The sequence below is a fragment of the Rosa rugosa genome, chromosome 7, assembly GCF_958449725.1.
Source record: "Rosa rugosa chromosome 7, drRosRugo1.1, whole genome shotgun sequence".
Taxonomy (NCBI): domain Eukaryota; kingdom Viridiplantae; phylum Streptophyta; class Magnoliopsida; order Rosales; family Rosaceae; genus Rosa; species Rosa rugosa.
The window spans coordinates 20,308,649-20,448,004 of NC_084826.1; the positions used below are offsets into that span (position 1 = coordinate 20,308,649).

The following is a 139,356-nucleotide window of genomic DNA, read 5'->3' on the forward strand; positions in this document are numbered from 1 at the left end:
AGAGATCGAGCTTATTGCGTTTTAGGTCGCTTTGTTAGCAAACGGGAAAGAGGTTCTGATTATATATACATATAGAGAGACCCTGAAGAAGTGGGATTTGGTGGGGTCAAGGAGTATTTTCTTGGATGTTAGAAATCTGGATTTCGTGTAGGTCAAGAAACAACTTTTTCATGTATATAATAAATATAGAAAAGAAAAAAGAAAAAGAAAAATCCTATTAATTTATTTGGACATTAAATTTTGGTTCCCATATTTGGGTTTTGAGAGGAAACATTATTATATAGTCTTTCACAACTATGTGTACTATAATTTAGGCTAATGTGATTGATTAATGTAATGAAGAATAAGGTTTGCCCCATGTGAAAATATCACGATTGACATAAATCACCAGTTAAGACTCGTATCTAACTTTATTGTAACCAGATTGACATAATTAATAAGTTTGTTTGTTTATTTTTTTGTCCTTCTCCACGAACTTAAGATTTTCAAGTTCATGCATGACTTATGCTATGGTTATGGGTAATTAGTACATGTTTGTAATTGTACCTATAATTCTTCACTAAAAACAAACCTTACAATTTAGTATTAAATTCACTTCAACTCTCTGATGTATATACCAAAATCCAGTCCATAATATTCAAAAGGTATCAATTGGTACTCAAAATTGTGCTTTAGTTGCCTATAATGTGGCCATCCAGGATTCGACATTCCAAAGACAGTTTGACAACATTTTGATACATATTATCCAGGCAAAATTTCCTACTGCTCCTAAGCAACAGCACTGACCAAATCAAATTTCAACCAATACACTGAAAGCAAAAACAAAAAATAGCCTTGTCTATGAAGAATAAATTCCCCAATCCCCATACAATTGAATTCAACCAAAATTTATTGTCTTAATTAATTGACCCAAATTCGTTACATAGATTAATATGAAAGCAACAAAATTTGACAACATGTCCCTCAAATTCCTCACTTGCAAAGTTGCAAATGTCTCAAAGACTCCAGTCCTCAACTTGCATATGTCGTTCATCGAATACCCCTGCATAAGCTAGTCAAACAAAGCACAAACATAGATAACATGAAAATCCAGTACAGAAATTAAGAAAGAAAATAATGACACCCTAAAGGAACCATATGAACCAGACTAGAACCATATACACTCATAATCAATTATTTTTCCTTTTTTGTATTTTTTATTTTTTATTTAGTGTCCATTATGATGAAGGCAAGAATCTATCTCTTACCTACAATATGTAGGAGAGATTTAATCAGTTGAATAGGGTCACAAATTCACAATCAGCTTTCCAATGAATTGAAAGTAAAATCATGCCTTGAAGCAATGAAAACGAAGCAATTCACACTTCCTATACAGAGCAACAGCTGGCAACAGAACTAGAGGCCAAACAATTCGACTCAGGTCAGTACAAAAAGATTTAAGGTCATTTCTTCAATTTGCTATGGCTTAGAAAAGTAACTCAGAGAAAGAACTGTACCGAGGAACCACGTTGGGAGTAAATTTGAAAAGCCAATAACTTTTCTTAATTTGGTGAACTGAAAAGCTAAGAACTTCGACGACAAGACAAAAGCAATAAGCTACTAAGAGAAATTGGCCAATCCACCTTACTTAACTGGATAATGAACTCTGATAATGACCCAAACTTGCTTTATGAGAATCAGCAACAAAAGTTGAAGAGAAATTGTGTTGCCAACCTTCTTTAAGCATGAGTCTTCACATTGATGTTAGCATTTAACAAAGCACAGGAGTTGGAACTGAAGGTCTGGAGAAAGTTCCAAATCAGGTAACTCAGCATAGGACAATACTTGAATATCAAACCGAGTAACTTGACTAACTCAAACAAAAGAATCTCTGTGGGAAAGCTTATCCAAACAAGCACAGGTGTATTCGACTCGTATGGACAGAAGAGGATGTCCTAGTTATCTTACATTAAATATAGTAAGATGACTACAACTTATTTCACAAAATGTACGCTTTCAATTGAACTATCATGTTTTAGTAAGCTCTCTGATATGCTCTAATGGCTGACAACTATTTTGTATATTTCAGTTCCAAATCTTACATTCTCAAAAGAAGAACGAAATTGGCACATGACACATATCCCAGAATACCCCATGTCAACCTAAGCTTGAACCAAAACCTAAACTTTCTCTTCTTCTAGAGCCCGATGATCGCCAACTTACCTTTGGAAGTCTTCATATTTGCCTTGCCCACCTAAACATCTAATCACCAATATATTGCTTAATGATGTTAGTTAAGCACCTTAGATCAATTCAGATAAATGAGGCCTTGATCTAGCTAGCTAGCTATTACTAATCAGAGAATGAATATAACCTGATCTCGACTTTACCATTTGTCTCTAATAATTAAGAAAACACACCTCAGGGTTTTAAATTTTCAAAAGCCATTCTGGAGTTCTGGTTGATTAAAATGTTAACAGAAGGAAGCATGGTTTAAAGAGGGCAAAATTCTACAGTGCAGTGAATGGAGCTGTTTAAAATCCACAAGAAAGAAACCAAGATTACAATGAGACAAATTTTGGCAAAAAAAAAAATAGGGGAACCGAACCCAAAATATGTGAGCAAAGACATCATATCTAGCAGTCACAACCCCAGAGAACTTAAGCCTTCTTTCCTTTGCCAAAACCAAAATGCCTAGCACTTAATACACCAAGAGGCTAGTTCCTAATTAATATAAAGTAAGATGATTAAATTTGATGGCAACCAGTACATCCTGTAAAGCCTCCAATGAAGACAAGACTCTAGACTAAATCCATTTGCTGAAAAAGCAAAGGATCATGCATACATGTTTATGATCTCAGCAAAATTATGGCCTCTATAAATGCTAAAAATCCCATTTACCAGTCATCACATCCCTAAACAAACTATTATAACAAGCCAAAACCAATATCCCCATAAAGATTAACCAAAAAAAAAAAACAACAAATGAATACATAAGAAAACATCAGAGAACAACAAATCCAGTCTTGCTGTGAAGACGAAGAAAAAAATTTGAAGAACTGGGGACAAAGAGTGATTTCTTCAGTTCTGCGAGGAAAAGAAAAACATAAGCATATAATAGGAGGGAGGGGAGAGAGAGAGAGATAGAGAGTAGAAATACCTCGTAGAGTAGAGCTTGAAGCATCTGACTAGAGCTTGAGCTCTGGTGCAGGAGAGAAGACAGAGCCAAGGGGTGAATGCAGCATTGTGAGAACTTGGTAACCCGAGTTTTTAAGTTCTTTTATGAAAGTGAAGTGTACTAAATGCCTAAACATTTAAGTTCAGCCAGTAGCTAAAATAACGAGCAAAGTAAACACTGGTTCTGTGTTATTTAATACTATCCAGATGTCTTATTTGGTGCATCACATAGGGCCTAAATATGAATTCAAGAAATCAAACTTTAATAGCTTTCTAATGGGAAAATTTTCAGTCTTCTCTTGCTACTATGTTCCCATTAAGCACGAACACCCCTGTTAAGACTGACCATCTGAGATCCCCTTCCAGATGAAGCAGACTGATGGTAGCCAGTCCTCCCTGAGCCTCCATGCGCAGCATCTTGATATCGTGTATATTGACCCATTCCTCGGAACTGACCTGCACCTGTTCGGTCCCTAGGATACCCTCCTCCAGCAGTATGACCATATGCCAATGATCTATAACCTGTTCGCCCAGTGGCACCACCCTGTCTTCCTTGGGTGAAAGACAAGTTCTCTTGCCACCTACCACTCAAAGTAGTTGTTCCAGCACCATAGTCCTGGCTGTCTCTACGCCTTGTAGGTAAATCTAACCCACCACCACCTATCTTCAACTCTGTTGCCCTTTCATTGCTTTCTGCAAGGACTGACAGCTTCTCAGTGAACTGGAAAGCTAGAGCCTGCAACCTACTGTGCTCAATGTCGTGGAAGACAATGCAATTTGTCGGCTGGTCCCAACTAGCATGGAGCTCGTCATTGATCATCATCTTGCTAACAAGGCTATGAGCCTGGGCCTCTGAGAGGTCGAACATCTTGGGGAGTTGTTCCATGCTTAACGTCTTATAAGACCGGGAATAGCTCAAAAGGTAGGTCCTCAGAGCCTCCTCCTTGATCTTAGCCTTGAGCATCTGAAGAACATTCTCCCGATTCCTTAAGAGCTTCCAGACATGAAGGGAATTAATGACATCAAATGCCTTTTGAAAGTCACCTTTGCGGAGGGCCCTGGTAGCTGCCATTACATGGTCCCTGACATTTTCAGGGGGACCTGTGAAGGTTTGCTTCTCATTCATTTCAAGCAACCGTCTGAATGTCCTACTAATCACTCTGCGCTTTGTATCATGGATGTTTGCTGCCATATTAGGAACTTCCAGCAGCATCGCACATATCAAATGCACTGCCTCGAGGAGCTCAGGGTTAATGTGCATATGGAAGGGCATTTGTCGTCTTCTCTCCAGCCTTTCCTGAAAATAAGGGCAAGAGAGAGTGACAAAATCAATTCTATAGAATAGAGAGTTGATAGCATAGTAATCTCAGAGCAAGCTGTTTTTCTACAACAGAAAAAAAAAAAAAAAAAAAAAAATAGTCTGCAGAATGAAATATAATTTCAGATTTCTTAGACCCCAATTATCTGCAACAAGTTGACAAAATTATGATCTTTATTCAGTTTCATCTTTCCAGAATTTCTCTCAAATGACCTATTTCACCAATTTTCTCTGTCAAATCTTATCAACTAGTTTCTGAAGAATCTTGAAGATTGAGCCAAATTGTTTAAATTGATAAATAGCATATCCTAAACTTATGCAGACAAGCTAATTGTGGTAAACTTTACAAGAGCCTGAACATAGCAAAGACATCCAGCTCAGAAATTTCTAGGTTGTGAAAGAGTGGAATGGGGTGGAAAGATTAAAAACTTGCTCCGGTCTAAAAACCAATGCAGTAAAGCAGAGCAATATACACTCAAATGAACAACATCCATCCAATTTCCCATTAATTCACTTATAAGGTAAAAACATATCAGGAGTTTAATGAGTGTGAGCAAAACAAAAGTAAAACGTCTTATAAGTAACGTAATGTTAGATATATTAAAACAATTCCTTTGGATGGGCATATGAATATCGTTAAATAAATCCATCCTAAACGATTGGATATTATATTTGTGAGTGTCATAGCATTAATGTTAGATAGCACCTAGTTGCATATCAACTGCAAACACTTAAAAATTATTTATTAGAAATCTATATGAACAACCATTGTAGATAGTGACTTCAGATTCTATAGAAAGTAGCAGCTCACATGCAGATAAAACATAGAATAGCTGTACAGTAAAACACTGCACCTGTTCTGGAGTCTTCTCATGATATCTACTCTGGGAGACACCTTGTGCAAGCAGTTCCTTCACTCGTCCACCTGAATAGAGTTCAGAAAGGCAGCTATGTCCTTCAGTGATTAGTCCATTTCGAAATGCACACAGACCAAGTTGGGCCATGGCCCTATTAAAAAGTATTTGAGTTGAAATGTCCATGTGCTGAATACTATCTTGCAGGTGACTCATTAGCAGCAGGTCACGGGCAGTAGGAAACTTGTCCAGAAGAGCATGATGGTAAATGTCACAAAGCATTGCACGAGCTTTAGTGCGATCATCTCCATACTTGTATATAAGAGAAACCAGAACATCCATCAAGGCCCTACTACTCTCCAGAAAGGTTGGTTTCCGAGGTACAAGCTCAGGAGTTACAACGAATGTAGCTGGACCCCGACTTTCCTCAACTGCTATAGGCTCTTGGCCTTCACCTTCATCACCACCTTCTATCTGCTCAGCCAGTTTTCTCATAGCATCGTAAACTTCATGAGGCTTATAATAAATGAGTTCAACCCGCCTCAGGGAAACCTTTGCAGCAGCTTTGAAATCTCCAACTTTTTCTAAATATTCTTGAACATTTTGAGCAAGAACCACAAAAATAGGCTCATCTCGAAGTCTTTGAATGTATTCACGAGTATGAGGGTCGATGCACTGCATGCTCTTGAAGAACTCGGTATCTATCCTTTCTACAAAAGCCACTAAGTTCCCCCAAACCCTGATTGTCCCATTATAATCGGGTCCCTTCTGGGATTCATTCTCGTCAGGCTCCACCTTGTCATCTACAGCAATGTTTGGATACTGGACCAGAATATCAAGTATAATGAGCATATTCTGCACACATTTTTTCCACACATGTATAGGCATGTGCCCACTTAGACCAGGGTTGACATCAAACTGAGCAGAAACAAGACTGAAAAGAATCTCAAGCTTCTGTGCAGGGGTCTTAGCAACCTTTGTCAAGAAGGTAAGCTGCTCAACTTGCTCAAACCTTCCGGTTCCCTTCCTTCCCCGAGCAGCCACAACCTCTTTAAATTTCTTGTTAATTGTATCCCATGTGATCTCACGAGGATCCTTCATGAACTGCTTATCCATGAGCTTGTCCTTCTTACTCATTTTCTTTTCCCAACCATCCTTGGTATCATCTTCGTCCTCATCATCCGAAGCTGCTATATCTGTAGGATCCTCAATTTCAGAATCTTCTTCCTCCTCTTCCGACTGCTTATCTTCTTCATCCTCTTCGCTCTGCTCGGGATTCTCCTTATACTTGTTGATCAACTCTTCATACTGCTTATTGTTCTTCTTCAGTTTCTGCTTCATTGAGTTCAAGGCCTTGGCATTACTGCTGCTCATCTTCTTCTTAGCATCCTTATTTGTTAGAGCCTGGCTTAAAAAATCCTCCAACAAAACAAGGGCTTTGATATATAGTGTTGGTACTTTTTCGGACTCAGTAATCCGCATGAACTTCTCAAGCTGTTTATTGATCTTGTCAAAGCAGTCAAGCAAGCTGACCCAATCATTTATGTTCTTTGCATTCTTAATCCTGTCAACAGTGGCATTCATCTCATCGAAACGCTTGTCTTTCACTGATCTAACTACACGCTTTTGGTCATCCGACTCATCACTATCGCTATCATTCATATGCTTCAGGTATTTGTTGTCCACTTTTTTGGTGCTAGTCTCACCACCTCCAGTTTCAACCTCCTCACCATACTCACTCTCCTCATCCTCCGAATCGCTCTCACGCTAGAATAACACAACAAACATTATTCGAAAACAATTAGCACATATTAATACTCACAAAAATCATGGATAAAAATTCTATATATGCTTCTTGGTGAAGGTAAAAAAACCTGAGTCCAGAATTTCGATGCCATTGTCTTGGAAACCGCAACAGCTCAAGTAAAACTCACGATAATTTGATTATAGTAAATTTCCTGTTCATAATAAGCAACAGCAATTCATATTTAGGCATGCATTCTCACATTAATCAAAGAGAAACCAAGAGAAGAGGGAGGGATTACCTGACTTTGGCGCGATTCTTCTCCGGGATGATCTAAAATTGGTATATATGAACAAAATCGTTAACGGGCAAATATTAAGTTTGGAGATATTAAAAATGCATGTGACACTAAACGGCTGCTTGATTTGGATGATACAGATAACAAATTAAATCATGAAAATAAGAGGGAGAGAGGGAGGGCTTACCAGGTTTGTTAGCAGGCAATCGCGAAATGGAAGATGGGGTGAGAGGAAATAGAGTGGGATTATATTGGGGAAGATGCAGTCTACGGATTGCAGAGGTTTCGCCATTTCCTTCGTCGGTTGGTTGCTTCGTTGAGACAAACAAGGGACTTCTTTTCAGTGGAGTTACATGCTCGCTTTTCATCAAGAAGTTTTGTTTTTTTTTTGTTTTCCCCACTCTTTGTAGAGTCAAGTTCAAGAGAAATTTTATTCACACATTGTAAAATAGTGAATACGAGATACACATCCTTTTTCTCATATACCCAATATCAGATTTTATGGTTACGTTAAATTACCAAAACAGAAATTTATATCAAAAATAAAGAAACACAGTTTGAGATTGATTTTTGAACTGCTTTTGGGCTTAGATTAGGGTGTTTGGTAAAATTTCTTAAAGTTGCTTTCGGTCCAAATAGCTTCTCTCTAAAACTGATTATGAGAAGCTACCAAATAGTTGGAACATATTATTCCGCTTTAGAGTTGTCTTCTCCTCTACGTGAATAACCTGAATGAAGATGCAAACTTAGAACCCTAGCTAGTTAGAAATAGTTAACGACAATGATTGATGAACATCCCCAGTTCCAAAGAAAATTATCAACAGCGTAAGATATTGGTATTTCTCAACCCTCAATTGAGGTATGACTTTTCCATCTCTGACTGAATTTTTATTTACTACAAAATTTAGGTTTTCAATTGCAATTATTGTTTGGGCTAATTAGTTTAATGGCTGGATTTGTTATCGTTACTGGAACTAAAGAGCTGTGATATATTTCTTAAGACATGGAGGAAGTATGCCTTTTGCAACGAGTACCAAGTCTTTTCTTTCTAGGAAGTGCGTGACTGGAGATTTTCTTCTAGTTTTCTTTGTTAATTGCACTTAGTGGTCAGTTTCTCTTAAATGATCAGTACAAGAGACGTGATGCTAGCTAATTCTAAGTTAGGTGTTGGATCTTTAGTGCATAGTGCATTGTTGATACAACTTTACTAATGTTTTGTATAAAAAGCATTCGCAACTCATATCTATCCACTAGACCACTACACGATCTAATATTCTGCGCAGTACAAGGATGTGATTAAAGTGCTTTTCAAGTTTTCAATTCAAATACTTGTTAAGTTCCAATGTCTATTATATATTATTGAGATTTACTATCCCAGAAACCAACAACCAAATAACTATGACTACAGTAATAAGCAACAGGATTTAGTAGCACTAGAGTAACTTAGATAGCTAGCCATGAGCTTCAAGTACTGACACAATAACTGTGGCGTGTATGCATTGCAAGGTTTTTGAAAATACCAGAAATTGATGCATCTGGCTCACTTTTTCACATGTTTTGAGTTCTCATTTTGTCATAAACTTGTGAAAAGGTCTGTAGTGATAAGAATAATAGGAGAACATAGAGATGCTTCGTTATTGTTTCGTTGAGAAAATGGAAATTCTGCATATTATTTCGTTAAGAATGGCAATAACTATGTTAAGTTTGTTGTTGTTGATATAATTGCTAGCAATCCCTGCCTCTGCATTTGTCATACAGTCAAAGGATTGTAAGAATCAGTTTGCTCCAGCGAATTCTAATGGTTAGGACTTATTTTACATAAATGGGAGTTCAGTAGAGAAGGCTTATTGTTCACATGTTTTGGGTTTTTACTTGTCATAAACTATGTTCTTGCATTTTTAAGAAGGATTCAAACTCTTCACTTATTTTAACTTTTGTAAACCCCAGGCTGAAGTCCAACATGGTGATGCCTCTACTAGATATAGAGGAATCATAGTTCACGTGATTATACCAATGAGTTCACAACGCACCAGGGAATATTTCATTCAGTTTGATTTAAATCATTAATGGACCTTATTTAAGTTGGATTATAAATTAATGTGTTGCTAATTTGTGCAGATATTTAAAAGTAAGGCTACATTATTACTTCAATGGATCCATACAACGGGAAAGAAAAACAATTGTGTGATTGTGATTGAGAGGTCTGATTCATCAAATTCGGGTAATATTGTAATAAGAAGAGGAAACCAAAAATAAGACTTGCAGTTTTTTGTTTGTTTCCAGGTCTACCACAGATGGATGTCATGCAATGGTTCTCAATTAATTTACTTTGAATATATTCTTTACATATATAGCAGCTTGAGAGCTCGAGCTTGGTGAGGGATCAGACTGATGTGATTCTAGAACAATTAAAGAAGAAATACTACAGCTAGCAAACATAATGAATACAAAAACAGAATGCTCAAAGATAGAGATAGACTAATAGTCATAAGCTCATAGATTGAGCGAGGTTCATCACCTGCAGAAACTTCAATGTCAAAGTTTCAATATGCCCTCAACATGTTCCCACAAAGACAAACACCAAAAGAGTACTGCCAATAAACCTCAAGCAAATTAGAAAACTTGTAATGGTAAACTCTGGTAATGATAAGAAAGAATAGAAAGAAGAATAATGCCGGGAAATGCAAGAGATAAGTGGTAGTTAGTGAGAACATGCTGCATTCCTGATAGATTAGTAATAAATGCATTCACTTTAGCAGTATGCATGAGATTCAGCCTTCTGTGGGGATAAAATTTGAGAGTGAACTTATAAACACAACGAGGAGACATCTTTTCGTATTAAAAAAAAAAAAAAAAAATCAGGAGACATCTTTTCAAGGAAGAAATATCTAGTCGAGGTGCATATTTCTTATCTAGGGAAAAATATGTCGTCGAGGAGGATCTAGTTACGGCGAAACCTTTCAAGAAAAATTTACTCGGAGAGAGATTTGCTCGAGGATAAATTTGCTTGAGGAGAGATTTGAGTAATCTCCTCGAGGCAGGGAGGAATCCTCTCGAGGTAACAAAATACATAGGCATCTGAGCAGTGGCGGACCCAGAAGGTGAGCTTCTCTGGGAGCGAACTTGAATTACAAATTTACAATAGCTGACATAAAAACCGAAAAATTTAAAAACACATAATCTAAAGATAAAATTTTACCATAAGAGCAGGAGAAACTATTATTTTTTATCATTCTGATAGACAGAAATATACAGCCTTAAGAGAAAAAAGTTCCAAGTTATATAAGTAATACCATAGAAAGAGTATGTTTAAAAACCTATGCAATGTTCAATCATAGCTACTGATGGTTTCTGTAGGGGCGCAACCTTATTGTCTTCCTTTAATTACAACAAATTAACAAGGGCTTCTATAAATGAAATAGCCTATATATTATTTAATTTACTGCAGGTAGCAGCCTACACTAGGCCTATACTGGGTCCGCCAGTGCATCCGAGGGAACTAAAAGCAAGCTAAATATCGAAAAGTTGCATAAGAATCAAAGTGTTCACAAATTCTACATACGTAAATGGCCATTTTTGTGTTAGGCTCAGTAATTTAATCCAATCTTGTTGAAAATCCAATTAGTAATCACGAACTATATATCTTAAATTCTTAATCATCAGTATGTTGTTTGATCTTTGACCTCAGCAGCCAGTTTCTTTCTACCTACACTTATTTTTTCTAGATCAATATATCTGTTTTTGTCCTTGGGTATCGTTGTTAATTTCTAGCTGTTCTTATCCTACATCTCTTGCCATCATTTGTAGATTTGCTGCTTGGAGCTTCATTTTTAGTGGGCCTTCGCCTCCACCGCACATGAGTAATCACCTTATTGTGCAATAAGAGATTACTCATCCATTTGGTGAGTGCCCTTCCAATTCTTTTGTGGATCTTGTTTCTGTTTATTTTCTTTAATTTTTTCCGATTTCTTTGGTGACAGAAGAAGTTCTCCGATGGGTGATCTGTAGTTAATTGGATGTTCTTTGTTCTATATTTGGACTAAGGAAGTTTGGGTGTTCTTTGATCGAAATAGTAGTTGGTTCCTCCCAAGATCTCTCAATGTCGTCAAATTTGGTGCAATTACTTGAACTGTGATTAGAAATTGGACAAAAATGACCTTATTTCAACGACTTGCAATTACAAATTTAACGATAAGTACCAAAGTGAATGACATTTTTAAATTAAATAACTAAAGTGATATTTTATAAAATGTAGCATGGCTAAAAATATCTAGTAATGTCGATAATCTGTGAATTTCGGTTAAACAACCTAAGACGTTTCAATATGAATTTCAAAAATCCTCGGAAAGAAAAACCCTCTCATCTACTACAGCCTTCGGGCTAAACCAAAACCCTAAGCCAAGTTCATTTTTTACGAAATCCTTCTCATGACGACGATGGATTCCATCATCATTAGCTTTGCTTCATGCGCGATGGATTTGACGAGGATTGGAAGCAATCTAGTTCAAAAATATCCCAATCCTATTTGCTGAGCAAGCCTCTGATCTGTAAGAAATTTGAAGGGGCTGATCATTGCTTTTAATTTCAACAAATCTGGGTGATAGACAAACCATTTCGGATTCAGAAGAAGCTAGGTGATCAATTTGTATCTTATTTTTTATTGCCTTGCCACCCTCATTCGTTACTTAGCAATTTTTTGTATCGAGTTATGGACCTACTTGGGTGTTTGGATCTTTCACTGATCCTAAGTGGCAGTTTATTTATGGACTAGTTCACAAAAAGTCGACAAGGTTATATAATGGTTTTTGTTGAAATTAGTAATTATGTTGGTTTTGTCGTTTGCAAGACAAAGCTTGGTGAAATTTTTTCTATAAACTGCTTAAGCAGTACTTATTTTGTACCATAATTGCGTACTCGACATGAGCTTGATTTTACCTAGAAGAGCAAGGTGTTCTATTGATGATAGACTCGCTTAAAGCAAACATCAGTTCGTACTTAATGAGCAGTGTTTACCTTTATCAAGTTTAATTATTACTCGGCCCCTCAGGTATATGAGTTTAGTCTTGAAAACTGATATATGTGCCCATTTGGGCTTTATCAATGAAAAAATATCTATTTTTCCAAAAAAAAAAAAGAGAGAAAACAATAAGAAAAGAAATCAATAAAAGATCTGTAACTGAAAAACAGAACCATTCAATAAAATTCGGGAATCTTTTTTTTTTTTTTTTGAGAGAATAAAATTCGGGAATCTGATACGCGGGCCCAATCACATTTTATAACTGAATTTTCTTTTTATTTATTCATTTTTATTTCGAAAAGAAGATGCGAAATAAATAAGTAGAGAGTCTTGCTCTGTTTCTGTGAGAGTGAGTGAGAGAGAGAGAGCAAAGACGACCGAAACAAAGAAACATGCAGATTTTCGTGAAAACTCTAACTGGGAAGACCATCACTCTCGAGGTTGAGAGCAGCGACACCATCGATAATGTCAAAGCCAAGATCCAGGTACTCTCTTTTCTCTCTCTCTCTGTCTCTCTAATTTCATCTTTTTCATTGATTTCTCTGTTTCTTTCATATCTACCAAATATTTAATTTATCCATACGATTTTTCCTACAACACAATTAGGGTGTTGTTTTCTTGTTGAAGTTGGGGTTGTGATTTGTGTATATAATCTTGTTTTCGGGTTTTATTGTCATATGGGTTTGTAGTTATCTCAGCGTTTGTTTTTTTTTTTTGGGTGTGTTTTGTTTGGGACTGAATGATTTCTGGGTGTTGTGAAGAGAAGTTGGTGCTGGAAGAATTTGATAGCTAGGTTTAGGGCTTCTGAATTGAGTTATTGGGCCCTGTCTATTTGTTTGTTTAGGTTTATTGTTATTGTTAAAGGAAATCTGTGATTTTTTTGCCAGAAATTTGGCCTTTTCGGAGATGAAGGGATATAGACTGGATTGTCAATCAATGAGTTTCCCGCTTAAAGGAGTTACGTTTGATTTTTCATTCATAATTGTATGGTTAAACCTTCGTGCACATAGTGTTTCGTATTGTTCAGCAATTCTGTTGCTGTACAAGAACTTGATCAATGATCAGGTTTTTGTTGTAGCTACTCGGAATGGTGAACTGATTGATATACATGATGGCAAAAAAGCTTAGTCTTATCAAAGAACTACTTATCACGACGAAAGCAGTAGATGTATAATGTGAAAACTTATGATCAAACGTGGTTTTTGGCCTCTGATATCTGCTGTTTCCTTGAAATTATCCTTAATTTACATTTTCCTTTATATGCAGCCATGTAATATACCCTTGTTTTCAGGATAAGGAAGGCATCCCTCCTGATCAACAGAGATTGATTTTTGCTGGTAAGCAATTGGAAGATGGTAGAACTCTTGCAGATTATAACATCCAAAAGGAGTCAACTCTCCACCTGGTTTTGAGGCTGAGGGGAGGAACTATGATTAAGGTGAAGACGCTTACCGGGAAAGAAATTGAGATTGATATTGAACCGACTGACACCATTGACCGAATTAAGGAAAGGGTTGAGGAGAAAGAGGGAATTCCTCCGGTGCAACAAAGGTACTTTTTTCTCCTCCTTCTCAGATTCTATCTATTGAAAGTTATGAGTTACTTGAAATTGAGTTATGTCTGGTTTTGTACTTTTCTAGCATCAGTATGCATTACATGTTAATAAATTGAACTCTTAGTTTAGTTACTTTTCATGCCTTGCAAATGTCATCCATGCAACTATAACATTGTTTATGCTTTGCTGCCTGTGAAGTTCCTATAGTTGGAAAAGAAGAAAAATGATTGATCTGTTCAATACTTTGAGCTTTTGTTTCAAATGTGGCAGTGAGTAATGCATTGGTTAGTGTTGGAAGTTGTATCAGCATTGGCTCATTTTTTACTTCCGAAAGGCTCTCATGGTTTTCCATAGAACTTAGATTTGTTCAGTGGCCAAGATTGTCTTGACCACTGAAGGTTGGTCGAGTTATAGTTGGACTTTGTTTCTATTCCTATTTGGGACTCTTAGGTGCTCTGTCCGATTTGAATCTTGGGTACCATATAATTGGTGTAGATGCCCATTAACTTGACAACTGTTTTGGACCATCACCTGCTGCATTATTTTTAATAGCTTAAATTGCTAGAATAAAGTCTTATCAAGCAGTATTATTGCTGCATTATTATTTTTGTCTTAGTTAATCGATTAACGTGTTTATGGTACTGGTCAATTTTCAAGCGATTGGCATATAATAAGTTTCGAATGTCCACAGGCTGATTTATGCTGGCAAGCAGCTTGGAGATGATAAAACTGCTAAAGACTATAACATTGAGGGTGGCTCTGTCCTTCATCTAGTGCTTGCACTACGTGGTGGTAGTCTATAAATAGTATCTTAGTATTGTACCTATTGATGCGTTCAGGCAAACTCTTTCGTGAAGGCTTTATCGAGTCTTGATACTCTAAAACATTTGAGTTGCATTACATGGCAGAAAACTTGTTTAAAGTGGGTTAATCTGGACATAAGTATTGGTGTTACATATTGCACTTTTACCTTTCTGCTCTGTTATGTTCACTGTCAATGCTCTCTTGCTTTTATTTATACAAGGTTGGCTTCACTTGGGCAACAGATTTTATCATTCCTGATTACAAATATTTTCTGCTTGTGGATGATCTATAAAACATGGTGGCATGTACTCGATATGATACTTGTGTGTCAGGAAATTAAGATGAAGTATACTTTTCAGAAGGAATCTGATAATTTCTCGAAGTAATGTGACAACTCTGCACTAGTGATTATCAATCTAAGAAGAGGAGCTGTTATCACACTGGAAAAGTCTAGCTACGCACATTCCAAACAGGCTGTTTAGAGTTGAAAGTGTGTGATTCAGCATTGACATTTTCAGAGATGGCAGACTGAAACGATTCTGCAATGGAATTTTAACAGTATAGTGATCTGGGAAATCGAAATCACACAGATGTGTTGTTAACTTTTGGTGAATAACACACGTTTTATCCTCATGTTTGTTCGATCTAAAGTTGGCCTCAGATGAGGTTACAACTTGGCACATGACAGAACATGTAATATTTAAGAATGGTGAGAGTGATTGTAGATGGTAAGCACAGCTGCACAGAGAGCATATATAATATTCATTGTATCAAATTAAAGACTACAAATTTAAAATGACTGCTCATGGTCATTTTCAGAAATAGACCAATAGAGCTGAACTTCTATTTGGAAAAGTTGGTCATGCTCTCTCACACAAGCAGCAGACATTTTTAACAGCATTGGCATCTGTATAACACATTAAATTACAAGCTTTCCATTTTTTTCTTCAGGCACAGAAATCTTCCAGCTCTGGAACTAATCCTTCTCGAAACCCAGAAATTCATCGACGCTTATTATCAGGAGCACTGAGCACGTTGAGTGCGACTTGTCCCCTTTTTCCTTCCACCCAGTTTTCCAGCTGGTTGCAGAAAGATGGGAAAGACTTCCAAGTCAAGCTTGGGTGGAAAGACTTCCACACAAGTTGCAACGTTCACCTTCTCAATCTCATAACCCAGGAGAGTAGGTCTGTGTGTCTGAATTATTGCCAAAGCCAGAAGACTTCAAAGTCAATCCATCCAACTACAAGTCTCAGAAATTTGAATGCGATACCAGTCAGAATTCAATGTACTGAAACACTTGATCCAACCTCAAAGCACGCATCTACTTTCATTGCCTCTTATTTTTCCTGGTAATTACAGAGAGATAGGAGAAGACTTGAAAGTCTAGCCAATCACAGATTATCTCACGGAGGCATTTTTTTTTTTTTTTTTTCCCCAATTCCAAGTACCTTCTAAAAGCCACCACAACCATCAATAGTTAAATCCCTCACTGCATTTGTGCTTGTGTGTAAAAATTTGTTAAAAGAAATGACAATTTTTTACCTCAATCTCTTCCTTTTGCTAATGGTTGAAGAGTGAAGATCGCACATCAAGAAACCGACAAAATAAAAATTAGTGGGTGACTTATTCCTAGTTGTACCGAGATTTTTGGACTTAAAATCCAACAGCTAATAGAGACAAGATCAGTGCAGTGGTACCACGCTTTTCATTGCTTGTGTTACTAACTTCGTCCCTGCAGTTCACAGCAAGTGTATTGAAGCCCAGCAACAATCATTGCTCCATCTCAAGAAAAGTCTCATATGGGATTCTTCTTCTTCCTGCAAGCTCATAACTTGAAGGTCAAGTACCGGCTGCTGTTGCTGTTCTTGGCTAGGGGTAAGTTGCCCCTGAGTTATAAAATGTTCTTGTTATCTAGTAAATTCTCAACATACTAAATAACTGAAAAGGAGGAACGTTCTTATTACCTTTGAGCTTTCATCCACTAGCTTAATTAGCCCTGTCTTATTCTGTAGGGCTGAAACTTCGGTCACTTTCAGATTCATTCCTGCCTTCCCCACATTCCCAACTATTCCCAAGTCCTCAATTGCACATTTTCTGTGCAACAATAATATCAAGGAAGAAACTTAAAACTCATGGAGACAATTTCTCCATGTCCTGCTATATACGACTGCCAGACTGAGGCAATTTTTCCAGACTGAGACGTCTATTATTGCTTTGAATGCATTGACTCATTCATTCTCAAATACAATTGCAGCTATCAAAATAATTGATCATGAGAAAAACCTCTTTCCCAGCGTCTCATTTTTCTTGGAAGTTGCCCATCGATAGAGAGGAAGGACTTCAAAGTCAAGCCTGGCACAAATATTATGGACGCATTTTCCAATTCCATGACCTTATAAAGCCACCACCAGTCCACAACCATTGCCAGTTCCCAATTATCACTTTCCCACAGTACATTTGTGCCTGCGTCTAAACCTTTGCTTAAAACATGCCCACTCTGTTCCTCCATCTCTTCCTTTTCTTATTCACTACCACTGTTACTAACCTCATCCCCGCAGTTCACAGCAACTGCATTGAAGCCCAGCAACAATCATTGCTCCACTTCAAGAAAAGTCTTGTATTTGATTCTTCCGAATCCTTCAAGCTCATAACATGGAATTCGAGTACCGAATGCTGTTCTTGGCTCGGTGTAACTTGCAGCACTAATGGGAGTGTTGTTGGTCTTGACATCAGCAGCGAGTCTATCTCATGCAACATTGACAGTTTCAACAGTCTGTTCCAACTTCAACATCTTCAGAGCCTCAATATAGCCTATAACAACTTCAATGGCTCTTCAATTCCATCTGCAATCGGAAAGCTTACAGAGTTGAGGTATCTGAATTTAAGTTATGCTTATTTTTCTGGGGTTATTCCCATTGAGATTTCACGCTTGAAAAGGTTGGTAGTTCTTGATCTCTCGGGTGGGGAGTTAAAACTTGAGAACCCAAATTTAGGCACTTTAATCCAGAACCTTACAGAGCTTACAGAGTTAAATCTTCAATCTATAAACCTATCAGCTGAGGGTTCTCACTGGAGCCAAACCATATCATCTTCACTTCCAAAGCTGAGGGTGTTGACCTTGTACCGTTGTGATCTTTCAGGCCCTATTCATGAATCATTTGCCAAGCTTGATTCTCTATCCACGTTAATATTGGAGGGAAACAATATCTCTGGTCCGGTTCCAAAATTCTTTGCCAATTTTTCAAGCTTGACTTCCTTGAGTCTCCGTGAATGTAACGTGTATGGAGCATTTCCCAAAGAGATATTCCAGATACCTTCACTACAGTCTGTTGACCTATCAGATAATTCAGAGCTTTGTGGTTCCTTACCAGAGTTTCCAAAGAATGGATCTCTCGAATCCCTAGTTCTATCCGGGACTAAGTTTTCAGGAGTCTTGCCGGACTCTATTGGCAACCTTAAAATGCTGTCTGAATTAGATCTTAGATATTGCAATTTCACAGGAGCAGTTCCAAAGTCACTGGCCAACCTAACACAATTGGAGATTTTGTCCTTGTCATCCAACAAGTTTTCTAGTCCGATTAATGCCATTCAATGGGACAAACTCATCAAGCTTGAGTATCTTGACTTGTCCGACAATCTACTCTACGGGAGTATTCCATTGTCTGCCTTTTCTATTCCCGGGCTGCAGAGCTTACTACTTTTTAGAAATCACTTCTCTGGTCAGTTGCTTGAATTTTCTAATGTCTCTTCGTACTTGCTGTACGAACTTGATTTGAGTATAAACAATTTGGAAGGATCAATACCCGTGTCTATCTTTAATCTTCTAGGGCTTGGGAGTTTAGATTTTTCTTCAAACAACTTGAGTGGTTTTCCTTTTTATGGGCTTCAGGAGTTGAGAAATCTTTCGTTTCTTGATCTATCCTACAATAGCTTGTTGTTCAATCATAGTGGTACCAACTCATCACCGCCCTGCCTCCTTCAGTTTCAGTACTTGGATTTGGCTTCTAACAAGTTGGAAACATTCCCAAGTTTCCTGAAAAATCAATCTTATTTAACCAAATTGGGCCTTTCAAACAACCAAATTCCAGGTCAGATACCCAATTGGATCTGGGAGCTTCATCTCGACAATCTATATCTATGTTGTAACAAGTTGGTAAGTCTAGAAGCTCCTTTACTTGGTTCTACTTACCATCTGAAGAATCTTGATCTTCACTCAAACCAGATTCAGGGACAAATACCATTGTTTGTAAGGGGTGATTATTTGGATTACTCAAGAAATAATTTCAGCTCTAGTATACCGACAGACCTTGGTTATTTCATTTCTTCCACGGCTACCTTTCTCTTTCAAGCAGTAACTTGTATGGGGAAATTCCAAAATCAATATGCAATGCAAGTGTTGGAGTTCTTGATCTCTCCAATAACTCTTTGAGTGGAATCATTCCCCAATGCTTGACTCAGACATCTTCGCTTTCTGTCCTTGATTTGAGGAGAAACAACCTTACTGGATCTATCCCCGATACTTTTCTTGAAGGTTGTCATTTGGAAACTCTAGCGCTGGGAAGAAATCAGATACAAGGTCAATTTCCAAAATCTCTAGCCAATTGTTCAAGGTTAGAGGTTTTAGACCTTGGAATCAATCAAATAACAGATGCCTTTCCCTGCCTTTTGAAGACCATATCCACCTTGCGTGTCCTTATATTGCGATCCAACCAATTTTATGGACCTATTGGATGTCCCGAGACCAAAGACACCTGGCTGAAGCTTCAAATCATAGACTTGGCTCATAACAGTTTCAATGGTGAAATACCAGGTACATCATTGACAACATGGCAGGCAATGGTGGTTAATGAAGATGGTTACCAAATTCACCATAGCTTTTCGTGGGCTGGCTTTTCGTGGGCTGCTAGTGATGGATTTCATAGCTCTAATATTAATTATGGAGATGCAGTAACAACAACAAGCAAAGGTCTAGAGATGAATCTTGTATATATTTTAACTATTCGCACTTTGATTGACTTCTCTGCTAACAAGTTCAAAGGAACAATACCCAAGGAAATGGGCCAACTGAGATCATTGTATGCCCTCAATCTGTCCGGTAATGCTTTCACAGGCGAAATCCCATCATCCTTTGGTAACATGAGTAGCATAGAATCCTTAGACCTCTCACAGAACCACCTGAGCGGCCAAATTCCACCGCAGCTTGCAAATCTCACTTTCCTTTCGTACTTGAATGTCTCATATAATCAACTGACGGGAAGGATCCCAACCAGCACTCAGTTTTCGACATTTCCAAATACCTCCTTCGAGGGTAACAAAGGATTATGGGGGCCTCCTCTGACATCGGATACAGCAATCGTATTGCCACCTCCAACGTTAAATGGAAGCTCAAGTAGTCTGAATTCTGGAGATGAGATTGATTGGAATGTTATCAGTGTTGAAATTGGATTTACATGTGGGTTTGGAATTGCCGTCGGGTCACTTTTGTTTTGCAAGAGATGGAGGAAATGGTACTACAGAGCCATGTTTAACATCCTGTTCAAGATATTCCCTCAGCTGGAACACAGATTTGGTAATCACAGAAGGCATGTTTACATAAATCCAAGGTATTGGAGACGTTGAAATGGTTAGGCAGACCAGCTCAACTCCATTATGCTGGAGACTCCCCTGGCGTTTTTTCTCTGTATTTTCATCACATGATTATAATGTAATTTTTTTTTTCTTTTGTCGTAATGTTTTTTTTTCTTTTTTGGTCTGGCGTGTAATCTATGTTGTAATCGTTCTTGCAATGTAATCACTATACGTTTTTAACATTTATGAAATATTGGTATGAGCAGGTAATGCTCTGTTTTGTGATATAGTGCCAAGATTTTCTATTTCTGATCGAGAGCCCAAAAACACTGGAAAGCAGTAGGCCCAAAAGGCCCGTCGTTGTACATAAGAAATACCACTCAGCAGTTGCTCTCGACATAAGAAATCAACCCTCTCTCTGCAGTTGCTCTCTCATGTTGGTTCCGTATTTCTGGTACGCATCTTTTCTGTCTCTCATGTTGGTTTGATTTTGTTTTCAGTGTCTGTTTTTGAGTTGGTTCTGTATTTGTTTTGGAAAACTTGGCACTTCAAATTGGAGCATGTAAAGGCTTAAATCTTGTTTGCTGAGGGCTAAGAAATCTGAAGCTAATTGCCTATCTCTCTCTTACTTCAAATTTCCTATGTTGGGTTTGGTATTTCTGATGGGTATGTGATTTCTGGGCCATTCGATATTCTATGTATTTGAAAATTGAATTAGTTAGATAAAGAATTGATGAGTGATGTTGGTTCTTGTCCGGCCAGATTTAGTGCCAGTGTTAAATTAATCCTGTGAAGTACATTATATAATGAGATATATGCACTGCTATTTTCAATAGGAACTGTTAAGGAGCTCATAGAGGACTAATTCATGTATGTGATCTCTTATGATTCAGATAGCTATATTATCCTTTACGCTTTTTGATTAACAAGACATGGTGCTCATATTTAAATGCCAAAAATATTTTATGGGCCTAAACTGCTAGTTACTTGGATACATATTTGTTTATTGTTTATATGTATATGAGAGAAAGAAACACTTTACTGGATAGGACAACAAGAATACTATGAGTATTTGGGATAGTGACAATCAGAATCGAAGCAGTTCAGGAATATTGAAGATAACGATAATTGTCATAGACGTTCATGAAGTTTTTCTCTTAATGACTCTAGTCAAAAGCACATCATAAGATTATTACCCTTCTGATTATTCTTGCATTTTCTTGTGCAGTTCATCTAGTCTATACATTTTCCAAGGACTGCCTGATCAAGTTGATGCCACCAGTAAGATTTCAATTTACTATTTATTGTTTGAGTTTGTGTGTGTTCTTAGTGAAATTCAAATAAGAATGCATATGTTCATTTGATTTTTATATTGAATTTGTGAAGAATAATGAGAGGCGAATATTTTTTCAATAAAAATAACCTAAGCACTTTGAATATTGAAGGACGGGATATATTTGCATTTATGAGATGAGTTTCCCAAGAACCTCCACTGCATTCTTATCTAAGTGATGACACTATGGTTACTTTTTCAACAATATGTTAGTGAGATAAATTCAGGATTTTGCACTTATCAAAGTCTTCGAATCACCCATCACGGAAATAGTATCTACATGAAGGTTCAAAGCATAGCTCTATATATGTACATATGCATTAAGTTCTTGATTTTAAAAGATGTAATGAAAGTGTCATTAAAGAAATGAGCTGAATTATGGTTATCAATGATGGCACTCCATTTCTTTGAATGGAATCTTAGCCCGCCTCACTTGCTTTCTGTACCGATGTGTCAAAGGGATGATTGCTTATCGTTTGGTTATATCTAAGTAGGAAAAAGGCTTGAAAGTTTTAAGAGAGTACAAGATGCGTGAAGATATTTTAGATCAGCAGGCTTCACTTCAACGAGCAAGACTTGAAGCTTCTCTTGCTGATGGCATCTCTTGGGGTATGGGAGAGGATGACATTATAGAAGAAGCTGAGGTATGTGTCAATTTAGCATTGCTCATAGAATTCTTCTCAAACTGCCTTTTATAGTCTGCTATTTTTCTTTAAGTATGACCTTTTTCTTTCTTTTCTTTTGATGAATTGAAAGAAGATAATTCTACTGACATGTGGTTTGGACTTAAGGATGATGGTGAGGAAGTAACTTGGCAAACATACAAAGGACAGCTTACGGAAAAGCAGATAAAAACCCGTGATAAAATAACTAAAAGAATGGAAAAGGTAAGTGGTCTTAACTATCCTGGTTTTTTATTATCTTTCTTGTACATTGGATTCGTTTCTGCCAATTGGATAAACTCTTTAGGTATAGTTCATATATTTATATTAACATGTGTATATTGCTTGGTATTTGAGAAAAACAGTTCCTGAATTGATTTTTAAAAAAGTCACGCACCAGTGTAGTGTAGTGTACCATTGCTTGGTATTTGAGAAAGCAGTTCCTGAATTGATTTTCAGAAAAGTCACGCACTGGTGTAGTGTACCTTTTATAAATTCTAGCAAAACACTGAAAACAGTATATCTTCGTGTAATGAAGGAATACAACAGTTGATGCACTTGCAATATCATGATTCAACAGGGACCTCTTAAATGTTTGAAACTGGTCCTTAATGATTCTAATTAATTAGTTGCTACCATCCATTATTAGGTTGACCATACCAGCATCAACAAAGGAAAAAGTACGCGAACCTAACAACAATGCATCATAATTAAATCCAGTATCCTGATATTACACTTCAGTCTTCTTGTATTTTGGAAATTATCTCCCTTCTTTACTTGTTCTCGTGATATTGTGGTTAATGTTTCTCAGCCTCACTTGGTTACATTCACCTTGTCTTCTTCTAATTGCATCCAGTTGTTTTGTGCTTTTTATTTTTGTTGTTTTAAATGAGGAAAACAAAGATTTAAACAACTTTAATGTTGATGATAAAAACTTGTTTATACAGACACTGATGAGTTTTTTACTTATTATTATAATTTTTCTCATGTCTTCACTGTTTTGCTTATAGCTTGCTCATATGAAGAAAGAGTTCAAGAGTTAGATGTTATTCGTGCTAAAGACGTCTCTCAAGGTTGATTGACTCAAGGGCAACAAACTCAGATCGCGCGAAATGAACAAAGAACAGAACAGGTAAAAAAATGTCCCCCAGAACCTATTTGCCAACCTTTACTGGTAGTTGAGAAATGGGGAAGATCTGTTGCATCTTCAGTCCCAATATATGGTGGCAGGATGGTAGTGACCCTTCTGGTTAACACGTTATATTTAATTTTCTTACAGATTCTGGAAGAGCTTGAAAATTTGGAAGAGACGCTGAATTAGAGTATTCAAGAAAGTTTAGGTGCACGTGTTGGGAAGCAATCTCATGGTAAGAAGAAAGGAGCAATTGAAGAAGAAGAAGAACTTTTGAGGTACTTAATTAATGAAAATTACCTATGTAAAAGTATTGCACTTTTAGGTTTGGAAGGAGACACTCAAGTACTCACTTTTCCAAGATTGGACTACGATTGATCAGCTATTCATACGATTGATCAGCTATTCATATTAGACTCTGAAACTGTAGTCTTAAATTCCTAATCATCATGGTTAACTCTTAATTTAGCTATGTAAATGCCATACATCATTTGCTATGGTGCTAATTACACCGTAAGCTTTTCCTATTCTTTACCTTCTTCTCCACATTTATATACAGATTGTAAATTTGATATCTGAAAGTTGCTTTGTTGCTTAATCTTTGGATACCATAAGTATTGTCATAGCTATATTTATTGTTTGGAGGATGCAATACATCATTTAGTTCCTTAAGCCAGGAATGCAATATTAATGCATTTGAAGTTGCAGGTTTTGACTTTTGACTATTGAGTTTTGAAGCTTATTCTTCTAGATTATTGTGTTAATGTTATCAATGTCTGATTTGATCTCCATTATTTCCTTGTAATTTATTTCTAACAAAGTTTCATGTTTATTTTATATAGACGGATTACGTGCTTCCAAGCTTGGAAGAACAGGGAGTGCGTCAACTGTACCCAAAAGGCCCAAATATTGGTACGTCTACCTCCAGGCTAGTTTAATCGTTCTCTTTTTCTTTCTTTCTTTACTTTGTTTTATTGTTTTGTTTGAGAAGAAAGAATCTTTATTAAGACAAAAGCTTTAGTGTACATGCAGTGAACAAGTAGTTCACACTAGTTTAGTGTTTGTGTCCTGTGAAAAAACTACCTTTGATACGTAGGAACTGATTTGAACATCTTGATTCAATCACCTATATAGCAGTTTCTCCTTAGGGTCAGTGGAATTAGGTAATTACTATTAACCTAGTTTTTCTAGCCTTTGGGAATGCATACATCCATACTAGCTATTGTTGTCTTGACAGAAGAGGTATTGATGGCCAAACTATGATTACCAGAAATAAGGAACTTCTGGGGAGTGTATGAATTTCTTGACTACTTGTGGGTATTGCTATAGTAGTTTTGTCTAATTCTCTGCAAGAAACGAATAGGAAGTTAGGAATTGCAAGTTTGTATGTTGGTGTTTATTCTAGTTTGTATGTATGTATGTTAGTACTTGATTGTTTTCGCCTTCTTTTTATTTTTTTTATTTTTTATTTTATTTTTCCTGTCCCCCACTTTTCCATTCTGACAAAAGTTGTACTATGTTTTAGATTTTAAGAAGGAACTAAGGTCCCTTAACAGAGAATTGCAGCTGCACATTTTGGAACTTGCTGATATTCTTGTGGAGAGAGCATCACAATATGCAAGGAGAGTGGAAGAAATATCTCTTATATTCAAGAACTTGCATCATCTTCTGAACTCATTGCGGCCCCATCAGGTAAGATATATTGAGTCTTATAATATAAGCTGTTGGGTTGTTATACGGGACTACTTTCCTTATATTTTTATGTCTTTATCATGCAGGCTAGGGCAACACTAATTCACCTTCTAAAACTTCAGATAAAACGACGTAAACAAGCTATTGAGGATATAAAGAGGTATGCTTTCAACAATTACTGACAAGCTTAATGCGCATTTGACTCTGAAATATTCTACTTTATTTTTAAAACAATTAAAAGATAATTGTTTTGCCAGTTGGGAATTTAAATGAAGGGTATAGCCTCTGTGACCTTTTTGATAGAGTAAGATGGTAAGATTGCCTAAAGTTTTGCAAAGATATGTTTTAATCATTCTCTGGTCTTAGTGGTGTTTGATTACCATAAAAATGAAAATTGGAACCTCCCTATTTGTTTCTTGTTTGCTTTAAGGTTTACTTGTAGCTGGTGGTGTGATAAATCCTTTTGCAAAGACTTATTTTTGTTCCCCACAGTCTGTTTCAACCTGCCTTACTTCAGAACTTTGCTTATTGATCTCAAGGTGTCATTTGAGTTGGTGCCAACAGGTTGCATGTTTCTTTAACAAACTTTTTTCTTGAAAGTTTTCCTGTCAAGATATGGAGCCATCGACAGATTGAAAATTTGTTTGTTGCAATATTGATTTGAATGTTTCCCTGTTGTTTGGAAAGTGATTATAAAATCTTTTAAACGACTGGGACTGTGACTGTGCTGTTAACAAACTGCCTTGTGGATTAATGTCACAAAATATTTTGTGACCATTAATGTTTGACTCTCTTGTTTAGGAGGAGAGAAGAAGCATAGGCACTTATGAAGAAGTCCCTTGAATCATTGGAGGACACTGGTGCATCTCTTATGTTGAAATAGGGAGTGCTCATTTATGTTCCTACTCAATGATCAGAGCCCCTCAGACAGTTTCGTCTAATGCCTTTAGGGAGGGTCATGGAATCCCACTGGTCAAAGTTTCTCGGACAGACAGTTGCATCTAGTACCTTCATGCTTTTATATCAGAAACTTATGGTTTTACCTTTCTATTCTAGTGTCGAAAGTAAAGTGGTCCATCTAGCTGTTATTGAATGATGGTATCCAAGCATTAATTCAGATGGCATGGATGGATGAAGGATAGATTAGATTCATTTCAAGTGGCATAATAGCATTCTGTTCTATCACTCTGTAACTTTTACTCATCTAATATCAATTGCAGTGAATTCTGTCAAACTCAAGAGATTATTTACACACAACCCTACTGCAAAAATGTTATCATTTTGTGATAACGCAGTACATGTTGGTTTTTGGTATGTTTGATAGACTATTGACATTAAATGGAGTCCACCTTAATATGGTGGGGTGACTTGGTGTTGTCAATTTTGCATCCATTGTAACATTGTAACACAGACCTAGGTACTACTAATCCATCGTCATTGACCGAATCAAGGGAATGGTTGAGGAGAAAGAGGGAATTCCTCCAGTGCAACAAAGGTACTTGTTTCTCTTTCTTCTCATAATCAATCTATCTAAAGTAATAAGTTACTTGAACTTAGAGTTATGTCTGGTTTTGTACTTTTATCTAGCTTCAGTATGCATTAAATGTGTTTAAATTGAACTTAGGTTTAGTTAATTTCATGCCTTATATCATCCATGCATATGCACATTAACTTGACAACTGTTTTGGGATATCACCTTAATAAAGTCTTATTAAGCAGCATGAAGTCTTATTAATCAGCATTATTGCTGCATTATTATTCTTGTCTTTGTTAATAGCTTCACGTGTTTATGGTACTGGCTAATTTTCAATAGATCAGCATCTAATGATTTTGAAATGTCCGCAGGCTGATTTATGCTGGCAAGCAGCTTGGAGATGACAAAACTGCAAAAGACTACAACATTGAGGGTGGCTCTGTCCTTCATTTAGTGCTTGCACTACGTGGTGGTAGTCTATAAATGGTATGGTAGTATTGTATCTATTGATCAGTTCAGGCAAACTCTGTGAAGGCTTTATCGAGCCTTGATACTCTAAAACATTTGAGTTGCATTACATGGGAAAACTTGTTCTAAGTGGGTTACTGTGGACATAAATATTGGTGTTTTACGCACTTTACCGTTCTGCTCTGTTATGTTCACTGTCAATGCTCTCTTGTTTTTACTGTGTACAAGGTTAGCTTCACTAGGGCAAAATTTTATCAATCCTGATTACAGTTATTTTCTGCTTGTGGATGATCTATAAAACTTGGTGACTTGTACTCCATATGCTACTTGTGTGCCCCGTAGTTAGAGGAAATATACATTTTATTAGAAGGAATGTGATAATTTCTTCAAGTATTGTGATGATTGAATCTAGCATCTAAGTAGGGGAACTGTACGTATTCATACTCAAAAAGTAAATCAACACACTTTCCAAACAGGCTGTTTAGAGTTGAAAGCATGTAATTCCGAATTCCTCCGAGATGGCAAAGTGAAATGATTCCGTGTTCTAAAAAAAATAAAAAATAAAAGATTCCGTAATGGAATTATAATAATTGAGGCGATTGAAACTACATAGATCTGTTGTTAACTTTTGGTTAATAACACCGAAGAGGTATTCTCACGGTGCTTGTGATATGAAGTTGGCCTCAGATGAGGTTACAACTTGGCATATAAGACAGAACATGTAATATCTAAGCATGATGAAAGTGATTGGAGATGGTAGCACAGAGAGCGAGCAAAAACTACATTCATGGTTATTTCCTAGAAATCGACCAATAGTGCTCAACTTTTATTTGGAAAAGTTGAGTGCGACTCGTCCCCTTTTCCCTTTTTCCTTCCACCCAGTAAGAGGGGAAAGACTTCAAGTCAAGCTGGTCAAAGGACAAATCTCATGAGATTTGTCGAGGAAAGCAAAAAGGGGAAATAAATGATGGATAGAGATGGTGTGAGGCAAGCAAAAACTAAAGCCATGCATCAACGCGCAGTTGAACCTTAGCTGCTGGGAAAAGAACAGTGTGGTTGTACCGCTAGCTAAGGTGGAATGCAACATAATACTAAATTTCACAAAAATTGTGTATTCAATAAATAAAGAAAATTATATACAGAGAAACATTAGGTCCTCCTCAAAGACATCCGAAGGACCGTGGCCTGAGGCGGCCTCCTCACTTCACTAATAAATTCTGTTATTAGTGAACAAAACAAAACAAAACAGTCCTTATTTTCCAATGTGCAAATGTGCAATGCATTTCAGTGAAGAAACTTCCTAGTCCAGACAAGCCAACAAGAAATCAATCAAATTCAAGAAACAATATTTCAATGCAAAAGTTTTCTATTGACGTACTTTGTTGTGTGAAATCAAATTAAAGTTATCGATATGAAATAAGCAATTAAAGTTCATTACTCACATATAGACTTTGTTGTGTGATTTTAGGATTACTTTTTTTTTCCCCCTCAAAAACAACACTGTTACCTTGTCATATAACCTTCCAATCATCTTCCATTCCAAAAGTAAGGGTAAAATAATAGATCCATCAGTATGAATAGAAAGCAGGAGACTTGAAGTCAAGCCAATTAGTATAGATCTCTATCTCACGGAGGCATTTTCCAATTCCACCTTTTAAAAGCCGTTCCATATCTTTTGAAAGCAATATATAGGACGTGTTTTCTTGTCGTCATTAAAGAGAGGACTTGAAAGTTATAGTCACGGAACAGCAATAATTCCACTTTCCTACCGTCTCTTTTCTTGGAAGTTGCCGATGGATACAAAGGAGAGGACTTGAAAGTCAAGCCAGTCACAGAGACTATGAGAGCATTTCCAGATTTGGTATTGGCTTCAACCAAATTGAGAGCATTTCCAGATTTCTTGAGAAATCAGTCCACATTAGGCAACTTGGACCTTTCAAACAACAAGCTTCAAGGTGAGGTACCTAATTGGATTTTGAGTCTCAAATCTCTTAATTCTCTTGATCTTTCTGGCAACTCCTTGGTGACTCTAGAAGCTCCTCTTCCTAATTCCACTTCTGCTTTATCTTCTCTAGACCTTCATTCCAACAAGCTTCAAGGTATCCATTCCTCATATTCCTTCCTTCAGCTTGATCACTTGGGATTAGCTTCTAACAAGTTGACAACATTCCCAGACTTCTTGAGAAATCAATCCCATTTAATCAAATTGGACCTCTCGGACAACCAGATTCAAGGACAGATACCCAATTGGATTTGGATTTTCGATTCTCTTCAAGAAGTAAATCTTTCTTGTAACTCCTTGGAAAGTTTAGAAGCTCCTCTACTTAATTCTACCTATGTTCTGTCAGTGGTTGATCTTCATTCAAACCAGCTTCAGGGACATTTCCCCTTGTTCTTAAGAAGTAGCTATCTAGATTATTCAAGAAATAATTTCAGCTCTAGTATACCGACCGACATTGGTGACTTCATTTTTACTCGGTCTTACCTTTCTCTTTCAAGCAATAATTTCCATGGGGCCATTCCAAAATCAATATGCAATGCAAGTGGTAAGGTTCTTGATCTGTCCAATAATTCCTTGAGTGAAAACATTCCCCAATGCTTGACTCAATTACATCAGCTTTCGGTCATTGATTTGAAGAGAAACAACCTGAGTGGCACAATTCCCGATAATTTTCTTAACGGTTGTGAGCTACAAACTCTAGACCTCAGTAACAATAAGATACAAGGCCAGTTTCCGAAATCTCTTGTTAACTGCTCAAAGTTAGAGGTTTTAAACATTGGAAACAATAACATAACTGATACTTTTCCATGCTTTTTAATGAGCTTATCTATCTTGCGTGTCCTTATTTTGAGGTCCAACAAGTTTTATGGAAGCATTGGATGTCCCAAGACCAATGGCACATGGCCTGTGCTTCAAATAATAGATTTAGCTCACAACAATTTCAGTGGTGATATGCCAGGAAGATTGTCTCTGACATGGCAGGCTATGGTGTCTAATGAGGATGATTCTCCAACTAACCTTGGATTTTCTTATCAGGAGTGCATAAATAGTGAGCCAACTAATAGAGCTTGTTATCGGTATAATGGAGAAACAGATACTGACGTTTATTATAGAGTTGCAATTACGACTAACATCAAAGGTTTAGAGTTGGATGTAGTTAAGATTCTAACTATATTCACCTTGATTGACTATTCCTCCAACAAATTCAACGGATCAATACCTGAGGAAATCGGAGAGTTGAAATCACTATATGTCCTCAACTTATCAGGTAATGCTTTCACTGGAAACATCCCATCACCATTTGGCAAGATGCGACAACTAGAGTCCTTAGATCTCTCAAAGAACCACTTGAGCGGCCAAATTCCCCCAGAGTTTGCAAATCTCACTTTCCTTGCATTCTTGGATCTCTCAAATAATGAACTGGTTGGGAAGATCCCAACCAGCACTCAAATTTCAACATTTCCAAATACCTCCTTCGAAGGTAACAAAGGATTATGGGGACCTCCTTTGACAGTGGATGCAGTATTGCCACCACCAATTTCAAATGGAAACTCAAGTCATCCGAATTCTGGAGATGAGATTGATTGGGATGTTATTTGTGTTGAAATTGGATTTACCTGTGGGTTTGGAATTGCCATTGGGTCACTTTTGTTTTGCAAAAGATGGAGGAAATGGTATTACAGAGCTATGCGTAGTATTCTGTTCAAGATATTCCCTCAGCTGGAGCAGAGATTTGGTAATCATAGAAGACACGTGTTCATAAACACAAGGCGTTGAAATTGTTCGAATGCAGCTGGACTCCATAATGCCTGAGCATCACTAGGGCATCTTTTGGCTGCTATCATCACATTTTAATTCAATCTTGATCTGTGTTATCAGCAAATGTTTATAGGTTTCGTTAGGACTTTGTTTACTTTTGTCTTATTTTCAGTATGTTTGTTAGCTTGGTTCTTGTTTTGGTGTTTTTATGTTTTGGTTTGTGTATTGTGGAAATGGTTTAGGCCTAGCCCCCCATTTCTTTGTATTTTTTCTGATTATTAATAAAATTTCGAATGAGGGCGATGAGTTAGTCCTTATTTCGCTTCAAAAAAAAAAAAATCATGGTCTTGTCGTGGCTGTTGTTGTTGGTGCTTGTGTTTTTGTTTTTTGTTTTTTTTATTATATATTTTTCTTTACCTGGTACTATAAATATTGTGGAGTGTGAGCATATCGTTGTCTCAGTCTTTTATGTAATTTGGCGATTGTAATATATTCTCTTTGTTTGAACCACATGTGTTTGGTTATAGCTAAGATGCACTGCCTAGGTGTTGGATATAAAAGTCGCGGTCCATTTCATAAAAAGGAGGATTTACATTCCATCTTATACTAGTTCCTTAATATGTGCTTCGCACATGTCAATTAACATTTTTTTGTTATCTGAGAAAAAAATGTGGGTTTTTAAACAGTTTGTTAAGGATGTTTCCTATTTATGCGGGAAACTTGTTCTTGTTTTATGGAGATAATACATTTACTTTTATTATCATTTAATCTAAAATTATTGAATTACTATTGCTTCCTCACGTAAAAATAGTTTATTTAAGGGACAATGATAAAAGAGGTCATTTTAAAGTACTTTATGATAATCCAGACACCACAAATGTCCCCCTGATAATTAAGGTCACTTATTAACAACCTACCACTAGAGTTAAACTTAATTACAAAAACTGCCACCGCTGGCTCTCTCTCCCTCCTTCCGTTAATATGTTATCCTTCCAAAATCTCTCTCTCTCTCTCTCTTCACAAACCCTTACCATCCCAACCTCCTTGACCGCGACTCCTTAAGACCTTCCTCGACTTCTCCGACTCGCCGCCCTTCACCATCGATCTCTCCTTCGAGTGGATCCTCGACTCCCGTGACTCCGACGCCGATCAGATCAAGCTCATTGATCGCGCCCTGCAGTTGGGATCGGTGCTCCTCGAGGTCGGTAAGAGCTCGGCGAGACGACGAGCCTCCAAGCACAGTGATAGGCACCAGCCTGTGAGAGGTTCTCTCATTAAAGAGATTTTCAGGTTCCTCTCACTCCCTCCCTTTTGTTCACTCTCAATTTCCATCTTTGATTTTGGGTTTGAGCTTTTTCTATTTGGGATTGTATTTATTTGTCTCTAATCTGTTCTATTTTGTTTGTGCTTACTTGTGGGATTGATTAGTGTGGCGAATGAGATCCATAGCTCAGCTACTAGGAAGAACAAGGAATGGCAAGAGAAGCTCCCTATTGTTATATTGAAAGCAGAAGAGCTTATGTACTCTAAAGCCAATTCTGAGGTAAAAGTCTCCTCTCTTTTACCACTTTTTCTCAGTCAATATTCCTTGGATTACTAATGAGGTTAGGATTAAGAATTGGGTTTTGCTCTTTGCATTTTTTACTGCTTTCCTGAGTGGTAGAGCAGTTCTGTGGTTTATATTAGTGCGTTTTGCTATTTGTTTCTTTCAAAGTTTCTGGTTTGCAATTTTGTTGTTTTTAGGCTGAATATACGGACCTTAAAACGCTTTGGGACCGGGCAAATGATGCCATTAATACCATAATTCGCCGCGATGAAAGCATTGAAACCGGGGAAGTGTTACTTCAGCCTTGTATTGAAGGTAGCTAACAACTCAGTCCATCTATGTATATTTGCATCTGGGTTTTCATCAATATCGCCTAAGTTATTGATTTGTTTTGAAAAGAGTATATCTTTTGGTACTAGGCATTATGGTTATTTCAGGTCTCTTAAGCTTGGTGTAGTAATTTCAAGCCCAACGTCAATTGGATACAGAATTCTATTTACATTTATGGTTGCCTTTTGGACTTGCATTAGCTATTGATCACCAAGTAGGATCATCTAGGCTAGAAGATATTTAAGTAATATGAAGATAAAGAAACCAACTCCTCTCTCACAAAAAATGCCTCATGCAGATTCATGCCTTTTTCATAGTTGGAATGTGATATTTAATAGATTATATTGCATGGACATTCTATTGAATTGGCTTTGTGTTTGATCTTATACACCGTAATGCAGTTTTTGTCAAGTGGTTTTGTTGTGATGCTTTTTCATTATGATGGTAACATTGATGAGTGGAAGCAATTTCAATGGAATGATCTTGTCATTTATGTGTCTGTAGTCAATCAAACAAAATGGTACACAGGACTTATCTTCATGCCTTCAATCATTTCATTTGTATTAGAAGTTGGCTTATTTTAGATGCGTTTCTGAGTGATAGCGTTCTTGATGCCTAAGTGGTTCGCAAAGCGTTTCTTACATCCTGATATAGTTGATCAATATAGTCGCATTCTTCTACGGGATGAGGACCTTGGAGTTGACAATTTCAATCCTCAAAGGTACTGTAGCTGCATTTCCTTTTAGCAAAGTTAGGATGCTTGCTTGCATTTGAACTACTGTAAAACTCTGTTGCTCAAACTCTATATTGTTCTTGTTCTACAACACTTCTAGGTATGTGTCCATTATTCGAAAGGAAGGGCTTGAAATATCACAACCGACACTTGATTTTTCCAAGACAGAGGTGAACTACATGGAAAAACTTTCGAAAGAGGAGGGGATTCAGAAGAAACTCAGCAAGGATATTTTGCAATATAAAGCTCATATAATCAAGATATTTGCGGAACATAGGCACAATTGGATCTCTGCAGATTTAGAGTTTTAGAAATTTGCCTAGGGCTTAGGATGCAAGTCACTGGTGAATTGTAAACTCCAATTTATTAAATAAATTAACTTTTTGTATCTTTTTATGATGTCACTGTTATGTTTAGTTTTCCTTAATAAAACATTACTTTTATAGATCTTTTACAGCACATTCTAATTTTCGACATCTTTTGAATTCAACAAGTCAATGTCACTGACCATGTTCAAGGTTGATCACAAGTCAGTAGACAAGTCACTGAACATATCACTGGCAATTGTATATCACTTGCCAAGTTACTGTTATATTCATGTCACTGGTCAGGTCACATTGCATTTCACTGTAATACAAGTCACTGACCAAGTCACTGGCCAAGTCACATTGCATCATTGACCATGTCACTGTTATACACTTGTCACTGACCAAGTTACTGGCCAAGTCATATTGCATATATTCATAGTAATCTCCTCAAGGGAAATCTGGATGAGGAGATATCCCATCAAGACCAATATGAGTGAGGAGTAATATCCTTAAGGAAAATCTGGATGATGAGATATACCCTCAAGGAAAATTTGGGTGAGGAGTAAAATAATTCCCTAAAGGCTAATCTGTGTGAGAAGAAATCCTCTCAAGGCTAATATGGGTGAGGAGTAATCTCCTCAAGGGAAATCTGGGTGAGGAGATATCCCCTTAAAGAAAATTTGGGTGAAGAGTAAAGTAATTCCCTAAAGGCTAATCTGTGTGAGAATAAATCCTCTCAAAGCTAATATGGGTGAGGAGTAATCTCCTCAAGGGAAATCTAGGTGAGGAGATATCCTCTTAAAGAAAATTTGGGTGAGGAGTAAAGTAATTCCCTAAAGACCAATATGTGTGAGAAGAAATCCTCTCAAGGCTAATATGGGTGTGAGGAGAAATCACCTCAAAACCAATATGGGTGAGGAATAATCCTCTCGAGGTGAATCTAGGTGAGTAGAAATCTCCTCGAGAGGAATCTGGGTGAGGAGTAAGAATTGAACCAATTTACCTGTGAAAGTAATTTTGATCATGGTTAGTTACATGATCAGTTACATGTTCAGTTACATACATTGTAAGTTACATGGTCAGTTACCTGATCAGTTACATGTTCAGTTACATGATTAGTTACATGATCACTTACATGATCAGTTACATGTTCAGTTACATGATCAGTTACATACATTGTAAGTGACATGATCAGTTACATACATTGTATGTGACATGATCAGTTACATGTTCAGTTATGTAAGTGATCATGTAACTAATCATGTAACTGAGAAATGAGTTACGGTGGGATCTTTCAATGAGAAATGAGTTCAAGGAGGGATTCAATCAAGGGGAAACTTGTTCAAGGCATGGTCAGTGACATGTAATGTGACATGGTCAGTTACTTAGTTAGTAACATGTGATTAACAGTGACTTGACTATCAACTTGTGACTTGGCTACTGACAGTTACTTGGTTAGTGACATGGTCAGTTACTTAGTTAGTGACATGTGATTAACAGTGACTTGGCTATTAACTTGTGACTTGGCTACTGACAGTTACTTGGTTAGTGACATTGTCAGTGACATGTAATGTGACATGGTCAGTTACTTAGTTAGTGACATGTGATTAACAGTGACTTGGCTACTGACAGTTACTTGGTTAGTGACATGGTCAGTTACTTAGTTAGTGACATGTGATTAACAATGACTTGGCTATTAACTTGTGACTTGGCTACTGACAGTTACTCTGTTAGTGACATGGTCAGTGACATGATCAGTTACTTAGTTAGTGACATGTGATTAACAGTGACTTGGCTATTAACTTGTGACTTGGCTACTGACAGTTACTTGGTCAGTTACTTAGTTAGTGACATGTGATTAACAGTGACTTGGCTATTAACTTGTGACTTGACTACTGACAGTTACTTGATTAGTTACATTGTCAGTGACATGTAATGTGACATGGTCAGTTACTTAGTTTGTGACATGGTCAGTTACTTAGTTAGTGACATGTGATTAACAGTGACTTGGCTATTAACTTGTGACTTGGCTACTGACAGTTACTTGGTCATTGACATGGTCAGTTACTTAGTTAGTGACATGTGATTAACACTGATTTCATTCTAAATTCAGCTGGAACCTTGTTTAGTGATGCAAACATGTGGCACTTAGGAGTGTTGGTAATGGCTTCAGATATTTAAACTTCTTGGACTACCAATTATAAAAATTTTGGTGCTTAGTCCATTGAAGATTGGTTAATGCCATGTTCTTTCTTTCTCGATATTTCAAGCAGCCAAGAATAGTACGTGCATCTGGTAACTTAGCATCTAGAGGCCATAACAGCTCTAAAGTCCCCAACTTTTGCTAGGACATGTTGGCCTTGAAGATAATTGATAGGATACTGGTACTGATATGAGAGCGGAACAATACCAATTTTGCTGAACTTACTAGTTCAAGATCTTTTGGTACCGTAATCAAACATCTTCTAGCATTCCTTCTTGAAAAAGTTCAGTCACCTGAACATACTAGTTTCAAAACCTGAAAGCAGTCTCTTACAAGATAGATGCATGGCTTGCTTGAAGAATATTCTGAAACTCAACAAACTAGTCTGAAACAACTGCTTTGCAACCGTAACTTAACTTGCATAAACACTCACAGAAACTTACCTCTTCAATGACTAACCCTGTGGCTTCTGTCAGAGTAAATATAAGAAAATTTACTTCTCAGACTTTCAAAAGAACAAAAGAGGTTCCCGTGCCCATTCAATTCATTCAAATTTTGAATACTTGATCAGTACAAAGGTGAAGCGGAATTTTGAACTTAATTCTGTAGGGCGCACCAAACTACCCTACCAAATTATAGTTTGGCTTCGACGAACCTGAAACAGATAAACAAAAATATCATAAAGCCACAGAAAAGCTGGTGAACATTATTAAGATGGTGAACAGGCAACTCATCCAAAACTTTAGTTCAACCATATATCTCTCATTGTTTACTAAAGCCAAACATTATTAAGAAGATACCAGAGATTGAATCAGTAAATGGAGTCTTGAAACAAATTTGACCTTTTCCTTGGGACAATAAGAACAAACTGTTACTAAAAACTTAGAAAGCACCAAAAACACATTTCAACTTCTCCTTTAAGAGATAAGAACTCATTTGTTACTAAATACTTAAGACTGGGGGCTTTCTTGAGACAGTAACAAAGTTGCAAGAAGATATCAAGCTTGATCAGAATTCATATCTCCTTGGTCACTAAACCACTCCTTTAGATGTGATAGAATTGTGTTAGGTAAGGCAAAAGACATGATGAAAGTTAGATTTACTTCCAACTCAGCCTCTGCAAGGCAGTTGGTGATGAGGGACTCCAGTTTTACTGGTTTCCAGCCTCAGTAAATGAAACCTTGAATAACCATCTGACCCAAGAACGAGACAATTGCCCCAGCACATGAAAGATCAATAATAGAAACATGAGCAGGTATTAGAACAATTTTCGATTATATAATACACATTTTAAATCTCTTAGGAAACTGCAATATCTAGCTAGCTAAAACTACAGTTCAAGAACCAGAATCAAACATAATCTAATCACTTATATATAAAGTGTGGATATTAGTACTTGCAAAATTGAACACCGTCTTTACTCACATTTTTTTCCAAAATATAAGAGGGCTAGAGAGTCAAAATCAGGACCCCAACAAATTGAAAGATGCTTGACAGTAACTTATACAGCTCAACCTGAAACCGAGAGTCAAGACTTTATATACATCCAATAGACAACTATGTCATTATTTCCAGAAAACAAGCTCCACAAGAAGATAAACAGTAACCACAATACACAAAGTGCCCCAAAACTACCAGAAACAATATCTACTTCACTAGTAATTTCTGTTTGATGGAAGACTATACTTTGAGCACAGTAACAACCATTCATGTAATTCACCAAAATTGAAAATCAGCTGATCATGATCAATACACAAATCAAATTCAACTTTTCTCAGAAACCCAAAACAGAGAGCATGCTCAGAATCAAAATAGCTACCGCTGAGCTCTTACTTAGATCCCTCTTCAGTCAAAACACGAACAGAGAACAGAACCCTGCTCTATTTAACCCAGTCCGATACTTTCCGCTACCTAACACTCAACTGGCACGAATCAAACTCCATCGATCCCCAAAACGCCAGAGAGCTCCGTCCGGCTGACGACAACGTAGCCATGAGCGAAGCGCCACTGCCTTGGTTTTGTAGGCAATAGAATCGGATCTGTAACGGCAAAAACATAAAATTGAATCATTTTTCGAGAGGAATCTTTTTTTTTTTTAATTAATCCGTTAACTAATTACTGGAAAAATTGACTGACCATTCCGAGAGTGTAGCTCCGGTGGGGGGTAGGAAAGCGCTTATGAAGGTCGGAGAGGAAGATCGGAGCTTGAGTTCGGGTTTTCGGATCCTCGAGACGCTCCAACACTGATCTCAGAGCAGAGTAGGCGGCATCGCCGGATTGTTGGCACCGCTTCAAGAACTCGTCCACCGATTTCAACGATGCGTTGTTCTTCGCCATTCACACACTCTCTCTCTCTCTCTCTCGGTCTCTGTCTGTGTGGAGGAGAAGAAGAATGAAGATAGAGGGAGATGGTTTAAGGGCAGAATGGGAATCAGAAAACTTAAAAACTGACCTTTTTTAACATCACCTCATTATTCAGAAGTACTAAATTAATATTACTAACAATTTATAATGGACTTTTTTATCAAGTGGGAAACTAGGTGACCTTTTTATCATTTCACACTCTAATGTGACATTTTCCATCATTACCCTTTTATTTAATCAATTTGATTAAGAGGGGGCATTTTGGATAGTTCAAAAATTTAACCATTCCTATAGAATTGGCTTAATTAATAAAGGTTGACTGAAGATTAACAATTGAATTCCTGAAATAATGTAAGAGCATGAATTTACAACGTCATGTGTTGGAAAAATTTTAATATTAGTCAGATAAATCGGATTGTAATTCTTTTAATTTCTTGAGGGATAATGACAGACTGAGAGGATCGAATACATAATGTTCTATCAATTTTAAAGGATTAAAAAGTTATTAATCACGACCCTCTCTATTTTAAAGTGAATAGGATGTTAACTAAATTCTTAACCGAACAAATGTTATTCTATTTTTGTGGACTTAGTGTTTTTTTTTTTTTTTGAAGTAAGCAGTTGCCCTCAAGCCTTGATTAATGAAATTGTAGTATACATGGGAGGAGACATGGTGCCTATACTTCAAACTACAATACGCATCAAGAGAACTAACAACATGAGTCTTCTTAGAAGTTAGAGGTTGCACAAAAACACTTGAGAGGTGGACGTCAAGTAATTTTGTTCACAGCTTCACATCAAACACAATTACACAGGATATTATATAAGTACTCAAGTACTAAATATGAGAGTCAACCTGATAAGAAATTTAGTAAACCACAATATATTCCTACTAAACAATGGCTCCAGCTTTCAAGATTTTTTTTTTTTTTTTCCTCTTTAACCGTTAACCCACCTCACCCTTATATATGTCAGTGAGAATAAGTATAATAAAAAATAAGAAAAAGTGAAACAAAAGAAATATTGTTAATTTTCAACTAATTTACCCAAAGCTGAATAGGTTCACAAAACCTACAGTGCTGTGGATTTCAACTTTTTCCTCCCCTTCGTCCAGCGCTTAACATATATGAAATATTGTGTAGTGTGAGCAGGCAATTGCTCTGTTTTGTTTTGTGATATGGTGATTGTTTTCATTTTTCAAATGATCAAAGCCTCTTAGACAGTTTCGTTTAATACCTTTAGGGAGGGTCATGGAATCCCACTGGTCAGTGTTTCTCGGACAGACGCCTCTAGTACCTTCGTGCTTTTATGTCAGAAACTGTTGGGGTTTACCTTTCTATTCTGATGTCGAAAGGAAAGTAGTCCATCTGGCCGTTATTGAATGATGGTATTGAAGCGTTAATTCAAACGGCATGGATAGATCTAGATTCATTTCAAGTGGCGTAATAGTATTCTATTCTGTCGCTCTCTAATTTTTACTCATCTAATATCAATTGCAGTGAATTCTGACAAACTAAAGAGATTATATATACACAACCCTACTGCCAAAATGCTATCATTTTCTAAGAACACAGTTTTGGAATGTTTTTTTTTTTTTTTTTTTTTTTTTGGCAAAGAAAGTAACAATACAAACACACAAAGAAACCAAACAAAGCAAAAGAAAAGACAGAATTTAAACCCCAAGGAACAGACTCTCAAGGGGGGGCAGAAACTGCATCAGATTGGAGGATGTGATAGAGGGTTGGAGGTGGGTTCTGAATCCAATTCAGAGGACACTCCAGTTTTGGAATGTTTGATAGACCATTGACATTAAATGGACTCCGCCTTGCTAGCACCCTAGCATGGTGACTTGGTGTTGTCCATTGTACAGTGAATGCAACATTGTATCTCAGACAGTCAGACCTAGGTAATACTAATCCATCGTAATCAAGGAAATAAGTCGGTGAGGTTCTCTTTAATGAGGACTTTAAATGAGGATTTAATAAATACTTTTAAATCAACACAAATAAATTTCAATTACAATTTCAATTTCACAAACTCGTTTCATCGTTGATTTGAAAATCTTTAGAAAATCTCTTTCAGAAAATCTTTATTGAATTATTTAAAAACCCTTGTTAGAGGCTCTTCCATAACTTTTTCATAATCCAATTACCAAAACAGACATCATTTTCTACAGCAGCGTTCCCCTGGTCAGCAGCTGACCAGGGATTTCTTGGTCACTCACCGTCCGATTGAAATCGAACGGTTGACAGCTCTCACCACATATCTCATCACTTAGCTGTAAACCGTCCGATTTCAATCGGACGGTGAGTGACCAAGAAATCCCTGGTCCGCAGCTGACCAGGGGATCGAGACTGTCATTTTCTATTATTATTATTCATGTAAAATTTACAAGGAAAATAAAAAGTTAAGTGGTTGGAAGCTTCTCATATCAGAGCCAGGTTTCGATCCTGGGACCTGTGGGTTATGGGCCCACCACGCTTCCGCTGCGCCACTCTGATTGTTGAGAGATCGTTTACCAAATTTGTTAAATATAGTTTATTCATTTAGAGAAATAAACCCTGTTACTCTTAAAACTTCAATTTCCAAATGTAGTAATCTGGATTCTGGAAAAAGGTCAGCGTTGTGTTTCTCTCTCTCTCTCGACACTTCGGGACGTCTTACTTAGCCCCCATCGAACCAACCACCTCCTTCTCCTACCAATTACATACCCAAACCTTTAACTTAACCGCTCTCTCCTCTCTCTCTCTTTGTGAGCTACATAACATACAGAAAACCCTAGAAAGCCATCGTCAATGGCGGTCTCCGAGGAGGAGTGTTCCTCCGCCAACTCCAGATCATCCTCCTCCTCCACCTCCAGCACCTCTCACTACCTCTCCAAGTGCCTCCTCCGTGGCACCGTCGTTCTCCACGTCCTCTACGGTCACGTCCGCTTCCCCAACTCCCGCGACATCGTTTTCGGCAAGGTCTTCCCCCCCCTCTCTCTCTTTCTCTCCGTTCTCGTTTTACTTCTGATTTTGTTGGAATTAGAAACAGAGATGATCCGATATGTGATTCTTGACATTTCAGGAGAAATCGATAGAGTTGGTGATCATCGGTGAAGACGGGATTGTACAGTCTGTGTGTGAGCAGCCTGTGTTTGGCACCATTAAAGACATTGCCGTCCTACCTTGGAATGACGGATTCCGAACCCGAAACCGCCAGGTGTCTAGCTCAATCCAACGAGTTTCAGCCTTTTGTTTCGAGAATTAACTATTACATTGAGAAAAATAAATTTTGTGCTCTTGTTGGTGTAGATGCCGGGCAAGGATCTTTTGGTGGTTGTTTCGGATTCCGGGAAGCTCTCGGTTCTATCTTTCTGCAATGAAATGCACAGGTGTATATGCATTTTCTTTGCTTTGTTCAATTTTTGAATTAGTTACTTCTTCATGAGCAGCTGTAACAATAGAAACCAAAGCTTAAAATATTAGCATTTGCAGTGTCCCGATTATGCTTACCGATTGATCTCATTTTCCTTCTCTGCTGCTTATTCTTATCACACTTCAAAATGTTTGTGTAGGTTTTTTCCTGTGACACAAGTTCAACTTTCTAATCCTGGAAACGCGAGGAATCAGCTTGCAAGAATGCTGGCCATTGATTCAAGGTAAGTCACCATTGCTTTGTTAGTTTGAGAAAGGCGGTTTTATAAGATGCCGTTTGCCACTGATGAAACTTCTCTATTTGATTTTTCTTGTGGCTATTTTTTGAAGTAGCTCTGGAGTAGCAAGGAAATATCTAGGAAGCTATATGTTGATTAACAATAGCTTAGAAACAGTTCATCTTTTTCATGTAACTTTGATGCATTGACTTATGGTGGGGGTTCTCTTTTCTTTGTTTATTCCTGGTGTTATTCTTTAATCATTATCTTCATATTTTATCTTCCAATGTAAGTATTTGCTGTTCTTCTGGTGTCATTGAGTCATATGTTATACCTCAAATTCTTTAGTTTGTTGATGTGCTGAAACTAGATGATACGTTAGAGAGGGTATTGCTTATTTGTTTGCTAAGTTTTCTCAGTGGCAAATCTTAGGATAGCTAGAGTATGTTAAAAGTAATTTTTGTTTCTCTTGCAGTAGACTCTTCGCACAAGCTCTGTATGTTGTTTGTGAAACATAAATGTATTTGTAATATGATTTTAAAAAATAAAAATATATGTATATATATATATATATATATATATATATATATATATATATATATATATATATATATATATATTTGTATTTTTCTTCGGGGCTGATAAAAAGGAGAGGGAGAGAAAATTGGTAGCAAAGAGTTGGGGTCGGGAAAATAGAACCTGTCTCAAAAAGAAAAGAAAAAACACCAAAATAAAAAAGGTAGCAACTAGTAGAAATAAATTCTTAAGTAGCAAATTGACATCATGGTAAAAGCTAGGGGAGCAAATTGGCAATTAAGCCATGAAAAAATATCTATTTTTCTAACAAGAAACGAGAGAAAACAATAAGAAAAGAAATCAAGAAAAGATCTGAAACTCGTAAACAGAACCATTCAATAAAATTCCGGAATCTGATACGCGGGCCACAGTCTCTGTACTCCCAATCACATTTTATGACTGAATTTTATTTTTATTTTTTTTGTATTTAAAAAAGAAGATGCAAAATAAATAAGTAGAGAATGTTCCTTTTATATCGAAGTCAGATATCATCTGTTGCTTCTTGCTCTGTTTCTGCGAGAGAACAAACACCAAGACAAGAAACATGCAATTTTCGTGAAAACCCTAACTGGGAAGGCCATCACTCTCGAGGTTGAGAGCAGCGATACTATCGATAATGTCAAAGCCAAGACCCAGGTAGTCTCTTGTCTCTCTCTAATTTTGAACTTTTTCATTGATTTCTCTCTTTGTTTCATATCAACCAAATATATAATTTATCGAAATGATTTCCTACAACATAATTAGGGTGTGGTTTTCTTGTTGAAGTTGGGATTGTAATTTGTGTATATAATCGTGTTTGTCAGGTTTTTTTATCAGATGGGTTTGTAGTTATCTCAGCCTTTGTTTTTTTTTGTTTTTTGTTTTTTGTTTTTTTTTGGGTGTGTTTTTCTCTGGGACTGAAGGATCTTTGGGTGTGGTGAAGAGAAGTTGGTCTTGGAAGAATTTGATAGCTACGTTTAGGGTTTCTGAATTGAGCTATTGGCCTGTCTATTTGATTTTTCAGGTTTATTATTATTGTTAAAGAAAATCGCTGATTTGTTTTTTACCAGAAATTGGGCCTTTTGAGAGATGAAGGGATATAGACTAGATTGTCAATCAATGATTTTCCCTTTCCCATGGCTTAAAGAGCTATGTTGATTTTTCATTTCTAATTGTATGGTTAAACCTTTATGTCATTAGTTTTCTGTTGCGCTGTCCAATTAGTGCACATAGTGTTTCGCATTGTTCAGCAATTCGGTTGGTGTACAAGTATTTGATCAATGATCAGGTTTGTGTAGTAGCTACTCGGAACAGTGAACTGATTGATATACATGATGGCAAAAAAGCTTAGTGTTATCAAAGAACTACTTATCGTTACGAAAGCAGTAGATGTATAATGTGAAGTCTTATGATCAAACATGGTTTTTGGCCTCTCTGATATCTGCTGTTTCCTTGAAATTATCCCTAATTTACATTTTCCTTTATGTGCATGTAATATACCCTTTGTATTCAGGATAAGGAAGGCATCCCTCCTGATCAACAGAGATTGATTTGTGCTGGTAAGCAATTGGAAGATGGTAGCACTCTAGCAGATTATAACATCCAAAAGGAGTCATCTCTTCACCTGGCTTTGAGGCTGAGGGGAGGAACTATGATTAAGGTGAAGGCTCTTACCGGGAATGAAATTGAGATTGATATTGAACCGACTGACACCATTGACCGAATCAAGGAAAGGGTTGAGGAGAAAGAGGGAGTTCCTCCGGTGCAACAAAGGTACTTGTTTCTCTTTCTTCTCATATTCAATCTATCTAAAGTAATAAGTTACTTGAACTTGAGTTATGTCTGGTTTTGTACTTTTATCTAGCTTCAGTATGCATTAAATGTTTCTAAATTGAACTCTTAGTTTAGTTAATTTTCATGCCTTATATCATCCATGGCAATATAACATCGTTTATGCTTTGCTGCCTATTGAGTTTCTATGAATTGAAAAAGAAGAAATATGATTGATCTGTTTCAGAGATTCGGTTGCAAATGTGGCATTGAGTAATGCATTGGTTAGTGTTTGGTTGTTTTTCACCACTATCGGAAGTTGTATCAACATTGGCTCATTCTTTACTTCAGAAAGGCTCTCATGGTTTTCCGCAGAACTAGATCTGTTCAGTGGCCAAGATTATCTTGACCACTGAAGGTTTGTCGAGTTATGGTTGACTTTGCTTCAATTCCTGTTTGGGACTATTATGTGCTCCGTATCTTGGTTACCATATAATGGGAGTATATGCACATTAACTTGACAACCGTTTTGGGATATCACCTGCATTTTGATTTTAATAGCTTAAGAGGACTTGCTAGAATGAAGTCTTATTAAGCAGCATGATTGTTGCATTATTATTCTTGTCTTAGTTAATAGCTTCACTTGTTTATGATACTGGCCAATTTTCAAGAGATCAGCACTAATGAGTTTTAAATCTCTGCAGGCTGATTTATGCTGGCAAGCAGCTTGGAGATGACAAAACTGCTAAAGACTATAACATTGAGGGTGGCTCTGTCCTTCATCTAGTGCTTGCACTACGTGGTGGTAGTCTATAAATAGTATCTTAGTATTGTACCTATTGATCGGTTCAGGCAAACTCTTTCGTGAAGGCTTTATCAAGTCTTGATACTCAAACATTTGAGTTGCATTACATGGCAGAAACTTGTTTGACATAAGTATTGGTGTTACATATTGCACTTTTACCTTTCTGCTCTGTTATGTTCACTGTCTATGCTCTCTTGCTTTTATTTATACAAGGTTAGCTTCACTTGAGCAACAGATTTTGTCATTCCTGATTACAAATATTTTCTGCTTGTGGATGATCTATGAAACATGGTGGCATGTACTTGATATGATACTTGTGTCAGGAAATTAGATGAAGTATACTTTTCAGAAGGAATGTGATAATTTCTCGAAGTAATGTGATAACTCTGCACCAGTGATTATCAATCTAAGAAGAGGAGCTGTTATCACACTGGAAAAGTCTAGCTACACACATTCCAATAAGGCTGTTTAGAATTGAAAGTGTGATTCAGCATTGACATTCTCAGAGATGGCAGACTGAAATGATTCTGCAATGGAATTTTAACAGTATAGTAATCTGGGCAATCGAAATCACACAGATCTGTTGTTAACTTTTGGTTAATAACACATGTTTTACCCTCATGTTTGTTGCAATCTAAAGTTGGCCTCAGATGAGGTTACAACTTGGCACATGACAGAACATGTAATATTTAAGACTGGTGAGTGATTGTAGATGGTAAGCACAGCTGCACGGAGAGCATACATAACATTCATTGTATCAAATTAAAGACTAGAAATTTAAAACGACTGCTCATGGTCATTTTCTGAAATAGACCAATAGAGCTGAACTTCTATTTGGAAAAGTTGGTCATGCTCTCTCACACAAGCAGCAGACATTTTTAACAGCATTGGTATCTGTATAACACATTAGATTACAAGCTTTCCATTTTTTTCTTCAGGCACAGAAATCTTCCAGCTTTGGAACTAATCCTTCTCAAAACCCAGAAATTCATCGACACTTATTATCAGGACCACTGAGCACGTTGAGTGCGACTTGTCCCCTTTTTCCTTCCACCCAGTTTTCCTGCTGGTTGCAGAAAGATGGGAAAGACTTCCAAGTCAAGCTTGTGTGGAAAGACTTCCAAGTCAAGTTTGTGTAGAAAGACTTCCACACAAGTGTCATCGGTCACCTTGTCTGTATGTCTGAATTATTGCCAAAGCCCTGGCCTTGCCTACAAAATCGCAGATAGACAGGAGAAGACTTCAAAGTCAATCCAACTACAATTCTTAGAAATTTGAATGCGATACCTATCAGAACTTAATGTACTGCAAAACTTGTTGGAACCTCAAAGCACGCATCTACTTTCATTGCGTTTTAGTTTTCCTGGAAATTGCTGATAGATAGGAGAAAGACTTGAAACTCAAGCCAATCACAGATTAATGGAGGCATTTTGTTTTTTTTCCCCATTTCAAGTACCTTCTAAAAGCCACCACAACCATCAACACTTTGTTAAAGCCCTCACTGCATTTGTGCTTGTGTTTAGAAGTTTGTTAAAAGAAATGACAATTTTTTACCTCCATCTCTTCCTTTTGCTAATGGTTGAAGAGTGAAGATCCCACATCAAGAAAGTGTGAATCAAAATTCAACTTACAAGTGGATGACTTATTCCTAGTTTTACTGAGACTTTTTGACTTAAACTCTAACACCTAATAGAGACAATGCAGTAAGCCATGTACCACGCTTATCATTGCTTGTGTTACTAACCTCGCCCAGCAACAATCATCGTTCCATTTCATGAAAAGTCTCATATTAGATTCTTCTTCTTCTTCCTGCAAGCTCATAACTTGGAATTCAAGTACTGACTGTTGGTGCTGTTCTTGGCTAGGGGTAAGTTGCCCCTGAGTTATAAAATGTTCTTATTATCTAGTAAATTCTCAACATACTAAAGAACTGAAAAGAAGGAACGTTCTTATTACCTTTGAGCTTTCATCGACCAGCTTAATTAGCTCTGTATTATTCTGTAGGGCCGAAACTTCAGTCACTTTTAGACTCATTCCAGCCTTCCCCACATTCCCACCCATTTCCTGCCTGCCTGCCTGAGACAGTCACAACCAAGTGTTCCGAATACACGCCACAAAAACACAAGACTGAGGCAATTTCTCCCGACTGAGACGTCTATTATTGCTTTGAATGCATTGACTCCTCATTCTCAATTACACCACAGAAATCTATAAAGAAAAAAAAATTGCCATAATTGATCATGAGAAAAAACCTCTTTCCCAGCGTGTCATTTTTCTTGGAAGTTGCCCATCGATAGAGAGGAAGGAAAGTCAAGCCTGGCACAGATACTATGGACGCATTTTCCAATTCCATGACGTTATAAAGCCACCACCAGTCCACAACCATTACCAGTTCCCAATTATCACTTTCCCACGGTACATTTGTGCCTACACCTTTGCTTAAAACATGCCAACTCTGTTCCTCCATTTCTTCCTTTTCCTATTCACTACCACTGTTACTAACCTTATCCCCGCAGTTCACAGCAACTGCATTGAAGCCCAGAAACAATCATTGCTCCATTTCAAGAAAAGTCTTGTAATTGATTCTTCTGAATCCTCCAAGCTTATCACATGGAATTCGAGTACAGACTGCTGTTCTTGGCTCGGTGTAAATTGCAGCACTAATGGGCGTGTTGTTGGACTTGACCTCAGCAGGGAGCTTGTCCCATCCAGCATTCACAATTTCAGCAGTCTTTTCCAACTTCAACATCTTCAGAGCCTCAACTTAGCCTATACTGCCTTCACTTTCTCTTCATCAATTCCATCTTCAATTCCATCTGGAATTGGAAAGTTTGCAAATTTGAGGTATTTGAATTTAAGCCGTGCTGTTTTTATTGGGGAAATTCCCACCGAGATTGCACGCTTGACAAGGTTGAAGGTTCTTGATCTCTCTAGGATGTACTCGGGTGGGCAACCGAATTTAGGCACTTTAATCCAGAACCTTACAGAGCTTACAGAGTTGAATCTGGATGATGTGAATCTATCTGAGGAATCTCACTGGAGCCAAACCATATCATCTTCACTTCCAAAGCTGAGTGTGTTGACCTTGTCCTATTGTCGTCTTTCAGGCCCTATTCATGAATCATTTGCCAGGCTTCATTCTCTATCCACGTTAATATTGGATGGAAACAATATCTCTGGTCCTGTTCCAAAATTCTTTGCCAATTTTTCAAGCTTGATTTCCTTGAGTCTCTCTGAAAGTAACTTCCATGGAGCATTTCCCAAAGAGATATTCCAGGTACCTACACTACAGTCTGTTGACCTATCAGCTAATTCAGAGCTTCGTGGTTCCTTACCGGAGTTTCCAAAGAATGGATCTCTCGAATCCCTAGTTCTATCCGGGACTAAGTTCTCAGGAGTCTTGCCGGACTCTATTGGCAACCTTAAAATGCTGTCTGAATTGGATCTTAGAGAATGCAATTTCACAGGAGCAGTTCCAAAGTCATTGGCCAACCTAACACAATTGGGGCATTTGTACTTGTCATCCAACAAGTTTTCTAGTCCGATTAATTCTATTCAATGGGACAAACTCCTCAAGCTTGTGGATCTCGACTTGTCCGACAATCTACTCTACGGGAGTATTCCATTGTCTCCCTTCTCTATTCCCTTGCTGCAGAGGTTAGATCTTTCTGGAAATAACTTCTCTGGTCAGTTGCTTGAATTTTCTAATGTCTCTTCGTCCTCGCTACTCTCTCTTGATTTGAGTAGCAACAATTTGGAAGGATCCATACCTGTGTCTATCCTTAATCTTCCAAAGCTTGATTTCTGTAATCTTTATTCAAACAACTTGAGTGGTTTTCCTTTTTATGGCCTTCAGGAGTCGAGAAATCTTTCGTTTCTTGATCTATCCTACAATAGCTTGTTGTTCAATCATAGTGGTACCAACTCATCACACCCCTCTCTCCTTCAGATTAAAACCCTGAATTTGACTTCTAACAAGTTGAAAGCATTCCCAAGTTTCCTGAAAAATCAATCTTATTTAACCGAATTGGACCTTTCAAACAACCAAATTCCAGGTCAGATACCCAATTGGATTTGGAAGCCTCATCTCGATAATCTATATCTATGTTGTAACAAGTTGGTAAGTCTAGAAGCTCCTTTACCTGGTTCTACTTACCATCTCAGTAATCTTGATCTTCACTCAAACCAGATTCAAGGACAAATACCATTGTTTGTGAGGGGTGATTATTTGGATTACTCAAGAAATAATTTCAGCTCTAGTATGCCAACGGACATTGGTCATTTCATTTCTCCCACGTACTACCTTTCTCTTTCAGGAAATAACTTGAATGGGGAAATTCCAAAATCAATATGCAATGCAAGTGGTCGAGTTCTTGATCTCTCTAATAACTCTTTCAGTGGAATCATTCCCCAATGCTTGACTCAGACATCTTCGCTTAAAGTCCTTGATTTGAGGAGAAATAACCTTACTGGATCTATCCCCGATACTTTTCTTGAAGATTGTCAGTTGCAAACTCTAGCTCTGGGCAGAAATCAGATACAAGGTCAATTTCCAAAATCTCTAGCCAATTGTTCAACCTTACAGGTTTTAGACCTTGGAATCAATCAAGTAACAGATGCCTTTCCCTGCCCGTTGAAGACCATATCCACCTTGTCTGTCCTTATATTGCGATCCAACAAATTTTATGGACCCATTGGATGTCCCGAGACAAGTGGCACCTGGCCGCAGCTTCAAATCATAGACTTGGCTCATAATAGTTTCAATGGTGAAATACCAGGTACATCATTGAGAACATGGCAAGCAATGATGGTTAATGACGACTCCTATTACCTTGGGTTTGGGTGGGGAGTTGGTCGTCGAGGTGGGGCTCTTATTAATTATGGTGATGTAGTAACAACTACAAGCAAAGGTCTAGAGATGGATCGTGTTCCTTTAAGTAGCTTCACTTCGATTGACTTCTCTGCTAACAAGTTCACCGGAACAATACCCAAGGAAATCGGCCAATTGGCATCATTACATGTCCTCAATCTGTCCAGTAATGCTTTCACAGGCGAAATCCCATCATCCTTTGGTAACATGAGAAACATAGAGTCCTTAGACCTCTCACAGAACCACCTGAGCGGCCAAATTCCACCGCAGCTTGCAGATCTCACTTTCCTTTCGTACTTGAATGTCTCATATAATCAACTGACGGGAAGGATCCCAACCAGCAATCAATTTTCGACATTTCTAAATACCTCATTCGAGGGTAATAAAGGATTATGGTGGCCTCCTCTGACATCGAATCCGACGTTTAATGGAAGCTCAAGTAATTCGAAATCTGGAGATGAGATTGATTGGAATGTTATCAGTGCTGAAATTGGATTTACATGTGGGTTTGGAATTGCAGTCGGGTCACTTTTGTTTTGCAAGAGATGGAGGAAATGGTATTACAGAGCTATGTTTAAAATCCTGTTCAAGATATTCCCTCAGCTGGAACACAGATTTGGTAATCACAGAAGGCATGTTTACATAAATCAAAGGTATTGGAGACGTTTAAATGGTTAGGCAGACCAAGCATGCAGTTCAACTCCCTTGTGCTGGAGACTCCCCTGGTGTTTTTCCTCTGTATTTTCATCACATGATTATAATGTAATTGTTTTTTTTTTCTTTTGTCGTAATGTTTTTTTTTTTTTTGGGTCTGGTGTTGTAATCTATGTTGTAATCGTTCTCGCAGTGTAATCACTTTACGTTTTTAACATTTATGAAATATTGTGCGGTGTGAGCAGGTAATTGCTCTGTTTTGTGATATGGTAATTGTACCAAGATTTTCTATTTGTGATCCGAGGCAGTGAAACTGCAACTTGCTCTCAAGAGCCCAAACACACTGGAAAGCTGTAGGCCCAAAAGGCCCGTCGTTGTACATAAGAAATACAACTCAGCAGTTGCTCCCGACATAAGAAATCAACCCTCTATCTGCACTTGCTCTCTCATGTTGGTTCCGTATTTCTGGTACGCATCTTTTCTGTCTGTCATGTTGGTTCGATTTTGTTTGCAGTGTTTGTTTTTGAGTTGGTTCTGTATTTGTTTTGGAAAACTTGGCACTTCAAATTGGAGCATAAAAAGGCTCAAATCTTGTTTGCTGAGGGCTAGAAATCTGAAGCTAATTGTCTCTCTCTCTCTCTCTTTCTCTCTCTCTCTCTCTCTTACTTCAAATTTCCTAGGTTGGGTTTAGTATTTTTGATGGGTATGTGATTTCTGGGCCATTCAATATTCTATGTATTTGAAAATTGAATTAGTTAGATAAAGAATTGATGAGTGATGTTGGTTCTTGTCCGGCCAGATTTAGTGCCATTGTTAAATTAATCCTGTGAAGTACATTATATAATGAGATATATGCACTGTTATTTTCAATAGGAACTGTTAAGGAACTCATAGAGGACTAGTTCATACATGTGATCTCTTATGATTCAGATAGCTATTTTATCCTTTACACTTTTTGATTAATAAGACATATTGCACATATTTAAATGCCAAATATATTTTATGGGCCTAAACTGCTACTTACTTGGATACATATATATATTTATTGTTTATATGTATATGAGAGAAAGAAACACTTTACTGGATATGACAACAAGAATACTATGTGCAGTTCATCTCGTCTATACATTTTCCAAGGACTGTCTGAGTTGATGCCACCAGTAAGATTTCAATTTACTATTTATTGTTTGAGTTTGTGTGTGTTCTTAGTGAAATTCAAATAAGAACGCATCTGTTCATTTGATTTTGTATATTGAATTTGTGAAGAATAATGAGAGGTGAATATTTTTTCAATAAAAATAACCTAAGCACTTCGAATATTGAAGGATGGGATATATTTGCATTTATGAGATGAGCTTCCCAAGAACCTCCACTGCTTTCTTATCTGTGATGACACTATGGTTACTTTTTCAACAATATGTTAGTGAGATAAATTCAGGATTTTGCACTTATCAAAGTCTTCGAATCACCCATCACGGAAATAGTATCTACATGAAGGTTCAAAGCATAGCATAGACGCACAAATATAAGTACATGAGCATTAAGTTCTTGATTTTAAAAGATGTAATGAAAGTGACATTAAAGAAATGAGCTGAATTATGGTTATCAATGATGGCACTCCATTTCTTCGAATGGAATCTTAGCCCGCCTCACTTGCTTTCTGTACCGATGTGTCAAAGGGATGATTGCTTATCGTTTGGTTATATCTATGTAGGAAAAAGGCTTGAAAGTTTATGAGAGTACAAGATGCGTGAAGATATTTTAGATCAGCAGGCATCACTTCAACGAGCAAGCCTTGAAGCTTCTCTTGCTGATGGCATCTCTTGGGGTATGGGAGAGGATGCCATTATAGAAGAAGCTGAGGTATGTATCAATTTAGCATTGCTCAATAGAATTCTTCTCAAACTGCCTTTTATATTCTGCTATTTTTCTTTAAGTATGACCTTTTTCTTTCTTTTCTTTTGATGAATTGAAAGAAAATAATCCTACTGACATGCAGTTTTGGACTTGAGGATGATGGTGAGGAAGTAACTTGGCAAACATACAAAGGACAGCTTACAGAAAGGCAGATAAAAACACGTGATAAAATAACTAAAAGAATGGAAAAGGTAAGTGGTCTTAACTATCCTGGTTTTGTTATTATCTTTCTTGTACATTGGATCCTTTTCTGCCAATTGGATAAACTCTTTAGGTATAGTTCATATATTTCTATTAACATGTGTATATTGCTTGGTATTTGAGAAAAGCAGTTCCTGAATTGATTTGTAAAAAAGTCACGCACCAGTGTTGTGTAGTGTACCATTGCTTGATATTTGAGAAAAGCAGTTCCTGAATTGATTTTTAGAACAGTCACGCACCAGTGTTGTGTAGTGTACCATTGCTTGATATTTGAGAAAAGCAGTTCCTGAATTGATTTTTAGAACAGTCACGCACTGGTGTAGTGTACCTTTTATAATTCTAGCAAAACAGTATATCTTCGTGTAATGAAGGAATACAACAGTTGATGCACTTGCAATATCATGATTCAACAGGGACCTCATAAATGTTTGAAACTGGTCCTTACTGATTCTAATTAATTAGTTACTGCCATCCATGATTAGGTTGACCATACCAGCATCAACAAAGGAAAAAGTACGTGAACCTAACAACAATGCATCATAATTAAATCCAGTATCCTGATATTACACATCAGTCTTCTTGTATTTTGGAAATTATCTCCCTTCTTTACTTGTTCTCATGTGGTTAATGTTTCTCAGCCTCACTGGGTTAAATTCACCTTGTCTTCTTCTAATTGCATCCAGTTATTTTGTGTTTTTTATTTTTGTTGTTTTAAATGAGGAAAACAAAGGTTTAAAGAACTTTAATGTTGATGATAAAAACTTGTTTATACAGACACTGATGAGTTTTTTACGTATTATTATAATTTTTCTCATGTCTTCACTGTTTCGCTTATAGATGGCTCATATGAAGAAGAGTTAGATGCTATTCGTGCTAAAGATGTCTTTCAAGGTGGATTGACTCAAGGGCAACAAACTCAGATTGCGCGAAATGAACAAAGAACAGAACAGGTAAAAAAATGTCCCCAGAACCTATTTGCCAACCTTTACTGGTAGTTGAGAAATGGGGAAGATCTGTTGCATCTTCAGTCCCAATATATGGAGGCAGGGTGGTAGTGATCCTTCTGGTTAACACGTTATATTTAATTTTCTTACAGATTCTGGAAGAGCTTGAAAATTTGGATTATCTTTTACCAAAATAAGCTTATTCTTCTAGATTATTGTGTTAATGTTATCAATGTCTGATTTGATCTCCATTATTTCCTTGTAATTTATTTCTAACAAAGTTTCATGTTTATTTTATATAGACGGATGACATGCTTCCAAGCTTGGAAGAACTGGGAGTGCGTCAACTGTACCCAAAAGGCCCAAATATTGGTACGTCTACCTCCAGGCTAGTTTAATCGTTCTCTTTTTCTTTCTTTCTTTACTTTGTTTTATCGTTTTGTTTGAGAAGAAAGATTCTTTATTAAGACAAAAGCTTTAGTGTACATGCAGTGGACAAGTAGTTCTCACTAGTTTAGTGTTGGTGTCCTGTGAAAAAACTACCTTTGATATGTAGGAACTGATTTGAACATCTTGATTCAATCACCTATATAGCAGTTTCTCCTTAGGGTCAGTGGAATTAGGTAATTAGTGTTTTTAATGAAAAAGTTAATAATACTCTTCTCTGGTAAGCTAGGACACAGATACTATGTTGGGAATCTTCACTTGTGTTACGAGGCTGAGAGGTATTCAAATATGTGACATATATAGAAAATACTTGGCAGGAACTATTCAATGTAAAGGCAAGAGAAGTAGCAACCTTTAGGAAATGGTCATCCACATCTCCAACTTATTAACCTAGTTTTTCTAGCGTTTGGGAATGCATACATCCATACTAGCTATTGTTGTCTTTACAGAACAGGTATTGATGGCCAAACTCTGATTACGAGAAATAAGGAACTTTTGGGGAATGTATGAATTTCTTGACTACTTGCAGGTATTGCTATAGTAGTTTTGTCTGGTTTAGTTGGAATTTGAGATAATTCTTTGCAAGAAACGAATAGGAAGTTAGGAATTGCAAGTATGTATGTGTGTGTGTTAGTACTTGATTGTTTTCGCCTTTTTTTTTTGCTGTACTTTTCCATTCTGACAAAAGTTGTACTATGTTTTAGATTTTAAGAAGGAACTAAGGTCCCTTAACAGAGAGTTGCGAAACTTGCTGATATTATTGTGGAGAGAGTAGAGATCTTCACTATATGCAAGGAGAGTGGAAGAAATATCTCTTATATTCAAGAACTTGCATCATCTTCTGAACTCATTGCGGCCCCATCAGGTAAGATATATTGCATCATCTTCTGAACTCATTGCGGCCCCATCAATTTCTTTACTTTTCCATTCTGTTGGGTTGTTATACGGGACTACTTTCCTTATATTTTTATGTCTTTATCATGCAGGCAAGGGCAACACTAATTCACATTCTAGAACTTCAGATAAAACGATGTAAACAAGCTGTTGAGGATATAAAGAGGTATGCTTTCAACAATTACTTACAAGCTTAATGCGCATTTGACACTGAAATATTCTACTTTATTTTTAAAACAATTAAAAGATAATTGTTTTGCCAGTTGGGACTTTAAATGAAGGGTATAGCTTCTGTGACCTTTTTGATAGAGTATGATAGTAAGATTGCCTAAAGTTTTGCATTTAATCATTCTCTGGTCTTAGTGGTGTTTGATTACCAAAAAATGAAAACTGGAACCTGCCTAATTGTTTCTTGTTTGCTTTAAGGTTTACTTGTAGCTGGTGGTGTGATAAATCCTCTTTGCAAAGACTTAGTTTTGTTCCCCACAGTCTGCTTCTACCTGCCTTACTTCAGAACTTTGCTTATTGATCTAGGTGTCATTTGAGTTGGTGCCAACAGGTCACATGTTTCTTTACAAATTTTTTTCTTGAAAGTTTTCCTGTCAAGATATGGAGCCACCGACAGATTGAAAATGTGTTTGTTGCAATATTGATTTGAATGTTTTCCTGTTGTTTGGAAAGTGATTAGAAAATCTTTTAAATGACTGGGACTGTGACTGTGCTGTTAACAAACTGCCTTGTGGATTAATGTCACAAAATATTTTGTGACCATTGTTTGACTCTCTTGTTTAGGAGGAGAGAAGAAGCACATGCACTTCTGAAGGAGTCCCTTTAATCGTTGGAGGACACTAGTGCATCTCTTACGTTGAAATAGGGAGTGCTCATGTATGTTCCTACTCAATGATCAGAGCTCCTCAGACAGTTTCATCTAATACCTTTAGGGAGGGTCATGGAATCCCACTGGTCAAAGTTTCTCGGACAGACAGTTGCATCTAGTACCTTCATGCTTTTAAATCAGAAACTTCTGGTTTTACCTTTCTATTCTAGTGTCGAAAGGAATGTAGTCCATCTAGCTGTCATTGAATGATGGTATCCAAGCATTAATTCAGATGGCATGGATAGATGGAGGATAGATTAGATTCATTTCAAGTGGCATAATAGTATTCTGTTCCATCACTCTGTAACTTTTACTCATCTAATATCAATTGCAGTGAATTCTGACAAACTCAAGAGATTATTTGCACACAACCCTACTGCAAAAATGTTATCATTTTGTGATAACGCAGTACATGCATGTTGGTTTTTGGTATGTTTGCTAGACATTGACATTAAATGGAGTCCACCTTAATATGGTGGGGTGAATTCCTCCAGTGCAACAAGGGTACTTGTTTCTCTTTCTTCTCATATTAAATCTATCTGAAGTAATAAGTTACTTGAACTTGACTTATGTCTGGTTTTGTACTTTTATCTAGCTTCAGTATGCATTAAATGTTTTTAGATTGAACTCTTAGTTTAGTTAATTTTCATGCCTTATATCATCCATGCATATGCACATTAACTTGACAACTGTTTTGGAATATCACCTGCATTTTGATTTTAATAGCTTAAGAAGACTTGCTAGAATAAAGTCTTATTAAGCAGCATGATTGCTGCATTATTATTCTTAGTTAATAGCTTCACGTGATTATGGTACCGGCCAATTTTCAAGAGATCTTGATTTGAGTAGCAACAATATGGAAGGATCAATACCCGTGTCTATCTTTAATCTTCCAATGCTTGATTTCTTTAAACTTGTACTTTCTTCAAACAACTTGAGTGGGTTTCCTTTTTATGGCCTGTGGAATTTTTATGGATTGAAAAAGAAGAAAAATGATTTATCTGTTCCGTACTTTGAGCTTTTGTTTCAAATGAGGCAGTGAGTAATGCATTGGTTAGTGTTTGCTTGTCTTTCCCCACTATTGGAAGTCGTATCAGCATTTACTCATTCTTTACATCCGAAAGGCTGTTATGGTTTTCCATAGAACTTAGATTTGTTCAGTGGCCAAGATTATCTTGTCCACTGAAGGTTGGTCGAGTTATGGTTGACTTTGCTTCTGTTCCTGTTTGGGACTATTAGGTGCTCCGTATGATTTAAATCCTGGGTACCATGAAATTGGTGTATATGCACATTAACTTGACAGCTGTTTTGGGATATTACCTGCATTTTGTGTTTACTAGCATAAGAAGACTTGCTAGAATAAAGTCTTATTAATCAGCATTATTGCTGCATTATTATTCTTGTCTTTGTTAATAGCTTCACGTGTTTATGGTACTGGCCAATTTTCAACAGATCAGCATCTAATAATTTTGAAATGTCCGCAGGCTGATTTATACTGGCAAGCAGCTTGGAGATGACAAAACTGCAAAAGAATACAACATTGAGGGTGGCTCTATCCTTCATTTAGTGCTTGCACTACGTGGTGGTAGTCTATAAATTGTATTGTAGTATTGTATCTATTGATCAGTTCAGGCAAACTCTTTAATTGTGAAGGCTTTATCGTGCCTTGATACTGTAAAACATTTGAGTTGCATTACATGGCAGAAAACTCGTTCTAAGTGGGTTACTGTGGACATAAATATTGGTGTTTTACACACTTTACCATTCTGCTCTGTTATGTTCGCTGTCAATGCTCTCTTGTTTTTACTGTATACAAGGTTAGCTTCACCAGGGCAAAAATTTTATCAATCCTGATTACAGTTATTTTCTGCTTGTGGATGATCTATAATACTTGGTGACTTGTACTCCTTATGCTACTTTGTGTCCGGAAATTAGAGGAAGTATACGTTTTAGAAGGAATGTGATAATTTGTTCAAGTATTGTGATGATTCAACTTAGCGAGTACTCCATACTCTTAAAGTAAATCAACACACTTTCCAAACAGGTTGTATAGAGTTGCTTTATTCCGAATTCCTCCGAGATGGCAGACTGAAATGATTCCGTGTTCTTAAAAAACAAAAACAAAAAACAAAAAAAAGGATTCTCATGGAGGCGCTTGAAACTACACAGATCTGTTGTTAACTTTTGGTTAATAACACTGAAGAGGTATTCTCATGGTTGTTGTGATATGAAGTTGGCCTCAGATGAAGTTACAACTTGGCATATAAGACAGAACATGTAATATCAAAGAATGATGAAAGTGATTGGAGATGGTACCACAGAGAGCAAAAACTACATTCGTTGTGTCAACTTTTAGTCTTAAAATATTTAAAACTACCGTTCAAGGTCATTTCCTAGAAATCGACCAATAGTGCTCAACTTTTATTTCGAAAAGTTGAGCGCGACTCGTCCCCTTTTCCCTTTTTCCTTCCACCCAGTTTTCCAGCTGGTTGCAGAAATAGGGGAAAGACTTCAAGTCAAGCTGGTCAAAGGACAAATCTCATGAGATTTGTCGAGGAAAGCAAAAAAGTGAAATAAATGATGGATAGAGATGGTTTGAGGCAAGCAAAAACTAAAGCCATGCATCAACGCGCAGTTGAACCGCTAACGTGGAAAGCAACATAATACTAAATTCAGCAAAGATTGTATATTCAATAAATAAAGAAAAATATATACAGAGAAACATTAGGTCCTCCACAGAGACCTCCGAAGGACCATGGCCTGAGGCAGCTGCCTCACTTCCCACCCCTTAGCCAAGTACTTACTGACTTCAACAGGCCTATTTAGCATGATTTGTATTTTTAGCTGCTTCTCTGCTTTCTTTTTCATTGTTCTGTTTGCTTAAGAGGAATTATTCAATTGTTTGATTACAATTGAGTTTTGGTTTTTATTATGTCATCCCTCTCATTTTGTGCTTTATTTTCTTTAGTAATTTTTTTTTTTTAAATCAATCGATCAATGATTGTCATTCATCACAAGCCAGAATAGGCCGTTACATACCATTCCGCTGCTATTTAAGGGCATAGACAGACAAGAAGATAGTGGTACACTACAAAAAAGAATTGCAACCGCCACGGCAGTTTGCATCGGCAAGCATTTTCCGTCGCCATTGATGATGCTTTAACTTCAGCAAACTTCCGCCGTCGCAAGAATATAAGAACTATGCGACATAATTGAGGTGCCGTGGCAATAAGGGTAGCAAAACACTAATATACGGCTACTGCAACCGACTGCCGTCGTGTGAAGGCATGAGACAGCAGAGACTAGAGAGTAGCAAAATTTTATCTTATCTCTATGAAACTCTGACCAACGAAAGAGAGAAAAACTTCACTCCCTCTCAATTCCTCTCTCTCTCTCTCTCTCTCTCTCTCTCTCTTCTTTTCTTTCCTCTCCCTCCATCGCCATAACCCGAAGCATCATCCATATCACCATGACCGTGGAATCCACCATTAGCGTCTTCGCCGTCCACTTCACCGCAACGCGTCATTGCCGGGACGATCGACCACCGCCATGCCGTCATTATCATGTTCCTGCAGCTGAAATTCCATATCTAACATTTCAACCGGGACCTCCTGAAGGGCAAGATCTCATACTCAATTTAGTGGGCATTTGACCAACCTCTCAGCTACCTGCGAATCTATCTCGCCGATCTATGGTATCTATCTAATCTAGGGTTTCTAATCCATATTCCAGATTTGGTTTCTTTTTTCTTTTTGTTCGTATTTTTTCTGATTTAGGGTTGTATGATAATTGTTTGATGAGTTCAGCTGTTCGGATTCCAAATTTGATTTAAAGGCTTTATGAATCTGGTTTGGCATGATTCATTTGATTTTCACTTGGCTTGTCTAATTTCAAATATTTTGTCCATCTGCACATCTGTTACTGCTCTTACTGTTTGATCTAGAATATGTTTTTTGCTATCAGTTGTATGCTTGACCTGTACTGTCTAGTTTCTCATAAATTTTCAGAAAAATAAGAAAGCACAGATAAAGCTCCTCTTGATCCCAGCACTGCTTTAGGTGGTTTCTCTGGGAAAAACTATTCCGAGGTAATGATTTTATCCTTTCTTTTTTCCTTTTTTTTTTTTCCTGAACTTGAGTGTATTTTAAATCTTTTCAAGTTGAAAGCAAGATTGAGTCTTGGAGTCTTTGATAAACGTTTTGATATTTCCAAAACAGGCATCAGCATTTATAATAACTTATCCTGTAAACAATGCTATTAATAAAGAGGGGAATGAAATTGAAAGAGCAGTGGCATGGGAGAAGGCCTTCATTGAGCTGGCTAAGGTTTACCTCTCTGTAATTCAGTTATAGTTTAGCTTTGTGTAATTGTTTTTTCCTGGTTGTTCAGCATGAAAATAGATAATTTATTGTTTTGAAGTCTAAGATTTGTATTGCATTTGTGATAGGATGAGCTGTTGCAAATGGTGCAATCTAAAAACTTAACACTATCTTTCTCATCGGAGAGTTCCATTGAAGAAGAACTTAAGAGTGAAAGCACTGCATATGCTATTACAATATTGGTGAGTGGTTTCTCTGTTTCATGTTGGGTTGCTTTTTCCTTTTAGACCAAAAGATCTAAAATTCTGTAATTCATGAATACTGTTCTTGATGTAATATCGTGGACTGTTTCTGATTTGTTGCGGTTTTCTATATCATTGCAGATAAGCTATCTTGTGATGTTCGCTTATATTTCTCTTACTGTTTCATTCCCTGTTTGGTACCTTGCAGAAAGTTGTTTCATTCCCTGTTTGGTACCTTATTTTGTGTTCTTTTAAATATCGAAAAATTGGTCAGGGCTAGCCCGCTCACCTGCGGGACGAAATTAAAGGGACAAAACGGGACGAAATCATCCCAGCTGTTAGATGTTAATTGAGTTGATCAAAAGGATAGAATAACAAACCATTAAAATAGTTTTTTTTTAACTCATTACCCAATCCCGTTTAGTCTCAACCAAGACTCCACATTCAGTCTTGGGTTCTTCCTCGGTTCCTCCTCCCTCCCTCGTCTCAACTCTCAATCCTTCTACGGATCCCTCAGAGCCTCCCCTATACCATTCTTGATTCATCCTCATCATCATAGGATTGGTCTATCTTGAAGGTATTGTTCTTAGATTTTACTCTCTCTTGATTTTAGGGTTTTTTTTTTTTTTCAATGATTCAATCCTTTTGCAGTTTGGTGAATCATGGAGCCATCGTATTTTGTTTGATGATTTCATTGCTGGTGTTCTGATTTGATTGTCGAAATTTTGGTATTCTTTTGCAAGTATTCAGGATTAGGGTGAGCTACAGCTACTTGATCAGTTACTTGGTCAGTTACTTGACCAGTTACAGTTACTTGGTCAGTTACATGTAACTGACCATGTAACTGACCAAGTAACTGTAACTGGTCAAGTAACTGACCAAGTAACTGTAACTGACCATGTAACTTGGTCAGTTACATGGTCAGTTACATGGTCAAGTAACTGACCAAGTAACTGATCAAGTAGCTGTAGCTCACCCTAATCCTGAATACTTGGCTTTTCTATCTACAACTAGTACTTTATATGCAAAGGAAAAGCTTTTTTTTTTTTTTTTAGTATGGACCATGGATCTTGATCTGTTTGCCTTCATCCATGGGTGGCAGATGGCAATGAGGTTCATAATTATAATGAATGAGTTGTTGAACAACTGGATGAGTGCAGGTGTAAAGCTATTAGTGTCTGGTATAGGAACATACCATTTGCACGAGAGAAACACTACCTTTAAACCTGAACAACTGCATTGTTCTGACTATGGATTGAATATGGTAGTTATTCTTATAAAAGTACTAGCATACTTGTGCTCTTATCTGCCTCTTACATTCAATGTTTACTGTTTTTGAATAATTCTAGGTCCATGAAGGTGCATTTGGTTCTATTGGTGATGATCAGTCACTTCTTAAATACTTGGAATCTCTGGGACAACATTAGTAACAAGCATGTCCGTAGTTGGTCATCAAAGAGAGGTGAGTGATGTGAATACCCCCATCCTCCCTCTCATGAAAATTTGTACAGATTTATACTTTATGTTTGAAAGTCCATTTTTATTCATTCATAATTATCATAAATACTTATGTTCTACTGATGACACTTAAATGATTGAGAGTTGTGATAAATATTAGCCATTCTTTCATCGACCTAGAAGACACATACATAATTGATTTCGGATATTGTACACCCGGCCATCTGGAAATATACCTAGATGCATTTATGCTTTTGTTTATCTAGTTCAGGCTTTTGGTAGCATTAGCTTCTAGCTAGCTGCTGCTTTGTTATATAATTGAAGATTGTTAGCTGCTGCTTTGTTATATATTTCTTCAAGGTTGTATATATTTAACATTTTGACTATGTAAAATTTGTCATATAGGTAGGGCTTTAAAGCATCAATTCAAGCTTGGTGAGCAGCTTGGTAAGCTCCTGTTTCTTCCCAGTCAGGCTTGGTGAGCAGCTTCTGTTTTAATCTTGAAGTCGAGGAAGATTAAAACAGAAGTGTCTGTTTCCTTGTAAGCTTAATCATCTTGTAAACTTTCGTAGAAGCTTCATTCCTTTTGTAACATTCATGAGAAAAATTAAAATGTATCCCTTTTGTATAAGCTTCATTCCTTTTTGTATAAGCTTTATTTTTTTTTGTATAGCTTTTATCCAAAAAAAAAAAAAATTTGGCATGCAAATATATTCATAAATAACACTTTTGCGACGGCGTTTTTGCCGTCGCAAATGACTTTTGGCGACGGCAAATGACTCTGGTAGCGGTTGGTGGCGTCGCTATTGGTATTGGCGACGACATTTTTCAGTCGCATGATTCTTGCGACGGCAAAAGGTTTGCCGTCGCTAATGCTCTTACGACGGCGCATTTGCCGTAGCAAATAGCATTGGCGACGCCACCAACGGCGACAGAAGCTTTGCCGTCGCCAAAAGTCATTTGCGGCGGCAAATGAAGTTTTAGCGACGGGATTGCGCCGTGGCCATTGCAATTTTTTTTCGTAGTGGTAGTACCCATAGTGGTACATAGAAATAGACCTACTCATTATACATTCAAATTCGTAGAGGTAGCGGGGATACTCCATTGGTACTACGCAGGAGGCGCTAGAGATCTAGGTTCCTACTACAAAGAAATTTAATGTAATTAGACAAAAAGCTAAAAACATAGAGTTGGACCAAGGGCCAAAGCCCTAGCCCAAAATCATCCAGCCCAAGAAGGCAGCCTCAAGAAAAGAGGTCCAAACTCAAGGCCCAAAAGGAATGCCTTGACTAAAGCCCAAACTCCTTCTTCCTCACCCAATGGCCGCATGCACAGGTCCGGTGCAGTTCCGCTGGTCCCCGCCGCCGCAACCCACCGCCGTCTTGACCCATGTTGTCGCCGCACCCCACGCCGAGCCGCGCTGCTACGTACTAGCTTCACCACTAAGCCGTGCCCTCTGATCCAACAATCGAGTACCTCCGATCTAGCACCCCGCACTGTCGCCAAGTACCTCCGATGTGAAAATACAAGGACAGAATATGATTTTCTGGAGAATGGGGATTGCAGTGCACGGATCAATCCTCACTGGGCAGCAGACACCAAAATGACAAATAGAACACCGGGTTTTGGTTACGCAGTGAAAACCTCAAGTATGAGATTAAAAACACTGCGGGGCTCTTACTCTTGAGAACCCAAAATAAAGATCATCATATTGAAAAGGATATGTTCTTTTACAAACTTTGAATAGCACTAGCTCGGCTATAAGATTCACACAAAATCTAATACAAAGTTTGTCTTCGTTCTTGAACTCCTTCACTTGAACAATCTTCAAATCTCGCTCTTCTTTCTTCACCGTCTCTCTACTGATCTCAAGAGAGTTATATGCATATGAGAACACAATCAATGACACTTATTCATGGACCAAGTGCATGACTCTTTTGTGAAGACTCAAGTTCAAAACCACACTAACAAGCAAGACTCTATCAAAAATTCTTGCTTTCTGGAATATGTCCCTTTGACCGTGTATAATCCTCAATCTCTATCTAACTGACGGCCACAACATCCTATATAAAAGATGTTACCCTAATACACATTAATTAGGAAAGAAACTTCCCTTAAAGGAACTCCACAAATCTTAAGGAAAAAGGCAATTAGGAATAGGGACGGCCTAACAAACCCTAGCCTAGGACATCAATACTATGAATTTAACTATCAGAAGACCATTAAAAACGTAAATTCATAAAATCAAAAACCTACTTTCCAAAATCGGACTCCACAATAAACTGTCCCCATGCTTATGCAAATGCATTTACCTGTTTTCCTGAGATCAGTAAAGGAACTCTTTGTATGGGAATGCCAATACGACAGGTACAAGAGTTGTACCTACATCATGCATCATTGACAATTCAAGCAGTCTCTTTCAACTCCAACATCTTCAAAGCCTCAATTTGGCCAATAACTACTTTAATCTCGCTTCAATTCCATCTGCAATTGGAAAGCTTGCAGACTTGAGGTATCTGAATTTAAGTGATGCTTTTTTTTCTGGGACTATTCCTTCATCTGTTGTTTCTCTTCCCAAACTGGAAACATTAACACTATCCCACAATCGGTTCTCGGGTCAAGTCCCTGAATTTTCCAATACCTCTTCGCCCTTACTTGAAACCCTTCATTTGGAAAACAACAATTTAGAAGGACAAATACCAACATCTATCTTCAATCTTCAAGGGCTTCTGTATCTCAATCTTTCTTCAAACAACTTCAGCAGCTTTCCTTTTAATGGTCCTCGGCTGCCCAGAAATCTTTCATCGGTTGACCTTTCCCACAATAGCTTGTTGTTTGATCACAATGACACTAATTCCACCTTCCTTCATATTGAAAATTTGGTATTGGCTTCTAACAAGTTGAGAGCATTCCCAGATTTCTTGAGAACTCAGTCTACATTAGACTACTTGGACCTTTCAAACAACCAGATTCAAGGTGAGATACCTAATTGGATTTTGAGTCTCAAATCTCTTAATTCCCTTGATCTTTCTGGCAACTCCTTGGTGACTCTAGAAGCTCCTCTTCCTAATTTTACTTCTGCTTTATCTTCTCTGAACCTTCATTCCAACAAGCTTCAAGGCGAGATACCTAATTGGATTTTGAGTCTTAAATCTCTTAATTCCCTTGATCTTTCTGGCAACTCCTTGGTGACTCTAGAAGCTCCTCTTCCTAATTCCACTTCTGCTTTATCTTCTCTGGACATTCATTCTAACAAGCTTCATGGTGAGATACCTAATTGGATTTTGAGTCTCAAATCTCTTAATTCCCTTGATCTTTCTAACAACTCCTTGGTGACTCTAGAAGCTCCTCTACCTAATTCCACTTCTGCTTTATCTTCTCTGAACCTTCATTCCAACAAGCTTCAAGGCGAGATACCTAATTGGATTTTGAGTCTCAAATCTCTTAATTCCCTTGATCTTTCTAGCAACTCCTTTGTGACTCTAGAAGCTCCTCTTCCTAATTCCACTTCTGCTTTATCTTCTTTGGACCTTCATTCCAACAAGCTTCAAGGTATCCATTCCTCATATTCCTTCCTTCAGCTTGATCACTTGGGATTAGCTTCTAACAAGTTGACAACATTCCCAGACTTCTTGAGAAATCAATCCCATCTAACCTACATAGACCTCTCATACAACCATATTCAAGGACAGATACCCAATTGGATTTGGAGTTTCGAACTTCGAGAACTAAATCTTTCTTGTAACTCCTTGGAAAGTTTAGAAGCTCCTCTACTTAATTCTACCTATGTTCTGTCTTCAGTTGATCTTCATTCAAACCAGCTTCAGGGACATTTCCCCTTGTTCTTAAATAGTAGTTATCTAGATTACTCAAGAAATAATTTCAACTCTAGTATATTGATTGACATTGGTGATTTCATTTCTACTGGGTCTTACCTTTCTCTTTCAAGTAATAACTTTCACGGGGCCATTCCAAAATCAATATGCAATGCAAGTGGTGTGGTTCTTGATCTGTCCAATAATTCCTTGAGTGGAAACATTCCCCAATGCTTGACTCAATCACATTCGCTTTTGGCCATTGATATGAGGAGAAACAACCTGAGTGGCACATTTCCTGATAATTTTCTCAAGGATTGTGAGCTACGAACTCTCGACCTCAGCAACAATCAAAGACAAGGCCAACTTCCGAAATCTCTTGTCAACTGCTCAAAGTTAGAGGTTTTAAACCTTGGAAACAATAACATAACTGATACTTTTCCATGCTTTTTGATGAGCATATCCACCTTGCGTGTCCTTGTTTTGCGGTCCAACAAGTTTTATGGAAGCATTAGATGTCCCAAGACAAATGGCACATGGCCTGTGCTTCAAATAATAGATTTAGCTTACAACAATTTCAGTGGTGATATGCCAGGAAGAATGTCTCTGACATGGCAAGCTATGGTGTCTAATGAGGATGATTCTCCAACTAACCTTGGATTTTCTTATAAGCTGCCGGGCAGGTATGATAGAGATAATGAAAATATATCTACTAGAGACAATATTCAGTTGGTTGCTCGGGGCGATTATTATGGAGATGCATCTATGGCTCGAAATAATCTGCCATGCAGGTGTAAGACAGATAATAAAAATCCAGTTGCAAGATATAATTATCGGTATGTTACAGGTCCTAGCGTTTATTATAGAAATGCTATTACGACTATCATCAAAGGTTTAGAGTTGAATGTGGTTAAGATTCTACTATATTCACCTTGATTGACTACTCCTCCAACAAATTCAACGGATCAATACCTGAGGAAATCGGAGAGTTGAAATCACTGTATGTCCTCAACTTATCCGGTAATGCTTTTACAGGAAAAATCCCATCATCATTTGGTAAGATGCAACAACTGGAGTCCTTAGATCTCTCAAAGAACCACTTGAGCGGCCAAATTCCCCCACAGTTTGCATATCTCACTTTCCTTGCATTCTTGGATCTCTCAAATAATGAACTGGTCGGGAAGATCCCAACCAGCACTCAAATTTCAACATTTCCAAATACCTCATTCGAAGGTAACAAAGGATTATGGGAGCCTCCTTTGACAAAGGATGCAGTATTGCCGCCACCAATTTTAAATGGAAGCTCAAGTAATCCTAATTCTGGAGATGAGATTGATTGGGATGTTATCTGTGTTGAAATTGGATTTACATGTGGGTTTGGAATTGTCATCGGGTCACTTTTGTTTTGCAAAAGATGGAGGAAATGGTATTACAGAGCTATACGTAGTATTCTTTTCAAGATATTCCCTCAGCTGGAGCAAAGATTTGGTAATCATAGAAGACACGTCTACGTAAACACAAGGCGTTGAATTGGTTCGAATGTAGTTGGACTCTATAATGCCTGAGCCTCACTTGGGCGTCTTTTCGTTGTTATCACCACATCTAGTCGTTGTTGTTATTGCCGTTTTTGTTTTTTGTTTTTTATTTTTTACCTAGTACTATAAATGTTGTGTAGTGTAGCATATCGTTGTGCTAGTCGTTTATGTAATATGGTTATTGTAATATATTAACTTTGTGTGACTTTTGTTTGGATTAAGAGGTAAGACGCATAGCTAGGTGTTGGATATAAGCTGCGGTTCATTCCGTAAAATTTGAAGAATTTAAATTCCATCTTTTTTTTAGGGGAATATTCATTAATATTCACACGACTGTACAAAGTCACCGCCAGGATATTACATACACCAAAGCATAAACTCCCGAAGCACAATAAATGATACTTTTGCCTTTTCGGCCTAACTGGAATCAAATCCCTAGCAAATAATTCTCATTCTAGAACTTCCTTGCACATTTGATAAAATGACTACTACATACTAACAAAATCTTGATCAAAATAAAACTACATAATCCAACCAATCAACCAGTACATCCACCTAAGACCACAATTAGTATACTTCCATACTGGCCACTAGGCTGAACTTTTTTTTTTTTTTTTTTTTGAAAAGGAGCCCGTAGGGCGAATATATATTCATCAAAAGCCAGAATAGGCCATTACATACCCTTCCACTGCCATCTATAGACAGACAAGAAGATAGTGGTAGTACCCACAATGGTACATAGAAACTGGACCTACTCATTGTACAATCAATACGTAGACATAGCGGGAATCCCCCTTTGGTACTACGCCGGAGGCGCTAGAAAGATCCGGCCCTCCCCACCTAACTCTTTAACCAATAAACCTAGCTGCTTAGAGACCTCAATTGGTGTACACCTAGATCCACTGAGAATTAAGCCGACAAGACCAAACCAAATGCAAAAACTAAATGCACAAAAGTGCCTAGACTGTCCCTGAAAACGGAACATTATTGTAATTTAGACAAAAACTAAATAACATAGTGTTGGGCCAAGGCCAAAACCCTAGCCCAAATTCGAAGCCCAGCTGCTCCCAAAGAGAGCCCAAACTCCAGGTCCAGTAGGTTGCTGCAGCAAGCCCAAAACCTAGTCCCCACGCACAGTGATTGTGTAGCACCTCCGCCGCAACCAGCTGCGCCGACCCACGTCCTCGCCGGCTGGAAACCCCGCGTCCCACACCTGCCTACGTCGCCGCGCAATCCTACAGCCACCATGTCGACGCCGGATCGGCCAAAACAACTCGCCGCCGCAAAGCCCCGGGGAACCTTCTCGCTGCTCCGTCCATTCGACCCACGCCGTCGTCGCTCGATCTGCAGAAACCACGTCGCCGCCCAGGCCATCCTCGCACAACCCAACCACCATACATAGAGCCTACATCTGATGCTCACCAGCCAGACATCCATCTGCCCCTTGAGCCGAAGCCATTCTCTGGAACAAACCGAGCGACGTAGCTATCAAGACCCGTCCGGCAGTGACTCATCAGCGGCAAGGCAGGCCCATACCGATTCCGAACACCACCGGACGAGCAGATTTCTCAAAACCCTAGACCAAGGGATGCCCGGGTTTTTTGGAGCTCCAGAAGAGATTCTTTTTGGTTCCCACTAGGCTGAACTTGCCACACATGTAACTTCACAAAGGTCAAGGTATAACAAAACATATAAAGTGCATGGCTGAGCCGAAACTCACTAAATCCACCAGTAAAGGTAAGGCCTTATTAAAAATAAATTGATTAAAATCAGCTCTTAAAACAAAACCCTAGCACAACTTAGTCTGGCCCAAAGATGGCCCAACCTAGAGACTAAACTCAACCAAGGCAGAACTACACACCACAAAATCAAACACTAGTAAAGAAACAGCCTTGAGCCGTCGACATCGACATACCACCCCGATGTTATTTTGATTGATAGTTAACAATTGAATTCCTAGAAAAAATGTTAGTGCATGAATTTACGTTATTTTGACTGAAAGTTAACAATTGAGTTCCTAGAAACAATGTAAGTGCATGATTTACATTGTCATATGTTGGGAAAATATTAATTAATCTGTCAATTTTAAAGGGTTGAAAAGCTATCAATCATGAAACACTAAACTAGATAGCCCGCCTGTGCGATACTGCGAGTTTGTGGCTTTTTTTCCTGAATATTATATACAATTGAGTAGGAACCACAATTTAAGAAATGTTAACCAAATATGTTATTGTTTTACATATTACAAAAGCTGGTATCATTCTGCAATATAACTTACAGATGCAAAGCCATATTGTAAAAGTAAAGCAACTGTCTTGAAGAATAACAAAGTATGCACTTTGGTAGAAGCAATACCGGAAAGGGATGACCCTCAGTTGTAAAAACATAATTTTGTTCAACCAAAAACGAATCGTTGAACAGAAGCACCTACATAAACACAAAATTGCAGACAAATGTTCAAGTGCAACATTTCAGGGTTGAGACTGGGTTCTTTCTAGTAGGGAAACAACCCTCTTGTCTCAGCAACTAAATCAGAATAGTTCAGATAAATGGACCAACTGCTTGCATTCTCCATCTCAATGTGCTCAAAACCAGTAGCTCCATTCTTTGAATAGTTATAGCCTCGAATACATATTTTGACCTGGCCACCTGTGTGAAAGCTCAAATCTTTAGGACTCGAAACAACTAAATTAGAAGTTTAAGAAAGATCAAATTAAAATGAGACCAAAGCCTGACCTGTAAATCAAGGGAGAGTGGGACATTAATCTCCTCCATTTTGGCCACAAGGGGCAAACATGCCATAGCCAACTATTGCATAGTCCAAACTTTGCCATTCTGCATACTGGTTTATGCAGAAATCAATAAATGCAATCAGCAATGGACTTTGATGCAATAAAGCAGACAATATACTAAATCAATCCTCCTATTCCCCACTTACAGGTATTTTCAAAGGCCAAAAGGAAGCGATCCAAGTAGCTTACAGATAGATATTGACACAGAGGTCCAAAGCTGAAATGGGCATTTGCCTATCAAACAGTGTAACCAATTCATCAATAACTTGTAATCAAACAAAAGATTGAATAGAGACGGTTCATAAGAAAACAGAAGAAAATAAAAGCCAATGCGAAAATGAAGTCAGAATTTGCTAGCTCGGTGGCTCTGGTCCTTGGCGTTTACAGCTTATAACAGGGTAGAGTGTAAAACAAATCAGATATCCAATTTGCTTTGGGCCCAAAAGTGAAACAGAAGAGATTCTCCACCAAACCAAAATAAGATTATGGGATTACATACAAACAAAAGACAAATCCAACCCATTACCATCAAACTTCCCTCAAACATAAGAAGATACAATTTTAGATTCTTCTGCAAAATAGCCTCCAAATTCTTTGAATCCCAAAAACAGTGCAAAGATCAATACTCTTGACCAGAGAGTAGAGGAGAGTAGGACATGAAAATAAAATAACTACTTCTTTACAGAATTGACCAAAAAAAAAAAAAAACGTTCTTCATAGGGCAGTCCTAAACTCAAAGACAGAGTTTCTAAAGTAATAAACATGAGAGACACAGCAATACTATATACTGAATTTGCTTCAGTTTGAAACTTCAGCTCTATCTCTATATGGCTGATAAATGACAGAGAAAAGAAACATGCAATGTTTGAATAAATGGTAAAATTTCAGGACAACTTTACTATTTATTGCTTTCACCATTGTTACTGGAATTAGATAGAAATGGTATAACATAAAATTTAAAAGATACCAGGAATCCAATGGCTTGCCTAATATGCTCGAGTTCATCCCAAGCTGAGCCTGCATACTGCATTTTCGTTTATTCAGTAAGAGTTTACAATACAATAAGGCAAGGTAGAGATAGTTTCAAGGTACCATCTGTTGCTTCATTGCAGCAATGCTCTAACTCAGCCAAACCAGCTCTTATATATTCCCCATTACTAAACGAACAGCACTCCCGTCGTAATAGAAGGCTACAGAGAGATAATATATGAAGAATAATAACAAATAAATGTATTTGTATTAAACAATATACCAATCAAGGATAACCTCAAGTATGAGCATAGACTTGATACCTGTTGAATAACTGAACATTGAGGAAGGAGAATATATGTGTGAACTCCTTTCGAACTGAAGATGGAGGTAGTTGGAATAAGGAACAAAAAATGTGTGTGTGAGACTGTGTAAGAGTCCCATAATATCCTGAAGCTTCAAGAGCTAATACTGATGTAAAGGCAGATACTGAGATAAACTAACATGTTCAAACGTGGCCATTGACCCATGGCAGGTTATATCCACAATCAATGGGGTGAAATTCTTCATTTCATCCTGCCAAAAACAAAAAAAATATTGTTAACTACAAAGGTTGAAGTCTTTAAATTAAATTAGGTAAAGTGAAAGTGATCTCAATTACCATGAAAACATCGTTTGCAGTTAAGTGACAACATTTATACATTTACTTCTCTAAAACGCGCATCAAACATGGCCAAAAACAACCTTACTTAATCAACAATATGCATTAACCAAATTCTAGGAAATTTATCATCAACTGAGCCTACTCTGATCAATTTACTCATTCCATTCTAATACCTGGATTACACTTAAAATATTGATTGGGCTTTGCAGCCACAGAAAATTATAGCAGTATTCCCACACATTTTAAAGACAAACCAGATGTCATTATCGCAACAACCTTCTTTCAGATTTGTGGCAAAGCGGAGACAGACGACCGCAGTCCCAACCTTACCATCACCGAAGGGGCACTAATCAATGAACCCCCGAAACCAACTTTCTTTTCAACAACTATAAGCTGTAAGCTACGGTTAGATACTGAGGCTTTTCACCCAGGAGTTCTTGCCAGCCTTATGAATGAAAGCTGGAATACGAATCAATAATGAAAGTCGTATGCCATACGTTAGAAGCCATAGACTTTTCTTTCTTTCTTTTTTTGACAGGCTAGAAATGACAATTAAAATACGTTTTCGAAATAAACAGGAAGACATCCAAGTAATTCCCAAAGACTCCTAAAGATATATCCTGCAATTGCACAAGACAAAACCATGTTAAGTTTATGAATGCAAAGAATTAGCTGCACACAATGTGATAATTAATGATCAACCGACATTTTTTCTATAAGTAGATTTTGATTGATGAATGTTCTTTGTTCTTTGTTCTTTGTAAGTTTGTAACGAATAATATTCCATGATCAATCAAATATACTGTTAAAATTAACTGAGTAACCAGCATGATTCAGATTGGAATTAAAAAAAGAAACTAAAAGTATTGATGATTACTTGTGATCCATCCCAAAGCTGACCCCAGTAGACACTTTCAAATCCTCCTCCTCCAAGTTTGTTGTCATAATTAAAGTTGTTTGTCATAATTACTTGTGATCCTCCATGTTGGCTGCTTCTGTAGTTCTTTCCTCTTTGTTTTCTGTGCATCAGATTCCATTCAATCATAACATGAGGTACATAGTATTAAAATAGAATTTTTTGAATGAATAAGCAAATTTCTAAAGAAGAAAATATTATTGCTAATAGCAGACAAACAGCAGCACTGAAGGCAATCAAAGACCAAGAATCGAAATACCAAATGGGAAAAGTTCAAGACACTTTTCTTGCTTGCTGGAGAGTTAGACAAAATGGAATAAAAAAGATGAATTGCCTGTTGAATTAAATTCCATATATAATTTATCCTCAAATTCTCAACCTTTAAACTAAATTCAGAACTTATATGATGAGACTAAACCAATCAAAATCAAAAACCCATTTAACCCAACACCAAATTGAAATCACATTCAAACTAAATCCCACACTCCATCAAAACAAAAGCCAAAAAAAGAAGACACGAAATTTACCTCGTCATTCCCATCGTTGCTTCCTAAACTGATTAATATTCAACACCTAAAAAAATAAAAACAAAACAAATCAAAACCAATGATTTAAGCTTATACATTAAGTTCATACAATCAAACATCATTCAGATGATCCCAAAAACCATGCAATTACAGCAAACCCAAAAACTCCAGGAAAAATAATGGTTTGCAGATGATAACACAAACTAAAGTTATGAACTTTGCATTAAAAATGTACCCGATGATGAAAAAGCTGCTAATTTGAGAACCCAAATGGGTGAATGGTTCATATGAACTTGGGTACTGTTCTTATGACAAGTGTTCATCCATAGTAAGGTTCCTTTCTCACAGTCCTTCGCGATCAAGCAAAGACCTTTCAATGCTGAATCTATAGTAAGGTTCTGAATGGGAGGAACTAAAGAGAACTGCTTTCGGTTTTTGCATCGCCTTGCAGCTTTACCCACGCTGTCTTTCCTCTTCGCAATCAATCGAACTTGATTTAGCAATCGAAACAGAAAGAACTGTTGTCAATTAAGGATGAGAGCATGCAGGAGACAGCGATGGAAGAGACCAGAAACAGAAGGAAACTGCAAAATCGTAAAGGTCCTGTTAATAAGAAGAGGAAGGTGAGCTTCAGTATAGTTAACTAGTCACGAAGCCCGAGCATTTCTGCGGATTTATTTTCTTCTGCATTTTATCTTTACCCAGCATCAAGAGCTAAGGATTAAAATATTGATAATGAAATTTGGTAATACCCTGCTTTAGGAATTTTGATAATGAAATTTGACCAGAGCTAAGGATTAAAATATTAGTTTTTACATATCTATTGGAATTTTTAAAAACAGAAATATTTGAAATATCAGAGACATTCTGTAAAATATATCTTTTTTTGAAGATGTCAATTTAGATTTATATGTAAATCTATACTATTATTAAGAGAAGAGAGCTTGCTCTCCAAAATTGAAATTTTTTTATCAATTTAACCTTTATTTATTAAAAAAATATGAAATATAATTAATCAATAGGGATAATATGGTAAATTGTATAATAGGAAATAAAAGAATAAAAAAAAATAGAAAATATGGTAGTTGTATGAAAAGTTTCTCCACTACCTTTAACTTCTTTCCACACACATAGTTTGTGGGCTCTGCTAGTATATATGAATGTCAACTTTTACATCCAAAAATATATTCTACGTAGTTGAAAAGTCGCTCTTTGGTTTACGAAAATACAATAATCAAACCAATACATATGACCTATATAGTACGAATTATAATGATGAACATGATAGTTAGAGATCTCTTTGAAGTTGCCGACTTTTTCTCTTATAAGGGGATAATAAGGATGAATCTAACTGGATGACTGATCATGTACATCTTCATATTGATTAAATCCATAAGTGTCATAGCCAAATTGATTGTTGCCTTCATGAGATTCATTTGAGGTCCTACTGCGCTCTGTGTCTAAACTGTTAGAGTCAAAACTTAAGGCAATTGAAGAAACATCAAATGGGATACTTTAATCATCAGTTGCACTCTAATCATCCTCCCATAAACAATCTTCTTTTGAGCACCATGACCAGTTGTCCTCCTCACTCGAATTTCCCTCAAAGGGAATATTCCTCACTCATATTAGTTTTGAGGAGATTTCTCCTCACATAGGTTTGCATTTAGGGAATTACTTCTCACCTAGATTTGCCTTGAGAGGATTTCTCATCACCCAGATTCACCCATATCCGCCTTGAGGAGATCTCTCCTCACATAGGTTTGCATTTAGGGAATTACTTCTCACCTAGATTTGCCTTGAGAGTATTTCTCCTCACCCAAATTCACCTTGAGGGAATTTTGCTTCTCCCATAATCTGCCTTAGAAGTGTCATTTCGAGTTATTTTTACTACACAGGTTAATTTGCCTCTTTATTAGGCCATATCCTATCTAGAGACCATTAATTTTACACCTCCATATAACCTCCATATCCATAATATATGTTTCTCTGTTAATAACTGAGTTTTTTATTCTATTTTTTGTTTTTTCTTTTAGATTTTACAGATATTTCTTTATTTTGTTGCAATATATCCTGAATATCTTATATATCAAAGATATTTGACGATATCAGAGAAATTTAGCAAAAACGGTGGAAGATAAGATATTTTCCTCCAATGATATATCAGTCCTTCTAAAAGAGGAGAAATCGGGGGATATATAGGAAATATCGCAGATATTTCAATCCTTGCCTCCAACCTCGTTCGCTCGCCCTTTCCACCTTCGCCACCCACCCCGACGCAGCTGATAGGTTGCTTGTGCCGTTGCTCCTCTTCGCCTAATTGAAGGTGCTTAAGTAAGAGCAAGCCAGTAAGGAAGCTATTATTGTTTGCTACTCCAGACCTCAAGGACTTAAACCAAGAGATCACCAAGAAACTTCTCCAATCGTGTAGGAAAGTGCTAAGATCTTCCAGATTTTGGTTTAAGGATGATTGGGCTAGAGTGATTTCAGGTGTGTTTCATGTTTTTGAGCCAGTTAATTGTGAAGTTTTGACAAAACTGATAGTGTGAATCACAATTGCAATATACTACTAACCTGAAGATCTGACAGTCTCCCTTCCACGGTTTGCCGATTCGTCAAGCAAGAACTAGCCGATGAAGCTTTCTATTATGGCATCAAATCGCAGATTAAGTCTGCGATGTTGCCACCTCCAATATCAGGAATCGGTTCTCGATTGTCACAACAGTATAGCCTGCCTACAACGACCTCCCATCGGCAATCACAGCTAGTACGGACGAGACAGTTTGGATCGCACAAGGCAGTCAAATATCCAACTACGATTTGAGGACATAATCTTGTTTTGCTGAGTTTATCCTGAAATAGCTGCCGTATGATCCAAATCCGACCCGGGGATGACTGTCAGGGTTAGGAGGGGAGTGGACTGGAGGGGGTGTAGAAGGCTAGTTGGTTGGTTAGGTCAAGGAGTGGTAGCATGTGGCTTTGTCCAGGGCAGGGAAAGACTAGGATGTGAGGGGACCAGTGGTTTTGAGCACAGGAGATCGACATGGTTGTTGGGGAGAGGAGGATCAGAGGAAGAAGAAGAGGAAAATAAATTTTTAGTTGTAGGGTTGTGTTAGAGTGTGGGATTTTGGGTACAAGCGTAATTTAGTCCCTAAGTTTAGGAGAGTGACTAGCTTTCAATGTCCACGTCAGTAGTTAACGCCCAATTTGGACGGAGCAATTAAAATTGGACACGGTTGATTAAATTTGAGTGTATAAGGGTGGTTTTGATTAAATTGAGACCGTATGAACTAACATGATGTTTGATCCTGTAGGGGCACTTTTGATCGGAGTTGTACGGCAGTGGATATTCATGGGTAAGGACCCAAAACTTTGCCCCTTTGTCTGAGTTAGCGAACACTAGGCCCAGCAAACTTCGAAGGACTTGAGAATCCTAGGAAGCTTGCTGTTGTGTTCTTCCCGACAGCTCTTTGTATATGCACGGCAGTGAATTGATAATTTCAAAAGAGGCTTGGCAAGATGCATGTGGCGTGGGAGCTAGAAAAGCATGATTTGTAGTGAAGATGAGAGATTTGCAGCAGCCATGAAAGCTTGGATTCGGATTGTGGTTGATGAGTTTTTGGATTGGAAATGGGTTTTTGGGATACATGCATGTTGGGGGAATTGCTTGGTTTTGTTTTTGGGTTTGCACATATGTATCTAGGTTGGATCTGAATGGGTTTCTGGGATGAGTATGGGGAATAGCTTGGGTTTGCTTTGCGTATGGATTACTTTGGGGTTGTTTTCGAATGCCCTTCACAATAGTAAGAACTCTCAATTTATAGGAGAGTTGATGTGTGATGTAGCATTAAATTAACTTGCTGCCTCTTACCTTTGGCGTGTAGCTGTGATTATATCGCAGAAATCCTACTGCTGGGATTACCATTCCAAGATTCCCGCTGCTGAAATCTGCTGCTGGGATTGCAATCCAGGATTTCTGCCGTGTTGCTAGGATTATGTTTCTGCTGTTGGGATTGGGATTATATGTGGCATTTAGTGTTTTGTTTGGTTTCAAAGGATTTGGGCTTGGGTTTTTGGGGTTCTTTGCTTGTTGGGGTTGGCTTTATCCCTCTTATCAAAGGGATTTTGGGCTTGAATTTTGCTATCTCTCATCTTCACTTTGCCCATGTTGAGAATTGGGCTACTGGCTTGAATTTTGGTCCCAAGTCCAAAATTATCAGCATGCCTAAAACTCGCAATGGACATCATACTGTACTTTTCCGTAACCTTCCACACCACACCCATTCTTGTAAGCCCCAAGTGCATGAATGTGGCTTGGGTCCACGTGCGTGGCGTGATGGTTGCGAGTGTAATTCGCCTTGAATTATGAATTGGGCTTAAAGCATGAATTGGGCTTGTTAGCTGGATTTTTGGGTGTCAACAGATCCAAACCTCAAGGGGGTAAATTGAATTTAATCCTATAAATGACATATAACAACTCAAAAGGAATGGTTTTAAATTAACAAAAACAATAGAAAACATCTTCTCGCTCACTATATTTAACAACGAGATAACTTAAAGTTAAAATGGAGAGTCACTTAAGAGTCTAGTGCAGCTATTAAAATTAGTATAAAGCTAAATATGATCTCTAAAACAGCTAAGGGGCCAAAATAAATAGTCTGCTAAAGATGCTCTAAATATAGAGAGTAAGGTGAGGCTCTCTATTATTTTGTTTATTTAAACATTCATTTTAAGTTGTTTAATGTAATTAATAAATACATTTAAATTATTTTTCTTTAATTATTAAATAATTGAAATTCAAATCTAATTAAAATAAAGAGAACTAATGCAGACATATTTAAAAGTTGGCTAGCCAAAATGACTTTTTAGCTACTTTGTCTAAAATGTAACTAAAAAATGGCTAGTATTGCTAAAGATGCTCTCTAATAACATTTATAAACAACAACAATCATCTCACTACTTTTATTCTAGTGAAAGAAGAGTATCATTAAACATTAAGACAAATTAACTGCTTCCTCTCAGACTAATAAAAGAAACAAAAGATTAATTAAGATGACTAAATTCCATCTCCAAATCTTAGAGTACTATATCTATTCGAACAATATCCGAAGAGCGAGTTAAATTTGTTTTCTTCTTTCCGGGGTGGATTGCCTTGGGATGGAAAATAGTCATGGCTTATGTTGATCAGCCTTCCACCATCCTATTTAGTCTCAGCCAAGGACATAGCTAGCTAGGATCAAGGAGGGCCAATTAACCCCCTTGACCTTAGCTTTTCTGTCATAGATATATTATATTTTTGCTTCACATGTTTGTAAAGTCCTTGTTGACCCTTCTAACTCTTCATATTTCTTTCGCTTTTCATAATTTTTTTTTCTAATTTTTTAGTAAAACCTCCATGTGCTAAAGATTTAAGTTGCACGAAAATTAAGATTTTTCTCCTTTTTCTTTCTTTCTTTATAGAGTATGAATTTTTCACTCAAATGTAAATCCAAACTTGAAAGTTGAAACTAGATTTTTAACTTCTCTTCTTACAAGTTTTGGCTACGCCACTAGTCTCAGCCTTTGGAGATCATGAACGGAGGCCAAAAAAGCAGGTATAGTTTTTCAGATTGCATTCAATGTCTAGATCATTCAAACATATCAGCTTATTCAAAACAGATGACACTGCACTTTTAACAACAACTTCAAGTTGTGCACCAATATAGTTTTGCTTACGCATAGCAAGCTCTGAAAGGCTCACATCTGGAGCAAGGAAGGAATTGCTCTTTAACTTGTTTGTATGAACTTGAAAAATCTGTAGACGGTCTCTTCGTCAGGAAGACTTATCTCAATTTGCACTTCAAAACGTCCTAGCCTAGGCCTTAATTAGAACTCTTGATCTATCAAATCCTTTACATTAGTCATCCCAATAACCAAAAAATCATTGAGAGAACCATCCGCACTATCCATCATTTTAAGTAATTGGCAGCTCGTAGTCCAAATCATACCAAAATGTCTATCAATCATCACCATCAATTTGTCCTGTTGATGATCCTCATTCACCGCTAATTTTTTCAGTTGATTCTATTTCACCATAGCTTTGTTCAGTTAGTCCTCTTTCTTTAAAGAAGGCAAAATTTCATCAATGATTACGACATGCAAACCTTCTTTTTTCCTTTAACCCACAACCCCGGAGTCGACTCAGCATCGATCACTAAATAAGTATTTGATGTTTTCTTCAACCCGCCTCCCCAAAACGTCATAGGCATTGGCAAACTTTGGTTCCACCTCGTTCAAAATTATTTCGTCCAAAATTTTCCAATTTGACAAGCCATAAGAATTTTTCCAATAACAGGCGGTCCATAGGGCAATCTTTTACATGCTTAAACTCCTAAGGGAGCTTCTATTCATACCTCCAAAATTGGTATTTAGACCTCTCACTTTTTCCGAGTAATAGTTGACTTTGTCAACTTATGTCAAATTACCAATAAAGACACAAATAAGGAAAAGAAAAAAAAATCTCTTCTTATCTCTACGAACAGTAATAGTCTTCAACTTGGGAAAAATTTTCTCCTCCAATATAAACCCTAAAATATATATAGCCAAATGTTATTTAACGTTGAAGTCAAAATTTTCTGAATTTGACTTTGTCTTCGTAAAGTGATAGACTTCCTTGCTCACATAGCTGACAATATACAAGATCTATCACTGCGCTATAAAAAAAATAAAAAAAAAAGGAGAGAAAATGGGAAATACAAAGACACCTCAGTTGATGAAGCCCTACTCATTCTGGATGCAATCAAATATGTGAACGAGCGGCGACAGAAAGCAGTACTCCAGCACGTGTATATGACAAACACAACAATGGGTAGTTGTCCACAAGATCTTCCCGCACATCATCAGTGCAGAGCAATTTTATGTGGAACTATTCTATAGATATGATGAAAAATTCGACCATCTGATATAAATCTATGGAGAATGCACTAGACTCATGGTTGATTATTGTAATTTCGTCCACTATCCCATACATATCTAAAACAAAAGGACCATGCATGTTCATTTCAAGCTGCTATGGAAACAAGTAGGAGAGAATTAGTTGAGGGACAAGGGCACCTAAATGCAATGAAAATAATACTTGGAAAACATATTTATACGAGATGATGAGCAAACATGGTATTGTTGCCTACGATAACCAAGAGTCGACAATTCATTGAAAAAATGCTAGCACCTCTGTTACTCATATATGGAGGATGAACTTCCAAAAAAAAAAAAAAATTGCTGCAATTCCAAATCTTCAAAAACTGAAGGAGATCCAACTACTGATTTTTGAAAGTATGAATAGAATCTAAAAAAAGAAAAAATGTCTTTTATTGGACGATGAGCATTATAGGAAAATTAGAGAGGTGTAGATAGCAAATTGGTTATTTGTAAAAATAAGTTGGAGGTCTATTAAGTAGGGAGGTCCAAATGCCAAATTTAGAGGTATGAATAGAAGCTCCCAACTCCTAACTCGTCTGTCAGCTCTGATAAAAACAAACAGGAGGAAAAAACACTTTGAAATAGATCCGCAAGCTCACCACTGAAGCCACCGATACCGTGTTTTTCAAGATCAAAAATCCTTTGCCTGAAGACGGAGGACGACGACGACGATGACCATCTCCTAATTTTATTAGAGGCCAAGGATGACCTATTTCTCTTCACTTGATGAAAAGAAGGAGGAGAACTCGAACCAACCGTCCATAGTCATGAAAGACAACATAATGATTTTCCATGATAGTAAATTCTATGCAAAACTTATTACTTTATGCTGGCAGATCTGGAAAGCAAGAAATGATACAGTCTTCAAAAATGCTCAGATAAATCCATGCTTAGTGGTAGTAGCTTTGGCTGTTGTACTGGCCAACGTTGGCTCATCAAGTGAATAAGTAGGCAAAGATATTATTCAAAACCAGCCTTCCACTATAAAGTGAAACTCTCATCTTGCTTGTTCTGTTAAAATGAACTTTGATGGTTATGTAAACAGGTGCTCCGCTGTAGGTGGTTTTGTTATTCGAGATTGTCATGGCAATTCCCTTGTGGAGGCCACCAAAATTGCTGGAATCAGCACAATACCTCTAGTAGAAGCTTTTGCTTTAAGGGTTGGACTTTTATGTGCCCGGGGCCCCAGGAATAAGGCTACAAAAAGAAATGAAGTTGAGGGAGACTCCAAAGTGGTCATTGATGCCGTCAACAGAGTCATTCTATCCTTAGGCCACGTTTGGTTCGCGGAAATAAAGCATCAGGAAAGGAAACTTGTTCCTTTCCTGCGTTTGGGATGCAAAAGGAAAGGAAATCGTTTCCTGAAGGAAGGGAAAATAAGGGGGAAAGTGGTTCCTTCCAAATCTCAAATGAATCACTTTCATCCCTTATTTCCTTGCATTTATTACTCACAACATATTATTTTATTACATTATTTACAAACTTTTTAACAACTTTTCTGATAATTTTCCTTACGTTACCAAACATCGGAATGGAAAGTTGTTGGGAAATTTCATTTCCCTTCCCATGGGAAAGACAAAGGAATTACTTTCCTTTCCGTGAACCAAACGAGGCCTTAGAGATTGATAAAGATCATCCAATATATCATACCATTGCCACCTCTTTTGCTTCCGTTAGTTTTAAACACATATTTAGTTAAGCAAAGTTTGTCACAGATTTTGTTGCCAATCTAGGACGTAACTATGTAAATGGTTCAACTTGACAATGTAAATTGTGGTTACTCAAGAGGCTTCCAAATCTAATTTATAGTCTTTTCTTATAAAATAAAAAAATAAAAATAAAAAGACAACACAACGATTTTCTCTTGAGTTTGATTTTCTAATGGATTAACCTTTTCAAGATAACCTAATATGTGTGTGTGTGTATATAAACTTGTGTGTGTAAACCATAATTAATTAAGTTGTAGCCTTGAAGAAGAAGAAACACAGCTGGCGGGTCCAGATGGATCTAGCGAATGCGTTTTCTTTTGTAGACATTGTATAGAATACCTAAAGGGTCTTTTGGGAGCCTTTTTTTTTTTTTGGGTCAATGCTCACTCAAATTTATTTGGTTCTAGTTGGACCTCCAAATTTGCTATGTGGACCTCCCATACTTAGTACATCTCTAATCTACTTTTTAAAATACTTGAAAAACTAAGTAGACCTCCTTATTTATACCAAAATGGAAAATGCTTTGGATCCCAAAATTCTATACAAAAAAACCATCCCAAATGGCATGGCATTGACCACATCAGCCCTAATGAACCTCAAAATATTCAAGCTGTCATTTTTTTATATATATTTAGAATATGTATTTAAATTTGTATATTTATCTCTAAGATATTAAAAAACGGAAGGAGAAAAATGTGGTGAAGTTAATCAATCCAACAAGCGCGCAAACTCATGTCTTGATAAACCCTAAAAAATGCTAAAATCATCCTCCATATATCACAGCCATCTATCCACAACCAGTAAATTCTTTGTTCTATTGTTAAAAAAAAAAAAAAGAAGTAAATTTGTTGTTCTCTCTTTTAATTTCTTGAACCAATCCAGTGGATTCAAAACAAGTTGGTTAAATTAACTTCTGTATTGATTTGTGTCTTTCTTAATCTTTTATTAAGAGCTAACTCACAGTTTTTCATCATAATCCCTTTTGATTATGATTTACAAAGCCAATTTATGCCTTGTGGTTGCTATATTCATAATCATCCTCTATATTTTGGATTTTCATACGCAAGACCTTTTATTTATTCAAATCCTAGATGATTTTTTGTCTCTTGGGTTCCAAATTTTGGAGTAGCATGAGATGAGGATGATGATGACAGGTGGTATATGAGAATATCCTTGGTATTTGAAGATCAATTTTTGGGATTGCAGGGAAACATTATTTTTCTCATTTAATATAATATTAAGTAATTGCATATATAATGGAAACTATATAAATGAAAATTAATTGACATAATTACATGTTGGAAATAACTAGGAATGAGGTGGCAACGCCACATCATTTGGGATTGAAATTTGGTATAATATTTTGGTGTCTCTAGCACTACTCTACCAAAATTCCCTTGAACATGAGATACAACAATCTGTTACTCTACTTTTTATCTGTATCTTCAACCACGAGAAGAAGAATGAATCAAAATCGCATGATATTGCTTTCTTATGAGTAGGTCTCTCCTCCAATCAAAATTAATCAGAGGTTTGGTTATCGATCTTAATATGTTGCTGGAATCCCTTTGAATTTGCTAAAAGAAGGATTTCAAGGGTTTTGGGTTGGAAGATCGAATAACAACTATATCATAATATTCAATGAATTTAGTTTAAGAAAAATCCAAATCAGATTGTTTGAATTTACTTTTGTATTGAGTGATAATTATTATTTTACTTAATTGTTTTATGTAAATCATAAACTATATAGGCAATATATGGAAATTCTGGCAAAAAAAAATTAATTAACTGTTATATTTGGGGAGGTAAGAAGAGTATTTTTTTTTAATATTTTTTTTTTTCATTTTCTCTCTTTGTCCTTATTTGTTTTTTCATATGACATGACAAAGTCTGTTAATAATTAAAAAAAGTTGGAGGTCCAAATATCAAATTTAGAGGTCTAACTAGAAGCACCTAATTTATTTTATTTTTCGGAAGATAATTGTTTTATACATTGTCTTTAGCCTAGATGAAAGCTCGAAGACTATAATAGAGTTTAAAATCATAAATATGCAACTAGCTAGCTAGTTTGTGTCTTCAATTTTTGTGTTTCATTCAGTTAAATCATAACATTCACAATACTTCATTCTGATATCTGTATAATATTTCACTCATTAGTTCATAAGTGATGTTTATATGTGTCTGTTGTAAGTCGATTAGGCAAATCTCTCCCAGCTGCTATTTCAATACGATTAGGTTCACCTTCAATGTGCTAGAGCAGTATTTACATGCACACATTAGCTTGTCATACTCATCCTCCAACCCCAAAACTAAAGCCTTCTTATTGTAACACAAGGGGAAAGGAAGGGTTTTATACACCATGATCCCTAAGATGCGCCACGTCGAAGCAGAGTGGAAGGGTGACCAACATCTTTGTGCCCACAAGTACTGCATAAGTGAAGCGAGGTAAAAAATAGCCTAGGCTTATCATCCCCAGCCGGCAGAGTCGGAAGAGCAGCCCGTACCTCGGCAGATTCCAAGGAATAGTTTAGTCCATCTACGATTCTCCTCCAGCAAAAGACTAGGCTGGGCTTGGATTCGACACTTGGATCAGTCTGTTCATCTTACTCAGCATCTTAGTTTTCGTTCAGATTCACCATATTCTAAAATCTCAAAATCTCAATGTCGACTTTCTCACTTTTAGGGTTTTGTGAGTTTTAGGTGAAATTTCTTGTTTGAAATCAGTGACTTTTTCCCTATAAAACTTATGTTTCCATCCATTCAAATTTAACTTAATGTTTTATTCCTTTTGGTTGATGTTAGTTTGGCAACAAGGTGCTTGAAATGGCTACAGCGATTAGATCCCAAATCAGCTCCTGAGCAGCAGCCACCAATTGAAGGGACATACATTTGCTATGGTGCTAATTACACTGTAAGCTTTTCCTATTCTTTACCTTCTTCTCCACATTTATATACAGATTGTAAATTTGACATCTAAAAGTTACTTTGTAGCTTAATCTTTGGATACCATAAGTATTGTCGTAACTAGTTATTTTGTTTAATTTATTTGTTTGAAGAATGTAATACGTCATTTACTTCCTTAGGCCAGGAATGCAATATTAATGCATTTGAAGTTGCAGGTTTTGAATTTTGACTATTGAGTTGTGGATTATCCCTTAATAAAATAAACTTATTCTATTTTTAACAGAGTTTCATGTTTATTTCATATAGACAGATGACCTGCTTCCAAGCTTGGAAGAACAGGGAGTGCGTCAACTGTACCCAAAAGGCCCAAATATTGGTACGTCTACCTCCAGAAGAAAGAATCTTTATTAGGACAAAAGCTGTAGGGTACATGCAGTGGACAAGTAGTTCACACTAGTTTAGTGTTTGTATCCTGTGAAAAAACCTACCTTTGATACGTAGGAATTGATTTGAACATCATGATTCAATCACCTATATAGCAGATTCTCCTTAGGGTCAGCGGAATTAGGTAATTAGTATTTTTAATAAAAAAGTTAATAAGACTCTTCTCTGGTAAGCTAGGACACCGATACTATGCTGGGGATCTTCACTTGTGTTACAAGGCTGAGAGGCGTTCAAATATGTTACATATATAAAAAATTCTTGGCAGGAACTATTGAATGTAAAGGCAAGAGAAGTAGCAACATTTAGGAAATGTTCATCCACATCTCCAGCTTATTAACCTATTTTTCTAGCCGGGAATGCATGCATCCATACTAGCTATTGTTCATCCACGTGCTGCTTACGTATGCCATGATCAGATAAAGAAATGAAGCCATTTCTCATATCAACTTTATATAGGTATTGTTGTGTTTGATTGAAATGATGTGGATTCATATGAATTAACTTGCCATACAAAATTTAAAGTTCAGGTGTAAAAAATGTATAGATGCCATGACCAGATAGTGAAATGAAGACATTTCTCATTTCAACTTTATATGGGTATTGATGAGATTGATTGACTTGGTGTGGATTATTTTGAATTAACTTACCATGCAAAACCTATATCACTTGCATATGCTCATGAATAAATTTTGTCCTCTTGTTGTTGTAGATGCTGGGCAAGGATCTTTGGGTGGTTGTTTGGGATTCCGGGAAGCTCTTGGTTCTCTCTTTCTGCAACGAAATGCACAGGTATATAAGCATTTTCTTGCTTCTGTAACAATAGAACCAAAAGCTTAAACAGTGAGCATTTGCAGAGTCCAGAGTTATATACAAATGGACCTAACCACATCCTTACCGATTAACCTCATTTTCTTGCGTCTCTGCTGCTTATTCTTATCACACTTCAAAATGTTTGTGTAGGATTTTTCCTGTGACACACGGTCAACTTTCTAATCCTGGAAACTCAAGGAATCAGCTTGCAAGAATGCTAGCAATTGATTCAAGGTAAGTCACCATTGCTTTGTAAGTTTGAGAAAGGCAGGTTTATAAGATGCCGTTTTCTGCTGATGAAATTTCTCTATTTGGTTTTTTCTTGTGGCTATTTTCTTAAGTAGCTCTGTATCAGGAAAGGAAATATCTAGGAAATTATATTTTGATTCATGATAGCTTAGAAATAGTTCATCTTTTTTCATGCAACTTTGATGCATTGACTTATGTTGGGCTTTTGTTGTCTTTGTTTATTCCTGGTGTAATTCTTTAATCATTATCTTCATATTTTATCTCCCAATGGAAGAATTTGCTGTTCTTTTGGTGTCATTGTGTCATATGTTATACTTCAAATTCTTAGGTTTGTTGATGTGCCGAAACTAGATGATGCATTAAAGAGGGTTTTGCTTATTTGTTTGCTAAGTTTTCTGTTGCTTCGGTGGCAAAACTAGGATAGCTAGAGTATGTTAAAAGTAATTTTTGTTTCTCTTTCAGTAGACTCTTCGCACAAGCTCTGTATGTTGTTTGTGAAACATAAATATATTTGTAATATGATGTCAAAAAACAAAAATATATACATTTCTTTTGGTAGTCTTTCTTTGCGGCTGATAAAGAGGAGAGGGAGAGAATTGGTAGCAAAGAGTTGGGGTCAGGGGAAAATAGAAAAAAAAAAAAAAAGGTAGCAAACTAGCAGAAATAAATTCTAAAGCAGCAAATTGACATCATGATGAAAGCTAGGGGAGCAAATTGAGAATTAAGCGATGAAAAAACATCTATTTTTCTAAAAAAAAGGAAGAGAAAAAACAATAAGAAAAGAAATCAATAAAAGATCTGTAACTGGAAAACAGAACCATTCAATAAAATTTGGGAATCTGATACGCGGGCCACACTCTCTGTACTCCCAATCACATTTTATGACTGAATTTTCTTTTTATTTATTTTTTTATTTCGAAAAAGAAGATGCGAAATAAATAAGTAGAGAATGTATCGAAGTCAGATATCATCTCTCGCTTGTTGCTCTGTTTCTCCGAAAGAAGAAACATGCAGATTTTTGTGAAAACTCCAACTGGGAAGACCATCACTCTCGAGGTTGAGAGCAGCGACACCATCGATAATGTCAAAGCCAAGATCCAGGTACTCTCTCTCTCTCTAATTTCATCTTTTTCATTGATTTCTCTGTTTCTTTCATATCAACCAAATATATCATTTATCCATACGATTTTTCCTATAACACAATTAGGGTGAGGTTTTCTTGTTGCAGTTAGGGTCGTAATTTCTGTATATAATCTTGTTTTCGGGTTTTATTATCATATGGGTTTGTAGTTATCTCAGCCTATGGTTTTTTTTTGTTTGGTTGTGTTTTATTTGGGACTGAATGATTTCTGGGTGTTGTGAAGATTTGATAGCTAGGGTTAGGGTTTCTAAGCTATTGGGCCCTGTCTATTTGTTTTTTTCAGTTAATGTTCTTGTTAAATAAAATCTCTGATTTTTGTTTTTTCCCAGAAATTGGGCCTCTTGGCAACGATATAGACTAGATTTTCAACCAATGATTTTCCCTTTCCCATGGCTTAAAGGAGTGATTTTTCATTCCTAATTGTGTGGTTAAACTATTATGTCATTAGTTTTCTTTCTGTGCCGTCCTATTAGTGTACATGGTGTCTCGTATTGTTCAGCAATTCTGTTGCTGTACAAGAATTCGATCAATGATCAGGTTTGTGTAGTAGCTACTCGGAAAAGTGAACTGATTGATATACATGATGGCAAAAAAGCTTATTGTTATCAAAGAACTACTTATCATGACGAAAGCAGTAGATGTATAATGTGAAATTTTATGATCAAGCATGGTTTTTGGCCTCTGATATCTGCTGTTTCCTTGAAATTATCCTTAATTTACATTTTCCTTTATATGCAGCCATGTAATATACCCTTGTTTTCAAGATAAGGAAGGCATCCTTCCTGATCAACAGAGATTGATTTTTGCCGGTTAGCAATTGGAAGATGGTAGAACTCTTGCAGATTATAACATCCAAACAAAGTCACTCTTCACCTGGTTTTGAGGCTGTGGGGAGGAACTATGATTAAGGTGAAGATTCTTACCGGGAAAGAAATTGAGATTGATGTTGAACCGACTGACACCATTAACCGAATCAAGGAAAGTGTTGAGGTGAAAGAGGGAATTCCTCCGGTGCAACAAAGGTACTTTTTTCTCCTTCTCAGATTCAATCTGTCGAAAGTTATAACTTACTTTTGTCTAGCATCAGTATGCATTACATGTTAATAAAGTGAACTCTTAGTTTAGTTATTTTTCATGCCTTATATCATCCATGCAAATATAACATTGTTTATGCTTGCTGCCTATGGAGTTTCTATGAATTGAAGAAGAAATATGATTGATCTGTTCCAGAAATTTGGTTGCAAAATGTGGCAGTGAGTAATGCATTGGTTAGTTTGGTTTTCTTTCACCACTATCGTAAGTTGTATCAGCATTGGCTCATTCTTTACTTCAGAAAGGCTCTTATGGTTTTCCGTAGAACTAGATCTGTTCAGTGGCCAACATTATCTTGACCACTGAAGGTTGGTCGACTTATGGTTGACTTTGCTTCAATTCCTGTTTGGAACTATTAGCTGCTCCGCCTCCGTATCTTGGTTACCATATAATTGGTGTATCTCTATATACAAAGCGAGGAGGCCTTTAGAGTTCATTATTTGGTCAAATTTTTGAACTTCCAATATTTCCCACGATTTACAGAGTGACAGAAAGGGGACTGATGGTTCTGGCTTTTGCCGCACAGAGAAAACTACTTCTGTCTTTTAATTCGAGGCAGAGGAAAGCGTTTAGAGCAGTAGGGTTGAATAATTATGGGTCTTGGGTATTGGAGATTGATGATTAGGGTTCTTGATGGGAGAGATTATTAGGTGAAAGAGTGATTGAGGAGCCAAAAAATGCGAAAGCCTTTCAAGGATTCGCTTAAGGCGCTTGAAGCTGATATTCAGTTTGCCAATACTTCGAAAGACTCTTTTTAATCTTTTCTTTTGCTCAATCTTCATCCATAGTTCATTTCTGTCTGTTGATTACATGGATTGATTCTGGGTCATACCAAAGTTTGTTTATTTGTCATGATTTTGATGGAAATTGGTAATCTTGGGAATTTGATCTGTCTAGTTTTGCTTTCGTAATTTTAGTTTGCTGTATCTTTCATGCAAGATTAGCTTTATAGTTTGTACAGGTTGAACATCTGGGTAATTGTGTAGATGATTCTGCTCTAAACCCCCAATTCACAATTGCTTATGAATTGTATGCTGAATTCTATGAAGGAGTGAAAAGTTTATTTGTGCTGATAGAAGAGAGTATTAGAAGGGTTTTGAGGAATTGAGCTTACTTCAGCCACAGACAAACATGCTATGATTTTGTATTAGAATTCATATCATATTAAAATCTCATTAAAAGTATCCTATTTCAATTACAATATGAAACAGAAATCCATTCAGAAGCCAAAATCAGAACAGTCATCTAGAGTCCGATGTGTGGTAATTTTCTTTTAGTTCTTTCTAATAGTTTTTTCCAAGTGCCGTGGAAGATAACTACGACTAAAGTGATCCATGGAATTTGAACCGTTAATCACTTATTGTTTGTTGGGGTTGTAGGCTGTCCATTTGTTGTATATATGTTGATTCATGACTTGGTAATTACTCAAGAAGTGTGATAACTGGGGTAAGGTGAACATATATATAAAATAAGAAAGCTAGCTTACTAATTATGTTTTTGTTTTTCATGTTTGTTAGATTTGAAAGCTTTAGACTTCAACCATGCTCCATTTTACCAGGTTGGGATCTGAAACCATGAGTCCTCACGTGTTTCTTCATGTTTATGCTTTCAAATGTAGAGATCTGAAACCATGCGTCCTTTTTTTGTTGAGTCACACAGAACTTCCCTTTTGATTGATCTCTGGATATGCAACTACAATGTCTTGACCTGAATGAGTAGTTCTTTTTGTAGGCAGTGGAGGGGAAAAAAAAAAGATATGATTTTCTGTTTCCAGATTTATAGCAGATGTTCTGTTGGATTTTGCATCGATTGTATATTTTGTTCACTGTTGTGAAACTATATGGCTGTTGCATGATCTAAGTTTTGAGAATTTGTGTTTCAAATAAGTGGTACAGTTAACTATCTCTTATATAGAGGAAAGCGTTTTCATATCCATTACAGAATTGTGATGAATGAATGACATGAGTCTTTGGATAACAGAACCATTAAAAACTTTAGCATAATGTCATTCTCCTAGAACACTATATAGAGGAAAAATATTAAACACTTTGAATCATATAGGTCTGAATCAATAGAGTGAAAGATTCTTATCATATGTACCTGTTAAGATAGAAGAGAAGCTGTCTAGAAATTTAATCTGATCAGTTACTCTAATACTGTCAAGAAATATAATTTTATATATTTTTTGTTAAAGAATACATGGAAATAGGCAACTGCTGACAATACAAAGAAAATACTTTCCGTTACTATGATTGAACTCATGGAAATACAATTGCTTAAAGAAACTACTTTTGAGTTTCTTGAATTTTGCCCCAATTAACTTTTGCTGCACTTTTGCAAATTGGGTCAAGCTGTTTAAATTTCTTGATTGATTATTCGCAGGTACCAGCTCTGGAGCACAATGTAAAGATACAAAAATGTACTAGCAGTGGCTCTTTATGTGCGAAACTGGAATGTGCTAACAGCAGCCATTCAATAGCTGATTAAGGTACTTTTGTCAATATTAATAAGTCTGAAAGATTGGGGAAAGAGGTTCCACTGAGTAAAGCTTTGATTTGGGGAGGTAGGGGTAAGAGGAAAATGAAAAATGTAATGAGAAGCAAGGCAAGAAGCAGCTCCTCATTTGAGAAATAGTTGCGAATTCTGACTGTTGTATAAGTAGTTGAGTAATTCTGACTGTTGTGCCTTTAACCATATAAAAAAGATGGACAATATAAAATAATCATGATAATTAAAACAAAAGTTAATCACACACGTGAGCAATGCACTTCCGCACGTGCGTAAGCGCGTGTAGGAAGGCTAGTATGCTCATTAACTTGACAACTGTTTGGGATATCACCTGCATTTTGATTTTAATAGCTTAAGAAGACTTGCTAGAATGAAGTCTTATTAAGCAGCATGATTGCTGCATTTTTATTATTGTCTTATCAATAGCTTCACGTGTTTATGGTACTGGCCAATTTTCAAGAGATCAGCATCTAATGAGTTTTAATTCTCTGCAGGCTGATTTATGCTGGCAAGCAGCTTGGAGATGACAAAACTGCTAAAGACTACAACATTGAGGGTGGCTCTGTCCTTCATTTAGTGCTTGCACCACACGGTGGTAGTCTATAAATTGTATCGTAGTATTGTATCTATTGATGTTCAGGCAAACTCTTTTGTGAAGGCTTTATCGAGTCTTCATACTCCAAAATATTTGAGTTGCATGACAAGTGGGTTACTTTGGACATAAGTATTGGTGTTACATATTGCACTTTACCATTCTGCTCTATTATGTTCGCTGTAATGCTCTGGTGCTTTTACTTTATACAAGCTTAGCTTCACTTGGGCAACAAATTTTTATCAATCCTGATTACAATTGTTTTCTGCTTGCGGATATTCTATAAAACTTGGTAACATGTACTCCATATGCTACTTGTGTGCCTGGAAATTAGATGAAGTATACCTTTCAGAAGGAATGTGATAATTTCTCGAAGTAATTTGATAATTGTACCTAGTTTATCTATCTAAGAATGGAACTGTTATCATACTTGAAAAATCAATCTACACTCTTTCCAAACCGGCTGTTTAGAGTTGAAAGCGTGTGATTCAGAATTCACATTCAGAGATGGTAAACTGAAATGATTCCGCAATGGAATTATAACAGTAGTAATCTGGGCGGTTGAAGTCACAGATATGTTGTTAACTTTTGGTTAATAACAATCTAAAGTTGGCCTAGATGAGGTTACAACTTGGCACAAGACAGAACATGTTATTTAAGAATGGTGAGAATGATCGTAGATGGTAGCACAGAGAGCAAATATAACATTCATTGTATCAAATTAGAAATTGGAAATTTAAATCGACTGCTCATGGTCATTTTCAGAAATAGACTAATAGAGCTGAACTTTTATTTGGAAAAGTTGGTCATGCTCTCTCACACAAGTAGCAGACATTTTTAACAGCATTTGCATCTCTATATATACAACACATTATATTACAAGCTTTGCATTTTTTTTCTTCAGGCACAGAAATCTTCCAGCTTTGGAACTAATCCTTCTTGAAACCCAGAAATTCAGCTTTGGAACTATCAGGACCACTGACCACGTTGAGTGCGACTTGTCCCCTTTTTCCTTCCACCCAGTTTTCCAGCTGGTTGCAGAAAGATAGGAAAGACATCCAAGTCAAGCTTGGCTGTAAAGACTTCTACACAAGTGTCATCGTTCACCTTGTCAATCTCATAACCCAGAAGAGTAGGGTCAGTGTGTCTGAAGTATTGCCAAAGCCAGAAGACTTCAAAGTCAATCCAATTACAAAGAAAGTCAAGCCAATCCCAGATTATCTCATGGAGGCATACTTTTTTTTTTCCCCCAATTCCAAGTACCTTCTAAAAGCCACCACAACCATCAACACTTAGTTAAAGCCCTCACTGCATTTGTGCTTGTGTCTAAAAATTTGTTAAAAGAAAGGACAATTTTTTACCTCCATCTCTTCCTTTTGCTAATGGTTGAAGAGTGAAGATCCCACATCAAGAAAACGACAAAATAAAAATATAACTTACAAGTGGATGATGTATTCCTAGTTGTACTGAATCCAACACCTAATAGAGACAATATCGGTGCGGTAGTAAGCCACGTACCACGCTTCTTGTTGTTTTGCAGTAATCATTGCTTGTGTTACTAACTCGTCCCTGCAGTTCACAGCAAGTGTATTGAAGCCCAGCAACAATCACTGTTCCATTTCAAGAAAAGTCTCATATTAGATTCTTCTTCATTCTGCAAGCTCATAACTTGGAATTCGAGCAGTCGGTACTGTTGCTGTTCTTTATGGGTAAGTTGCCCCTGAGTTATCAAATGTTCTTATTATCTAGTAAATTCTCAACATACTAAATAACTGAAAAGAAGGAACGTTCTTATTACATTTGAGCTTTCATCCACCAGCTTAATTAGCTCTGTATTATTCTGTAGGGCTGAAACTTCTGTCACTTTCAGACTCATTCCAGTCTTCCTCACATTCCCAACTATTCCCAAGTCCTGAATCGCCCACTTGCTGTGCAATAATAATATCCAAGGAAGAAACTCCAAACTCATGGAGGCAATTTCTCCATTTCCTACTATATACGACTGCCAGACTGAGACAGTCACAACCAAGTCTTCCGAATACGCCAAAAATACACCAGATTAAGGCAATTTCTCCAGACTGAGACGTCTATTATTGCTTTGAATGCATTGACTCATTCATTCTCAAATACACCACAAAAAACTATAAAGAAAATAAATTGTTACAATTGCAGCTATCAAAATAGGATCCGACTCCTCTAAAGTGAGGAGAGTGTGAATTTACTTCAATTTCATAAAATCTGAACTCTTTATATAATCTAAGGGTCCTGACAATTAACACATCACTCTTCCATCAATTTTTTATTTTTTGTCTAAACCTCAGTTAACTTGCCGTTAACTCTAGCAAAAAAAAAGAGAGTTAAACCCCTTCACGTACTGTCTTTCTCCTATGCGTAGTCATTCCATGATTAGTGCGTAGTAATGGAAGCTAACAGGAGGAGGCTTCCACATAATAGGAATGGCTGAAGAAGAAACCGTCTTTGAAGCAGGCTGATTGTTTCTTCTATAGTTGTAGCCAACTGAGGCAGCTGAAAGAGTGATGCTATTTGGGGAAGCAAGAGAATTGTTGAAAATGATGTTGTTCCTTGCCCCCCAAATTTGCCAGCACAACAAAATACAATCTTCAATAGTGGTACAGGACTCTTTATTGAATAAATGTACAATCCAGTCCGAGAGATTGGAAAAACTTGTAGGAGAAGGTAACTTGGGCACCAAACTCCAGATTTGACTAGCAAAAGAACAGGAATGGAAAAGATGGTTGCAGTCTTCCAAACCTGTTCCACAAAAAGCACAAGAAGATACCATAGCATGATTATAACGAGCAATGTAAGCCCTGGTTTTCAGTCTTCCCCTAAAATACAACCAAGCAAATTTTTTAACTTTCTGGGGAAGGTTAAGCTTCCACATTTTGTTCAGAATAGAAGTCTGACTATGAGAATTAGAATTTCACTGGAGCCAAGTAGCAAATTTAATGGAGAAAGATCCATCTGCTGCAGGACCCCAAAAAAAATGGTCTTTCAACTCCGAAACCGGAATATGAATGCCAACAATATGGTCAATAATATGCTGATCCAAAACCGAAGCCAACTTTTGAACATTCCAGTTCCCAAAAGTGATATAGTCACTAACATATTCATTTAAATCAACAACAGCCTTAGCAGCATCATCCAAGAGATTAAATAAAGGAAAGTCAAAAACCCAGTTAAAGCTCCAAAACATAACATCCTTACCAGAACCAATTATCCATCTCATTCCCTGGGGGATAAGGTCTCGAGAATCAAGAATGCCCTTCCAGGCCATCGAATGATTAGCCTGTTTCTTAAAATAAAATAAAAAACAATGCTTTCTTAAATATTTATTCCCTTCAAAAACAATGCTTTCTTCCAGGCCATCGAGAATCAAGAATGCCCTTCAAGTTTTGCTAAAGCTGCATTATTAAAAAAAGCAGAGGGGCCTAACACTGAGACCACCCTGATTCTTAGGTAAACAAACCTGATTCCAAGCAACAGGGGGACTGCTCGAGTCATTTCCCCAAAAAAAGTTCCTCATTTCTTTGTCAATGGATTTAGTCACCTTGGGAGGACACCTGAAACAAGACATGATATGGTTAGGTATACTGGATAAATTTGATTTAATCAAAGTAAGTTTTCCAGCCCTAGACAAAGTGTTATTTTTCCAGCCACTGAGCTTCTTGGAAATTCGAATAAGAAGCTCTTTAGCATTCATTGGGTCGTTCCAAAAAACTATATTTTGAATTCCTAAGTATCTGCCAATAGAACATCTATGGTTTATTCCAAGAATAGCAGAAATATTCACTTTGACATTGGAAGGGGTTTTAGTAGAAAAATAAATAGTGGATTTATCAAAATTAATATTTTGGCCTGACACATTAGCAAAATTGCGGAGGATAGCCGCTATATTCCTTGCTACGGTAGGAGAAGCACTGCCAAAAATTAAACAATCTTCAGAAAACATAAGATTTGAAACTCTGATCCCTTTAGGGGAAGATAACAGGCCAACATGATTTTTTGAACGAATAGCAGACTGATTCAATTGTCTGATCAAAGGTTCCATACATAAAATGAACAAGTAGGGGGATAATGTATCCCCTTGTCGAATTCCCCTAGAAGGGGAAAAATTACCTTGATTGCCATTAATTAAAAGAGAAAAGGAAACTGACGAAATGCATTCCATGATTAGGGAAATCCAATGAGGGCTAAAACCAAATTTGGACAAAACTTTTTGGACATAATTCCAGTCTAGATAGTTATTGATATGAAATAAGCAATTAAAGTTCAGTACTCATATATATATAGACTTTGTTGTGTGATCACGAGAATACTTTTTTTTTCCCCTAAAAAACAACACTGTTACCTTGTCATATAACCTTCCAGTCATCTTCCATTCCAAAAGTAAGGGTAAATAATAGATCCATCAGTATGGATAGAAAGCAGGAGACTTGAAGTCAAGCCAATTAGTATAGATCTCTATATCATCGAGGCATTTTCCAATTCCACCTTTTAAAAGCCATTGCGATTCGAGAAATTCTTAGGTGGAGGTTTCCCCACCATGTGGATTTACGGCTATCCAATCATAACAAAGCAAATTTTTCATTTTTTCTGAAACTGCCCCTGCTCCTTAAAGTGCAATACCCAAAACACCCCCCTGCTAGGCAGTGATTGGTCCTCCCCACCACATGTCCGTGCGGGTGTTCTACGCAAGATTCTCTCTTGCGATTCGTTCCATATCTTTTGAAAGCAATATATAGGACGTGTTTTCATGTCGTCAACTTTGGTCATAGTCACGGAACAGCAATAGTTCCACTTTCCTACCGTCTCATTTTTCTTGGAAGTTGCCAATGGATAAAAAGGAGAGGACTTGAAAGTCAAGCCAATCACAGAGATTATGGACTCATTTTCCAATTCCATGACCTTATAAAGCGATCACCAGTCCACAACCATTACCAGTTCCCAATTATCACTTTCCCACAGTACATTTGTGCATGCAACTAAACCTGTGCTTAAGACATGCCAACTCTGTTCCTCCATTTCTTCCTTTTCTTATTCACTACCACTGTTACTAATCTCATCCCCGCAGTTCACAGCAACTGCATTGAGGCCCAGAAACAATCATTGCTCCATTTCAAACAAAGTCTTGAATTTAATTCTTCCGAATCCTCCAAGCTTGTCACATGGAATTCGAGTACCGAATGTTGTTCTTGGCTGGGTGTAAGTTGCAGCACCAATGGGAGTGTTGTCGGACTTAACCTCAGCAGCGAGTCTATCTCATGCAGCATTGACAATTCAAGTAGTCTCTTCCAACTTCAACATCTTCAGAGCCTCAATTTGGCCGACAACAACTTCGAAGGCTCTTTAATTCCATCTGCAATCGGAAAGCTTGCAAATTTGAGGTATTTGAATTTACAAGAAGCTAATTTTTCTGGGCAAATTCCCATTGAGGTCGCACGCTTGAATAGGTTGAAAGTTCTTGATCTGTCTAGAAGTTACCTTTTGGGGGGATTAAAACTTGAGAGCCCGAATTTAGGCACTTTAATCCAGAACCTTACAGAGCTTACAGAGTTAATATTGGATGGAAACTACATCCCTGGTCCGGTTCCAAAATTCTTAGCCAATTTTTCAAGTTTGATTTCCTTGAGTCTATCTGCTTGTAACTTGTACGGAGCATTTCCCAAAGAGATATTCCTGGTACCGACACTAAAGTCTGTTAACCTGTCACTTAATTCACAGCTTCGTGGTTCCTTACCGGAGTTTCCGAAGAATGGATCTCTCGAATCCCTAGTTCTATCCCAGACTAAATTTTCAGGAGTCTTGCCGGACTCTATTGGCAACCTTAAAAAGCTGTCTGAATTAGATCTTTCAGAGTGCAATTTCACAGGAGCAGTTCCAAAGTCACTGGAAAACCTAACACAATTGGGGGATTTGGCCTTGTCATACAACAAGTTTTCTGGTCCGATTAATTCCATTCAATGGGAAAAACTCATCAAGCTTGACAGTCTCGACTTGGCCAACAATCTACTCTACGGGAGTATTCCATTGTCTCCCTTTTCTATTCCCTTGCTGCAGAGGTTAGATCTTTCTGGAAATAACTTCTCTGGTCAATTGCTTGAATTTTCTAATGTCTCTTCGCACTTGCTAGAAGAACTTGATTTGAGTAGCAACAATTTGGAAGGATCAGTACCCGTGTCTATCTTTAATCTTCCAGGGCTTCAGGAGTTTAATCTTTCTTCAAACAACTTGAGTGGTTTTCCTTTTTATGGCCTTCCGGAGTCGAGAAATCTTTCTTCTCTTGATCTATCCTTCAATAGCTTGTTGTTCAATCATAATGGTACTAACTCATCACACCCCTCCCTCCTTCAGATTAAAACCCTGAAGTTGGCTTCTAACAAGTTGAAAACATTCCCAAATTTCTTGAAAAATCTATCTTATTTAACCGACTTGGACCTTTCAGACAACCAAATTCCAGGTCAGATACCCAATTGGATTTGGGAGCTTCATCTCGAGAATCTATATCTATGTTGTAACAAGTTGGTAAGTCTAGAAGCTCCTTTACCTGGTTCTACTTACCATCTGATGATTCTTGATCTTCACTCAAACCAGATTCAGGGACAAATACCATTGTTTCTAAGTGGTAATTATTTGGATTACTCAGGAAATAATTTCAGATCTAGTATGCCAATTGACATTGGTGACATCACCAATTCCACGGGCTACCTTTCTCTTTCAAGCAGTAACTTGTATGGGGAAATTCCAAAATCAATATGCAGTGCAAGTAATGTAATTCTTGATCTCTCTAATAACTCTTTGAGAGGAACCATTCCCCAATGCTTGACTCAGACTTCTCTTTCTGTCCTTGATTTGAGGAGAAACAACCTTACTGGATCTATCCCTGATACTTTTCTTGAAGGTTGTCCTTTGGTTACTCTAGCTCTGGGCAGAAATCAGATACAAGGTCAATTTCCAAAATCTCTAGCCAATTGTTCAAGCTTAGAGGTTTTAGACCTTGGAATTAATCAAATAACAGATGCCTTTCCCTGCCCGTTGAAGACCATATCCACCTTGCGTGTCCTTGTGTTGCGATCCAACAAATTTTATGGACCTATTGGATGTCCCGAGACCAAAGACACCTGGCTGAAGCTTCAAATCATAAACTTGGCTAATAACAGTTTCAATGGTGAAATACCAGGTACATCACTGACAACATGGCAGGCAATGGTGGTTAATGAAGATGGTTACCAAATTCACCATAGCTATAAGTGGGTACCACCAGGTAGTGAAATTGTCTCCTCTGCTGGAACTGCGGTCAGTTGTGGACGAGGCAGCACTGGAACTCCATGCCATACCTCATCATCACGGGTAATTGCGTTGCATGCTGGAACTGCGGTCAGTTGTGGACGAGGCAGCACTGGAACTCCATGCCATACCTCACCACCTAGGTATTACTCACCACCTAATGAGAGCTCTATTATTGATTATGCAGATAGAGTAACAACTACAAGCAAAGGTCTAGAGATGGATCTTGTATATATTTCATTTATCTTCACTTCGATTGACTTCTCTGCTAACAAGTTCAACGGAACAATACCCATGGAAATGGGCCAACTGAGATCATTACGTGTACTCAATCTGTCCAGTAATGCTTTCACAGGCGAAATCCCATCATCCTTTGGTAACATGAGAAGCATAGAGTCCTTAGACCTCTCACAGAACCACCTGAGCGGCCAAATTCCACCGCAGCTTGCAAATCTCAATTTCCTTTCGCACTTGAATGTCTCATATAATCAACTGACGGGAAGGATCCCAACCAGCACTCAGTTATCGACATTTCCAAATACCTCATTCGAGGGTAACAAAGGATTATGGGGGCCTCCTCTGACATCGGATACAATAATTGTATTGCCACCTCCGACGTTTAATGGAAGCTCAAGTAATCCGAAATCTGGAGATGAGATTGATTGGAATGTTATCAGTGCTGAAATTGGATTTACGTGTGGGTTTGGAATTGCCGTCGGGTCACTTTTGTTTTGCAAGAGATGGAGGAAATGGTATTACCGAGCTATGTTTAAAATCCTGTTCAAGATATTCCCTCAGCTGGAACACAGATTTGGTAATCACAGAAGGCATGTTTACATAAATCAAAGGTATTGGAACCGTTTAAATGGTTAGGCAGACCAAGCATGCAGTTCAACTCCATTGTGCTGGAGACTCCCTGGTGTTTTTCCTCTGTATTTTCATCACATGATTATAATGTAATTGTTTTTTTTTTCTTTTGTCGTAATGTTTTTTTTTTTTTTTGGGTCTGGTGTTGTAATCTATGTTGTAATCCTTCTCGCAATGTAATCACTTTACGTTTTTAACATTTATGAAATATTGTGTAGTGTGATCGGGTAATTGCTCTGTTTTGTGATATGGTGATTGTTTTCAAATATCCTACCATCTGTACAAGGTTAGTGCCAAGATTTTCTATTTCTGATCAGAGACAATGCCAACTTTTAGTGAAACTGCAACTTGCTCAAGAGCCCAAAAACACTGGAAAGCAGCAGGCCCAAAAGGCCCGTCGTTGTACATAAGAAATACCACTCAGCAATTGCTATCGACATAAGAAATCAACCCTCTCTCTGCACTTGCTCTCTCATCTTGGTTCTGTATCTCTGGTACGCATCTTTTCTGTCTCTCATGTTGGTTCGATTTTGTTTTCAGTGTTTGTTTTTGAGTTGGTTCTGTATTTGTTTTGGAAAACTTGGCACTTCAAATTGGAGCATAAAAAGGCTTAAATCTTGTTTGCTGAGGGCTAAGAAATCTGAAGCTAATTGCCTATCTCTCTCTTACTTCAAATTTCCTATGTTGGGTTTGGTATTTCTGATGGGTATGTGATTTCTGGGCCATTCGATATTCTATGTATTTGAAAATTGAATTAGTTAGATCAAGAATTGATGAGTGATGTTGGTTCTTGTCCGGCCAGATTTAGTGCCTGTGTTAAATTAATCCTGTGAAGTACATTATATAATGAGATATATGCACTGCTATTTTCAATAGGAACTGTTAAGGAACTCATAGAGGACTAATTCATATATGTGATCTCTTATGATTCAGATAGCTATTTTATCCTTTACGCTTTTTGATTAACAAGACATATTGCATATATTTAAATGCCAAATATATTTTATGGGCCTAAACTGGTACTTACTTGGATACATATTTATTTATTGTTTATATGTATATGAGATAAAGAAACACTTTACTGGATAGGACACCAAGAATATTATGAGTATTTGGGATAGTGACAACCAGAATAGAAGTAGTTCAGGAAGATTGAAGATATCAATAATTGTCATAGACGTTCATGAAGTTTTTCTCGATCTTAATTGCTTTAGTCATAAGCACATCATAAGGTTATTACCCTTCTGATTATTCTTGCATTTTCTTGTGCAGTTCATCTCCTCTATACATTTTCCAAGGACCGTCTGAGTTTATGCCACCAGTAAGATTTCAATTTACTATTTATTGTTTGAGTTTGTGTGTGTTCTTAGTGAAATTCAAATAAGAACGCATCTGTTCATTTGATTTTTATATTGAATTTGTGAAGAATAATGAGAGGTGAATATTTTTTCAATAAAAATAACCTAAGCACTTCAAATATTGAAGGACGGGATATATTTGCATTTATGAGATGAGTTTCCCAAGAACCTCCACTGCTTTCTTATCTGTGATGACACTATGGTAGTATGGTTACTTTTTCAACAATATGTTAGTGAGATAAATTCATAATTTTGCACTTACAAAGTCTTCGAATCACCCATCACGGAAATATATCTACATGAAGGTTCAATGCATAGCATAGACACATAAATATATGTACATATGCATTAAGTTCTTGATTTCAAAAGATGTAATGAAAGTGACATTAATGAAATGAGCTGAATTATGGTTATCAATGATGGCACTCCATTTCTTCGAATGGTATCTTAGCCCGCCTCACTTGCTTTCTGTACCGATGTGTCAAAGGGATGATTGCTTATCGTTTGGTCATATCTATGTAGGAAAAAGGCTTGAAAAGTTTTTTAAGAGAGTACAAGATGCGTGAAGATATTTTAGATCAGCAGGCATCACTTCAACGAGCAAGACTTGAAGCTTCTCTTGCTGATGGCATCTCTTGGGGTATGGGAGAGGATGCCATTATAGAAGAAGCTGAGGTATGTGTCAATATAGCATTGCTCAATAGAATTCTTCTCAAACTGCCTTTTATATTCTGCTATTTTTCTTTGAGTATGACCTTTTTCTTTCTTTTCTTTTGATGAATTGGAAGAAGATGATTCTACTTACATGTGGTTTTGGACTTAAGGATGATGGTGAGGAAGTAACTTGGCAAACATACAAAGGACAGCTTTCGGAAAAGCAGATAAAAACCCGTGATAAAATAACTAAAAGAATGGAAAAGGTAAGTGGTCTTCAACTATCCTGGTTTTTTATTATCTTTCTTGTACATTGGATCCTTTTTTGCCAATTGGATAAACTCTTTAGGTATAGTTCATATATTTATATTAACATGTTTATATTGCTTGGTATTTGAGAAAATCAGTTCCTAAATTGATTTTTAAAAAAGTCACGCACCAGTGTAGTGTAGTGTACCATTGCTTGGTATTTGAGAAAGCAGTTCCTGAATTGATTTTTAGAAAAGTCACGCACTGGTGTAGTGTACCTTTTATAATTCTAGCAAAACACTATATCTTCGTGTAATAAAGGAATACAACAGTTGATGCACTTGCAATATCATGATTCAACAGGGACCTCTTAAATGTTTGAAACTGGTCCCTAATGATTCTAATTAATTAGTTGCTACCATCCATTATTAGGTTGACCGTACCAACATCAACAAAGGAAAAAGTATGGGAACCTAACAACAATGCATCATAATTAAATCCAGTATCCTGATATTACACTTCAGTCTTCTTGTATTTTGGAAATTATCTCCCTTCTGTACCTGTTCTCATGATATTCTGGTTAATGTTTCTCAGCCTCACTTGGTTACATTCACCTTGTCTTCTTCTAATTGCATCCAGTTCTTTTGTGTTTTTTACTTTTTGTTGTTTTAAATGAGGAAAACAAAGATTTAAAGAACTTTAATGTTGATGATAAAAACTTGTTTATACAGACACTGATGAGTTTTTTTACTTATTATTATAATTTTTCTCATTTCTTCACTGTTTCTCTTATAGATTGCTCATATGAAGAAAGAGATAGATGCTATTCGTGCTAAAGACGTCTCTCAAGGTGGATTGACTCAAGGGCAACAAACTCAGATCGCGCGAAATGGACAAAGAACAGAACAGGTAAAAAAATTTCCCCAAAACCTATTTGCTAACCTTTACTGGTTGTTGAGAAATGGGGAAGATCTATTGCATCTTCAGTCCCAATATATGGAGGCAGGATGGTAGTGACCCTTCTGGTTAACAAGTTATTTTTAATTTTCTTACAGATTCTGGTAGAGCTTGAAAATTTGGAAGAGACGCTGAATGAGAGTATTCGAGAAAGTTTAGGTGCACGTGTTGGGAAGCTATCTCGTGGTAAGAAGAAAGGAGCAATTGAAGAAGAAGAAGAACTTTTGAGGTACTTAATTAATGAAAATTACCTATGTAAAAGTATTGCACTTTTAGGTTTGGAAGAGACACTCAAGTACTCACTTTTCCAAGATTGGACTATATAAATTCTATGATTGATCAGCTATTCATGTTAGATTCTGAAACTGTAGTCTTAAATTCCTAATCATAATGGTTAACTCTTAATTTAGCTATGTAAATGCCATACATCATTTGCTATGGTAATTACACCGTAAGCTTTTCCTTTTCTTTACTTTATTCTCCACATTTATTTACAGATTGTAAATTTGATATCTGAAAGTTGCTTTATTGCTTAATCTTTGGATACCATAAGTTTAGTCATAGCTATATATATTGTTTAATTTATTGTTTGGAGGATGTAATACGTCATTTAGTTCCTTAAGCCAGGAATGCAATATTCATGCATTTGAAGTTGCAGTTTTTGACTTTTGACTAGTGAGTTTTGATTATCCTTTAACAAAATAAGGTTTTTCTTGTAGATTATCGTGTTAATGTTATCAATGTCTGATTTGATCTCTATTATTTCCTTGTAGTTTATTTTTAACAAAGTTTCATGTTTTTTTTATATAGATGAATGACATTCTTCCAAGCTTGGAAGAACAGGGAGTGCGTCAACTGTACCCAAAAGGCCCAAATATTGGTATGTCTACCTCCAGGCTAGTTTAATCGTTCTCTTTTTCTTTCTTTATTTACTTTGTTTTATTGTTTTGTTTGAGAAGAAAGAATCTTTATTAAGACAAAAGCTTTAGTGTACATGCAGTGAACAACTAGTTCACACTAGTTTATTGTTTGTGTCCTGTTAAAAAACTACCTTTGATACATAGGAACTGATTTGACCGTGTTGATTCAATCACCTATATAGCAGTTTCTCCTTAGTGTCAGTGGAATTAGGTAATTAGTATTTTTAATAAAAAAATTTAATAAGATTCTTCTCTGGTAAGCGAGGACACAGATACTATGTTGGGAATCTTCACTTGTGTTACAAGGCTGAGAGGTATTCAAATATGTTACATATATAGAAAATTCTTGGCAGGAACCATTCAATGTAAAGGCAAGAGAAGTAGCAACCTTTAGGAAAGATTCTTCTCTGGTAAGCTAGGACACAGATACTATGTTGGGAATCTTCACTTGTGTTACAAGGCTGAGAGGTATTCAAATATGTTACATATATAGAAAATTCTTGGCAGGAACCATTCAATGTAAAGGCAAGAGAAGTAGCAACCTTTAGGAAATGTTCATCCACATCTCCAACTTATAAATCTAGTTTTTCTAGCCTTCGGGAATGCACACATCCATACTAGCTATTGCTGTCTTGACAGATCAGGTATTGATGGCCAAACTATGATTACCTGAAATAAGGAACTTCTGGGGAATGTATGAATTTCTTGACTACTTGCGGGTATTGCTATAGTAGTTTTGTCTGGTTTAGTTAGAATTTGAGATAATTCTCTGCAAGAAACGAATAGGAAGTTAGGAACTGCAAGTTTGTATGTTGGTGTTTATTCTAGTTTTATATGTATGTATGTTAGTACTTGATTGTTTTCGCCTTTTTTTTTTTTTTTTTATGTCCCCCGCTTTTCCATTCTGACAAAAGTTGTACTATGTTTTAGATTTTAAGAAGGAACTAAGGTCCCTTAACAGAGAATTGCAGCAGCACATTTTGGAACTTGCTGATATTCTTGTGGAGAGACCATCATAATATGCAAGTAGAGTGGAAGAAATATCTCTTATATTCAAGAACTTGCATCATCTTCTGAACTCATTGCGGCCCCATCAGGTAAGATATATTGGGTCTTATAATATAAGCTATTGGGTTGTTATACGGGACTACTTTCCTTATATTTTTATGTCTTTATCATGCAGGCTAGGGGAACACTTGTTCACATTCTAGAACTTCAGATAAAACGACGTAAACAAGCTGTGGAGGATGTAAAGAGGTATGCTTTCAACAATTATTGACAAGGTTACTGCTCATTCGACGCTGAAATATTCTACTTGATTTTTAAAACAATTAAAAGATAATTGTTTTGCCAGTTCGAACTTTAAATGAAGGGTATAGCTTCTGTGACCTTTTTGGTAGAGTAAGATAGTAAGATTGCCTAAAGTTTTGCAAAGATATGTTTAATCATTATCTGGTCTTAGTGGTGTTTGATTACCATAAAAACGAAAACTGGAACCTGCCTATTTGTTTCTTGTTTTCTCTAAGGTTCAGTTGTAGCTGGTGGTGTGATAAACCCTTTTGCAAAGACTTTCTTTTGTTCCCCACAGTCTGTTTTCAACCTGTTTTACTTCAGAACTTTGCTTATTGATCTCAAGGTGTCATTTGAGTTGGTGCCAACAGGTTGCATGTTTCTTTGACAAACTTTTTTCTTGAAAGTTTTCCTGTCAATATATGGAGCCACCGACAGATTGAAAATTTGTTTGTTGCAATATTGGTTTGAATGTTTTCCTGTTGTTTGGAAAGTGATTATAACATCTTTTAAATGACTGGGACTGTGACTGTGCTGTTAACAAACTGCCTTGTGGATTAATGTCACAATTTTTTGTGACCATTGTTTGACTCTCTTGTTTAGGAGGAGAGAAGAAGTGCAGGCACTTCTGAAGGAGTCCCTTGAATCGTTGGAGGACACTGGTCCATCTCTTATGTTGAAATTGGGAGGGCTCATATATGTTCCTACTCAATTATCAGAGCCCCTCAGACAGTTTCATCTAATACCTTTAGGGAGGGTCATGGAATCCCACTGGTCAAATTTTCTCGGACAGACAGTTGTATCTAGTACCGTCATGCTTTTATATCAGAAACTTCTGGTTTTACCTTTCTATTCTAGTGTTGAGAGGAAAGTAGTCCATCTAGCCGTTATTGAATGATGGTATCCAAGCATTAATTCAGATGGCATGGATAGATGGAGGATAGATTAGATTCATTTCAAGTGGCATAATAGTATTCTGTTCTATCACTCTGTAACTTTTACTCATCTTATATCAATTGCAGTGAATTCTGACAAACTCAACAGATTATTTACACACAACCCTACTGCAAAAATATTATCATTTTGTGATAACGCAGTACATGTTGGTTTTTGGTATGTTTGATAGACTGTTGACATTAAATGGAGTCCACCTTAATATGGTGGGGTGACTTGGTGTTGTCCATTTTGCATCCATTGTAACATTGTAACAGAGACCTAGGTACTTGCTCCTAATCCATCGTCATTGACCGAGTCAAGGAAATGGTTGAGGAGAAAGAGGGAATTTCTCCAGTGCAACAAATGTACTTGTTTCTCTTTCTTCTCATTTTCAATCTATCTAAAGTAACAAGTTACTCGAACTTGAGTTATGTCTGGTTTTGTACTTTTATGAGTTTATCTAGTATGCATTACATATTAATAAATTGAACTCTTAGTTTGGTTGTTTTTCATGCCTTTTATCATCCATGCAAATATTACATTGTTTATGCTTTGCTGCCTGTGGAGTTTCTATGAATTGAAAAACAAGAAAAATGAATAATCTGTTCCATACTCTGAGCTTTTGTTTCAAATGAGGCAGTGAGTAATGCATTGGTTAGTGTTTGGTTGTCTTTCACCACTACTGGAAGTTGTATCAGCATCGACTCATTCTTTACTTTCGAAAGGCTGTCATGATTTTCCATAGAACTTAGGTTTGTTCAGCGGCCAAGATTACTTTGTCCACTGTAGGTTGGTCGAGTTATGGTTGACTTTGCTTCTATTCCTGTTTGGGACTATTAGGTGCTCCGTATGATTTGAATCTTGGGTACCATGTAATTGGTGTATATGCACATTAACTTGACAACTGTTTTGTGATATCACCTGCATTTAACAGCTTAAGAAGACTTGCTAGAATAAAGTCTTATTAATTAGCATTATTGCTGCGTTATTATTCTTGTCTTTGTTAATAGCTTCACATGTTTATGGTACTGGCCAATTTTCAAGAGATCAGCATCTAATGAGTTTGAAATGTCCGCCGTGCGGGCTGATTTATGCTGGCAAGCAGCCTTGGAGATGACAAAACTGCAAAAGACTACAACATTGTAGGTGGCTCTGTCCTTTATTTACTGCTTGCACTACATGTTGGTAGTCTATAAATTGTATTGTAGTATTGTATCTATTGATCGGTTCAGGCACTCTTTGTGAAGGCTTTATCGAGCCTTGATACTCTCAAACATTTGAGTTGCATTACATGGCAGAAAACTTGTTCTAAGTGGGTTACTGCGGACATAAATATTCGTGTTTTACTGTTCTGCTCTGTTATGTTCACTGTCAATGCTCTCTTGGTTTTACTGTATACACGTTTAGCTTCAATTGGCAAAAATTTTATCAATCCTGATTACAGTTATTTTCTGCTTGTGGGTGATCTATAAAACTTCGTGACTTGTACTCCATACACTACTCGTATGTTAGAAAGAATGTGATAATTTCTTCAAAGTACTGTGATGATTCAACCTAGCAAGTATCTATCTAAGAAGGGGAACTGTTATCATACTCGAAAAGTTAATCAACACTTGCCAAGCAGGCTGTTTAGAGTTGAAAGCGTGTAATTCCGAATTCCTCAGAGATGGCAAACTGAAATGATTCCGTAATTGATTTATAATAATCGAGGTGATTAAAACTACACAGATCTCTTGTTAACTTATGGTTAATAACACTGAAGAGGTATCCTCATGGTTGTTGTGATCTGAAGTCGGCCTCAGATGAGGTTACAACTTGGGAATATTTAAAACTACCTCTCAACTTTTATTTGGAAAAGTTAGAGTGCGGTTCGTCCCCTTTTCCTTTTTTCCTTCCACCCCACCTTTCCAGCTGGTTGCAGAAGAGGGGAAAGACTTCAAGTCAAGCTGGTCAACGGACGACAAATCTCATGAGATTTGTGAGGAAAGCAAAAAAGTGAAGTAAATGATGGAGAGAGATGGTGTAAGGCAAGCAAAAACTAAAGCCATCAACGCGCAGTTGAACCTTTTAGCTGCTGGGAAAAGAAAAGCGTGGTTGTACCGCTAACGTGGAATGTAACATAATACTAAATTTTGCAAAGATTTAATATAAATAAATAAAGAAAAATATATACATTGAAACATTATGTCCTTCTCAGAGACCTCCGGAGGACCGTGGCTTGAGGCGGCTGCCTCACTTCACACCCCTTAACGTAGCACTTACTGACTTCAACAGGTCTGTTTAGCATGATTTGGATTTTAGCTGCTTCTCTGCTTGCTTTTTCATTGTTCTCTTTGCTTAAGAGGAATTATTCAGTTGTTTGATGACAATTGAGTTTTGGTTTTTATGTCATCCCTCTCATTTTGTTCTTTATTTTGCTTAGTAAAATTTTGTTATTAGTGAACAAAACAAAACAGTCCTCACTTTCCTACGTGCAAATGTGCAATGCATTCCAGTGAAGAAACGTCCAAGTCCAATCAATCCAACAAGAAATCAACCAAATTAAAGAAACAGTATTTCAATGCAAAAGTTCCATATCTTTTTGAAAGCAATACATAGGACGTGTTTTCTTGTCGTCAATTTTAAAGAGAGGACTTGAAACTTATAGTCACGGAACAACAATAGTTCCACTTTCCTACCGTCTCATTTTTCTTGGAAGTTGCCGATGGATAGAAAGGAGAGGACTTGAAAGTCAAGCTAATCACAGATCTTATGGACTCGTTTTCCGATTCCATGACCTTATAAAGCAACCACCAGTCCACAACCATCACCAGTTTCCAATTATCACTTTCCCACAACACATTTGTGCCTGCGTCTAAACCTTTGCTTAAAACATGCCAACTCTGTTCCTCCATTTCTTCCTCTTCGTAATCACTACCACTGTTACTAACCTCATCCCCGCAGTTCACAGCAACTGTATTGAAGCCCAGAAACAATCATTGCTCCATTTCAAACAAAGTCTTGAATTTGATTCTTCCAAATCCTCCAAGCTTATCACATGGAATTCGAGTACCGAATGCTGTTCTTGGCTCGGTGTAACTTTCAGCACTAATGGGAGTGTTGTTGGTCTTGACATCAGCAGCGAGTCTATCTCATGCAGCATTGACAATTCAAGCAGTCTCTTCCAACTTCAACGTCTTCAAAGCCTCAATTTGGCCAATAACGACTTCAAAAGCTCTTCAATTCCATCTGCAATTGGAAAGCTTACAAAGTTGAGGTATCTGAATTTAAGAGGTGCTTTTTTTTCTGGGACTATTCCTTCATCTGTTGTTTCTCTTCCCAAACTAGAAATATTAACACTATCCCACAATCGGTTCTCGGGTCAAGTCCCTGAATTTTCCACTACCTCTTCACCCTTACTTGGCACCCTTGATTTGGAAAACAACAATTTGGAAGGACCAATACCAACATCTATCTTCAATCTTCAAGGGCTTCTCAATCTCAATCTTTCTTCAAACAACTTTAGTAGCTTTCCTTTTAATGGTCCTCGGCTGCCCAGAAATCTTTCATCGGTTGATCTTTCCCACAATAGCATGTTGTTTGATTACAATGGCAGTAATTCCTCCTTCCTTCAGATTCGCCACTTGGTATTGGCTTCTAACAAGTTGAGAGCATTCCCGGATTTCTTGAGAAATCAGTCCATATTATACTACTTGGACCTTTCAAACAACCAGATTCAAGGCAAGATACCTAATTGGATTTTGAGTCTCAAATCTCTTAATTCCCTTGATCTTTCTGGCAACTCCTTGGCAAGTCTTGAAGCTCCTCTTCCTAATTCCACTTCTGCTTTATCTTCTCTGGACCTTCGTTCCAACAAGCTTCAAGGTATCCATTCCTCATATTCCTTCCTTCAGCTTGGTCACTTGGGATTAGCTTCTAACAAGTTGACAACATTCCCAGACTTCTTGAGAAATCAATCCTATCTAACCTACTTGGACATCTCAGACAACCAAATTCAAGGACAGATACCCAATTGGATTTGGAGTTTCAAACTTCAAGAACTAAATCTTTCTTGTAACTCCTTGGAAAGTTTAGAAGCTCCTCTACATAATTCTACCTATGTTCTGTCAAAGGTCGATCTTCATTCAAACCAGCTTCAGGGACATTTCCCCTTCTTCTTAAATAGTAGGTATCTAGATTATTCAAGAAATAATTTCAGCTCTAGTATACCGAGTGACATTGGTGACTTCATTTCTAATGTGTATTACCTTTCTCTTTCAAGCAATAACTTTCACGGGGCCATTCCAAAATCCATATGCAATGCAAGTTGTATTGTTCTTGATCTGTCCAATAATTCCTTGAGTGGAAACATTCCCCAATGCTTGACTCAATCACATCAGCTTTCAGTCATTGATTTGAAGAGAAACAACCTGAGTGGCACAATTCCCGATAATTTTCCCAACATTTGTGGGTTACAAACTCTAGACCTCAGTAACAATCAGATACAAGGCAAGTTTCCAAAATCTCTTGTCAACTGCTCAAAGTTAGAGGTTTCAAACATTGGAAACAATAACATAGCTGATACTTTTCCATGCTTTTTGATGAGCTTATCCACATTGCGTGTCCTTGTTTTGCGGTCCAACATGTTTTATGGAAGCATTGGATGTCCCAAGACCAATGGCACATGGCCTGTGCTTCAAATAATAGATTTATCTCACAACAATTTTAGTGGTGATATGCCAGGAAGATTGTCTCTAACATGGCAGGCTATGGTGTCTAATAAGGATGATTCTCCAACTAACCTTGGATTTTCTTCTGTGGTGTCTAATAAGGATGATTCTCCAATTAACCTTGGACCTTCTCATCAACTTTCTCCTCATGTCCAGTGCAACAAGGAGGCAACTAATAAAGCATGTTATTCGTACAGTGGAATTTCTAGATCTATAAGAGAAACATATACTGACTTTTATTATAGAGATACAATTACAACTATCATCAAAGGTTCAGAATTGGATGTGGTTAAGATTTTAACTATATTCACCTTGATTGACTACTCCTACAACAAATTCAACGGATCAATACCTGAGGAAATCGGAGAGTTGAAATCACTATATGCCCTCAACTTATCAGGTAATGCTTTCACAGGAAAAATCCCATCATCATTTGGTAAGATGCGACAATTGGAGTCCTTAGATCTCTCAAAGAACCACTTGAGCGGCCAAATTCCCCCCGAGTTTGCAAATCTCAATTTCCTTTCGCACTTGAATGTCTCATACAATCAACTGACAGGAAGGATCCCAACCAACACTCAGTTTTCGACATTTCCAAGTACCTCCTTTGAGGGCAATAAAGGATTATGGGGGCCTCCTCTGACATCGGATACCGCAATCGTATTGCCACCTCCAAAGTTTAATGGAAGCTCAAGTAATCCGAATTCTGGAGATGAGATTGATTGGAATGTTATCAGTGCTGAAATTGGATTTACATGTGGGTTTGGAATTGCTGTCGGGTCACTTCTGTTTTGCAAGAGATGGAGGAAATGGTACTACAGAGCTATGTTTAACATCCTGTTCAAGATATTCCCTCAGTTGGAACACAGATTTGGTAATCACAGAAGGCATGTTTACATAAATCAAAGGTATTGGAGACGTTGAAATGGTTAGGCAGACCAAGCATGCAGTTCAACTCCATTGTGCTGGAGACTCCCCTGGTGCTTTTTCTCTGTATTTCATCATATGATTATAATGTAATTGTTTTTTCTTTTGTCGTAATGTTTTTTTTTTTTTTTTTTTCTTGGTCTGGTGTTGTAATGGTTGTTGCAATGTAATCACTTTTACGTTTTTAACATTTATGAAATATTGTGTAGTGTGAGCATGTAATTGCTCTGTTTTGTGATATGGTGAAACTGGAACTTGCCCAAGAGCCCAAGAACACTGGAAAGCAGTAGGCCCGTCCCAAAAGGCCCGTCGTTGTACAAAGCAGGAACAAGCCCGTCGTCGTCGGCTTCGAGCCTTCAACATTAGAAATCAACCATGTTCCTCTCTCCCTCTCTCTCTCATTTCCCTATTTCTGAGACCAACAACCAAACTGGGTATGCATCTTTTCTGTGTTTCAATTTTGTTTTTGAGTTGGTTTCTGCAATTTGTTTTCTGGCTTTTGTTTCCAAAACTTGGCCCTTCAAAGTTCAAATTACCTCAATTTATTGTGATTGCAGAATTATGAGGGCTAAGAAATCTGAAGCTAATTGCCTATCTCTCTCTCACTTCAAATTTCCTAGGTTGGGTTTGGTATTTCTAATTGGGTATGTGATTTCCGGGCCATTCAAATATTCAATGTATTTGAAAATTGAATTAGTTAGATCAAGAATTGTCCGGCCAGATTTAGTGCCACTGTTAATGCTGCTCCTAGCGCAGCTGCTAATACCGAGAATGAGAATAGAGAACAAACAGCGTAATATTGAAAATTATTCATAGAGTGTGATGGTTTATTCAGGGCCTGAGCAATCAAAACTACAGAGTTGTGAAATTTCAGTTTTCTGTTTTCTTTTCTATGTGTTCTTAAAGAACAAACACAAGTTATTTGATTGTGCGGAAGGAGCAATTTGCTGTACTAAAAATAATCTATTTGTTTTATTGTTTTTGCTTTATCAGTAACCAAATGTGGCTTTACAGTTTCATGGACTCATGGTTATTAGTTAGCTTAAACAGTGACGACTTTCTCACTTTTAGGGTTTTGTGAGTTTTGGGTGAAATTTCTTCTTCGATATCAGTAACTTTTGTCCTGTAAAATTTTCGTCTCCGTCCATTCAAGTTTAACTAACTTGTATACATTGCGAAAAATAAAATTCTGGGCAAGGAGCTTTTGGTGGTTGTTTCGGATTCCAGGAAGCTCTCGGTTCTCTCTTTTTGCAACGAAATGCACAGGTATATATGCATTTTGTTGCTGTGTTCAATTTTCGTATTAGTTACTTCTTCATGAGCAGCTGTAACAATAGAACCAAAAGCTTAAAATGTTAGCATTTGCAGAGTCCCCATTATATGCAAATGGACCTAACCACATGCTTACCGATTAACCTCATTTCTTGCTACTCTGCTGCTTATTCTTATCACACTTCAAAATGTTTGTGTAGGTTTTTTCCTGTGACACAAGTTCAACTTTCTAATCCTGGAAACTCAAGGAATCAGCTTGCAAGAATGCTAGCCATTGATTCAAGGTAACCCACCATTGCTTTGTAAGTTTGAGAAAGGTAGTTTTATAAGATGCTGTTTGCCACTGATGAAATTTCTCTATTTGGTTTTTCTTGTGGCTATTTTTTAAAGTAGCTCTGTAGTAGGAAAGGAAATATCTAGGAAGCTATATGTTGATTAACGAGAGCATAGAACAGTTAATCTTTTTTTTTGATGTAACTTCGATGCATTCACTTAAGGTGGCCTTTTCTTTTCTTTGCTTATTCCTGGTGTAATTCTTTAACCATTATCTTCATATTTTATCTTTCAATGAAAGTATTTGCTGTTCTTGTGGCATCATTATGTCATATGTTATACTTCAAATTCTTTAGTTTGTTCATGTGCCGAAACTAGATGATACATTAAAGAGGGTATTGCTTATTTGTTTGATAAGTTTTCTGTTGCTTTGGTGGCAAAGCTTAGGATAGCTAGAGTATGTTAAAAATAATTTTTGTTTCTCTTGCAGTAGACTCTTTGCACAAGCTCTGTATGTTGTCCGTAAAACATAAAAGTATTTGTAATATGATGTTAAAAAATAAAAATAATATTTATATATTTTTTAAAGTTCTCTTTGGGAAAGGAAAGGGGCATGGCTTTAGGGTGATGTGCTATGTTGGCTGTTTTTGGTTTGTTTGGATGGAGAGGAATCTTTGTGGAAGCTAGGAGTGAGAATGGAGATCAATTATGGCATAGGGTTCAACTTTTGGGGTCTCTTTGGTGTGGATCTCTTCATAATTTGAAGATAGTTCTTTTGGTCAGTCTTTATGATTGGAATGCAGCTGTGATTTATATTTTTCTGTGTTTTTCTTTTCTTCTTTTTGTTTGTTAGCTTGGTGGACTCTCTTTGTTTCGTTTATTGATAAAAGTTTCCTCCCTCCCTTTAGTCCTGACTTCTATGTATATGTGTTTACAGTGGCTGCTTCATTGCTGCTAGTGCATATGTAGACCAGTTGGCTATGTTCTCTGTTTCAATGTCCGGAGGAAGGTTAAGCTGCTACTTTATCCCTCTTCTTATGTGCCGAAACTAGATGATACATTAAAGAGGGTATTGCTTATTTGTTTGCTAAGTTTTCGGGGCTGATAAAGAGGAGAGGGAGAGAAGTTGGAGTCAGGGGAAAATAGAAGCGGTGTCTTAAAAAAAAATTCCACAAAAAAAAAAAAAAAACGTAGCAAACTAGCAGAAATGAATTCTAAATAGCAAATTGACATCATGGTGAAAGCTAGGGGAGCAAATTGGCAATTAGGCCATGAAAAAATATCTATTTTTCTAAAATAAAAGAGAAAAAACGATAAGAAAAGAAATTAATAAAAGATCTGAAATTCGTAAACAGGACCATTCAATAAAATTCCGGAATCTGCTACGTGGGCCACACTAATGTACTCCCGATCACATTTTATGACTGAATTTTCTTTTTATTTATTTTTTATTTCGAAAAGAAGATGCGAAATAAATAAGTAGAGAATGTCCCTTTTATATTGAAGTCAGATATATCTCTCGCTCCTTGCTCTGTTTCTGCGAGACATGCAGATTTTCGTGAAAACTCTAACTGGGAAGAACATCACTCTTGAGGTTGAGAGCAGCAACACCATCGATAATGTCAAAGCCAAGATCCGGGTACTCTCTTTTCTCTCTCTAATTTTGAACTTTTTCATTGATTTCTCTCTTTCTTTCATATCAACCAAATACATAATTTATCGAAACGATTTCCTACAACATAATTAGAGTGTGGTTTTCTTGTCAGGCTTTTTCTCAGATGGGTTTGTAGTTAGCTCAGTCTTTTTTTTTGGTGTGTTTTTCTCTGGGACTGAATGATTTTTGGGTGTTGTGAAGAGAAGTTGGTCTTGGAAGAATTTGATAGCTAGGTTTAGGGTTTCTGAATTGAGCTATTGGTCTTTCTATTTGATTGTTCAGGTTTATTGTTATTGTTAAAAAAAATCTCTGATTTTTTTGCCAGAAATTGGGCCTTTTGAGAGATAAAGGAATATAGACTAGATTGTCAATCAATGATTTTCCCTTTCCCATGGCTTAAACAGTTATCGTTGATTTTTCTTTTCTAATTGTATTGTTAAACCTTTATGTCATTCGTTTTCTGTTTGTGCTGTCCAATTAGTGCACATCGTGTTTCGCATTGTTCAGCAATTCGGTTGCTGTACAGGTATTCGATCAATGATCAGGTTTGTGTAGTAGCAACTCGGAACAGTGAACTGATTGATGTACATGATGGCAAAAAAGCTTAGTGTTATCAAAGAACTACTTTTCATGACGAACGCAGTGGATGTATAATGTGAAATTTTATGATCAAACATGGTTTTTGGCCTCTCTGATATCTGCTGTTTCCTTGAAATTATCCTTAATTTACATTTTCCTTTATATGCAGCCATGTAATATACCCTTGTATTCAGGATAAGGAAGGCATCCCACCTGATCAACAGAGATTGATTTTTGCCTGTAAGCAATTGGAAGATGGCGGAACTTTTGCAGATTATAAGATCCAAAAGGAGTCAACTCTTAACCTGGTTTTGAGGCTGAGGGGCGGACCTATGATTAAGGTGAAGGCTCTTACCGGGAATGAAATTGAGATTGATATTGAATCGACTGACACCATTGACCGAATCAAGGAAAGGGTTGAGGAAAAAGAGGGAATTCCTCCGGTGCAACAAAGGTACTTGTTTCTCTTTCTTCTCATATTCAATCTATCTAAAGTAATAAGTTACTTGAATTTGAGTTATGTCTGGTTTTGTACTTTTATGAGTTTATCTGATATGCATTACATGTTAATAAATTGAACTCTTAGTTTAGTTGTTTTTCATGCCTTTTATCATCCATGCAAATATTACATTGTTTATGCTTTGCTGCCTGTGGAGTTTCTTTGAATTGAAAAGGAAGAAAAATGATTAATATGTTCCATACTTTGAGCTTTTGTTTCAAATGAGGCAGTTAGGAATGCATTGGTTAGTGTTTGGTTGTCTTTCACCACTATTGGAAGTTGTACATTGACTGATTCTGTACTTTCGAATGGCTGTCGTGGTTTTCCATAGAACTTAGATTTGTTCGATCAGTGGCCAAGATTATCTTGTCCACTGAAGGTTGGTCGAGTTATGGTTCACTTTGCTTCTATTCCTGTTTGGGATTATTAGGTGCTCCGTATGATTTGAATCTTGGGTACCATGTAATTGGTGTATATGCACATTAACTTGACAACTGTTTTGGGATATCACCTACATTTAATAGCTTAAGAAGACTTGCTAGAATAAAGTCTTATTAATTAGCATTATTGCTGCGTTATTATTTTTGTCTTCGTTAATAGCTTCAAGTGTTCATGGTACTGGCCAATTTTCAAGAGATCAGCATCTAATGAGTTTGAAATGTCCGCAGGCTGATTTATGCTGGCAAGCTTGGAGATGAGAAAACTGCAAAAGACTACAACATTGAAGGTGGCTTTGTCCTTCATTTACTGCCTGCACTACGTGGTGGTAGTCTATAAATTGTATTGTAATATTGTATCTATTGACCGGTTCAGGAAAACTTTTTCTGAAGGCTTTATCGAGCCTTGATACTCTAAAACATTTGAGTTGCATTATATGGCAGAAAACTTGCTCTTAGTGGGGTACTGTGGACATAAATATTGGTGTTTTACCGTTCTGCTCTGTTGTGTTCACTGTCAACGCTCTCTTGGTTTTACTGTATACAAGGTTAGCTTCACCTGGGCAAAAATTTAATCAATCCTGATTACAGTTATTTTCTGCTTGTGGTTGATCTATAAAACTTGGTGACTTGTACTCCATATGCTACTCGTGAGTCTGAAAATTAGAGGAAGTATACATTTTAGAAGGAATGTGATAATTTCTTCAAAGTTTTGTGATGATTCAACCTAGCGAGAATCTATCTAAGAAGGGGAACTCTTATCATACTCGAAAAGTTCATCAACACTTGCCAAGCAGGCTGTTTAGAGTTGAAAGCGTGTAATTCTGAATTCTTCGATCAGAGATGGCAAACTGAAATGATTCCGTGTAATTGATTTATAATAATCGAGGCGATTAAAACTACACAGATCTCTTGTTAACTTATGGTTAATAACACTGAAGAGGTATCCTCATGGTTGTTGTGATCTGAAGTCGGCCTCAGATGAGGTTACAACTTGGGAATATTTTAAACTACCTCTCAACTTTTATTTGGAAAGGTTAGAGTGCGGTTCGTATCCTTTTCCCTTTTTCCTTCCACCCAGCTTTCCAGCTGGTTGCAGAAGAGGGGAAAGACTTCAAGTCAAGCTGGTCAACGGACAAATCTCATGAGATTTGTGAGGAAAGCAAAAAAGTGACGTAAATGATGGAGAGAGATGGTGTAAGGCAAGCAAAAACTAAAGCCATCATCAACGCGCAGTTGAAACTTGGCTGCTGGGAAAAGGAAAGTGTGGTTGTTGTACCGCTAGCTAACGTGGAATGCAACATAATACTTAATTTTGCAAAGATTTTATATTAAATTCATAAATAAAGAAAAACATATACATTGAAACATTAGGTCCTCCTCAGAGACCTCCGGAGGACCGTAGCGTGAGGCGGCTGCCTCACTCCACACCCCTTGGGCTAGTACTGACTGACTTCAACGGGTATGTTTAGCATGATTTGGATTTTAGCTGCTTCTCTGCTTTCTTTTTCATTGTTCTGTTTGCTTAAGAGGATTCAGTTGTTTGACAATTGAGTTTTGGTTTTTAACTTTTTATGTTATCCCTCTCATTTTGTGCTTTATTTTGTTTTAGTAAAATTTTGTTATTAGTGAACAAAACAGAACAGTCCTCACCTTGCAATGCATTCTAGTGAAGAAACTTCCGAGTCCAGTGGTGGCAAATCAACCAAATTAAAGAAACGGTATTTTAATGCAAAAGTTTTCTATTGACGTACTTTGTTGTATGAAAACAAATTAAAGTTATTGACATGAAATAAGCAATTAAAGTTCAGCACTCATATATAGACTTTGTCGTGTGATCACTAGAATACTTTTTTTTTCCCCTAAAAAATAACACTGTTCCCTTGTCATATGACCTTCCAGTCATCTTCCATTCCAAAAGTAAGGGTAAAATAATAGATCCATCAATATGAATAAAAAGCAGGAGACTTGAAGTCAAGCCAATTAGTATATATCTCTATATCATGGAGGCATTTTCCAATTCCACTTTTTAAAAGCCATTGTGGTTCGTTCCATATCTTTTTGAAAGCAATATATATAGCCATATAGGACGTGTTTTCTTGTCGTCAATAGTAAAGAGATGACTTGAAAGTTATAGACACGGAACAACAATAGTTCCACTTTCCTACCACCTCATTTTTCTTGGAAGTAGTCGATGGATAGGAAGGAGAGGACTTGAAAATCGAGCAATGACAGAGATTATGGACGCATTTTCTAATTCCATGACCTTATAAAGCGACCACCAGTCCACAACCATTACCAGTTCCCAATTATCACTTTCCCACAGTACATTTGTGCCTGCGTCTAAACCTTTGCTTAAAACATGCCAACTCTGTTGCTCCATTTCTTCCTTTGCTTAATCACTGCCACTGTTACTAACCTCATCCCTGCAGTTCACAGCAACTGTATTGAAGCCCAGAAACAATCATTGCTCCATTTCAAACAAAGTCTTGAATTTGATTCTTCCGAATCCTCCAAGCTTATCACATGGAATTCGAGTACCGAATGCTGTTCTTGGCTCGGTGTAACTTGCAGCACTAATGGGAGTGTTGTTGGTCTTGACATCAACAGCGAGTCTATCTCATGCAACATTGACAGTTCCAGCAGTTTGTTCCAACTTCAACATCTTCAGAGCCTCAATATAGCCTATAACAACTTCAATGGCTCTTCAATTCCATCTGCAATCGGAAAGCTTACAGAGTTGAGGTATCTGAATTTAAGTCATGCTTATTTTTCTGGGGTTATTCCCATTGAGATTTCATGCTTAACAAGGCTGATAACTCTTGATCTCTCTGATAATTCCGACCCCTTTTTGGCTGAGAACCAGAATTTAAGCATGCTAGTTCAGAACCTCACAGAGCTTACAGAGTTATATCTTCATTCAGTATGGATGAGAGGACAGGGAAGTGACTGGTGCGAAGCCATATCAGCTTCACTGCCAAATCTGAGGGTGTTGAGCATGTCTTGGTGTGGTCTTTCAGGCCCTATTTGTGAGTCCCTTGCAAAGCTTCAATCTCTGTATGAGATTGACTTGTCATCTAACTCCTTCTATGCTCCGGTTCCAAGAGTCTTTGCCAATTTTTCAAACTTGACTTACTTGAGTCTTTATAGTTCTAACTTGCTCGGAACATTTCCTAAAGAGATCTTTCAGATACCTTCCCTACAAACCATTGACCTTTCCGAAAATGTTGAACTTCATGGTTCTTTTCCAGAATTTCCAAACAATGGGTCTCTTCGATCCTTAAGTGTATTTGGGACAAGGTTTTCAGGTGACCTACCCAACTCTATTGGAAATCTTAAGATGTTGTCAAGTGTATATCTTTCAGAGTGCAATTTCACAGGATCAGTTCCCAAGTCGATTGAAAACCTCACACTATTGGCTGACCTGGACATGTCTGGGAACAGATTTAATAGTCCCATTAGTTCTATTCACTGGGAAACCCTTGTTAATTTGGAAATCCTCGCTTTGAGCGACAATCAACTCTATGGGACTATTCCTTCATCTGTTGTTTCTCTTCCCATGCTGAACATACTAACACTATCCCACAATCAGTTCTCTGGTCAAGTCCCTGAATTTTCCAATACCTCTTCGTACTTACTTGAGATTCTTGATTTAGGAAACAACAATTTGGAAGGACAAATACCAACATCGATCTTCAATCTTCAAGGGCTTCTGTTTCTCAATCTTTCTTCAAACAACTTCAGTAGCTTTCCTTTTAATGGTGCTCGGCTGCCCAGAAATCTTCCATCAGTTGATCTTTCCCACAATAGCTTGCTGATTGATTACAATGGCACCAATTCCTCCTTCCTTCAAATTCGCTACTTGTCATTGGCTTCCAACAAGTTAAGAGCATTCCCAGATTTCTTGAGAAATCAGTCCACATTATACAGCTTGGACCTTTCAAACAACCAGATTCAAGGCGAGATACCAAATTGGATTTTGAGCCTCAAATCTCTTCAATCCCTTGATCTTTCTGGCAACTCCTTGGTGACTCTAGAAGCTCCTCTTCCTAATTCCACTTCTGCTTTATCTTCTCTGAACCTTCATTCCAACAAGCTTCAAAGCATCCATTCATCATATTCCTTCCTTAAGCTTGGCTCCTTAATAGTAGCTTCTAACCAGTTGACAACATTCCCATACGTCTTGAGAAATCAATCCGATTTATTCAACTTGGACCTCTCAAATAATCATATTCAAGGCCAGATACCCAATTGGATTTGGAGGCTCAATCCAATTCAAAAAATAAATCTTTCGTGTAACTCCTTGGACACTATACAAGCTCCATTACGTAATTCTACTTATCATCTGTCATCGCTTGATCTTCATTCAAACCAGCTTCAGGGACATATCCCCTTGTTCTTAAGCGGTAAATATCTGGATTACTCCAAAAATAATTTTAGCTCCAACATACCGACTGACATTGGTGATTTCATTTCTACTGAGTCTTACCTTTCTCTTTCAAGCAATAACCTTCGCGGGTCTATTCCAAAATCAATATGCAATGTAAGTGGTATGGTTCTTGATCTGTCCGATAATTCGTTGAGTGGAACTATTCCCCAATGCTTGACTGAATTACCTTCGCTTTCGGTCATTAATTTGAGAAGAAACAACCTCAGTGGCACAATTTCTGATAATTTTCTCAAAAGTTGTGAGCTACAAACTCTCGACCTCAGCAACAATCAGATACAAGGCCGGTTTCCAAAATCTCTTGTCAACTGCTCAAGGCTAGAGGTTTTAAATATTGAAAATAATAACATAATTGATACTTTTCCATGCTTACTAATGAGTATATCCACCTTGCGTGTCCTTGTTTTGCGGTCCAACAAGTTTTATGGAAGCATTGGATGTCCCAAGACCAATGGTACCTGGCCTGTGCTTCAAATAATAGATTTAGCTCATAACAATTTTAGTGGTGATATGCCAGGAAGATGGTCTCTGACATGGCAGGCTATGGTGTCTAATGATGATTCTCCAACTGACCTTGGATTTTTTTATCCTGCCCTCTCCTCCTATAGGAATTTTGACATCAAAGATGCTGACGTTTACTATAGAGATGCAATTACAACTATCATCAAAGGATTGGAATTTCATCTTGTGAAGATTTCAACTATATTCACCCTCGTTGACTTCTCCTCCAACAATTTCAATGGATCAATACCTGAGGAAATCGGAGAGTTGAAATCACTATATGTCCTCAACTTATCCGGTAATGCTTTTACAGGGAAAATCCCATCATCATTTGGTAAGATGAGACAACTGGAGTCCTTAGATCTCTCAAAGAACCACTTGAGCGGCCAAATTCCCCCGGAGTTTGCAAATCTCACTTTCCTTGCATTCTTGGATCTCTCAAATAATGAACTAGTCGGGAAGATCCCAACCAGCACTCAAATTTCAACATTTCCAAATACCTCCTTTGAAGGTAACAAGGGATTATGGGGGCCTCCTTTGACAATGGATGTAGTATTTCCACCACCAATTTCAAATGGAAGCTCAAGTCATCCGAATTCTGGAGATGAGATTGATTGGGACATTATCTGTGTTGAAATTGGATTTACATGTGGGTTTGGAATTGTCATCGGGTCACTTTTGTTTTGCAAAAGATGGAGGAAATGGTATTACAGAGCTACACGTAGTATTCTTTTCAAGATATTCCCTCAGCTGGAGCAAAGATTTGGTAATCATAGAAGACACGTCTACGTAAACACAAGGCATTGAAATTGTTCAAATGCAGCTGCTCCATAATGCCTGAGCATCACCCAGGCCTCTTTTGGCTGCTATCATCACATTTTAATTCAATCATGGTCTAGTAGTGGTTGTTGTTGTTGGTGCTTTTGTTTTTGTTTTCTGTTTTTTATTTTATTTTTCTTTCTTTACCTAGTACTATAAATATTTTGGAGTATGAGCGTATTGGTGTCTTCGTCTTTTATGGAACATGGTGATTGTAATATATTATCTTTGTTTGAACCACATTGTTTTGGTTAAATAGCTAAGATGCATTGCCTAGATGTTGGATATAAAAGTTGCAGTCCATTTCATAAAGTATGATTTACATTCCATCTTATACTAGTCCCTTAACATATGCTTTGCACATGTCAAATGACATTTTTTTGTTATATGAGAAAAAAAAATACAGTTTTAGATAATTTGTTAAGGACATTTCCTATTTATGTGGGAAACTTTTTATTTATTTATTCATATTTATGTGGGAAACTTGTTCTTGTTTTATGGAGATACATTTATTTTATTATCATTTAATCTTTTTTTTTCAATTCTTTTATTTTATTATCATTTAATCTAAAATTATTGAATTACTATTGCTTCCTCACGTATAAATAGTTTATTTAATCAATTTGATTAAGATGGGGCATTTTGGATAGTTCAAAAATTTAATCATCCCTATAGAATTGGCTTAATTAATAAAGGTTGACTAAAAATTAACAATTGAATTACTAAGCAAGATTTTCAAGAGCTTCAGCCAAAACAAATCAACTTATTAATTAATAATAACCACAAGCCGCAAAGCCAACTTTCGTGTTTTTGTGCAACCACATTTGTCCCACGGCGTCTAGGCGAGCCTCTGACTTTGCTGATGCATGTGGACTGCTGCCGGATAGGCAATTAGATGTTTGGGCTCATGAGCATGTTTTCATCGAGTGTTGTTTTCTTGGAAGTTTGGCAGGATAGGTTGCGATGGTGGTTTCGATGCGACCCTAAAGCACAAAGGTCAAACTGGTTCGATCTAGAGTTTGCAGTGCTTGGAGCGAGGACGGGATCGTGGGGCGCTTGGAGGAGGGGATCTTGGTTTGCGTCTTTCATGCAACGGCGGTTGGCGCGACAACATCTGGACTCGGCGCGGGTCGGTAGCAAGGTGTCAATTTTCCGTTGTCCTCAAAAAAAAAAAAAAAAATCATGACCCTCTCTATTTTAAAGTAAATAGGATGTTAACTAAATTCTCAACCGAACAAATGTTATTCTATTTTTGTCATTTAGTGTTATTTTATTTTATTTTTTATTTTTAAGTAAGCAGTTGTCCTCAAACCTTGATTAATAATTAAAATTAAAGTATACATGGGGACATGGTGCCTATACTTCAAACAACAATATGCATCAAGAGAACTAACTAAGATAATAACATGAGTCTTTTTAGAAGTTGCACAAAAACATTTGAGAGGTGGATGTCAAGTAATTCTATTCACAACTTCACATCAAACACAATTACACAGGATATTATATAAGTACTCAAGTACTAAATATGAGAATCAACCTGATAAGAAATTTAGTAAACCACATGAATTTAGAACTTAGATTTGTTCGATCAGTGGCCAAGATTATCTTGTCCACTGAAGGTTGGTCGAGTTATGGTTGACTTTGCTTCTATTCCTGTTTGGGATTATTAGGTGCTCCGTATGATTTGAATCTTGGGTACTATGTAATTGGTGTATATGCACATTAACTTGACAACTGTTTTGGAATATCACCTACATTTAATAGCTTAAGAAGACTTGCTAGAATAAAGTCTTATTAATTAGCATTATTGCTGCGTTATTATTTTTGTCTTCGTTAATAGCTTCAAGTGTTTATGGTACTGGCCAATTTTCAAGAGATCAGCATCTAATGAGTTTGAAATGTCCGCAGGCTGATTTATGCTGGCAAGCTTGGAGATGAGAAAACTGCAAAAGACTACCACATTGAAGGTGGCTTTGTCCTTCATTTACTGCCTGCACTACGTGGTGGTAGTCTATAAATTGTATTGTAATATTGTATCTATTGACCGGTTCAGGAAAACTTTTTCTGAAGGCTTTATCGAGCCTTGATACTCTAAAACATTTGAGTTGCATTATATGGCAGAAAACTTGCTCCTAGTGGGGTACTGTGGACATAAATCTGAATTCTTTAGAGATGGCAAACTGAAATGATTCCGTAATTGATTTATAATAATCCAGGCGATTAAAACTACACAGATCTCTTTTGGTTAATAACACTGAAGAGGTATCCTCATGGTTGTTGTGATCTGAAGTCGGCCTCAGATGAGGTTACAACTTGGGAATATTTTAAACTACCTCTCAACTTTTATTTGGAAAGGTTAGAGTGCGGTTCGTATCCTTTTCCCTTTTTCCTTCCACCCAGCTTTCCAGCTGGTTGCAGAAGAGGGGAAAGACTTCAAGTCAAGCTGGTCAACGGACAAATCTCATGAGATTTGTGAGGAAAGCAAAAAAGTGACGTAAATGATGGAGAGAGATGGTGTAAGGCAAGCAAAAACTAAAGCCATCATCAACGCGCAGTTGAAACTTGGCTGCTGGGAAAAGGAAAGTGTGGTTGTTGTACCGCTAGCTAACGTGGAATGCAACATAATACTTAATTTTGCAAAGATTTTATATTAAATTCATAAATAAAGAAAAACATATACATTGAAACATTAGGTCCTCCTCAGAGACCTCCGGAGGACCGTAGCGTGAGGCGGCTGCCTCACTCCACACCCCTTGGGCTAGTACTGACTGACTTCAACGGGTATGTTTAGCATGATTTGGATTTTAGCTGCTTCTCTGCTTTCTTTTTCATTGTTCTGTTTGCTTAAGAGGATTCAGTTGTTTGACAATTGAGTTTTGGTTTTTAACTTTTTATGTTATCCCTCTCATTTTGTGCTTTATTTTGTTTTAGTAAAATTTTGTTATTAGTGAACAAAACAGAACAGTCCTCACCTTGCAATGCATTCTAGTGAAGAAACTTCCGAGTCCAGTGGTGGCAAATCAACCAAATTAAAGAAACGGTATTTTAATGCAAAAGTTTTCTATTGACGTACTTTGTTGTATGAAAACAAATTAAAGTTATTGACATGAAATAAGCAATTAAAGTTCAGCACTCATATATAGACTTTGTCGTGTGATCACTAGAATACTTTTTTTTTCCCCTAAAAAATAACACTGTTCCCTTGTCATATGACCTTCCAGTCATCTTCCATTCCAAAAGTAAGGGTAAAATAATAGATCCATCAATATGAATAAAAAGCAGGAGACTTGAAGTCAAGCCAATTAGTATATATCTCTATATCATGGAGGCATTTTCCAATTCCACTTTTTAAAAGCCATTGTGGTTCGTTCCATATCTTTTTGAAAGCAATATATATAGCCATATAGGACGTGTTTTCTTGTCGTCAATAGTAAAGAGATGACTTGAAAGTTATAGACACGGAACAACAATAGTTCCACTTTCCTACCACCTCATTTTTCTTGGAAGTAGTCGATGGATAGGAAGGAGAGGACTTGAAAATCGAGCAATGACAGAGATTATGGACGCATTTTCTAATTCCATGACCTTATAAAGCGACCACCAGTCCACAACCATTACCAGTTCCCAATTATCACTTTCCCACAGTACATTTGTGCCTGCGTCTAAACCTTTGCTTAAAACATGCCAACTCTGTTGCTCCATTTCTTCCTTTGCTTAATCACTGCCACTGTTACTAACCTCATCCCTGCAGTTCACAGCAACTGTATTGAAGCCCAGAAACAATCATTGCTCCATTTCAAACAAAGTCTTGAATTTGATTCTTCCGAATCCTCCAAGCTTATCACATGGAATTCGAGTACCGAATGCTGTTCTTGGCTCGGTGTAACTTGCAGCACTAATGGGAGTGTTGTTGGTCTTGACATCAACAGCGAGTCTATCTCATGCAACATTGACAGTTCCAGCAGTTTGTTCCAACTTCAACATCTTCAGAGCCTCAATATAGCCTATAACAACTTCAATGGCTCTTCAATTCCATCTGCAATCGGAAAGCTTACAGAGTTGAGGTATCTGAATTTAAGTCATGCTTATTTTTCTGGGGTTATTCCCATTGAGATTTCATGCTTAACAAGGCTGATAACTCTTGATCTCTCTGATAATTCCGACCCCTTTTTGGCTGAGAACCAGAATTTAAGCATGCTAGTTCAGAACCTCACAGAGCTTACAGAGTTATATCTTCATTCAGTATGGATGAGAGGACAGGGAAGTGACTGGTGCGAAGCCATATCAGCTTCACTGCCAAATCTGAGGGTGTTGAGCATGTCTTGGTGTGGTCTTTCAGGCCCTATTTGTGAGTCCCTTGCAAAGCTTCAATCTCTGTATGAGATTGACTTGTCATCTAACTCCTTCTATGCTCCGGTTCCAAGAGTCTTTGCCAATTTTTCAAACTTGACTTACTTGAGTCTTTATAGTTCTAACTTGCTCGGAACATTTCCTAAAGAGATCTTTCAGATACCTTCCCTACAAACCATTGACCTTTCCGAAAATGTTGAACTTCATGGTTCTTTTCCAGAATTTCCAAACAATGGGTCTCTTCGATCCTTAAGTGTATTTGGGACAAGGTTTTCAGGTGACCTACCCAACTCTATTGGAAATCTTAAGATGTTGTCAAGTGTATATCTTTCAGAGTGCAATTTCACAGGATCAGTTCCCAAGTCGATTGAAAACCTCACACTATTGGCTGACCTGGACATGTCTGGGAACAGATTTAATAGTCCCATTAGTTCTATTCACTGGGAAACCCTTGTTAATTTGGAAATCCTCGCTTTGAGCGACAATCAACTCTATGGGACTATTCCTTCATCTGTTGTTTCTCTTCCCATGCTGAACATACTAACACTATCCCACAATCAGTTCTCTGGTCAAGTCCCTGAATTTTCCAATACCTCTTCGTACTTACTTGAGATTCTTGATTTAGGAAACAACAATTTGGAAGGACAAATACCAACATCGATCTTCAATCTTCAAGGGCTTCTGTTTCTCAATCTTTCTTCAAACAACTTCAGTAGCTTTCCTTTTAATGGTGCTCGGCTGCCCAGAAATCTTCCATCAGTTGATCTTTCCCACAATAGCTTGCTGATTGATTACAATGGCACCAATTCCTCCTTCCTTCAAATTCGCTACTTGTCATTGGCTTCCAACAAGTTAAGAGCATTCCCAGATTTCTTGAGAAATCAGTCCACATTATACAGCTTGGACCTTTCAAACAACCAGATTCAAGGCGAGATACCAAATTGGATTTTGAGCCTCAAATCTCTTCAATCCCTTGATCTTTCTGGCAACTCCTTGGTGACTCTAGAAGCTCCTCTTCCTAATTCCACTTCTGCTTTATCTTCTCTGAACCTTCATTCCAACAAGCTTCAAAGCATCCATTCATCATATTCCTTCCTTAAGCTTGGCTCCTTAATAGTAGCTTCTAACCAGTTGACAACATTCCCATACGTCTTGAGAAATCAATCTGATTTATTCAACTTGGACCTCTCAAATAATCATATTCAAGGCCAGATACCCAATTGGATTTGGAGGCTCAATCCAATTCAAAAAATAAATCTTTCGTGTAACTCCTTGGACACTATACAAGCTCCATTACGTAATTCTACTTATCATCTGTCATCGCTTGATCTTCATTCAAACCAGCTTCAGGGACATATCCCCTTGTTCTTAAGCGGTAAATATCTGGATTACTCCAAAAATAATTTTAGCTCCAACATACCGACTGACATTGGTGATTTCATTTCTACTGAGTCTTACCTTTCTCTTTCAAGCAATAACCTTCGCGGGTCTATTCCAAAATCAATATGCAATGTAAGTGGTATGGTTCTTGATCTGTCCGATAATTCGTTGAGTGGAACTATTCCCCAATGCTTGACTGAATTACCTTCGCTTTCGGTCATTAATTTGAGAAGAAACAACCTCAGTGGCACAATTTCTGATAATTTTCTCAAAAGTTGTGAGCTACAAACTCTCGACCTCAGCAACAATCAGATACAAGGCCGGTTTCCAAAATCTCTTGTCAACTGCTCAAGGCTAGAGGTTTTAAATATTGAAAATAATAACATAATTGATACTTTTCCATGCTTACTAATGAGTATATCCACCTTGCGTGTCCTTGTTTTGCGGTCCAACAAGTTTTATGGAAGCATTGGATGTCCCAAGACCAATGGTACCTGGCCTGTGCTTCAAATAATAGATTTAGCTCATAACAATTTTAGTGGTGATATGCCAGGAAGATGGTCTCTGACATGGCAGGCTATGGTGTCTAATGATGATTCTCCAACTGACCTTGGATTTTTTTATCCTGCCCTCTCCTCCTATAGGAATTTTGACATCAAAGATGCTGACGTTTACTATAGAGATGCAATTACAACTATCATCAAAGGATTGGAATTTCATCTTGTGAAGATTTCAACTATATTCACCCTCGTTGACTTCTCCTCCAACAATTTCAATGGATCAATACCTGAGGAAATCGGAGAGTTGAAATCACTATATGTCCTCAACTTATCCGGTAATGCTTTTACAGGGAAAATCCCATCATCATTTGGTAAGATGAGACAACTGGAGTCCTTAGATCTCTCAAAGAACCACTTGAGCGGCCAAATTCCCCCGGAGTTTGCAAATCTCACTTTCCTTGCATTCTTGGATCTCTCAAATAATGAACTAGTCGGGAAGATCCCAACCAGCACTCAAATTTCAACATTTCCAAATACCTCCTTTGAAGGTAACAAGGGATTATGGGGGCCTCCTTTGACAATGGATGTAGTATTTCCACCACCAATTTCAAATGGAAGCTCAAGTCATCCGAATTCTGGAGATGAGATTGATTGGGACATTATCTGTGTTGAAATTGGATTTACATGTGGGTTTGGAATTGTCATCGGGTCACTTTTGTTTTGCAAAAGATGGAGGAAATGGTATTACAGAGCTACACGTAGTATTCTTTTCAAGATATTCCCTCAGCTGGAGCAAAGATTTGGTAATCATAGAAGACACGTCTACGTAAACACAAGGCATTGAAATTGTTCAAATGCAGCTGCTCCATAATGCCTGAGCATCACCCAGGCCTCTTTTGGCTGCTATCATCACATTTTAATTCAATCATGGTCTAGTAGTGGTTGTTGTTGTTGGTGCTTTTGTTTTTGTTTTCTGTTTTTTATTTTATTTTTCTTTCTTTACCTAGTACTATAAATATTTTGGAGTATGAGCGTATTGGTGTCTTCGTCTTTTATGGAACATGGTGATTGTAATATATTATCTTTGTTTGAACCACATTGTTTTGGTTAAATAGCTAAGATGCATTGCCTAGATGTTGGATATAAAAGTTGCAGTCCATTTCATAAAGTATGATTTACATTCCATCTTATACTAGTCCCTTAACATATGCTTTGCACATGTCAAATGACATTTTTTTGTTATATGAGAAAAAAAAATACAGTTTTAGATAATTTGTTAAGGACATTTCCTATTTATGTGGGAAACTTTTTATTTATTTATTCATATTTATGTGGGAAACTTGTTCTTGTTTTATGGAGATACATTTATTTTATTATCATTTAATCTTTTTTTTTCAATTCTTTTATTTTATTATCATTTAATCTAAAATTATTGAATTACTATTGCTTCCTCACGTATAAATAGTTTATTTAATCAATTTGATTAAGATGGGGCATTTTGGATAGTTCAAAAATTTAATCATCCCTATAGAATTGGCTTAATTAATAAAGGTTGACTAAAAATTAACAATTGAATTACTAAGCAAGATTTTCAAGAGCTTCAGCCAAAACAAATCAACTTATTAATTAATAATAACCACAAGCCGCAAAGCCAACTTTCGTGTTTTTGTGCAACCACATTTGTCCCACGGCGTCTAGGCGAGCCTCTGACTTTGCTGATGCATGTGGACTGCTGCCGGATAGGCAATTAGATGTTTGGGCTCATGAGCATGTTTTCATCGAGTGTTGTTTTCTTGGAAGTTTGGCAGGATAGGTTGCGATGGTGGTTTCGATGCGACCCTAAAGCACAAAGGTCAAACTGGTTCGATCTAGAGTTTGCAGTGCTTGGAGCGAGGACGGGATCGTGGGGCGCTTGGAGGAGGGGATCTTGGTTTGCGTCTTTCATGCAACGGCGGTTGGCGCGACAACATCTGGACTCGGCGCGGGTCGGTAGCAAGGTGTCAATTTTCCGTTGTCCTCAAAAAAAAAAAAAAAAATCATGACCCTCTCTATTTTAAAGTAAATAGGATGTTAACTAAATTCTCAACCGAACAAATGTTATTCTATTTTTGTCATTTAGTGTTATTTTATTTTATTTTTTATTTTTAAGTAAGCAGTTGTCCTCAAACCTTGATTAATAATTAAAATTAAAGTATACATGGGGACATGGTGCCTATACTTCAAACAACAATATGCATCAAGAGAACTAACTAAGATAATAACATGAGTCTTTTTAGAAGTTGCACAAAAACATTTGAGAGGTGGATGTCAAGTAATTCTATTCACAACTTCACATCAAACACAATTACACAGGATATTATATAAGTACTCAAGTACTAAATATGAGAATCAACCTGATAAGAAATTTAGTAAACCACATGAATTTAGAACTTAGATTTGTTCGATCAGTGGCCAAGATTATCTTGTCCACTGAAGGTTGGTCGAGTTATGGTTGACTTTGCTTCTATTCCTGTTTGGGATTATTAGGTGCTCCGTATGATTTGAATCTTGGGTACTATGTAATTGGTGTATATGCACATTAACTTGACAACTGTTTTGGAATATCACCTACATTTAATAGCTTAAGAAGACTTGCTAGAATAAAGTCTTATTAATTAGCATTATTGCTGCGTTATTATTTTTGTCTTCGTTAATAGCTTCAAGTGTTTATGGTACTGGCCAATTTTCAAGAGATCAGCATCTAATGAGTTTGAAATGTCCGCAGGCTGATTTATGCTGGCAAGCTTGGAGATGAGAAAACTGCAAAAGACTACCACATTGAAGGTGGCTTTGTCCTTCATTTACTGCCTGCACTACGTGGTGGTAGTCTATAAATTGTATTGTAATATTGTATCTATTGACCGGTTCAGGAAAACTTTTTCTGAAGGCTTTATCGAGCCTTGATACTCTAAAACATTTGAGTTGCATTATATGGCAGAAAACTTGCTCCTAGTGGGGTACTGTGGACATAAATCTGAATTCTTTAGAGATGGCAAACTGAAATGATTCCGTAATTGATTTATAATAATCCAGGCGATTAAAACTACACAGATCTCTTTTGGTTAATAACACTGAAGAGGTATCCTCATGGTTGTTGTGATCTGAAGTCGGCCTCAGATGAGGTTACAACTTGGGAATATTTTAAACTACCTCTCAACTTTTATTTGGAAAGGTTAGAGTGCGGTTCGTATCCTTTTCCCTTTTTCCTTCCACCCAGCTTTCCAGCTGGTTGCAGAAGAGGGGAAAGACTTCAAGTCAAGCTGGTCAACGGACAAATCTCATGAGATTTGTGAGGAAAGCAAAAAAGTGACGTAAATGATGGAGAGAGATGGTGTAAGGCAAGCAAAAACTAAAGCCATCATCAACGCGCAGTTGAAACTTGGCTGCTGGGAAAAGGAAAGTGTGGTTGTTGTACCGCTAGCTAACGTGGAATGCAACATAATACTTAATTTTGCAAAGATTTTATATTAAATTCATAAATAAAGAAAAACATATACATTGAAACATTAGGTCCTCCTCAGAGACCTCCGGAGGACCGTAGCGTGAGGCGGCTGCCTCACTCCACACCCCTTGGGCTAGTACTGACTGACTTCAACGGGTATGTTTAGCATGATTTGGATTTTAGCTGCTTCTCTGCTTTCTTTTTCATTGTTCTGTTTGCTTAAGAGGATTCAGTTGTTTGACAATTGAGTTTTGGTTTTTAACTTTTTATGTTATCCCTCTCATTTTGTGCTTTATTTTGTTTTAGTAAAATTTTGTTATTAGTGAACAAAACAGAACAGTCCTCACCTTGCAATGCATTCTAGTGAAGAAACTTCCGAGTCCAGTGGTGGCAAATCAACCAAATTAAAGAAACGGTATTTTAATGCAAAAGTTTTCTATTGACGTACTTTGTTGTATGAAAACAAATTAAAGTTATTGACATGAAATAAGCAATTAAAGTTCAGCACTCATATATAGACTTTGTCGTGTGATCACTAGAATACTTTTTTTTTCCCCTAAAAAATAACACTGTTCCCTTGTCATATGACCTTCCAGTCATCTTCCATTCCAAAAGTAAGGGTAAAATAATAGATCCATCAATATGAATAAAAAGCAGGAGACTTGAAGTCAAGCCAATTAGTATATATCTCTATATCATGGAGGCATTTTCCAATTCCACTTTTTAAAAGCCATTGTGGTTCGTTCCATATCTTTTTGAAAGCAATATATATAGCCATATAGGACGTGTTTTCTTGTCGTCAATAGTAAAGAGATGACTTGAAAGTTATAGACACGGAACAACAATAGTTCCACTTTCCTACCACCTCATTTTTCTTGGAAGTAGTCGATGGATAGGAAGGAGAGGACTTGAAAATCGAGCAATGACAGAGATTATGGACGCATTTTCTAATTCCATGACCTTATAAAGCGACCACCAGTCCACAACCATTACCAGTTCCCAATTATCACTTTCCCACAGTACATTTGTGCCTGCGTCTAAACCTTTGCTTAAAACATGCCAACTCTGTTGCTCCATTTCTTCCTTTGCTTAATCACTGCCACTGTTACTAACCTCATCCCTGCAGTTCACAGCAACTGTATTGAAGCCCAGAAACAATCATTGCTCCATTTCAAACAAAGTCTTGAATTTGATTCTTCCGAATCCTCCAAGCTTATCACATGGAATTCGAGTACCGAATGCTGTTCTTGGCTCGGTGTAACTTGCAGCACTAATGGGAGTGTTGTTGGTCTTGACATCAACAGCGAGTCTATCTCATGCAACATTGACAGTTCCAGCAGTTTGTTCCAACTTCAACATCTTCAGAGCCTCAATATAGCCTATAACAACTTCAATGGCTCTTCAATTCCATCTGCAATCGGAAAGCTTACAGAGTTGAGGTATCTGAATTTAAGTCATGCTTATTTTTCTGGGGTTATTCCCATTGAGATTTCATGCTTAACAAGGCTGATAACTCTTGATCTCTCTGATAATTCCGACCCCTTTTTGGCTGAGAACCAGAATTTAAGCATGCTAGTTCAGAACCTCACAGAGCTTACAGAGTTATATCTTCATTCAGTATGGATGAGAGGACAGGGAAGTGACTGGTGCGAAGCCATATCAGCTTCACTGCCAAATCTGAGGGTGTTGAGCATGTCTTGGTGTGGTCTTTCAGGCCCTATTTGTGAGTCCCTTGCAAAGCTTCAATCTCTGTATGAGATTGACTTGTCATCTAACTCCTTCTATGCTCCGGTTCCAAGAGTCTTTGCCAATTTTTCAAACTTGACTTACTTGAGTCTTTATAGTTCTAACTTGCTCGGAACATTTCCTAAAGAGATCTTTCAGATACCTTCCCTACAAACCATTGACCTTTCCGAAAATGTTGAACTTCATGGTTCTTTTCCAGAATTTCCAAACAATGGGTCTCTTCGATCCTTAAGTGTATTTGGGACAAGGTTTTCAGGTGACCTACCCAACTCTATTGGAAATCTTAAGATGTTGTCAAGTGTATATCTTTCAGAGTGCAATTTCACAGGATCAGTTCCCAAGTCGATTGAAAACCTCACACTATTGGCTGACCTGGACATGTCTGGGAACAGATTTAATAGTCCCATTAGTTCTATTCACTGGGAAACCCTTGTTAATTTGGAAATCCTCGCTTTGAGCGACAATCAACTCTATGGGACTATTCCTTCATCTGTTGTTTCTCTTCCCATGCTGAACATACTAACACTATCCCACAATCAGTTCTCTGGTCAAGTCCCTGAATTTTCCAATACCTCTTCGTACTTACTTGAGATTCTTGATTTAGGAAACAACAATTTGGAAGGACAAATACCAACATCGATCTTCAATCTTCAAGGGCTTCTGTTTCTCAATCTTTCTTCAAACAACTTCAGTAGCTTTCCTTTTAATGGTGCTCGGCTGCCCAGAAATCTTCCATCAGTTGATCTTTCCCACAATAGCTTGCTGATTGATTACAATGGCACCAATTCCTCCTTCCTTCAAATTCGCTACTTGTCATTGGCTTCCAACAAGTTAAGAGCATTCCCAGATTTCTTGAGAAATCAGTCCACATTATACAGCTTGGACCTTTCAAACAACCAGATTCAAGGCGAGATACCAAATTGGATTTTGAGCCTCAAATCTCTTCAATCCCTTGATCTTTCTGGCAACTCCTTGGTGACTCTAGAAGCTCCTCTTCCTAATTCCACTTCTGCTTTATCTTCTCTGAACCTTCATTCCAACAAGCTTCAAAGCATCCATTCATCATATTCCTTCCTTAAGCTTGGCTCCTTAATAGTAGCTTCTAACCAGTTGACAACATTCCCATACGTCTTGAGAAATCATTCCGATTTATTCAACTTGGACCTCTCAAATAATCATATTCAAGGCCAGATACCCAATTGGATTTGGAGGCTCAATCCAATTCAAAAAATAAATCTTTCGTGTAACTCCTTGGACACTATACAAGCTCCATTACGTAATTCTACTTATCATCTGTCATCGCTTGATCTTCATTCAAACCAGCTTCAGGGACATATCCCCTTGTTCTTAAGCGGTAAATATCTGGATTACTCCAAAAATAATTTTAGCTCCAACATACCGACTGACATTGGTGATTTCATTTCTACTGAGTCTTACCTTTCTCTTTCAAGCAATAACCTTCGCGGGTCTATTCCAAAATCAATATGCAATGTAAGTGGTATGGTTCTTGATCTGTCCGATAATTCGTTGAGTGGAACTATTCCCCAATGCTTGACTGAATTACCTTCGCTTTCAGTCATTAATTTGAGAAGAAACAACCTCAGTGGCACAATTTCTGATAATTTTCTCAAAAGTTGTGAGCTACAAACTCTCGACCTCAGCAACAATCAGATACAAGGCCGGTTTCCAAAATCTCTTGTCAACTGCTCAAGGCTAGAGGTTTTAAATATTGAAAATAATAACATAATTGATACTTTTCCATGCTTACTAATGAGTATATCCACCTTGCGTGTCCTTGTTTTGCGGTCCAACAAGTTTTATGGAAGCATTGGATGTCCCAAGACCAATGGTACCTGGCCTGTGCTTCAAATAATAGATTTAGCTCATAACAATTTTAGTGGTGATATGCCAGGAAGATGGTCTCTGACATGGCAGGCTATGGTGTCTAATGATGATTCTCCAACTGACCTTGGATTTTTTTATCCTGCCCTCTCCTCCTATAGGAATTTTGACATCAAAGATGCTGACGTTTACTATAGAGATGCAATTACAACTATCATCAAAGGATTGGAATTTCATCTTGTGAAGATTTCAACTATATTCACCCTCGTTGACTTCTCCTCCAACAATTTCAATGGATCAATACCTGAGGAAATCGGAGAGTTGAAATCACTATATGTCCTCAACTTATCCGGTAATGCTTTTACAGGGAAAATCCCATCATCATTTGGTAAGATGAGACAACTGGAGTCCTTAGATCTCTCAAAGAACCACTTGAGCGGCCAAATTCCCCCGGAGTTTGCAAATCTCACTTTCCTTGCATTCTTGGATCTCTCAAATAATGAACTAGTCGGGAAGATCCCAACCAGCACTCAAATTTCAACATTTCCAAATACCTCCTTTGAAGGTAACAAGGGATTATGGGGGCCTCCTTTGACAATGGATGTAGTATTTCCACCACCAATTTCAAATGGAAGCTCAAGTCATCCGAATTCTGGAGATGAGATTGATTGGGACATTATCTGTGTTGAAATTGGATTTACATGTGGGTTTGGAATTGTCATCGGGTCACTTTTGTTTTGCAAAAGATGGAGGAAATGGTATTACAGAGCTACACGTAGTATTCTTTTCAAGATATTCCCTCAGCTGGAGCAAAGATTTGGTAATCATAGAAGACACGTCTACGTAAACACAAGGCATTGAAATTGTTCAAATGCAGCTGCTCCATAATGCCTGAGCATCACCCAGGCCTCTTTTGGCTGCTATCATCACATTTTAATTCAATCATGGTCTAGTAGTGGTTGTTGTTGTTGGTGCTTTTGTTTTTGTTTTCTGTTTTTTATTTTATTTTTCTTTCTTTACCTAGTACTATAAATATTTTGGAGTATGAGCGTATTGGTGTCTTCGTCTTTTATGGAACATGGTGATTGTAATATATTATCTTTGTTTGAACCACATTGTTTTGGTTAAATAGCTAAGATGCATTGCCTAGATGTTGGATATAAAAGTTGCAGTCCATTTCATAAAGTATGATTTACATTCCATCTTATACTAGTCCCTTAACATATGCTTTGCACATGTCAAATGACATTTTTTTGTTATATGAGAAAAAAAAATACAGTTTTAGATAATTTGTTAAGGACATTTCCTATTTATGTGGGAAACTTTTTATTTATTTATTCATATTTATGTGGGAAACTTGTTCTTGTTTTATGGAGATACATTTATTTTATTATCATTTAATCTTTTTTTTTCAATTCTTTTATTTTATTATCATTTAATCTAAAATTATTGAATTACTATTGCTTCCTCACGTATAAATAGTTTATTTAATCAATTTGATTAAGATGGGGCATTTTGGATAGTTCAAAAATTTAATCATCCCTATAGAATTGGCTTAATTAATAAAGGTTGACTAAAAATTAACAATTGAATTACTAAGCAAGATTTTCAAGAGCTTCAGCCAAAACAAATCAACTTATTAATTAATAATAACCACAAGCCGCAAAGCCAACTTTCGTGTTTTTGTGCAACCACATTTGTCCCACGGCGTCTAGGCGAGCCTCTGACTTTGCTGATGCATGTGGACTGCTGCCGGATAGGCAATTAGATGTTTGGGCTCATGAGCATGTTTTCATCGAGTGTTGTTTTCTTGGAAGTTTGGCAGGATAGGTTGCGATGGTGGTTTCGATGCGACCCTAAAGCACAAAGGTCAAACTGGTTCGATCTAGAGTTTGCAGTGCTTGGAGCGAGGACGGGATCGTGGGGCGCTTGGAGGAGGGGATCTTGGTTTGCGTCTTTCATGCAACGGCGGTTGGCGCGACAACATCTGGACTCGGCGCGGGTCGGTAGCAAGGTGTCAATTTTCCGTTGTCCTCAAAAAAAAAAAAAAAAATCATGACCCTCTCTATTTTAAAGTAAATAGGATGTTAACTAAATTCTCAACCGAACAAATGTTATTCTATTTTTGTCATTTAGTGTTATTTTATTTTATTTTTTATTTTTAAGTAAGCAGTTGTCCTCAAACCTTGATTAATAATTAAAATTAAAGTATACATGGGGACATGGTGCCTATACTTCAAACAACAATATGCATCAAGAGAACTAACTAAGATAATAACATGAGTCTTTTTAGAAGTTGCACAAAAACATTTGAGAGGTGGATGTCAAGTAATTCTATTCACAACTTCACATCAAACACAATTACACAGGATATTATATAAGTACTCAAGTACTAAATATGAGAATCAACCTGATAAGAAATTTAGTAAACCACATGAATTTTTTTATTCTTTATTTTTAACCCCCCCCCCCCCCCCCCCCCCTTACTTGTATGATCAGAAATAAGAAAAAGTGAAACAAAAGAAATCTGGTTAATTTTTCAACTAATTTACCCTAAAGTGAATTGGTTCACAAAACCTACGGTGCTGCGGATTTCAACTTTTTCCTCCCCTTGGTCCAGCGCTTAACATTTATGAAATATTAAGCTACGGTGCTGCGGATTTCAGCTTTTGTTTCCAAAACTTGGCCCTTCAAGGTTCAAATTGCCTCAATTTCTTGTGATTGCGGAATTCTGAGGGCTAAGAAATCTGAAGCTAATTGCCTATCTCTCTCTTACTTCAAATTTCCTATGTTGGGTTTGGTATTTCTGATTGGGCATGTGAAAATTGAATTAGTTAGATCAAGAATTGATGAGTGATGTTGGTTCTTGTCCGGCCAGATTTAGTGCCACTGTTAATGCTGCTCCTAATGCAGCTGCTAATACCGATAATGAGAATAGAGAAGAACAAGCTAATGTGGCAATTTGGTGGCTTTCATTTTTTTTTTTTTTTGGGGTCAAAGCAGTGGTTTTGCTTGTCAAGATAGATATGCTACTTGAACAAACAGCGTAATATTGAAAATTATTCATACAGTGTGATGGTTTATTCTGGGCCTGAGCAATCAAAACTACAGAGTTTTGAAATTTCAGTTTTCTGTTTTCTTTTCTACGTGTTCTTAAAGAACAAACACAGGTAATTTGATTGTGTGGAAGGAGCAATTTGCTGTAATAAAAATAATCTATTTGTTTTATTATTTTTGGTTTATCAGTAACCAAATGTGGCTTTACAGTTTCATGGACTCCTGGTTATTAGTTAGTTTAAACAATGACCGACTTTCTCACTTTTAGGGTTTTGTGAGTTTTAGGTGAAATTTCTTGTTCGATGTCGGTAACTTTTGTCTCGTACAATTTTCGTCTCCATCCATTGAAGTTTAACTTAATGCTTTATTCCTTTTGGCTGATGTTAGGTTTGGCAACAAGGTGCTTGAAATGGCTACAGCCACCTACCCACCTCCACCACCGTATTATAAGGCTATAAGCTATACAAAGATTACTTGCAAGATCCCAAATCCGCTCCCGAGCCGCTGCCACCAATTGAAGGGACATACGTTTGCTATGGTGCTAATTACACTGTAACTTTTCCTATTCTTTACCTTCTTCTCCACATTTATATACGGATTGTAAATTTGATATGTGAAAGTTTCTTTTTTTTTTATCGGGTTAGTTGTTAGTAACTCACACACCCATGCAGTGGTATCCCAGCGCCAGGACACCTGCACCGACATTGCGGCGAAAGCCTGGCAAAGCCAGACTAATCCACTGCACCGCAGACGCACGAACCCAAAGGGTCCCTCAAATCTGCTGGCCACGGGATGGAGTTGGGATTCGAAC

The 139,356-nt window shown here is 37.2% G+C and overlaps 11 protein-coding genes, 3 long non-coding RNA genes and 1 other non-coding gene across 54 annotated transcripts in view; 12 read left to right on the forward strand and 3 right to left on the reverse strand.

Annotated features, from left to right (window-relative positions):
• Positions 1-3,316: 3,316 nt before the first annotated feature.
• Positions 3,317-7,743, reverse strand: LOC133720577 (eukaryotic translation initiation factor 3 subunit C-like). The gene is made up of 5 exons (XM_062146967.1): positions 7,558-7,743; positions 7,374-7,405; positions 7,203-7,286; positions 5,329-7,095; positions 3,317-4,453 (listed from the first exon to the last, which is right to left on the reverse strand). Exons 3-5 carry the CDS (start codon positions 7,224-7,226, stop codon positions 3,473-3,475), a joined length of 2,772 nt encoding a protein of 923 aa, XP_062002951.1. The 5' UTR covers positions 7,227-7,286; positions 7,374-7,405; positions 7,558-7,743; the 3' UTR covers positions 3,317-3,472.
• A 4,943-nt stretch (positions 7,744-12,686) lies between these two features.
• On the forward strand, positions 12,687-27,258 carry LOC133720592 (ubiquitin-NEDD8-like protein RUB2). 3 transcript variants are annotated; one of them, XM_062147000.1, is made up of 3 exons: positions 12,687-12,872; positions 13,679-13,938; positions 26,979-27,258. In XM_062147000.1, exons 1-3 carry the CDS (start codon positions 12,780-12,782, stop codon positions 27,088-27,090), a joined length of 465 nt encoding a protein of 154 aa, XP_062002984.1. In that variant the 5' UTR covers positions 12,687-12,779; the 3' UTR covers positions 27,091-27,258. The 3 variants fall into 3 exon arrangements, with proteins under 3 accessions (XP_062002984.1, XP_062002983.1, XP_062002986.1); XM_062146999.1 differs by lacking the exon at positions 26,979-27,258 and adding an exon at positions 14,634-14,922 and having other exon boundaries at positions 12,688-12,872; XM_062147002.1 differs by lacking the exon at positions 26,979-27,258 and adding an exon at positions 14,634-14,922 and having other exon boundaries at positions 12,709-12,872; positions 13,654-13,938.
• LOC133720593 (mediator of RNA polymerase II transcription subunit 7b-like) lies at positions 20,729-27,258 on the forward strand. Of its 3 annotated transcripts, XM_062147003.1 has the most exons (9): positions 20,729-20,768; positions 20,883-20,980; positions 21,543-21,595; positions 22,142-22,291; positions 22,439-22,534; positions 23,320-23,441; positions 23,589-23,719; positions 24,284-24,353; positions 24,967-25,035. In XM_062147003.1, exons 1-6 carry the CDS (start codon positions 20,749-20,751, stop codon positions 23,350-23,352), a joined length of 450 nt encoding a protein of 149 aa, XP_062002987.1. In that variant the 5' UTR covers positions 20,729-20,748; the 3' UTR covers positions 23,353-23,441; positions 23,589-23,719; positions 24,284-24,353; positions 24,967-25,035. The 3 variants fall into 3 exon arrangements, with proteins under 3 accessions (XP_062002987.1, XP_062002989.1, XP_062002988.1); XM_062147005.1 differs by lacking the exons at positions 20,729-20,768; positions 20,883-20,980; positions 21,543-21,595; ... (2 more) ...; positions 23,320-23,441; positions 23,589-23,719 and adding exons at positions 23,904-23,954; positions 25,220-25,293; positions 25,935-26,628; positions 26,979-27,258 and having other exon boundaries at positions 24,967-25,133; XM_062147004.1 differs by lacking the exons at positions 20,729-20,768; positions 20,883-20,980; positions 21,543-21,595; ... (2 more) ...; positions 23,320-23,441; positions 23,589-23,719 and adding exons at positions 23,904-23,954; positions 25,220-25,379 and having other exon boundaries at positions 24,967-25,133.
• Positions 27,259-28,915: 1,657 nt separating this feature from the next.
• LOC133723008 (receptor like protein 23-like) lies at positions 28,916-30,853 on the forward strand. Its single transcript, XM_062149844.1, has one exon. It carries the CDS (start codon positions 28,916-28,918, stop codon positions 30,851-30,853), a length of 1,938 nt encoding a protein of 645 aa, XP_062005828.1.
• Positions 30,854-31,828: 975 nt separating this feature from the next.
• On the forward strand, positions 31,829-33,903 carry LOC133720590 (uncharacterized). Of its 2 annotated transcripts, none has more exons than XM_062146997.1 (5): positions 31,829-32,125; positions 32,264-32,378; positions 32,579-32,696; positions 33,315-33,432; positions 33,545-33,903. In XM_062146997.1, exons 2-5 carry the CDS (start codon positions 32,355-32,357, stop codon positions 33,753-33,755), a joined length of 471 nt encoding a protein of 156 aa, XP_062002981.1. In that variant the 5' UTR covers positions 31,829-32,125; positions 32,264-32,354; the 3' UTR covers positions 33,756-33,903. The 2 variants fall into 2 exon arrangements, with proteins under 2 accessions (XP_062002981.1, XP_062002982.1); XM_062146998.1 differs by having other exon boundaries at positions 33,366-33,432.
• A 6,845-nt stretch (positions 33,904-40,748) lies between these two features.
• TRNAM-CAU (transfer RNA methionine (anticodon CAU)) lies at positions 40,749-40,820 on the reverse strand. The gene has a single exon. It is a non-coding gene; the product is annotated as a tRNA-Met (tRNA).
• A 103-nt stretch (positions 40,821-40,923) lies between these two features.
• LOC133720581 (phosphatidylinositol 4-kinase gamma 4-like) lies at positions 40,924-45,260 on the forward strand. The gene is made up of 7 exons (XM_062146972.1): positions 40,924-41,285; positions 41,389-41,523; positions 41,616-41,695; positions 41,879-41,962; positions 43,018-43,168; positions 44,025-44,284; positions 44,986-45,260. Exons 1-7 carry the CDS (start codon positions 41,115-41,117, stop codon positions 45,095-45,097), a joined length of 993 nt encoding a protein of 330 aa, XP_062002956.1. The 5' UTR covers positions 40,924-41,114; the 3' UTR covers positions 45,098-45,260.
• Positions 45,261-45,378: 118 nt separating this feature from the next.
• On the forward strand, positions 45,379-57,753 carry LOC133720576 (receptor-like protein 7). Of its 8 annotated transcripts, XM_062146963.1 has the most exons (13): positions 45,379-50,718; positions 50,856-51,078; positions 51,722-51,770; positions 52,325-52,473; positions 52,610-52,718; positions 53,566-53,678; positions 53,975-54,044; positions 54,569-54,648; positions 54,824-54,984; positions 55,106-55,179; positions 55,806-55,898; positions 56,225-56,394; positions 57,375-57,753. In XM_062146963.1, the coding sequence occupies exon 1, from the start codon at positions 47,533-47,535 to the stop codon at positions 50,632-50,634; it is 3,102 nt and encodes a 1,033-aa protein (XP_062002947.1). In that variant the 5' UTR covers positions 45,379-47,532; the 3' UTR covers positions 50,635-50,718; positions 50,856-51,078; positions 51,722-51,770; positions 52,325-52,473; positions 52,610-52,718; positions 53,566-53,678; positions 53,975-54,044; positions 54,569-54,648; positions 54,824-54,984; positions 55,106-55,179; positions 55,806-55,898; positions 56,225-56,394; positions 57,375-57,753. The 8 variants fall into 8 exon arrangements, with proteins under 8 accessions (XP_062002947.1, XP_062002942.1, XP_062002948.1 ...); XM_062146958.1 differs by having other exon boundaries at positions 55,806-56,394; XM_062146964.1 differs by lacking the exon at positions 56,225-56,394.
• A 3,754-nt stretch (positions 57,754-61,507) lies between these two features.
• LOC133720603 (uncharacterized) lies at positions 61,508-62,452 on the forward strand. The gene is made up of 3 exons (XR_009851944.1): positions 61,508-61,715; positions 61,801-61,913; positions 62,315-62,452. It is a non-coding gene; the product is annotated as an uncharacterized LOC133720603 (long non-coding RNA).
• A 232-nt stretch (positions 62,453-62,684) lies between these two features.
• LOC133723011 (receptor-like protein 36) lies at positions 62,685-67,335 on the forward strand. The gene is made up of 3 exons (XM_062149847.1): positions 62,685-62,767; positions 64,245-66,571; positions 66,640-67,335. Exons 1-3 carry the CDS (start codon positions 62,685-62,687, stop codon positions 67,251-67,253), a joined length of 3,024 nt encoding a protein of 1,007 aa, XP_062005831.1. The 3' UTR covers positions 67,254-67,335.
• Positions 67,336-69,471: 2,136 nt separating this feature from the next.
• LOC133720598 (uncharacterized) lies at positions 69,472-75,841 on the reverse strand. Of its 8 annotated transcripts, XR_009851937.1 has the most exons (11): positions 73,363-73,835; positions 73,128-73,173; positions 72,562-72,703; positions 71,961-72,304; positions 71,525-71,596; positions 71,344-71,398; positions 71,144-71,241; positions 71,019-71,075; positions 70,198-70,285; positions 69,996-70,101; positions 69,472-69,908 (listed from the first exon to the last, which is right to left on the reverse strand). It is a non-coding gene; the product is annotated as an uncharacterized LOC133720598 (long non-coding RNA). The 8 variants fall into 8 exon arrangements; XR_009851932.1 differs by adding an exon at positions 75,702-75,841 and having other exon boundaries at positions 71,344-72,304; positions 73,363-73,711; XR_009851933.1 differs by adding an exon at positions 75,702-75,839 and having other exon boundaries at positions 71,344-72,304; positions 73,363-73,730.
• Positions 75,309-77,182, forward strand: LOC133720602 (uncharacterized). The gene is made up of 2 exons (XR_009851943.1): positions 75,309-75,617; positions 75,717-77,182. It is a non-coding gene; the product is annotated as an uncharacterized LOC133720602 (long non-coding RNA).
• A 6,780-nt stretch (positions 77,183-83,962) lies between these two features.
• The window catches only part of LOC133720583 (ubiquitin-NEDD8-like protein RUB2), a 60,076-nt gene continuing 4,682 nt past the window's right edge, over positions 83,963-139,356 (forward strand). The window contains exons 1-9 of one of the 13 annotated variants that reach the window (XR_009851926.1): positions 83,978-84,493; positions 84,596-84,704; positions 85,004-85,073; positions 85,851-85,930; positions 86,102-86,185; positions 87,202-87,301; positions 88,080-88,363; positions 90,816-90,921; positions 91,436-91,779. Coding sequence is in view for 9 of the 13 variants with exons in the window: in XM_062146977.1 (XP_062002961.1) it covers positions 84,688-84,704; positions 85,004-85,073; positions 85,851-85,930; positions 86,102-86,185; positions 87,202-87,301; positions 115,681-115,940; positions 116,654-116,762 (720 nt within the window). In the remaining 4 variants the exon portion in view is untranslated. Of the gene's footprint in view, positions 84,494-84,595; positions 84,705-85,003; positions 85,074-85,412; positions 85,598-85,850; positions 85,931-86,101; positions 86,186-87,201; positions 87,302-88,079; positions 88,364-90,815; positions 90,922-91,435; positions 91,780-112,078; positions 112,975-113,180; positions 113,265-114,190; positions 114,893-115,655; positions 115,941-116,653; positions 116,924-139,356 lie in introns of those variants that run through there. The other 12 variants (XR_009851928.1, XR_009851929.1, XM_062146977.1 and 9 more) reach the window with 12 other exon arrangements.
• On the forward strand, positions 96,418-106,195 carry LOC133720574 (receptor-like protein 7). 9 transcript variants are annotated; one of them, XM_062146953.1, is made up of 11 exons: positions 99,786-100,202; positions 100,981-101,029; positions 101,589-101,741; positions 101,855-101,986; positions 102,765-102,878; positions 103,025-103,155; positions 103,737-103,806; positions 104,354-104,490; positions 104,777-104,943; positions 105,030-105,103; positions 105,740-106,195. In XM_062146953.1, exons 2-7 carry the CDS (start codon positions 101,021-101,023, stop codon positions 103,738-103,740), a joined length of 543 nt encoding a protein of 180 aa, XP_062002937.1. In that variant the 5' UTR covers positions 99,786-100,202; positions 100,981-101,020; the 3' UTR covers positions 103,741-103,806; positions 104,354-104,490; positions 104,777-104,943; positions 105,030-105,103; positions 105,740-106,195. The 9 variants fall into 9 exon arrangements, with proteins under 9 accessions (XP_062002934.1, XP_062002933.1, XP_062002937.1 ...); XM_062146954.1 differs by lacking the exon at positions 104,354-104,490 and having other exon boundaries at positions 104,785-104,943; XM_062146951.1 differs by lacking the exon at positions 104,354-104,490 and having other exon boundaries at positions 99,788-100,202.
• On the forward strand, positions 108,741-111,948 carry LOC133720578 (receptor-like protein 19). Its single transcript, XM_062146968.1, has 2 exons — positions 108,741-111,797; positions 111,918-111,948. The coding sequence occupies exon 1, from the start codon at positions 108,946-108,948 to the stop codon at positions 111,703-111,705; it is 2,760 nt and encodes a 919-aa protein (XP_062002952.1). The 5' UTR covers positions 108,741-108,945; the 3' UTR covers positions 111,706-111,797; positions 111,918-111,948.

Coding starts and splice junctions, on each gene's coding strand:
- LOC133720581 (XM_062146972.1), top strand. CDS start 41,115: ATGGCGGTCTCCGAGGAGGAGTGTTCCTCCGCCAACTCCAGATCATCC. Junction 43,169..44,024: donor ATGTCAAAGCCAAGACCCAG/GTAGTCTCTTGT, acceptor CTTTGTATTCAG/GATAAGGAAGGCATCCCTCC. Junction 44,285..44,985: donor GTTCCTCCGGTGCAACAAAG/GTACTTGTTTCT, acceptor AAATCTCTGCAG/GCTGATTTATGCTGGCAAGC.
- LOC133720577 (XM_062146967.1), bottom strand. CDS start 7,226: ATGGCATCGAAATTCTGGACTCAG. Junction 7,096..7,202: donor CATCGAAATTCTGGACTCAG/GTTTTTTTACCT, acceptor GTGTTATTCTAG/CGTGAGAGCGATTCGGAGGA. Junction 4,454..5,328: donor ATGAGAAGACTCCAGAACAG/GTGCAGTGTTTT, acceptor CCTTATTTTCAG/GAAAGGCTGGAGAGAAGACG.
- LOC133720592 (XM_062147000.1), top strand. CDS start 12,780: ATGCAGATTTTCGTGAAAACTCTAACTGGGAAGACCATCACTCTCGAG. Junction 12,873..13,678: donor ATGTCAAAGCCAAGATCCAG/GTACTCTCTTTT, acceptor CCTTGTTTTCAG/GATAAGGAAGGCATCCCTCC. Junction 13,939..26,978: donor ATTCCTCCGGTGCAACAAAG/GTACTTTTTTCT, acceptor AAATGTCCGCAG/GCTGATTTATGCTGGCAAGC.
- LOC133720576 (XM_062146958.1), top strand. CDS start 47,533: ATGCCAACTCTGTTCCTCCATTTCTTCCTTTTCCTATTCACTACCACT.
- LOC133720593 (XM_062147003.1), top strand. CDS start 20,749: ATGTTGGTTCCGTATTTCTG. Junction 20,981..21,542: donor GGGTTTGGTATTTCTGATGG/GTATGTGATTTC, acceptor TTTCTTGTGCAG/TTCATCTAGTCTATACATTT. Junction 22,292..22,438: donor ACATTATAGAAGAAGCTGAG/GTATGTGTCAAT, acceptor TTTGGACTTAAG/GATGATGGTGAGGAAGTAAC.
- LOC133720574 (XM_062146949.1), top strand. CDS start 96,559: ATGCCAACTCTGTTCCTCCATTTCTTCCTTTTCTTATTCACTACCACT.
- LOC133723008 (XM_062149844.1), top strand. CDS start 28,916: ATGAGAGCATTTCCAGATTTGGTATTGGCTTCAACCAAATTGAGAGCA.
- LOC133723011 (XM_062149847.1), top strand. CDS start 62,685: ATGACTCTGGTAGCGGTTGGTGGCGTCGCTATTGGTATTGGCGACGAC. Junction 62,768..64,244: donor GATTCTTGCGACGGCAAAAG/GTTTGCCGTCGC, acceptor AGATCAGTAAAG/GAACTCTTTGTATGGGAATG. Junction 66,572..66,639: donor TAATTATCGGTATGTTACAG/GTCCTAGCGTTT, acceptor AATGTGGTTAAG/ATTCTACTATATTCACCTTG.
- LOC133720590 (XM_062146997.1), top strand. CDS start 32,355: ATGTACTCTAAAGCCAATTCTGAG. Junction 32,379..32,578: donor ACTCTAAAGCCAATTCTGAG/GTAAAAGTCTCC, acceptor TGTTGTTTTTAG/GCTGAATATACGGACCTTAA. Junction 32,697..33,314: donor ACTTCAGCCTTGTATTGAAG/GTAGCTAACAAC, acceptor TCTGAGTGATAG/CGTTCTTGATGCCTAAGTGG.
- LOC133720578 (XM_062146968.1), top strand. CDS start 108,946: ATGCCAACTCTGTTCCTCCATTTCTTCCTCTTCGTAATCACTACCACT.